This window comes from Pongo pygmaeus, chromosome 3 (assembly GCF_028885625.2).
Source record: "Pongo pygmaeus isolate AG05252 chromosome 3, NHGRI_mPonPyg2-v2.0_pri, whole genome shotgun sequence".
Taxonomy (NCBI): Eukaryota; Metazoa; Chordata; class Mammalia; order Primates; family Hominidae; genus Pongo; species Pongo pygmaeus.
The window spans coordinates 698882-824521 of NC_072376.2; the positions used below are offsets into that span (position 1 = coordinate 698882).

Sequence of the window (125640 nt, forward strand, 5' to 3'; positions counted from 1 at the left end):
TATCCGGCATCCTACCAGGCGTCTGAGCGTGTTCCCAGCACGATGTTTGCATCTCGACCTGCAGAGTCAGGTTAGTCCTCAAGTCTGAAGCTCCCCACGACTCTCTCTTCCTCTGCTCTTGTGAGATCATCACATCTGCGATTTCAGCCCTGCCTGGCTCCCCTGCGCTTCTATTGCTTCCCTGCCGCCTTGTCCTCAGCAGCGTCACTCACAGCCCCACCGAGCTCTTCAACTGGTTTGTGAATTACCTCATTGACTGGTTTTCATGTGCGTCCAGGACTATAAATTTTATTTCCAAGATTTCCACCTGGTTGACTGAAACAGGCATTCATTGATGCGTTCACTCAACAAACTCCCATGAGGCCTCCACTGCAGGGCACCTGCGGGGACTTCTGGCTCCCAGAGGGGCCTGGCGTCTGGAGGGAGAAACGGAAGGAGACTGAAGGGCGCCTGAGGTGGGCGGGCGGCACGGGCAGCAAGCCAGGGCAGCAATCTTTTTTTTTTTTTGAGACAGAGTCTTGCTCTGTCGCCCAGGCTGGAGTGCAGTGGCACGATCTTGGCTCACTGCAACCTCTGCCTCCTGGGTTCAAGCAATTCTCCTGCCTCAGCCTCCCGGGTAGCTGGGATTCCAGGTGTCCAACACCATGCCCGGCTAATTTTTTTTGTATATTTAGTGCAGACGGGGTTTCATCATGTTGGCCAGGCTGGTCTCAAACTCCTGACCTCAGGTGATCCACCCGCTTTGGCCTCCCAAAGGGCTGGGATTATAGGCGTGAACCACCAGGCCCGGCTGATTTTCAACATTACCAAATATCTAATCAGTGTCCGTCTCCACAATTGTTGCGTAATGTGCTTCGTTTTGTTTACAGTTTGCATGACTCAGGATCCAAATCAAGCCATAGGTCTACACTTGCTTCCTCTCGATTGTTTCTTTCATTGTATCTTCTTCAATCCCCTGCACAGCTGGTTGTGGAAGAAACAGTTCCTAGTCCTGAGAGTTTCTGCTGACATTCCAAGGTGTCTCCCGCCTGTCCCCGAATCCTGTAAATCAATGTGAGACCTGGAGGCCTAATCAGTGTCTTAGTGTGGGTCCCCAAGATGCAGAGCCTGAGCTAAGGGGCTTGGGGTGGGTTGGGCTGGGAGCTTTCCTCGGCCGACCACCTTAGGGAGTCAGAAAGGGGCAGAGAGTGTGAAATGGGAAGAAACAGCAACGCTGAAGAAAAGGTGCATCCCAGGGCTGCCTGAGTCCCCAGGAGAGCTCCCCCTGCACTGTGGGCCCCAGCCAGAGAAGGCCTGGGACGGAGACCCACTGGGGGGCCTCCTAGGGAGCAGCCAGAGGGGCGAACCTGGGTGGGGGGACGGAGCGCCTGCCACACCTGTATTCAGGGTGGATTTTTAAGCAAGATCTCATTGTAGCGGTGTCGCTTTCCTACCAGGAGGCACGTGACATCCGGCCATCTCTCTGGTAATGTTCACATCAATGACGGTTGTTACCTGTGTCATTATCTCACTGGGGCTGTGACGGGGGAGAGTTTATTCTGTAATTTCTTCATTTACCAGCTCCAATGTTCCTAGAGAGAAGCGAGCACTCACCAGGTCTTTGGCCGTCCCGAGGTGTCGTGTGCATAAGGGAGGATGAGCGGCTGGTTGACCCCCACCCTTCACCAGTTTAGTAAATAACAAGCTGGTGCCCCAGAGCCCATCCACAGCAGATTTTCAGTGGCATTATGCATTCATGGTGTAAGCATCCTTAGTGTGCTTCAATCAGTGGTTTCAGTTGTGGCCGGCGCAGGTCTCTTTGGGTGGCCTCAGGTCCAGCGGTCCTCACAGCTCCCTTTCCTTGTCCATCTGGTGATCCACATCCAGGCACATTCAGCCCTCCTCTCGCTCCTGGTGCCTCTGAAACAGTGACAGCTCCTTTTATGCACAGACCTCATTCTGCACCCGCGTGGTTTCCAGGCCGGCTTCCACTGATGGAGTTTCTTCCTCGTCACAGGTCATATTTTCCTCTTTGCATGTCTGATAACTTTCGATTAGATGCAGGCGTTGTTCACTCTCCCTGTTGAGTTCTGAGTATATTTGCATTCCTATTAAATGTCCCTGTGCTTTGCTCTGGACAAAGTCTAGTTACTTGGAGACACATTGGTCCTCTCCAGCCTTCTGAGCTTTTGAGTCTGGACCAGCACAGAGTTCGCTCCTGTCCCACAGCTGATCGCCCTGCCTGGTGCCCCTGGGGCCACGAGGACATCCTGGGGCCGGTAGGGGTGCAAAGACTCCCAGCCCTGTTCCGCCAGCTTCTTTCCAGAGTCCTTCCCAGCTCCGGGCAGCTCCCCCATGCCTGCCCCATCCTGGAGCTCTGGCTGTGGGCAGTCCCTCCTCTCCGTCCCTGCCCTGTGGACTCTGGTGTGTGGGCCTCCCTGACTCCCAGCTTTGCCCCCTCCACCCAGCTCCTCTCCCTGAGTTGCAGCCAGGAGGCTTCCTTTAGGCCTCGCCCCATTTGCTCCTCTCTCAGGCACCATGTCCTGTGCTCCCTGATGCCCAGTGTCTGAAGATCATTGGATGTATTTTGTCCACTATTTCAGCTGCTTCGGGAAAGAGGGTAAACTCACGCCCTGCACACACATGCCGATGGCATGGAGATTGAGGCTCTGAGCTTTGCCTCCACCTGGTGTGAAAATACGTCATCTTCTGGCTTTGCAGTCAGTGCTGTGCATCTCAGTTTTGATCTGCTTTGTAGTTTTATGTGTCTCATGAGGGAATTCAGGGAGATACAAAATTCTTGCTACTGCCACCATCTTCCCAGAATCCACAAGGATTTATTTATTTATTTATTTTATTTTGAGACAGGGTCTTCCTCTGTCATCTGGGCTGGAGTGCAGCGGTGCAATCTCGGCTCACTGCAACTTCCACCTGCTGGGCTCAAGCAATCCTCCCACCTCAACCTCCCAAGGAGCTGGGGCCATGGATGCACACCACCACACACCACCATGCCCAGACACTTGTTGTTGTTGTTGTTTATTTTTAGTAGAAACAGGGTTTCACCATGTTGCTCAGGCTGGTCTTGAACTCCTGGGTTCAAATGATCCACCAGTCTCGGCCTCTCAAAGTGCTGGGGTTATAGGTGTGAGCCACTGCACCCCGCCTATTTTTATTTTTTAATTTTTTACTTTTTTAAGAGACAGGGGCCAGGCATGGTGGCTCATGCCTGTCATCCCAGCACTTTGGGAGGCCGAGACAGGTGAATCACCTGAGGTCAGGAGTTCGAGACCGACCTGGCCAACATGCCAAGACTCCATCTCTACTAAAAATTCAAAAATTAGCCAGGTGTGGTGGCACATGCCTGTAATCCCAGCTACTTGAGAGGCTGAGGCACGAGAATTGCTTGAACCCGGGAGGTGGAGGCTGCAGTGAGCCGAGATCATGCCACTGCACTCCAGCCTAGGTGACAGTGTGAGACTCCATATCAAAAAAAAAAAAAAAAGAAGAAGAAGAAAAGAAAAGAGATGGGGTCTCACTATGTTATTCCAGGCTGGTCTCAAACTCCTGCGCCCAAGCAATCCTCCCGCCTCAGCTCCCAAAGTGCTGGGACTACAGGTGTGAGCCGCACTGGCCTCCACAAAGCATTTTTAGGGCAGGCCAATGGGTAGAATGTTCGATCGTAAATGGGTAGAACTTCAATGGTCCCTGCTCCGGGTAAATGGCAGCAACTGTGAGCCCTTTTCTCATCTCGCAGGACAGCATATCCTGGATACCGGAGGTCACTCCGTAAGTAAGAGTGTGTGGTGCCATCTGTCTCTTCTTTATCAGTCTTCTTTATCTTTATCTCTTCTTTATTCACTATCCAAGGTGTGGAGGTTCAAGAGTGTATCCAATTAACCGTGTGGATGGCCATGTTTTCAATTTTTCTGTTATACATTATGCTGCAATTAATAGCCTTGGTCATCCATCTTTTTTATTCCTGCCATTTATCTCTGGAATAAAGTCCTATTTGGGGCCGCTGGGCTGAAGGATAAATGCCCATGTACTTTGCTGGATACTATCAAACGCTCCTCTGCTCTGACCACTCACGTCTGAGAGCCCTGTTTCCTGACAGCCTTGCCAACAAGGTGAGTGAGTGTCAGGGAGAGCCCTGGGCGGAGTGAGCTTGGGGAAACAGGCAGAGGTGGGAGCAGGGACCTCAGAGGACGTCCTTATCATCACGCGCTGGGTGGAGCGCTCCCACCTGGGTGTGACGGGACCCACTGGTTGGCTGCTCTGTTCAGGATTGACTGGGGGTGGGGGGCCCGGGGCTGTGGTACCAGTTCCAGCAGGACAGGGCGGGTTTGGGCCAGAGCAGCCTTGGAAAGCCATGGCTGGATGATGGGAAATTTCCAAGACAGAGCTGGCAGGACTTTCTGATGAAAACAGAAGAGAGCAATTGGGAACCAGACCACATGTCTGTACCCCAGCAACAGAAAGGGTGGTGACAAAGGCAGTTGGATTTACCCCACAAAGTCCTGGAGCATTTGGTTGAGATATGGGGGTGGGCGCAGACGCCTGATGTGCTTAAGAGAGAACTCGGGGAGGGAAATTGGAGAAAGAGTTCCTGAAGAGTGATGCTGTGAAGACAGCAGAGAAGCACAGGGTCCAGAGAGCTCTTTCTGTTCTGCTCCATCCTCAAGGATGAGCAGACCTTCTGCCAGTTTGTGAGTGACCAGAATGATCCGCCAGAGAGGCACCCAATGGCCCTAGGAGGCCCTAGTGACTGGGCGGGCAGGGAGGGCGGACCAGCACCCTGGGGAAGGTTGGGGCACCCTCTGGGGGAGACAGGGGCCTCCCCTCTGCTCCAGTCTGCTTGTGCCATGATTTCTGCCTCCTTTCTTTATAGCTCTGCTAAGGAATACGTGCCTGTATGTAATATGTGCACACCCCTGAACTCACACCAGGACAACACACACTGCCGACACCCTAGGCTTCTTTGGCCCTGATGCCCCCACCCTCGGGCCTTGGCTGAGCGAGGTCCCAGGAGGGTGCAGGTGGGAGACCTGGCTGGCTGCGGATGGGCCATGGATGGCCGCTTTGGGCATGAGAAGAAGAGGGTGCAGAGGACTCTGGGGTCTTGCCTCAGGACTGGCGGTGGGGGGTGCTGGGGTACACAGCAGACTCAGGAGGGCCTGGGGAAGCCATCCGGCCATGTGGCGTTTAAGCTTCCTAATGACATTCAGCAGAAACAGAGCTGGACGCAGGGGCCCAGGGCTCAGAGTTGAGGTCTGGGCACCGCTGGCACCCACCCAGGAGAGTAGTGGGCAGCCTAGAGGTAGGGTCTGCACCTCCTTGAGGAGGGGCCTGGGGCCTGGAGTGAGTTCTGAACTGCAGCTTACCACTCTGCCTCTTCCTGAGGCCACCACACTCAGCCCAGGACTGTTCCTGGCCTGCTGGCCACCCCCCCGCCCCTTGCACCCCAGCACCAATACCTTGCCCCTGCCCTCCTTCTGGGATGATCCTCCAGCGCTCCCCTCCACATCTGGGGCCTGCCTCCACCAACTGAAAACGGCAGTCAGGGCTCTTGTGGAGGGGCAGCACCCCAGTACCCCAATCCCAGGCAGCCCTCTCCAGTGGGCCTTTCCCCTGCACTGGGCCACCCCATGGCTCCACGGAGCCCTCCCTTCCGGCGGGGGCAGCAGTGGCCACATTTAGTCCCTCCCCTTCACAGCAGCACACCTGGGAATGCTGTACACATTCACATCTCTGCTCTCTGTCCTCCTCCCACCCAGATAACGCATCCACCCTGTGCTGGAGGTCTCAGCAGGCCCCCGGCCCTTCTCAGGCCCCTCTCAGCAGCGGACTCAAGCTGCTTCCCCAAGTGCTGCACCATACCTGGGCCCTGGGCCCCCTGCCTGGTGGCTGCTCCCGGGGTCCGACTCTAGACTTCACCGGACAGTCGCAGGGTCACTCCCTCAGCCACCCCCTCTCCAGACGGGACGAGCTAATGACTCCCCACTCCTGCTCCACGCCTGCACCCCACAGCCTCGCAGCAAGTGCCCCTGGGCCTACGGGGCCTCCCCTCTCCCCAGGCAACCTCCACACAGCCCGGCGCCCCCGCCGCCTGGAACCACAGTGGTCTCGCTTCCCACCCAAGACCCAACCTGCCCTCCCGTCTTGGGCCGACCGCCCAGAACCCGCAAAGCGGGAGACCATAGGACCCCGCGCGCCTGCACGTCCGCTTCACCCCCGCACGCGCCTCGGTCCTCAGATCCCGCCCTCCCAGGACAGCGTGGGCCCCACGAAGGTGCAAACGCCACCCGTACTGCTCCGCCCTGGCGGAGGGCACAGGGGTCAGGGAGTCCGCACGCGGGGGCCCTGTCTGTCCTGACGCTGAACATAACCTAAATACAAGCCTAACCCTGACAAGACCCGAACCCCTGACCCTGACCCCACCCCTAATCCTGACCCTAACGCTAAATCCAACCCTAACCCTAAACCTAACCCCTGACCCTGACCCCACCCCTAATCCTGACCCTAACCGTAAAACCAACCCTAACCCTAACCCCTAATGCTGACCCTAACCCTAAACCCAGTCCTAATCCTGACTCTAACCCTAAACCTGACCCTAACCCTAAAACCCAACCCTAACCCTAACCCCAACCCTGACCCTAATCCTAAACCCAACCCTAACCCTAGACCAGACCCTAACCCCTGACCCTGACCCCACCCCTAATCCTGACCCTAACCATAAAACCAACCCTAACCCTAACCCCTAATGCTGACCCTAGCCCTAAACCCAGTCCTAACCCTGACTCTAACCCCTAACCCTGACCCTAACCCTAAAACCCAACCCTACCCCTAACCCCTACCCCCAACCCTAACCCTGACTCTGACCCCTAACCCGACCCCCGACCCTAACCCTGACCCTTAACCCTGCCGGGAGGGCGCTCAGTCCCGGCTCCCAGAAAGGACAGCAGCACCCGTACCGGACGGCACCCCCGGAGGGACCCGGGCCTGAGGACCCTGCTGCTCCAGCGCCCCAGCTCACGATCGTCCAGGACCCGTCGGGTCCCTCAGCGCAGCGCGGTCCTGTCGTCCCCTGACCACGCCCCTCGTGGCCCAGCCCTATGCCCCGCCCCTAACCCTCGCGCCCGGAGGCTCCCTCGGCCGAGCCCAGGCCCGAAGCGCCTGCGCTCTCTGACCACGCCCCCGCCCCATCCCCGCCCCTATCCCCGCCCCTTACCGCCCGGCCCCGCCCACGCCCCTTGCCGCGGGGTGGGAGCCCAGCAGCACACCGCGCATGCTCCGAGCGCGGCGCCCCCGACGCGGCGCTCGGCTCGGCTCGGGCATTTCCGCCTCTTTGTTTTAAACTCCGGACGGGCTTTTTTCTCCTCCTCTTGGGGGGGACCCAGAGGGAGCGGCGCCCCCTCCCCCCTCCGGCGCGGACCCCGCGTGCGCCTTGCTCGCCCGCAGCCCCGAGACCGCAGGTCAGTGAGTCCGCCCCGCCTGGCCTGGGCCCTCGGCTCCCGCTCCTCAGGCTGCGGCCTCGGCCGGTGTCCGGCCCGGAAGGCTCCGAACCCCGGGCCCGCGCTCCGTCGTCCCCGTCGGCCTGGCCCGGGAAGCCCTTGGCAGGCCCGGGGGAGGGCTGGAGCCCGGGAGGGCCGGCACCCCAGCCCAGGCAGGACTCCGGGAGGTCGAAGACCCCAGCCCAGGCAGGACTCCGGGAGGGCCAAGACCCCAGCCCAGGCAGGACCCCGGGAGGTCGAAGACCCCAGCCCAGGCAGGACCAGGGAGGACCAAGACCCCAGCTCAGGCAGGATCCAGGGAGGGCTGGGACAGCAGCCCAGGCAGGCCGCAGGGAGGGCAAGACCCCAGCCCAGGCAGGACATAGGGAGGGCAAGACCCCAGCCCAGGCAGGCCGCAGGGAGGGCAAGACCCCAGTCCAGGCAGGACGCAGGGAGGGCGAGACCCCAGCCCAGGCAGGACCCAGGTAGGGCGAGACCCCAGCCCAGGCCGGACCCCGGCAGGGCCAAGACCCCAGCCCAAGCAGGACCCCCGAGGGCCAAGACCCCAGCCCAGGCAGGACCCCCGAGGGCCAAGACCCCAGCCCAGGCAGGACCGCGGGAGGGCCAAGACCCCGGCCCGGGCAGGACCCAGGGAGGGCCAAGACCCCAGCCCGGGCAGGACCCAGGGAGGCCTAAGACCCCAGACCGGGCAGGACCCCGGGAGGGCCAAGACCCCAGCCCGGGCAGGACCCCGGGAGGGCCAAGACCTCAGCCCAGGCAGGACCCTGGGAGGGTGAAGACCCCAGCCCAGGCAGGACCGCGGGAGGGCCGGGACCCCAGCCCAGGCAGGACCCTGAGAGGGTGAAGACCCCAGACCAGGCAGGATCCTGGGAGGGCCGGGACCCCAGCCCAGGCAGGACCCTGGGAGGGTCGAGACCCCAGCCCAGGCAGGACCCCGGGAGGGCTGGGTCCTCAGACCAGGCAGGATCTGAAGAGAGTTGGGCTCTGGGATTGCACAGGACCCCCAGAGTGCTAGGACACCATGACACATCATCCAGGAGGGTCTGACCCTGGGACAGGTCACCGAGAAGGGCTGGGACCCCAAGATGGGTCACCAAGGAGGCTCGGACCTGGCCACCTGGCAGGGCCCAGGGAGGGCTAGGACCCTGGGAAGAATCACGGAGGAGGGCCAGACCTAGGGACCAGGCAGAACCCAAAGAATGCCAGGACCGCAGAATAGATCCCCCAGGAAGGTCCTGCCTTAAAGTGGGTCACAGACAAGGGCCAGGACCCCATGACCATAATTCAGGAGGACCTGACCCTGGAGCAGTCCTGTGAGTCCTGTGAGCACTGCTGGGACCCTGAGACCGCCTTGCCTCCCCCGGGACCCTGGGACAGCCCCGTCTTCCCTGGGACCCTGAGACAGCCCTGTTTTCACCCGGGGCCCAGGACCCTGAGAAGCTCTGTTTTCACCCGGGGGCCGGGACCGTGGGACAACCCTGTTTTCACCCGGGGCCTGGGACCCTGAGACAGTCCTGTCCTCCCCGGGGCCCAGGACCCTGAGACAGCCCTGTTTTCACCCGGGGCCCAGGACCCTGAGACAGCCCTGTTTTCACCCGGGGGCTGGGACCCTGAGACAACCCTGTTTTCACCCGGGGGCCGAGGACCCTGAGACAGCCGTTTTCACCCGGGGGCCAGGACCCTGCGAAGCTCTGTTTTTACCCGGGGGCCGGGACCATGGGACAGCCCTGTTTTCACCCGGGGGCCTGGGACCCTGGGACAGCCCTGTTTTCACCTGGGGCCCGGCACCCTGAGACTGGACAGTGAGAAGGGCTCATGACATGGGCAGGCTCCTAGATGACCAGGACCTCAAATGGGGTCACTTAGGGTCGGGACACTGGTGTGGACGGGGAAGAAGGCTAGGCTCTCAAAGAGGACCTGATGAGAGCTGGAACTTCCAGACAGGTCCTCAGAGGGCTGGGACTCCTGAACAAGTCACTGAGGAGCATGTAGGCCCCAAGACTAGACGGTAAGGAGTACTGGGACCCTTGTGGGGGAATCCAGCAGTGTCCTGAATCTGCCCAGCCCACTCCGCTGGACGCACCTGCTGTGAAGGCCAGGCATCTGGCATCCTGGTACCCGAGGCCCTTTCCATGAGACCCTGGGCCAGCCCCACAGCCCCTGCACATGAACCGCCTAGGTGGTACCTGGGGTAGGTATGAGGCAGGGGCCTCAGGGTTCCAGGAGCTCCCAGCCCACAGGCTCCACACCTCAGGCTGGCACTGTGCCCTCCCCTCTCAGCCCCTCGTCCAGGGCTGCTGTCCTGTCCTTGCCTTGGCTGTGGTCCGTGTCCAGCACCTTCGACCCCTCCTGCCCCTCTCCCCATCTTCAAGGTCACGTGAGTGCCCCACTTCCTCAGTGTAGAGGCGTTTCCAGTGTCCGGGAGACTTGGAGGAGGGGTGGGGTCTGAGCTGGGATGTGGACTCCTGGGCATATTTTGGGGACAGTTGGTCCAAGTCAGGAAAGTTGGAGCAGGCAAGGCTGTTTCCCACTCCCTCTCCAGTAAGGGAAGGAATTAAAGGATCCTGGTGGTGTTCGGGGTGGGGGCGGGGGTTGGTTTATTTCTCTGAAACCTTTGAATCAGCCTTTCATCGAAAACTTGTGGGTGTTTTCCTTTAATTTGGAAGTGGTAATGAAAAAGTGGGGTGCATGAGGTATTCAGAAGCGAGCGGTCTATGCCGTCCTTTGACTAGGGAAGCGTTGTCTAGTGACATCTTGTCAGGGGTGTTTGGAGAGGGTGGTCATCCCAGGAACCCCGCTCCCAGAGGGTGCCATGTGACTGCTTGGTGTGCTGCACATTTCCCAAAAGAGTGAATGATGCAAGAACAAATGAATGAAAGGCAAAAGTGAATGATGCAAGAACAAATGAATGAAAGGCAAAAGTGAATGATGCATGAACAAATGAATGAAAGGCAAAAGTGAATGATGCATGAACAAATGAATGAACGGCAGGGCCACTCTTCAGAGACATCCCCTTGGATTAGGCGTGCGGGCTTGCCTAGAAGTTGGGCAGTGCAATGAGGTGTAACCCTAAAACTCTGAGCTATCTAGACTCCCAAGAGAGACACTGAATTAGATGGTTTGGGATTTCATCTTTGCCACAGCTTCACTTCTTGGTTACTTAGGAGAAAACCGTGTTAGGTTTTCAGCTTAACATTTCGGGGTACTCAGTGTCAGCCACATTGTGTTCCTGCGTGGTCAGCCTGGACCTAGAAGCTTTTACTCGCCCAGTGTAACCGCCAGGGACCTTTTTACTCAACACTTCCTTCTGATTTGCTCTTTTGACATATCCTTTACTGTTTTTTAAACGTCATTTGCTTTGTGAAATTGTGGAAGAGGCTTGTGAAGCTGAGTGTTCAGGTTTGTTTGGCTCTGTACTGTCTGGTTCCCAGGTTTTTAGAGGTGTGGCCATGCTGAGTGGTTGTATTATTTATATATTGCTGTGTGACAGATTACCCCAGAACCCCTGCCTTAAACCAACAGTCCAATGATATTTTACTGTTTCTGTGGGTTGGGAGACCAGGTGGGCTCTGGCTCAGGGACCTCCCATCTGGGGTTGTGTCTCCTCTGAAGGCTGGACTGGGGAGGGTCCACAGCCAGGCTGTGTCACATGACTGTGGGCTGGAGACCTCAGTTCCTTTCTCTATAGGGCAGCTCCGAGGGAGCCCATGCCAAGCCAGAGAGGGACAGGAAGGACGTCCCGTCTTTGTGGAGTGACATTCTACCAGTTTTGCCAAGAGTCATTCGGCCCCTACACACTGGAGGGGAGGGGACTCCAAAACAGTGGGCATACGATGGGCAGGCGGGGTCACTGGAACACTTAAAGCCTGCCCAGCGCAGCGGTGCTGTGAGCCTGGCACCTGTCAGGGCACTGGAGAGACATCCCGTAAGTAAATCAGTGATTGCGTGTGGAGTGACGTGTTAAGATGAGGATGTGACCATTCAGCTGTCTCTTTAATTGGTGTGGATTTCTCCGATGTCACCATCATGATTGAGATATTTGTGATATGTAAAAGAAGATGAATTACAGATAGAAAGGATTCTTAGGAATTAACCTGCAATTTGGGATACCAGTAGCAAGCCAAAAGACCCCCCACAAATTAAATTACAAGGCATGTGTCACTGATGTCAAATCTTTTCCGACAGCTTCAAGTGCAAGGATTTTTGCTGTTCCCAGAGTCCCCTCATTTTCTTCTTGCCAGTGATTTTGCTCCAGAAATTATCCACCGGCTTCTGTTAAGTTTTCCTAAACCATTTTAAATATATGGGGGAAACGTTTTTACCACTTACGGTAGACCTTGCACATGCAGTTATTTGTGACTTCATAAAAATGCTGTAGGAGACGTGAGACCCTGCCCATATTGGACATTTGACCGGTGTGAGGACTTAGCTCCAGGGTCCAGGCACTACTGTGAGCCAGAGCCTCTGCTCCCAGCCCACACCCTCCACTCCACAGGGAGCCGGACCCCATGCCTCCCTCCGGTTCTGGGCTGGAGCTAGGGCAGGAAGGGGACCTGTCCTGGACTCTGGAGACCTCAGCCGCCCCTCCCACCATGCCGCATTCTCTAGACCACCGTGGCTCTGTAGCAAAATCGAGGAGCTGCAGGGTGCGGCAGGGGCCCTTTGCCATGCGCTAGAATTGTTTACTTGGGTTTTTTGATTTGGATTATAAAGTGAGTCTTGTTTTGGTGTATGTTGTTACTCTTTATTAAATGGCAGGATTTATTTTGTTTGCAGCCTTATTTTTGGTTAATGGTTAGAATTGAAGTTGAAAATGTAATTTTTCTACAGAATTAGGCGCGCGTGTGTAATTTTTCTACAAAAATTAGCCGAGCATGGTGGTGGGCACCTGTAATCCCAGCTGCTCAGGAGGCTGAGGCAGGAGAATCGCTTGAACCCGGGAGACGGAGTTTGCAGTGATCTGAGATTGCACTCCAGACTGGGCGACAGAGTGAGACTCTGTCTGAAAAAAAATAAAAAGTAAAAAAAAAAGAAAAGAAAATGTAATTTTTCTTTTACCATTGAAATATAGTGAGGTTTAGGGACAGTTTCCTATTGTTTATCTATTTTTTATTATGATATTTGCTGTTAATATTGCAAAAATATGGTACAATTAATTGTGCTTCAAAAATTGAAATTATTTTTAATTTCATACATTGATAGTTTATCATTGAATTTTAAAAATGTGAGGCCTTAAGAAAAACAAGACAAAACTATCTTTCCAGATCTGCCACGTTTCTCCCGACAGAACTGAATTATGCAAATGCCAAAATGACAAAGAACAATAGTGAATGTTGCCTAGGTGCATTTTTGTAGAATTATCCACTAAGTTAAGCAAAACTCCCATTGATAGGAACTAATACTCTAGAAAATATAGTCTTTCAACCTATTGTTATATTGACTTGCTTTTTTTTTAAGATAAACTCTAATATTTTTGTTTGTTTGTTTTTGTTTTTTTTGTTTGTTTGTTTTGAGATGGAGTTTAGCTCTTGTAGCCCAGGCTGGAGTGCAGTGGCGCGATCTCGGCTCACTGCAACCTCCGCCTCCTGGTTCAAGCAATTCTCCTGCCTCAGCTCCCTAAGTAGCTGGGATTACAGGCTCCCACCACCACGCCCGGCTAAGTTTTTGTATTTTTAGTAGAGACGGGGTTTCGCCATGTTGGCCAGGCTGGTCTCGAACTCCTGACCTCATGATCCACCCGCCTCGGCCTCCCAAAGTGCTGGGATTACAGGCGTGAGCCACCGCGCCCGGCCAATAAACTCTAATATTTAGGTGCATTTAGAGAGTGGATTTGTTGGCTTGGTTTCTTTTTTTTTTTTTTCTCAAATTCATTGATATTTGCTGGGCTTTGCTACATTAACAGCAAATTCCAGATGTTTAATAAGAAATAGACGCAAAGAGAGGAAATGTGTCTGCAGACCTCCTTGAAACGCCCTCTAATCAATGGGTCCTGTTGGCCTCGTGGGTCTTATGGGGGCTGTGGGCCTCGTGGGAGCTGTGGGCCTCGTGGGAGCTGTGGGCCTCATGGGGGCTGTACGGCCTTGTTGGGGGCCTGTGGGCCTCATGAGGGCTGTGGGCCTGGTGGAGGCTGTGGCCTTGTGGGTCCTGTGTGCCTCCTGGGTCCTGTGTGGCCTGGTGGGGGCTGTGTGCCTTGTGGGTCCTGTGTGGCCTGGTGGGGGCTGTGTGCCTTGTGGGTCCTGTGTGCCTCCTGGGTCCTGTGTGGCCTGGTGGGGGCTGTGTGCCTCCTGGGGGCTGTGGCCAAGTGGGTCCTATGTGCTTTGTGGGTCCTGTGTGGCCTGGTGGAGGCTGTGGCCTCATGGGGGCTGTAGCCTCGTGGGTTGTGTGTGGCCTGGTGGGGGCTGTGGCCTTGTGGGTCTTGTGTGGCCTCGGGGCTGTGGCCTCGTGGGTCCTGTGTGGCCTCGTGGGGCTGTTGCCTTGTGGGTCCTGTGTGGCCTGCTGGGGGCTGTGGCCTCATGGGGGCTGTGGCTTTGTGGGTCCTGTGTGGCCTGCTGGGGACTGTGGCCTCGTGGGGGCTGTGGCTTTGTGGGTCCTGTGTAGCCTGGTGGGGGCTGTGGCTTTGTGGGTCCTGTGCAGCCTCGTGGGGGCTGTGGCCTCATGGGTCCTGTGTGGCCTCGTGGGGGCTGTGGCCTCATGGGTCCTGTGTGGCCTGGTGGGGGCTGTGGCCTTGTGGGTCCTGTGTGGTCTTGTGGGTCCTGTGTGGCATCGTCAGGGCTGTGGCCTGGTGGGGGCTGTGGCCTCATGGATCCTGTGTGGCCTCGTGGGGGGCTATGACTTTGTGGCTGCGTCTCCTGTCTGGGTCTTGTGAGCTGTTACATTTCCAGGCTCTTGATCAGGGCGTGGCCCGTATTAGATGCTCAATAAACAGTAACCGGAAGCTGATCCTCATGGATGCTGTGTGGAGCTGTTCTGAGGTGGCATGAGTATGAACTTGTTGGATTCCTGATGCCGCCCAGGAATCAGACCATAAAAGCTGTGCTTATTTCACAGTGTGAGCCTGGCACGGCAGAGAGCGCACAGGGCAGGCATCATTGGAATGTGGGGGCCACGAGAGCTCACCTTAAAATTTTTTAAATGTTAAGTGATTTTAATTTACTTTTTTACCCAAATTTTTGTTAAGAAAAAAAATCGCAATACAGAAAAATGGAGAAAATTATACAGTGAGCACTTGCTGTGGTCTGAACTTCTGTGTCCTCCAGAATCCATGGGGGACCCTAACCCCCAAGGTGGTGGTGTCAGGCGCGGGGCCCTCGGAAGGCTCTGCCCTGATGATGGGACCAGCGCCCTCTCTGTCATTTGAGGACACGAGAGAAGGCGCTGCCTGTGGGGACTCTGACCCCACCAGCCCCCAAATCTGCCAGCGCCTTGATTCTGGACTCCCAGCCTGCAGAACTGAGGTGTGTTCTGTGGTTTGTCAGCTGCTCAGCGTAAGGGGCTTTGGTCGCAGCCGCCTGAACAGACCAGGACGGCACCCTCTACTGCCCAGACCCACTCATGGCCGTTTGGCCGCATTTGCTTCCTCTCCTTCTCTCAGTTGGACTCACCTGTGAGCGGCTCCGGACAGGAGCCTTGCTGGGAAGGTGAGTCCCGCCTGAGAGCAAGAACTAGGGGAGGCCCCCACACTGCTGCAGCCCCACTGTGACCTTAGGACGGTGGCGCCTACTTCACAGTGTTACTTGATTTTCAGGCTGCCTTACCTCTTCCCAGCTGTCTTGAGCATGTCTCCATGTTTTCCTGAACCAGAGTCAGCCAGGGCCTGGCTTGCCCTGGAGGTCCTGGCCCTTCTGACCATGCCAGGTGAGACCCCCGGGCGCTGGAGGTCTTGTCTCCCTGTCCACGGACCAGGCTCACATCCTTCCCACTCCACTGCCTTCTGCCAGGCCAGCGGAGACATGGCCCCTGACGTCCTCTTCAGTCTCAGCTGGAGAAAGCTGCTCTGGAGGGACTCTTCTCACTAGGTCACGCAAACCTGGGCACTCCCGATTTTGAGGTAGCTTATTTGGGACCTTAATTACAGCTTCAAAAGTCCCTTTACAGCAGTCCGTGGATCAGTATGTGAGTAACAGAACTGGGCGTCGGTGCTGGGACCCTGTAGACACTGAGGGTGAGAACTGGGCGTCGGTGCTGGGACCCTGTAGACACTGTGAGTGTGAGAACTGGGTGTCGGTGCTGGGACCCTGTAGACACTGAATGTGAGAACTGGGCGTCGGTGCTGGGACCCTGTAGACACTGAGGGTGAGAACTGGGCGTCGGTGCTGGGACCCTGTAGACACTGAGGGTGAGAACTGGGCGTCGGTGCTGGGACCCTGTAGACACTGAGGGTGAGAACTGGGCGTCAGTGCTGGGATCCTGTAGACACTGTGAGTGTGTGAGAACTGTGTGTCGGTGCTGGGACCCTGTAGTTACTGTGAGTGTGTGAGAACTGGTTGTCGGTGCTGGGACCCTGTAGACACTGAGTGTGAGAACCGGGTGTTAGTGCTGGGACCCTGTAGACACTGAGTGTGAGAACTGGGTGTTGGTGCTGGGACCCTGTAGACACTGAGGGTGAGAACTGGGTGTGGGTGCTGGGACCCTGTAGACACTGAGTGTGAGAACTGGGTGTGGGTGCTGGGACCCTGTAGACACTGAATGTGAGAACCGGGTGTGGGTGCTGGGACCCTGTAGACACTGAGGGTGAGAACTGGGTGTTGGTGCTGGGACCCTGTAGACACTGAGGGTGAGAACCGGGTGTCGGTGCTGGGACCCTGTAGACACTGTGAGTGTGAGAACTGGGTGTCGGTGCTGGGACCCTGTAGACACTGAGGGTGAGAACCGGGTGTGGGTGCTGGGACCCTGTAGACACTGAGGGTGAGAACTGGGTGTCGGTGCTGGGACCCTGTAGACACTGAGGGTGAGAACCGGGTGTCGGTGCTGGGACCCTGTAGACACTGTGAGTGTGAGAACTGGGTGTCGGTGCTGGGACCCTGTAGACACTGAGGGTGAGAACCGGGTGTGGGTGCTGGGACCCTGTAGACACTGAGGGTGAGAACTGGGTGTCGGTGCTGGGACCCTGTAGACACTGAGGGTGAGAACTGGGTGTCGGTGCTGGGACCCTGTAGACACTGTGAGTGTGAGAACTGGGTGTGGGTGCTGGGACCCTGTAGACACTGAGGGTGAGAACTGGGTGTCGGTGCTGGGACCCTGTAGACACTGTGAGTGTGAGAACTGGGTGTTGGTGCTGGGACCCTGTAGACACTGAGGGTGAGAACCGGGTGTCGGTGCTGGGACCCTGTAGACACTGAGTGTGAGAACCGGGCGTCGGTGCTGGGACCCTGTAGACACTGAATGTGAGAACCGGGTGTGGGTGCTGGGACCCTGTAGACACTGAGGGTGAGAACTGGGTGTCGGTGCTGGGACCCTGTAGACACTGTGAGTGTGAGAACTGGGTGTTGGTGCTGGGACCCTGTAGACACTGAGGGTGAGAACCGGGTGTCGGTGCTGGGACCCTGTAGACACTGTGAGTTTGAGAACTGGGCGTCGGTGCTGGGACTCTGTAGACACTGAGGGTGAGAACCGGGTGTGGGTGCTGGGACCCTGTAGACACTGAGGGTGAGAACCGGGCGTCGGTGCTGGGACCCTGTAGACACTGAGGGTGAGAACCGGGCGTCGGTGCTGGGACCCTGTAGACACTGAGTGTGAGAACTGGGTGTCGGTGCTGGGACCCTGTAGACACTGTGAGTGTGAGAACTGGGTGTGGGTGCTGGGACCCTGTAGACACTGTGAGTGTGAGAACCGGGCGTCGGTGCTGGGACCCTGTAGACACTGAGGGTGAGAACTGGGTGTCGGTGCTGGGACCCTGTAGACACTGTGAGTGTGAGAACTGGATGTCGGTCCTGGGACCCTGTAGACACTGTGAGTGTGAGAACTGGGTGTCGGTGCTGGGACCCTGTAGACACTGAGGGTGAGAACCGGGTGTCGGTGCTGGGACCCTGTAGACACTGAGGGTGAGAACTGGGTGTCGGTGCTGGGACCCTGTAGACACTGAGGGTGAGAACTGGGTGTCGGTGCTGGGACCCTGTAGACACTGAATGTGAGAACCGGGTGTCGGTGCTGGGACCCTGTAGACACTGTGAGTGTGAGAACTGGATGTCGGTGCTGGGACCCTGTAGACACTGAGGGTGAGAACCGGGTGTGGGTGCTGGGACCCTGTAGACACTGAGGGTGAGAACCGGGCGTCGGTGCTGGGACCCTGTAGACACTGAGTGTGAGAACTGGGTGTCGGTGCTGGGACCCTGTAGACACTGTGAGTGTGAGAACTGGATGTCGGTCCTGGGACCCTGTAGACACTGTGAGTGTGAGAACTGGGTGTCGGTGCTGGGACCCTGTAGACACTGAGTGTGAGAACTGGGTGTCGGTGCTGGGACCCTGTAGACACTGTGAGTGTGAGAACTGGATGTCGGTCCTGGGACCCTGTAGACACTGTGAGTGTGAGAACTGGGTGTGGGTGCTGGGACCCTGTAGACACTGTGAGTGTGAGAACCGGGCGTCGGTGCTGGGACCCTGTAGACACTGTGAGGGTGAGAACCGGGTGTCGGTGCTGGGACCCTGTAGACACTGTGAGGGTGAGAACCGGGTGTCGGTGCTGGGACCCTGTAGACACTGAATGTGAGAACCGGGTGTCGGTGCTGGGACCCTGTAGACACTGAGGGTGAGAACTGGATGTCGGTGCTGGGACCCTGTAGACACTGTGAGTGTGAGAACTGGGTGTCGGTGCTGGGACCCTGTAGACACTGTGAGTGTGAGAACCGGGTGTCGGTGCTGGGACCCTGTAGACACTGAGGGTGAGAACTGGATGTCGGTGCTGGGACCCTGTAGACACTGTGAGTGTGAGAACTGGGTGTCGGTGCTGGGACCCTGTAGACACTGAGGGTGAGAACTGGGCGTTGGTGCTGGGACCCTGTAGACACTGAGGGTGAGAACCGGGTGTCAGTGCTGGGACCCTGTAGACACTGAATGTAAGAATTGGACGTTGGTGCTGGGACCCCATAGACACCGTTAGTTGCGTTCTGACCTTGCCTCTCCTTTCCCGGTGTCGTCTGGCTTTACCGTCTCCAGCTCTACCTCCTTGACGGTCAGCTCACAGCCCCACACCCCTTGGCCTCTGTTGGTGTCCTCCTGTCTGAGGGCCTCGTTCTCCAGCCACCTCTTGGTGGTCCTTTGGGCCCCTGTTGTCGCCTCTGTCTTGGCTCTCTTGCCTCTGTCCGGGGTTGCCTGCTGTCTTCGCAGCCTCACCCTCCTCGGCTGGGTCTCCCCGCGCAGTCTGTCCCCCTTCTTCCTTGCCGTAGGTGTGTTTTTCCTGAGTCATCACTCCCTGGCCACTGTTGAGCTAGTCCCAGCTCGAGCATGATTGCAGTCGGCAGTGGCCGAGCCGGACTGGTACCAGCGCTGCCAACACCGCCTGGCGCAGAAGGTATTTGGCAGGCATTTTCTGAGTGAACATTGGAATGCAGCCTTCCTGAGACCTCTGGAAACGCCTTCGCTTCTTCTCATCCTGAGTAGTCGAGCGGCTGGGCAGGGAATTCTGTGTGGAAGGTCATTTTCTTCAGAGCTCTGGAAGGATGGTGTCTTTGACTTGTAGAATTCAGTGTTGCCGTTGTGAAGCCGGACACTGAACCCCAGTCCTTTGTGGGGCTTCTGCCCCGGGGAGCTGCGGGCCCCTCTGCGCCCTGAGACCCCGTAGTCGGGGGTGGCTGTGTGCGGCGCTCTGTGGCCCTTCATTCCGGCAGGCAGTGCTCCTGAGGGATTGTTTCAGCCTCTGAGGTGAAGAGGGCCTGCCGCAGGCCTGGAGAATGATGGAGAATGATACAAGGCCTGTGTGCTCGTTGTCCCGCTGAGGAAATAAAATTAAAGTGTAATTCAAAGCTCCTTCTCTCACTTTTCTCTCTTCTTTCTACAAAACCTATTAATGGGATGTTGGAACTTTTCTCTCCCATGTCCTGTCTTTTTCTAGCATTTGGGAAGATTTTCTCAACTTGATCATCCAGTCCTTCTCCTGAATTTTAATATCGCCAGGCACAAGACTGACATAGGGAGATGGGCAGGGAACAAAATAAGTCAGTAAATTATAAGCTTAGAGCCCTGCTGCGCGTGCACACGTGGGCACGTGTGTGTGTTGCGCCTGTGTGTGCGTGTGTGGATGTGTGTGCATGTGTGCTCATGTGTGTGCGCCTGTGTGCACCTGTGGATGTGTGTGCATGTATGGGGGTGTGCATGCATGTGCAGGGGGTGTGCGTGTGTGTGGGTGTGTGTGCGTGGGCTTGCACGTGTGTGCTTACTTTTTTTTTTCAGAGTCTTGCTTTGTCACTCAGACTGGAATGCAGTGGCACAGTCTCGGCTCACTGCAACCTCCACCTCCTGGGTTCAAGGGATTCTTCCGTCTCAGCCTCCTGAGTAGCTGGGACTGCAGGTGCCTGCCACCACACCCAGCTAATTTTTGTATTTTTAGTAGCGACGGGGTTTCACTGTATTGGCCAAGCTGCTCTTGAGCTCCTGACCTCGTGATCTGCCCACCTTGGCCTTCCAAAGTGCTGGGATTACAGGTGTGAGCCACCGCGCCCGGCTGTGTGTGCTTACTTTCAAACAAGGTGGTCTCTGCAGCATCACTGAGATGACATTGAGAAGAGGCTTGATAAGGTGCAGGAGGGCGTGTTCTGGGCACAGGGCGCCCTGAGCGAGAGGGCCGAGAATGTCCTGCGGTGAGTGAGGAGTCCATGCAGCAGGGGCAGAGGGAGAGGCAAGGGCAGAGGGAGGTGTGGGCTGATGGCAGGGCCAGGGCCTGACCTTGATGGCCCTGAGGAGCCTCTGCGTCCACTCAGGCTTGTGTGTTCGGGGACCCTGTGGGTGTTGCGTTGAGGTCAGTGGGGCCTGGTATGGCAGAGGCGAGGGTGCTGTGTGGGTGCCGGGTGTCCTTCAAGGCACAGCAGATTGGTTTCTAGGGGAGCCCAGTGTGTGGGAGGTGCAGGTGGCTCAGAGGTGTCTGGGGCTCCCTGGGGTGCAAGGCTGTCAGAAGAGGTCAGGGCAGGGAAGTCCTGATGGACGTGCCGGCTGCCCACCGACGTGCAGCCGTCAGACGTCTGGTTGGGAGTTCAAAGCAGGGTTGCGCTTGAGGTGCCTGGAGAGGAAACGTGGAGTCGGGGGGTCTGTGGGGTAGCCCCGGGGGCGGCACTGGGGGCCGGACTGCTGAAGGGCCCTCGAGCTCCTCAGGTATAACCTGCCTGGGCCTCCTGGACGGCTGCAGGCCTGCGGGGCCTGGGTTGAGGGGGATGTCACTGAGCTACACTCTGAGGCCGGTAGTGACTCTCATCTGGGGTCCCACCTTAGTGAATGTACCTCAGGTCTTTGTATGAACACAAATATTTGTATAAACACTTAATTTAAAAAATGAGAGCTGGTGCGCGCCTGTAATCCCAGCTACTGAGAAATGTCAGCCCAGCAGTGAGGCCTGTCCGGTCTCAGCCCTGTCCGTGTGAGCGCTGTGCTCTGTGTTTTGGCCCCACAGTGCCGCGGTCCACGGAGGTGGGGTCGGCTGGCTCTGGCTGGGAGTTGGGGGCCCAGCTGCTCTAATGCAGGCAACACCCTGAGCGGGGCTGGGAGTCAAGGACCAGCCTGGGGGCTCGCTGTCACAGGTGTGGGCAGGAGCCCGTGGCCCTCTGAGAGCTTTGTGGCCATAGTAGGGGCTGCGCCATGCGGGAGGCGACTTTACTGCCTGGGGTCAGTTCCTGGCTGGCTGGAGATGGAGCGGGGATGCTTACTGTCTTTCAAGTCACGGACCCTTTTGAGAATTAAATTCAAAGCGCTGTCATGTTGTATCATTGTTTTTCATTTTCTTTTTTTTCTTTTTTCTTTTTTTTTTTTTTTTTTGAGATAGAGTCTTGCGCTGTCACCCAGGCTGGAGTGCAATGGCACGATCTCGGCTCATTGCAACCTCTGCTATACAGGTTCAAGCGATTCTCCTGCCTCAGCCTCCTGAGTAGCTGGGACTACAGGCACGTGCCACCATGCCCGGCTATTTTTTGTATTTTTAGTAGACACGGGGTTTCACCATGTTGGTCAGGCTGGTCTCGAACTCCTGACCTTGTGATCTGCCTGCCTCGGCCTCCCAAAGTGCTGGGATTACAGGTGTGAGCCACCTCGCCCGGCTGTTTTTCATTTTCTTAAAAAACTTTTAGGGTGACATAGCTGTGCAGAGAACCATGTAAAGTTCCCTTTTCCTCCTAACCTGGCTGGTCTCCAGCGGGAAGGAACAGAGAGTGCTTAGTGTGGTTCTGTGTGTCCGCACGAGGTTGATGAGAACCCTCCGTGCCTGCACTGTCTTCTCGCCAGGCGCAGCTCAGGAATGTGGTGGTGCCGGAGAGTGGTTGGTGTCTGTTCCTCCCTGGCTGCTGTGAGCCACCTCCCCAGGTCATGTGTCCTCCGTACGGGTTGGTGAGGGAGCTGTGTGTGTCTGTGGTACAGCTGCAATGCGGGGTCCCGTCAGGGAACAGGAGCGAGGCGTTTACGCCATAGGGAGGTGGAGAAGGGACGGTGTGTGTTTGGCAGGTGCTGAGGGCTGCAGCGGAGCTGGAGGGGCAGGACGGTGCAGGGCAGTGCAGGCAGGGCGTTTGGGGTCAGGCCAGCTGTGGAAAGGCCACAGGTGAACCAGGTGCAGAGACACAGAGCTGGAGGCGTCCAGTGGCCTGGCTGGGCCTCGTCGGTGTGCTGCCGCTGCTGCAGTGATGCCAGGGGCATGGAAGGGACCCCAGCCCAGCTCCTCCCTTGGCAGTCGGAGCGTCGGGGCCGCGTCACACAGGGAGGGACTCTCCGGACGATGGGAACGAGAGCCCATCCGGGATCGTAGCTGTGGTGCAGTTCACAGTGTTGTGAACAGCTAGTGTTGGGTTGGGGGCATCTGTGGGGCCAGTTTCAGCAGTTTGGTCATTTTTATGTGAAAATAAATGAAAACAGGTTTTGCAGAGCCCATCAGTGAAGGCAGGGGTGCCTCTGGCATCGACTGGATGGCCTTTCCCTCCTGAGTGACAGCCCCGGACATGGTGTCCCCTCATGAGGACGCCGATGTGGCCCTGCTGCTGGAGTGTGCCGAGCACGAGGGGGCCAGGCCGCACACAGCACCCGCGCGCCGCTGAGGAGGGTGACTGCAGGAGGAGCATCCGCGCGCCGCTGGGGAGGGTGACTGTGTGGGAGGAGCACCCGCGCGCTGCTGGGGAGGGTGACTGTGCGGGAGGAGCACCCACGTGCCGCTGGGGAGGGTGACTGCGGGAGGAGCACCCGCCCGTGCGTCGCTGGGGAGGGTGACTGTGCGGGAGGAGCACCCACGCGCCGCTGGGGAGGGTGACTGTGCGGGAGGACAGAGTGCCACAAGGGAGGGCAGCAGAGTGGTTTCAGCTCCGGGAGGTGGGGCTTCTCGTCCAGAGAGGTGCAGGGTCTCTTGTCAGGTGGACAGGAGCTGGCCCACCCGTGAGTGGGTAGGGCCTCCTGCCAGGGAGCCTTGTGCATGGCTGGGAGGAGGGCAAGGCTGATGTGGACGCAGCCCTGATGTGAACAGGACCCCGCGTGGATGGGCAGTGACGTGCGTGTGGACCTGGCGTGGACGGGCAATGACGTGCATGTGGATCTGGCGTGGATGCAGCCCCGACGTGAACAGGACCCCGCGTGGACAGTCAGTGACGTGCGTGTGGACCCAGCGTGGATGGTCAATGACGTGCGTGTGGACCTGGGTGGACGGGCGATGTGAGCGTGGACCTGGCGTGGACGGGCGCTGATGTGAGTGTGGACCCGGCATGGACGCAGCCCTGATGTGAATGGATGTGGTTCCAACGTGATTGCACTGGCATGGGAAGCAGAGGGTGAGGCCCGGCCTTGCTGTCAGGAGGACATGTCGGATTTCTGTCTCTAAGATACAGCTCAGACTTGTCTGGAGGGTGATTTAGTGGGAGGGTGGCTTGGAGAAAGCTGTCCTGGGCGGGTTTCACCACTTGGACGGGAGCTCTGGCATGGTCCAGGGAGTGGCCGAGGACACAGCAAGGAGGAGAAGATGACCCCATGGGCAGCAGGAGCTCAGACGGGAGGCATGGAGCAGATGGGACTCCATGTGGTGCCACCCCTCCTACCTGGGCTGGGCACCCGCGAGGCTGAGGACCCTGGGGAGGGAACACTGCTTGTCGGGCGGTGGTGACGATTTCATGGGTGTTTGTGAAACCGACCTCACTGCCCCATTACAACAGTGCGGGCCCTGATTCTCAGGGTTCCCCAGTGAGGCTGTTCCATGCCGGCACAGGACACGCCTGCAGCTCTGTGCCTGTGAATCTCAGGAGCTGTTTTCTGGAAAGTTCCATAACTCAGCAAAACTGACTCACAAACAACAGAAACTTCAAGGCTGTCCTAAGATATGGGTGGCAGAAGAAAATGTGCACCAGGCATGGGCTTGTGATGCCGGCTCTTCCTCCTGGCAGAGCCCCCCAGAGGAAGGCTGGGCTGGGCAGTCAGCCAGACGGGGCAGGGGGCTGCAGCCTCCAGGCTGCAGAGGGCGCCGGGGTGGAGAGCGGAGGAGAGAGGGAGTCGGTGCCCTAGGAGGCTGCGGGCAAGGCGGGGCGAGGGCAGAGTGCACTCGCTGGGGGTCACCCTGCCCCCCAGGACTCCCTTCACAGGACAGAGAAGCCCCTGGTGAGCGGGGCTGCTGACCGCAGGCCCCAGGGTCTGTAGGACCCTTAGGGAGATGGGTGGCTCTGCGTGTGGGTGTGGAGAGAGGCCTGTGGCAGACGGATGGATGGGTGTCTCTGCGTGTGGGCATGGGGAGAGGCCTGTGGGAGGTGGGTGGACGGGTGTCTCTGCATGTGGGTGTGGAGAGAGGTCCGTGGGAAACTGGTGGATGGGTGGCTCTGCGTGTGGGTGTGGAGAGAGGCCTGTGGGAGGTGGATGGGTTGGGTGGCTCTGTGTGTGGGCGTGGAGAGGCCTGTGGCAGCTCCTTCGTTGCAGAAACCGCATCGGAGCACATCGCGTAGTGCAGGACACACGGGGCGCGTGGGACGGCGTCTGTGTGAGAGCAGCATCTATGCCTATGCAGTGTTATCTAAGGACACACCCACAGACACGGACACGTCCTTACGCGGAGAACGGCCGCTGCCTCAGAGTGTTCAGGATGATACGTTTTTCCTTAATATCATCCTTCGCTTCGCACATCGTACTGAATACGTGTGTATGTGACTTTTACTGCAAAACAAAACAAAAAGCAAAAGCCACTGTGTTATCCAGACGGCTGTGTGCTGTAGGCGCGACTCGGAACAGCAGCTTCTCCCAGCGTCCGGCAGCTAAATGACAGGAGCTGGAGGCTGCCCCAGGCAGCGGCCTGGCTGGCGTGCGGGGTGTTTTGGGGGTGTCTGAGCTGGGTGGAGAGGAAGGCATATGTCACACTGAGGCATCAGAGACAAGTCCATTCACATCGGGGCTGCGTCCGCACCGGGTCCACTCTCAGTCATCGCCCCACGCCGGGTCCACACTCAGTCATCGCCGCCCGCACCGGGTCCGCACTCAGTCATCGCCGTCCGTGCCGGGTCCATACTCGCGTCATTGCCGTCCGCACAGGGTCCACACACAGTCATCGCCGTCCGCACTGGGTCCACGCTCGCGTCTGCCGTCGGCGCCGGAATGTGTCTGGAAAGTGTGGTGAGAGCTGTGTTCCCTGCGCATTTCTGAAGGCTCCTGTTCGCTGCAGTTGCCCCGAGCCATGGAGCCAGGTGACCTTGAGGTCCACGGGAGAGAGGAGGGTGCATTTCGGAGGCTAGAAGTGGCTCCTGGAGGGGCTGGCCCTGGGTGTGATCACTGAGAGGAGGGAGGTGGAAAAAGATCTGGAAGATGCCCTCGGGAAGCAGAAGAAGGTGGGTGACCAGAGTGGGGTGCCCAGAGGGTTAGGGCAGGGCAGACCGGAGGAGGGGGTGGGCTTCGCGCCCCCGGGAAGGAGGGATGGGGCTCTGTGAAAGTGAGAGCTGTGTGGACATGGAGCTTGTGAGTCTGACCAGGAAAGACAGAGGGTTCCAGACGGTGCGGGGGCCCTTTCAGTCTGCTTGTGTGGGGCAGGGTCCTCACCACCAGGTGAGGGGGCCTTGTAGGGCAGATTCCTAGAAGACCCTCAGGATGCAGGAGCAGAGGCTGCTGGCTGGATGGGGATGGAGCTGAGACCTGAGCGGGCTGCCCAGGCCTGAAGGACAGCACGGGCCTGTGTGAGGCCAGGAGGGGCTGCTGGAGTGCGACACCCCCTGTGATCCAGGTCTGGTCTGTGACGCGTCAGGCCCCACGGGCTCCCCAGAAGGCCTGTGGTCTCCTTGGCCGCAGCGCATTCCGGGGACGGGGCAGAGTAGAGTCAGCAGAGGGAGGAGGCGTGTGGGGTGTCCAGGGATCCAGGGGTCTCTGGGCCACGCTCCCCTCCCCAGCAGCTGTGAGGACGGTGGGGGTTGCTGTCTGCCTAGGACTGCGAGCGTCGGGCACAGAAGCTGCTGTTAACAGTCAAGGAATGTTCGGGTCAGTTCGAGAACTTCAGGGCGCAATGGCAGAGCCCCGGCAGACAGACTCAGGGCAGATGGTGGTTGTCAGCCGGGAGGGGGCGCGGAGCCCTGGGGGTGGTCAGGCCCATGTGGCCTTGGGACGAGAGCGAAGAGGTGGGATTGGTGCAGGAGACGGGGAAGTAGGTGACAGGGAGGCTCAGGGGCTACAGCAAAGGCCCCGGAGGCTTTTCCACACCCGAGTCCGTCCTCGGCCATGCCAGCCAGGTCAGGGGCTCAGTCCTGTGGGCCACCATAGCCGGCCGCACAGGCGGGGAAGGTGAAGCTCCACGGAGCACCCTGGTGGACAGCGGTGCTGTGGGGGCCGTGGACCAGAAGGCGGAGCCCGTGCTGTGGGCTGGGTGGGGTGGCAGCTGCCAGTTCAAGGTCTGTCCTTTGTTTATTTACTTCATAAAATACTCCAGGTGTTTTGTTAGAAATTATTCTTGGCCGGGCATGGTGGCTCACATCTGTAATCCCAGCACTTTGGGAGGCCTTGGTGGGCAGATCCTGAGGTCAGGAGTCGAGACCAGCCTGGCCAACGTGGTGAAACCCCCATCTCTACTAAAAATACAAAAAATTAGCTGGGTACTCAGGAGGCTGAGGCAGGAGAATGGTGTGAACGCGGGAGGCGGAGCTTGCAGTGAGCCAAGATCGTGCCACTGCACTCCAGCCTGAGCGACAAAGCAAGATTCCGTCTCAAAAAAAAAAAAAAAAAATTAGTTGGGTGTGGTGGTGCACGCCTGTAGTCCCAGCTACATGGGAGGCTGAGGCAGAATTGCTTGAATCCAGGAGGCAGAAGTTGCAGTGAGCCAAGATCACACCACTGCACTCCAGCCTGGTGACAGAGCAAGACTTTGTCTCAAAAAAAAAAAAAGCAAAGAAAAGAAATTACTGTCTTAGTGTTGATAAATCTGCCTTTATGCATACCAATAGTTGTGCACACTGAGAGAAGTAGGCAGTTTGGGATCTGAAACTGGCCTGGTGACACCGCGGGCGCAGCAGGTGGGCAGATGCGGGCACAGGAGGGTGCTTCCCGCACTGTTCAGGCCATCAGAGCCTGCGCTTCTGTGGTTGGTTTTGATGAGGACTCGTATTTCAGCTCCTGTCTTTCCGTGTCAGAGGCTGTGTGAGGTGCGTATTGTGGACCGCTGGCCTTGCTGTGAGGAGTGTACATGTGGAGCTGTGGCAATCGTGGGAAGTTCTGTTTCCAGCTTTAAGCTTCGTTTACATTTCTGCATATCAAGAAATGATAAATTAAGACCTAATGAGAAGTTGTGGACTAGACGTGGGGTGTGTAGGCTGCTGGGAGGAGGGGCAGTGGCCTTGAGGGGTTGTGGGGCCCATGGGACCATCTGACCCAGTGCATGGCGGAGCTATGTCCATGTGAGGAGGGAGTAGGAACAGGCTCTGCGCTGTGGCTGCGTGGGCTGCCAAGGGCTGCCGAGGGCTGCTGTGGGCTCTGCGCTGTGGCTGCGTGGGCTGCCGAGGGCTGCTGTGGGCTCTGCGCTGTGGCTGCGTGGGCTGCCGAGGGCTGCTGTGGGCTCTGCGCTGTGGCTGCGTGGGCTGCCGAGGGCTGCTGTGGGCTCTGCGCTGTGGCTGCGTGGGCTGCCGAGGGCTGCTGTGGGCTCTGCGCTGTGGCTGCGTGGGCTGCCGAGGGCTGCTGTGGGCTCTGCGCTGTGGCTGCGTGGGCTGCCGAGGGCTGCTGTGGGCTCTGCGCTGTGGCTGCGTGGGCTGCCGAGGGCTGCTGTGGGCTCTGTGCTGTGGCTGCGTGGGCTGCCGAGGGCTGCTGTGGGTTCTGCGCTGTGGCTCTGTGGGCTGTTGTGGGCTCTGTGCTGTGGCTGCATGGGCTGCCGAGGGCTGCTGTGGCTCTGTGGGCTGTTGTGGGCTCTGTGCTGTGGCTGCATGGGCTGCCGAGGGCTGCTGTGGGTTCTGCACTGTGGCTCTGTGGGCTGCTGTGGGCTCTGTGCTGTGGCTGCGTGGGCTGCCAAGGGCTGCTGTGGGCTTTGTGCTGTGGCTGCGTGGGCTGCAGAGGGCTCCTGTGGGTTCTGCTCTTATTTGCCCAGGGGAAACCCAAGTCGCTACCCCTCCTGTCCAGCCTCAGCGCTCGTCCCCGGTTCCCCCAGCAGGTGACCACAGATGATGATGGAGCCTCCCGGAGCTGCCTCAGTTTCCCCAGCCGGCCCCTCCCTGGCCCCCCCATCTCAGGAGCCCCGGGGCCACTCTCCGCCAGGCTCTCTGTGGCTCCGATTAACCCTCAGGTCGTCCCAGCCTCTTCTGAGCCATGGTTAGGATTGGCCCTGTCCACCGTGTGTCCATGGAAGTAAAACAGGCCACCAGCAGTGGGCAGCCGCCGGCGGGACGGGCTGTGGGGCAGAGGCTGGCGGGCAGGAATGGTCTCGCGGGTGCGCACCTGGGCTGTGTGGCGCTGCGGCCTTGGCTCCTGCACGCCGGGGTCAGCAGCCATCTCGTCGGGTTTTTAACGTGCATTTCCCAGTTTACTGATACAGTTGAGCATTTAAAACATGCTTATTTGAAATTTCTCTTTTGTGAAGCTCTCTGTTGGCTAGAGTGGGGCTGGCAAACCCTGTGACGGAGCAGATGGTGAATATCGTGTGGCTCCAGGCCTCCCGCCAACGAGCAGCACTGTGTGCTGGGAGCAGGCCCTGCGGGGGCCTGCACACCCGCTCACACAGCCCACGGGGCACGGCCGGGCCACGATGGCCAGGCCCTGGTCTAGGTTGTGGCCCTGGAGGCACTGCCGAAATTTCCCTCAGGCCTTGGCTTTTTTTCTCCGTGGTGCTTTTGGATAACTCAGGGTGCTTGTCTTTGGCTTTGTTATTTCCTTCATGGCCAGTTTTGTTTTCTGTCTGGTAAATCTCCTCATCCACGATCGTGACGATACCCTCCTTAGCAACCTCCAAAGGTTCACGGTGGCCTTTTCCAGTGTCCTCACCCACCCGGCCCTGGTTATTTTTGGGGTGGGATGGTGCAATACAAGCTGAGAGTTTGGCTTTTTTTTTCTAATTTCACCACAGGAATGGTCTTTACGGTGTGTGTTTAATTGTAAGATACACACTAAAATTCACCAGTTTTATTGTGCAGTTGGGGACTTTTCACCCCCGTCCAGTCTCATTGGACTTGCCGGCAGTGCTGGCCCAGAGCTCGGTCCCCACAGGCCTCCCTCGGGCCCCTCTGTGGCCAGTCCCCACCTTGCCTGGACTGTGTGCGTCCCGCCTGCGTCCTCCCACCAGACTTGCCGTTGTTCTGGAATTGCGTGGCGTGTGGGAACGTGTGTGCTCCTGCGTCTGCCCCTCTCCCCCGTGGGATCGTGGGCACCTGCGTTGTTCACTCTCACTGCCGAGCCACATCTGTGTGGGGAGGGGTTACGCTGTGTTTATCATCCACCTGCTGATGGACTAGGTGGTTGTTTCCAGTTTGGGGCTGTTAGGAAAAGGGCTGCTTTGAACATTGTTGTATAAGACTTTGAGAGGATGTGTGTGTTAGCAAGTGTCTTTTTTTTTTTTTTTTTTTTTTTTTTTGAGATGGAGTTTCACTCTTATTCCCCAGGCTGGAGTGCAAGGCGCGATCTCGGCTCACTGCAACCTCCACCTCCCGGGTTCAAGCGATTCTCCTGTCTCAGCCTCCCGAGTAGCTGGAATTACAGGCATGTGCCACCATGTCCGGCTGGTTTTGTGTTTTTAGTAGAGACGGGGTTTCTCTATGTTGGTCAGGCTGGTCTCGAAGTCCCGACCTCAGGTGATCTGCCCGCCTCAGCCTCTCAAAGTGCTTGGGTTACAGGCATGAGCCACTGCGCCCGGCCATGTCTTTTTTTTTTTTTTGAGATGGAGTCTCACTCTGTCGCCCAGGCTGGAGTGCAATGCCGTGATCTCAGCTCACTACAGCTTCCGCCTCCCAGATTCAAGTGATTCTCCTGCCTCAGCCTCTTGAGTAGCTGGGATCACAGGCGCCTGCTACCACGCCCAGCTAATTTTTTGTATTTTTGGTAGAGACAGGGTTTCACCATGTTGGCCAGGCTGGTCTCGAACTCCTGATCTCATGTGATCCGCCTGCCTTGGCCTCCCAAAGTGCTAGGATTATAGGCATGAGCCACTGTGCACCCAGCTGACTGTCTTCAACAGAAAATTTATTTGGTTAAAGGTATTTCCTTCTCTTCTTAGTTTGCTAAGAGTTTTGTGTTTTGTTTGTTTGTTTTTGAGACGGAGTCTCACTCTGTCATCCAGGCTGGAGTGCAGTGGCGTGATCTTGGCTCACTGCAAGCTCTGCCTCCCGGGTTCAAGTGATTCTCCTGCCTCAGCCTCCCGAATAGCTGGGACTACAGGCACCTGCCATTACACCCGGCTAATTTTTTGTATTTTTAGTAGAGACAGAGTTTCACCGTGTTAGCCAGAATGGTCTCCATCTCCTGACCTCATGATCTGCCAGCCTCGGCCTCTCAAAGTGCTGGGATTACCGGCATGAGCCACTATGCTTGGCTGAGTTTTGTTTTTTTAAAATCATGAATGGACAATGATTTTGTCAAATGATTTTTATGCACCTGCTGGGAAGATCATGTGATTTTTCTCCTTGTATCTTTTGTCATAAATTTTATCTTTTTCCCATAGGCATTAAGCCCACTTTGTTTTCTAGGACTCTGAGTTTGTCAAGAATGATTATCTTTTTGTATATTGCTTAAAAAGGATGACTAACCTTTTTCTTTGGATTTTCACCTCTGTGTTTCCTGGTGAGGTTAATGTTGAGTTCTTTCCGTCTGCCATTGTCAGTGCCTGGTTATGTCAGCCTCATAGCGTGAGTTGGAAAAAGGCTCCTTTTAGTTCTCCGAGAAGAGTCTGAGACTGAATTATTTGTGCCCTGAGCATCTGGTGAAACCACCTGCATCCCTCCGGGGCCTGATGCTGTCTTGGGAGGGACTTTCTGACCATTGACCTGGCTCCCTGAAGGTTCTGGAACTTCCTGGGTTTTCTCTGCTAGTCTCAATGCTGGTGAATTACTGTTCTAGGAACTTATCAGTTTCACGTAAACTTTCCATTTTATTAGGGTCAAGTTCATCATATCCTGTCCATGCTCAGACGTCACCTGCTTTAGGTGCACCCGGTTTAACAGTGCACGGCCAGCTCCCCCGAATCCATGGGTCCAGTCCACACAGATTGAAAATGTTTGGGAACCAAAACAATAAAAAATAACAATACAACAATAACAATAATGTACATCTTAAAAATACAGTAGAACAACCATTGACATAGTGTTTACAGCGTGTTAAGTGTTGTAAGTAATCTGGGGATGGCGTAGAGTGCATGGGGGGGCGGCGTGCACAGCTTCTGTGCAGACTCGACACCACTTCACGTCCGGGACTTGAGCACTTGTGGATTTTGGTATCAGCGGCGTCCTGGAACTAGTCCCCCACAGATACCAAGGGATGGCTGTGTTTGTCACCTTCTAACATAGTAAATAACTGACCTGTTTGTTTGTTAGTTATTGTCTGTCTTCCTTCATTAGAATGCTGGCTCCAAGGTCTGTGTCTGTGTTTTCACTGAAGTCCAAGAACTCCTGTCAGGAGCCGCCAGCTATACCAGCCAACACAGGAGCCACTGGCCACAGTTTAATTAAAATTAAATACAATTAAAAATTCATTCGGTTGGCCGGGTATGGTGGCTCACGCCTGTAATCCCAGCATTTTGGGAGGCCGAGATGGGTGAATCACTGGAGGCCAGGAGTTCGAGACCAGCCTGGGCAACATGGTGAAACCCCATCTCTACTAAAAATACAAAAGTTAGCTGGGCGTGGTGGCGGACGTCTATAATCCCAGCTACTCGTGAGGCTGAGGCACAAGAATCGCTTGAACCTGGGAAGTGGAGGTTACAGTGAGCCGAGATTGCACCACTGCACTCCAGCCTGGGTGACAGAGAGAGACTCTATCTCAAAAACAAAAAACAAACAAACGAAAAACAAAAAACTGGGCTGGGCACGGTGGCTCACACCTGTAATCTCAGCACTTTGGGAGGCTGAGGCGGGAGGATCACTTGACCCCAGGAGTTTGTGGCCAGCCTGGATAACAGACCGAGACCCTGTCTCTACTAAAAATACAAAAATTAGCCAGGTATGGTGATGCATGCTTGTAATCCCAGCTACTCAGGAGGCTGAAGTGGGAGGATTGCTCAAGCCCAGGAGGTCAAGGCTGCAGTAAGCCAAGATCGTGCCACTGCACTCCAGCCTGGGTGGCAGAGCAAGATCCTGTCTCAAAAAAAAAGAAATAATAATAATTATAATGAGATCCTTCAGTCCCATAAGCCACAGTTCAGGTGCTCCACGCCATGTGTGGTCAGCAGCTGTGCTGTTGGGCAGTGGAGATGTGGAAGCCCCCAGTGCTGCAGAATATTCCAGAAGCCTGGCTTTGAGCCTGGCTTCATTCTCTTCATCTTGTTTCTCTTCTCCCTAACTCAAGTGCCTCAGACATGCCTGTTGATCTCCCCTTATATTTGCCTGGGAAGACTAACTCTACTCTTTCCCTTCTTCCTCTCTTTTTATATAAAAGTTAACTGAGCTTCAAAGATTAGTTAATAAAAAGTGCAGTTGTGGGAAACCGGAAGAGTAGAAATTATACAAATGGGGTAGAAAATGAAGCGCATGAAAGTATTTAATCTCTGTCACTAAGCCACAGACACTGTACATCATCCCAGGCCCCCACTTTCCCCGGTCTGACTCCAGCCACCCATTTCCCCAACTCAGACAGGAATGTGGGGGAGGCCACCGAGGTTCCCGGGGAAGCACTCCCAGCATGGCAGTCACCCTGATGCCCCGTCCCAGACGCAGGGTCCCTACATGGTCCCCTGGTCCCAGGTGGGGACCATGTCCCTCCCCTGCCCCTCCCTGCCTGTCTGAGGCCCCAGGTGCCCTCCCTGTCCTCATCCCCGCGGAGCCCAACACCAGGCTCAGTGCCCACGCCAGGGCCCTTGGTGCACATCTGCAAGGCGCAGGCAGGTCTGTGACTGGGAGAGAACACGGTGCCCTGTGCACAGCAGCAGAATTGCGGGCATCTCTTGGCTGCGTCGTGGAGTCAGCCGTCACTGCCTTGCCTCTGAGGTCCTGCATTTCCTCAGATCACCCCCGAAATTCACCCCTCCTCCGGGGGGCTCCACAGACTCACATCCTGCCTTCTTGGGCCCAAAACAGCATGATGGGGCCCCCAGCTGCCCCCCCACCCCCGTGGGCCGCGTGCCCACTCCTGCTGTCTCCGATGCCTTGGGCCTGGGCCTCAGAGACGCCCGACAGGCACCGAGACCAGCCCGTGTCTCCCGGGTAGAGCCTGTTCTTCACGGTCCCTGAAGAACTTTTGGTTATTTTAAGCAAGGAACAGAGCAGTGTAACTGAGCCAGGTTTGGCACCGCGGGTGGGGTGGGGGTCGTCCGCCTCCGGCCCAAGGGTAACCCTGTTGTGCTTTTTCTCCGCAGGCGTCACAATGTAGCAGGGACTCCAGGCGTCGTGCTCAGGTAAGTGCGCGTAGGCCGACTGCCCTCCTCTTTCCGCACCTGTGAACTGCCGGACTCCGCCGGGACCACGCTTTGTGCGTGTGGTCGCCGTTCCTTGCAGCACCTCTAAAACGCAGGCTCTGAGGACAGGCTGGAGCCGTGCGTGGGTCCTTAGCTTTTCTCCCGGTCAGTACTTCTGATGGACCCCATTCCGCCCTTTGCTCGGTAGGGCTTGGTTGCAAGTTCTTGTAGGAATGGCGGAGTTGTGGGAGGCACACATCCATGACGCGAAGTGAACTAACAGGTGCCGTTTCTGTGCTAGAAAATGGAAAAAGAGCCAGGGCCGGAAGGAGGGTGCAGAAGCGAGTCCGCGTGCGGAGCCAGGAGGCAGCGTCGCGTGGGAGTGCTGGCCTGAAGCCTCCATGCCCCGGCAGAGGGACGGACACGCGGACGTCTAGCGGAGGTGAGGCCCACGCCCCCCGACCCCCGACCCCGGGGGTCCTGCTGACTCCTTGCCCTGCCCTGTTGCTGGTTGTGGCGAGGGCCGGCGATCATTAGTAGCCGGCTGGTCAGGACACGATGCAGCGTTCACTGTTCACTGCCGAGTTTTCCTGGCCCCTCCTGTGAGAGTCCAAGGTCCAGCCAGCTGTGGGGGGCCGAGGCCTCGATGGCAGTGCGGGGTGCAGAGGGCTGGTCTCCTTCCGTCACTGGTTCACTTGGGTGCCCGGCGTGTCGCGGAGGAGCAGTGCTACTTGGGGGCCGAGCCTGGGGCCTCAGCCGAGGTGTGAGGCGGTCGACTAGCACCCTGCAGGGAGGTCCTCAGGGGCGCAGGGCAGGGCTGTCTCTCCCCTCCCGGGTGCTCTCTCCCCTCCTGGGTGGGGGTGGTCCTCAGGGGCGCAGGGCGGGGCTCCCCCTCCCTTCCCTGGTGGGCGTGGTCCTCAGGGGCGCAGGGCGGGGCTCCCCTTCCCTTCTCTGGTGGGCGTGGTCCTCTGGGGCGTAGGGCGGGGCTCCCCCTCCCCTCCCTGGTGGGCGTGGTCCTCAGAGGTACAGAGTGGGGCTCCCCCTCCCCTCCCGGGTGGGAGTGGTCTTTAGGGGCACAGGGTGGTGCTCCCCCTCCCCTCCCGGGTGGGAGTGGTCCTCAGGGGCACAGGGTGGTGTTCCCCCTCCCCTCCCTGGTGGGAGTGGTCCTCAGGGGCACAGGGTGGTGCTCTCCCTCCCCTCCCTGGTGGGCGTGGTCCTCGGGGGCGTAGGGCGGGGCTCCCCCTCTCCTCCCTGGTGGGCGTGGTCCTCGGGGGCGCAGGGCGGGGCTCCCCCTCCCCTCCCGGGTGGGCGTGATCCTCTGGGGCGTAGGGCGGGGCTCCCCCCCCCCCCCCCCAGTGGGCATGGTCCTCAGGGACGCAGAGCGGGGCTCCCCCTCCCCTCCCGGGTGGGCGTGGTCCTCAGGGACACAGGGTGGTGCTCCCCCTCCCCTCCCGAGTGGGAGTGGTCTTTAGAGGCACAGGGTGGTGCTCCCCCTCCCCTCCCGGGTGGGAGTGGTCCTCAGGGGCACAGGGTGGGGATGCCCCTCCCCTCCTGGGTGGGCGTGGTCGTTAGGTCGCGGGGCGGGGCTCCCCCTCCCTTCTCCTCCCCTCCCTCTCCCTTCCTGGGCAGGCTCTTGTGTCCTCAGTACGCATCCGGTCTCCCGAACCTCATAGCCCCACAGGGAGGAGGAGGGGAGGATTTGACTTTGGAAGTCTCTGTGACCAGGTGAGGACCGCAAGCGTAAAGGTGGTGGCAGAGTGGTCGGGGACAGGCCTCACCCACAAACATGCGGCCCCTGGATGAGCCCAGCTCTCAGCTGCTTCGTGGGACGGCAGCTGGACGCCCAGGCCCGCGCCTGCGGCAGGCGATATGGGGCTCAGCAGAGAGCTCCAGGCTGGGGCTCTTGGTGGCGGTGATGACGGAAGTGGTGTCACACATGCAGCAGTTTGGGTCGCGGCTTTCCGTCCCCACTGAGGGAAACTCGTGCCTGCTGCTCCTCTGGTGAAAAGTGTGGGGAGCGAACTCCCAGTAGTGGGGTGCACCCTGGCTACCCTGAGTCCCCACCAGCCTCCACACGCGGAGCGGCCCTGCTCTCTTGCCTCAAGCACAGAAGCTAATCACCAGGCTCTGCCTGCCGTCGTGCGGTGACATCCGGGGTCACCTCCCCGAAGGCGCAGGTCTGGTGGGCGAGCAGAGCTGCTGCGGCAGCTCTCAAGGCAGTGCCTCTGCCAGCCACTGTGGCCTGGCGTTGTGCCCACCCTGTGAGGGTAGGGTGGGACCCTTGCCCCGTGCTGCCTCCGCCCTGCCCCGTGCTGCCTCAGGCTCTGGGAGACACAGCCTCAGGAGACACCGTGGAAGCCGCGCCAGCCCTGGAAGTGAATGGGGAGGAAGGGGTGTGAGCACACAGCCCAGACTCTAAACTGGGCCCAAGGGTTGCGCTGTGAGCTGCAGAGGGTCCAGGTGCCCAGAGCCTGCCCATCCTCATCCCATCCGGCAGCTCTGCCTTCGCGGGCTCCTCCTGCTCCCTCCGCTTTCACAGAAGACAGACGGCCCAGGGATCCTCCCTCTTTGCAGCTTTATGGACCCTCCTCAGTTCTCATGCAGGAGGAGAGGAGGGGGTGTTGGGCACAGAGAGAAGCCAGTGCGGGGGAGCCGGGGGCTTTTGAAAAGGTGGGCTTGTCCCAGTGCACGCAGACACTGGATTGGTGACCGTGCCCTGCACATGCCCAAGAGGCTCCTGCCGCCCAGGCCTCAGGGCCTGCACTGTCCTCCCTGGGGGCGGCTGTCAGAGCTCAGCTAAGGATGAAAGGCATGGAAGAGTTTCAGGTGTTAATTAATTTTGTTTTCTCTTGCAGAAGCCAAAGATGTTGACCAGGAAGATCAAGCTGTGGGACATCAACGCCCACATCACCTGCCGCCTGTGCAGTGGGTACCTCATCGACGCCACCACGGTGACCGAGTGTCTGCACACCTGTACGTGCCCCGCCCGCACCACCCAGGGAGGGCGCGCCCTTCCCAGCTCTGTGCTCTTCAGAACCTTGGCTTTTGTGTTACCACACGCTTTTAGCTCAAGCCCAGACAAAAGCAGGACCCAGGACCAGGGGCAGAGATGATTTTGAAGATAAGTCAGAAAAGTCATTTCACACTAAAGGTCCTGTGGGTGGTTTCAGAGCAGATGAGGCCTTACTTAGGAGAGCAAAACACAGGAGAGACCGCACGTTCCTCCCACCGAGCAGCAAGGCCAGTAGCTGCTGTGACACAGCGCTCACTGCTGGCAGTTTCCAAATCTCCAAAGGAGTTCCTTAAATCCTTCAAAGGGGAACCTGCCAGTGTGTTCCTCACACTTGATGTGTGTCCTCACACCTGATGAGTGTGTGCTTTGGTGTTACAGGACTGATGACTGGGGCTGGACCTGAGTGTTTCTCTAAGTGTGGCTACAGCTGACGTGCAGGTGCCATCCGTCAGGCTGAGGCTCGGCTCTTATGCTAACATGAGGCCCCATGGCTGGCAGCCCTGCTGGTGTGGACGACTGCTGTGTGCATCTCTTGATGGCTGAGGAGCATTTTGTTTAAACAGGATATTTAAAATGAAGTATACACTTATAATACAAGTGATGCTTGTGTATTTCTCACTTTAGAAAATAAAATGTTTGCCAATTTGATAGAATTTTGACTTTAACGTTAATCGTATTTTTAGATATTGGTTAGCATATTTTATGTTAGGTTATTTTCATTTGATTTTATGTAGTTGTACGTAGAAGATACTGTCATCTTTTAGGACAAAGTATTGTAAAATTCTCTGTTTTAGCCCATGTTCTGATGACCCACAGCTCTCTCACCTTTGAGCATCATCTACCCATTCTAAGTTTTTCTTCCCACTTAATTCCTAACCCTGCCTCTTTGAGGAAGCCCATTGGCGAGGCAGTTAAAACCTTCTCATTGCTTCTGAGACCAGAATGGCAAGATGTTTCCTTTCAGAAGCTAAGAGCCACAAGGAGGACAGCAGTGAGCATCTGTACAAAAATGAGCTCAGAGATGCCCATGTTCAGTGGAGCACACCAGTGGGGTGGGCGCCCTGGCTCTAGACTCTCTCCTAACACACCTGTGCTTTGATGACAGTCTGCAGGAGCTGCCTGGTGAAGTACCTGGAGGAGAACAACACCTGCCCCACCTGCAGGATCGTAATCCACCAGAGCCACCCCCTGCAGTACATCGGGTGAGTGCGGGCCTTCCCAGGCCACAGTACGTGGGGTGCGTGCCCCCGGGCGTCTCTGTGTGTGGGTGTTCCCAGGCCACAGTACATGGGGTGAGTGCCCCCGGGCGTCTCTGTGTGTGGGCGTTCCCAGGCCATAGCGCTGTACCCCCATCCTGCCTTGGCAGCAGCCTCTCCTGACCAAGGGCACCCCAGGAGCTGCACACGAAGAACCTGGGTCCAGCGCTCACCAGGCCATCCTGCCAGGCCTGCCCAGGCTGTGTCTGCAGATACATTTCCATCAATACTTAGGTAGGCCGGGCGCAGTGGCTCACGCCTGTAATCCCAGCACTTTGGGAGGCCGACACAGGTGGATCACCTGAGGTTGGGAGTTTGAGACCAGCCTGACCAACATGGAGAAACCCCATCTCTACTAAAAGTACAAAATTAGCTGGGTATGGTGGTGCATGCCTGTAATCCCAGCTACTTGGGAGGCTGAGGCAGGAGAATCGCTTGAACCCAGGAGGCCGAGGTTGCAGTAAGCGGAGATTGCACCGTTGCACTCCAGCCTGGCAACAGAGCGAGACTCCGTCTCAAAAAAAAAAAAAGAAAAAATACTTAGTCAAGTTAAATTGTTGGAGAGCCCTCAAGACCAAGTTGAATCTCATGAGTTTTACGCAGAATTTGCTGAAGTTAAATTTGATGTGAGCCGGCCCTTGGACACACCTTTCACCTTTCTGCCGTGGGGCAGGTGGTCCTGGGGCCCCGGCCCTGCTGCCCTGACACATGGCCGAGGTCTTTCTCCCTGCGCTGTGCTCTTCTGCCCAGGGTCACAGAGAGCCTGGACTCACCCCTGGGCCAGCCACCATTTCTGGAGAAGGCACCTCTTGCCTGGGCGTCAGAAGGAGGCCAAGGGGCCAGCCAGGTGGAGCGTGTGGTTCTCACACAGATTTGGGAGGTCGTTCAGATTTGGGGGGTCGCTCCAAAGGAAGGGAAATGCTCCCCATACCACAAGAGGGTAGTAGAGATAATTCTGAAGACACATTTTGAAGGGGGAAAGGCAGATGTGTTTGTTTTTCCCTTTTATTATTATTATTATTATTATTTTTAATTTTACTTATTTTTCTTGAGATGGAGTCTTGCTCTGTCGCCAGGCTGGAGTGCAGTGGCACCATCTCAGCTCACCGCAACCTCCGCCTCCTGGGTTCAAGTGATTCTCCTGCCTCAGCCTCCCAAGTAGCTGGAATTACAGGCACCTGCCACCACGCCCGGCTGACTTTTGTATTTTTAGTAGAGATAGGGTTTCACCATGTTGGCCAGGCTGGTTTCGAACTCCTGACCTCAGGTCATCTGCCTGCCTCGGTCTCCCAAAATGCTAGGATTACAGGTGTGAGCCACCGCACCCGGCCCTTGCAGACTTTTCTTTACGTTATTTGGAAACATTCTAGAAAAGCCTCTGTTCAGTGGAAATCCCACAAAGACCTGGAGACCCCAGGAAGTACTTGGTGGGAGGGGCAGGGACAGTGTCTCCTGAGTGCACGGGACGTGGGGAATCTGGGGTGTCTGCAGGGACAGTGTCGCGGGGAAACTGGGGTGTCTGCAGGGACAGCATCGCGGGGAACCTGGGGTGTCCACAGGGACAGTGTCGCAGGGAACCTGGGGTGTCTGGCAGACAGAAGCACGGATTCCCAGAATAACCTTATCTGTCATTAGGCTGGGTGCAGTGGCTCACGCCTGTAATCCCAGCACTTTGGGAGGCCGAGGCGGGCGGATCACGAGGTCAGGAGATCAAGACCATCCTGGCTAACATTGTGAAACCCCGTCTCTGCTAAAAATACAAAAAAACAAAATTAGCCAGGCGTGGTGGCTGGCGCCTGTAGTCCCAGCTACTCTGGAGGCTGAGGCGGGAGAATGGCGTGAACCTGGGAGGCGGAGCTTGCAGTGAGCCGAGATTGCGACACTGCACTCCAGCCTGGGCGACACGGGGGCACTCCGTCTCAAAAAATAAAAAAAGAAATCTTAAACCTTATTTGTCATTATTTGAAATGTTTGTAAGCAGCCAGGTCCCAAATTAAATGATGCATTAATTCAACTCATACATAGCTTTTGGTGACACAAACATTTTTTCATTTGTAAACTAGAAGTAAAATTCCAGCAAAGCTCCAGACTGGTGATTCTGAACTTTGATATTGTTAAATGGAAAATGTACAAGAATTATAGAATTAACATTTCTAGCTAACTCCACCTTTCTGTTCTTTTGCCAGTCATGACAGAACCATGCAAGATATTGTTTACAAATTGGTACCAGGCCTCCAAGAAGGTGAGTGTCCGACTGTCTCGCTGATCCCTGAGGTCCCAGCCTGGCCTCTGCAGCCCCTGCTCTCCTGGAAGTTTGGTTCTCAGATGGGAGGCCCCTTTCCTTTTGGCTGAATCACCGTCTTCTCATCCCTGCTCTCAGCCCAACTTCATCTCCTTGGCTGGTCTCTTCTTTTGCGTGTCTAAGATGCGTAGACATCTTTGTACCCCTTCTGTGTATTCATTCAGCAAGTATGGATCGCATGTTTAGTGCATGGGACCCCCAGGGGTCAACGCAGCTCCTGCCCCTCCCAGGACCCTGCCTTCTTCCTGGGCCCCACCTCCTGTCCCAGGCCTGCCTCCTCGCATCCTGCAGCGCCAGCCTCCCCACAGCAGAGGAGCAGCACGGTGTCAGAGCGGGTAGCTGGTGTTTCTAGAAAAACTTCACCATAAAGTCAAATTTCATTTAGAATTAAAAGAAATACCAAATAGTAGAAATACCCTGAAAGTGGAAATCGGTTGCTTGGGGATCGCTCAGCTGAGAGCTCCCCGGCTCCCGACACTCTCACGGTGGCGGTCCTCCACTGGCAACCGGCAAGGAGGTCAAGGAGGGGCCCGGTCAGCGCCAGGTGGGCTGTCCTGGCATTCTGCTCATCAGACCTTTCAAAGGCAGATAGAGGAGCTGAGAATTCACTTGGGCTGGTTCTCACTGTATCTCAGAAGAGGGTGGAATTCAAAACACAGCTGAATATGCCAGATCCGTAGAAACCGTATCTCACCTTTAATGCGTGACCCAGAGAATCATACTGTTAGAGGCTTCTTTCCCTACTCACAGAGTTCATTCATGCAGGAAGAATTTAGATTTCCTGAGTAAACGTAGATAGAAACAATTAGTCTTTTAATATCTGAAAGTTTTTTAGTCCTAGGAAAAGGCAAAGGATACATTCGAGTTAATGCTGACACCTTAAGAAACGTTTGCACCGAGTGCTTCAGACGTGTAGCAGTGGGTGGGATCGGGGCGGGACCCCAAGTTCTGTGACCCCCGCCAGTGCTGACACTTTAAGAAACGTTTGTGGCCGGGCGCAGTGGCTCACGCCTGTAATCCCAGCACTTTGGGAGTGTGAGGCGGATGGATCATCAGGTCAAGAGTTTGAGACCAGCCGGACCAACGTAGTGAAACCGTGTCTCTACTAAAAATACAAAAAAAAAAAAAAAAAAAATTAGCTAGGTGTGCTGGTGGGTGCCTGTAATTCCAGCTACTCGGGAGGCTGAGGCAGGAGAATCACTTGAACCCAGGAGGCAGAGGTTGCAGTGAGCTGAGATTGCGCCATTGCATTCTAGGCTGGGCGACAGAGCAAGACTCAGTCTCAAAAAAAAAAAAAAAAGTTTGCACTGGAGCGTTTCAGACGCATAGCAGTGGGTGGGATCGGGGCAGGAACCTCGAGTTTTGTGACCCCCACCCCCTGCCAGCAGTTTCCAGGCGTGGCCGGCCTTGCTGCACCTGCTGCCCCCTCAGCCTCGCCCCGTAGCCTTTGATCTGTAAAGGCTGCAGTACATATCCCCAAAAGATAAGGGTGGTTCTTCTTTTTTTTTCCAAGACGGAGTCTTGCTTTGTTGCCCAGGCTGGAGTGCAGTGGCGTGATCTCGGCTCACTGCAAGCTCCGCCTCCTGGGTTCACGCCATTCTCCTGCCTCAGCCTCCCGAGTAGCTGGGATTACAGGCACCCGCCACCACGCCCGGTTAATTTTTTTTCTATTTTTAGTAGAGACGGGGTTTCACCGTGGTCTCGATCTCCTGACCTTGTGATCCACCTGCCTCGGCCTCCCAAAGTGCTGGGATTACAGGCGTGAGCCACCACACTCGGCCAAGGGTTCTTCTTAAAGCTCATAACCACAATACCTTGATAACATTTAGGAAAATAGGAGAGATACCAAGTAGCCACTCAGTGCTGACATTTCTAGTTGTCTCATAAATGCTGTGCTTTTTGGTTGTTATTTATTTATTTATTTATTTATTTATTTATTTTGAGACCTGGTCTCTGCTGCCCAGGCTGGAGTGCAGTGGTGCTATCACAGCTCACTGTAGCCTCAACCTCCCAGGCTCCAGTGATTGTCCCACCTCAGCCTGCCGGGTAGCTGGAACTACAGGCAAGCACCTCCATGCCTGGCTAATTTTTGGTAGGGATAGGGTTTTGCTGTGTTGCCCAGGCTGGTCTTGAACTCCTGGGCTCAAGCAGTCCTCCTGCCTTGGCCTCCCAAAGTGCTGGGATTACAGGTGTGAGCCCCACACCCAGCCTGTTTTTGTTTATTCCAGTCAGGATCCAGAGAATGCCACTGACTCATGGGCCTCATTCTGGTTCCCTCCTGCCTCTGCCTTCCTGTTGTCCTGTGGCAGTGGACCTGGGTCGCGTTCCAGTCGTGTTTTGGGCAAGCCCGCTTCTGGGTGTCCATCAGGGCAGGTGTCGTCCACGTGCTGAGCAGGGTGGCACTGAGATCTGCATGCTACCTCCTTTCCATTGCTCGTCTTCGCGTGTTAGTTGGCGTGTGCGTCCAGCCTGGAGCAAGTTGTATATTCTCGTCCACCTCAGCACGCTCTTGTCCGGTGTGGACGCTGCCAACTCCACTCTACATTGAAGAAGTCAAGAGGCGAGAGGTTCCGGAGTGCTCCAGATTGACACCCCCAGGGCACGGTGGCCCTGAGCCGTCTCCCTGACAAGCTCCTGTCTTTGGCCACCGTATTTTCCGTTGAGTCAATATTCTTTTTGTTGTTGTTTCTCAAGCTTTCAGTCACTGTGGCTCTTTAGCAGGAGGATTCTAACTTTAAAACTATTAGCAGTGCACCTATTTTCTTGATGGAGGCTACTTGCAATTTGTTTAGTTTTATCTGTGGTGCAGACAATTGCAAACCTGATTTCTCCGACCAGAGGCCTCTTCCTGAAACGCACGTTAGCTGCAAGGATGCAGTGGTGAGGTGAGGCGTCAGCCCTCGAGGGTCCAGGTGCCTGTTTTGGAGGAGACGCCGACAGGGTCCTGCCCCTCCCACCTGGGCTCCGGGCAGACCCTCCACACTGTCCCCGCACCCCCCCGCACCCCCACATGGTGGGGGCTTGCTAGAAGAGAGTTCCCTGCTACATCAGAGGTGGGGTTAGGTTTGTAGTGGTTTGTTGTTTCTTTTTGTTTTTATAATTTTTTTTAGAAACGTGTCTTCGTAGAGGCAACATGTTTAAAACATTTATCAAAGTGTCCATTCTCAGTCTCTGCCCAGTCTGGGCTCTCTCACTCAGTGGGCGTGTCGTGGTCTTGGTGTGCCAGGCTCCTCTCCGTTTCTGGTGAGGGCCATGGGGCTCACGCGCTCACCTTTTTCCACAGATGCTGAACGTGCCTGTCACCTCTTGCTTTAGAAACGTGGGGTCCGGACACAGTGTCTCAGGCCTGTAACCCTAGCACTGTGGGAGGCCGAGGCAAGAGGATCCCATGAGCTAAGAATGTTTCTTTACATTTTTAAATAGTTGGAAAAAATCAAAAGCATTGTATTTTATGATGTGATAATTTAAGAATTGAAATTTCATGGTGTGTAGCCTGGTTGGAACCGGCCCCACTGGCCCAGCTGCGGTCGCCTTCACCCGTAAGCCCGTCCGTGGTGCAGCTGAGTGTGCGCCAGGCGTGTGCTGCCTGCCCGCCGGTGGCTTTGAGCAGATCTCTGTGCGCCGTGGCTGGAACTCGTCGTCACTGCATTGGGACGTTTTCATGACCACTGCATGGCCTTCACATCAGAACGAGGAGAGGAGAAAAGGGGACTTCCAGGGCTGCGCTTCGAAGCCACAGTGAACTCTGGGTTATTTTGTTGTTGAACTGTCACTGTTGATGGCAAAGCACTGACGTTCTCATCCGTGATACTGTAGCTACGCTGAGAGCAAACAGCGGACGATGGAGTCACCGACTCCACACCAGCAACATCCCCACTCACAGGAAAGCCATATTTATAAAATGCTGAAAATTTAAAATGGAATGTCTCATCACAGCAGAATTTCTTTTCAGAAGTGAAAATGAAGATATGGCTGTAGTCAGAATAAGCTTCCGATTGGCTGATTCGTTAGCCTTATGCCAACAGTGAGCTCATCAGATCAGGCTGGACTGCTGCAGCTCAAGAGCAATGTCCGGAGACAGTGAGCTCTTATTTATTTATTTATTTATTCTATCATTTTTGAGATGGAGTTTCGCTCTTGTTGCCCAGGCTGAGTGCAGTGGCACAATCTCAGCTCACTGCAACCTCCACCTACCGGGTTCACACAGTTCTCCTGCCTCAGCCTCCTGAGTAGCTGGGATTACAGGCATGTGCCACCACGCCCGGCTAATTTGTTGTATTTTAGTAGAGACGGGGTTTCATCATGTTGGCCAGGCTGGTCTCGAACTCCTGACCTCAGGTGATCCACCCGCCTTGGCCTCCCACAGTGCCGGGATTACAGGTGTGAACCACTGCACCCGGCCCCAATAAATACTTCAGTGCCTGTATACACCTGACACTGAGTGCTACTATTTTTAATCCTTCTTTATTCTTATAGGTGAAAATTAAAGAAATGGGAACTAGAGCCAAGGGTCAGGGTCTGAAGCTGAGTTGCTTTCCGCTGTGTCCATGGAGCTCTCTCCTCTGCACGGACCTTCTGCAGACTGCTCTTCTGCAGACTGATGGGAACAGCCTCCTGCTGTCAGCCCCCGTCTTGTCTTGCAGGCCTCCATTCCAGCTGCTGGGATGTGATTAATTAAGGGAAACATTTTCTTTCAAGCTGCCCTCAGATCCTCCAGGCTAATCTTTGAGCATTTCCCTTGTGAGGCTCCAGCACTCCATCCACCCGCGGCCGGCCCCACCTATCCCCTTGGCTCTCGGGGTCCCCTCCTCTCTCTTCCCAGGCTCTCGGGGTCCCCTCCTCTCTCTGCCCAGGCTCTCGGGGTCCCCTCCTCTCTCTGCCCAGGCTCTCGGGGTCCCCTCCTCTCTCTTCCCAGGCTCTCGGGGTCCCCTCCTCTCTCTCTTCCCAGGCTCTCGGGGTCCCCTCCTCTCTCTCTACCCAGGCTCTCGGGGTCCCCTCCTCTCTCTGCCCAGGCTCTTGGGGTCCCCTCCTCTCTTTACCCAGGCTCTCGGGGTCCCCTCCTCTCTCTGCCCAGGCTCACGGGGCATCCTCCTCTCTGTCCAGGCTCGTTGCCTCACGTGGGCATTAGTCCCTGCACGGTTGGTGTTTGTGAGGCAGCTGTGTAGGTTGGGATATGCCCAGAGCGTTTTCCTGGCCTGGCCGAGCTCATGGTATGTAGGGAGGACAAACGTGGATAAAAAGTTTGGTGAAGAATTCCTTGGTCACGTAACACATACGTTACTTTTCAGAGTGATGTCTGGGTTGCGGTTTGAGCAGCTTTGTTCTAACCTTTCTTTGCTGCCTACTGTGTGTTCCTGAGCAGTGACCCATGCCGTCCACTGCATCGCCTGGGTGTGAACTGAGGTCACACTTAGGGGGCCTTTGCGAGAGTCCGTTTGCTTTTCCCTGGAACCTGCGAAGTTCTGGCCAGCTCTTGCTGGACGTCCCTGGAGGGTCAGGCCTCCTCTGGTCCAGCCAGAGGTGACCCAATGGCAGGTGTGAGTGAGGATGCTGCGGCCCATCTGCCGCCGGGCAGTCTCCTCCCTGGAATTTGTGCCTGTGGCTGTGGCCACAGACACCAGGGGGCGCTCTTAACCCACTGCCAGGCAACGTGGTGCCAGAGCCCATAGCTGTGAGCAGCCCTCCCTGCAGGCTGTGGATTCAGGCGCCTGGGACACATGGTCCCCGGGGCTCTTGGGCCCTCGAGGGCTCTCTTGGGGTTCCTCAATGGTGGCCTTGGGCACCTGTGAGCCGGCAGGATCTGCCACTGTGCAGGAGCTTGGGGGGAACCCAGTGGCAGGTTCATCTCTGAGCTGCGGGCGTCCGGGCAGTCCACTGGCTCAGCTGTGAGGTCAGCAATGATGTCTGATGTGGCACTGCTGTGGCCGCAGTGTTTATCAAGCCCCTGGTGATGGTTGGTTCTGCGCCACTGGACACTTATAGGCAGTGGCCAAGGTGGGGATGACAGTCCCACACCTGGGTTTCCCGGGCCCCGTGCCTGTCCTAGGCCTGGAGCAGCCGGCCTGCGACTCAGCGTCCCACGTGGGCTGGTGGGGCGGGTGCCCAGGGGGTGCACTTCCCGCTGTGCTGAGCCCCCAAAACATCCCAGTCTTAATTTGCTGCTTTCTTATTAGTGGCCTTCAAACTTCATAATGCAAATCCCTAATTTTCTTTATGTGATGTTTATGAACAAAAGTTTAATAGAATCCACTGCCTGTGAGATGAAAGACTGTGTGTTGATTTTCCACAGCGGAAATGAGGAAGCAGAGGGAGTTCTATCACAAATTGGGCATGGAGGTGCCAGGAGACATCAAGGGGGAGACCTGCTCTGCAAAACAGCACTTAGATTCCCATCGGAATGGTGAGTGCCCTGCGTGCCCATCCAGAAGCCCCGGGAATCCCCTGCACAAGGCCTTTTCTTAAAGAGCCGGTGCTGTCTGCCAGCCCCTCCCACATGCGCTCACGGGAGAACGTGAGGGAACCTGAGCGTGCAGGGAGGTTAGGGTTCGAGGTGTTCCTCCTCACTCCTGGTACCAGTGGGAATGTGGGCAGAGGGGAGAAGCCAGCAGGGGAGAGCAGGAGGGCCCCCCGAGAGTGTCTGGGGGGCACAGGTCAGGGGTCGGAGGGCCTGTGGAAAAAGTAGTGGAAGGTGAACTTTCTGAGACTTAACTTGGCTTGCTTTACTGTAAAATGGCAAAATAGTGGTTTGGTTTCTGTGTAAAGGGAATAGTATGTTCAAATCCAAGCATGTCACAACAAATGTGAGGACATTTTATTTTCCTAATGGACCACACCAACTCTTAAGAAATGTTTAGGCTCCTCCGTGCGTCTGTGACAGTTGGAGGGTGGGAGGGGCCTGGCTCTGTCACTCTCACGGCTTTGCGGGTCACAGGAAACACAGCCATGAGGCGTGGTTAGGAAGCGAGTCTGGGAACCAAGCAGTCTGGTCAGAACCGTTGTACCTGAGGGGAAGTTTTCATTTTAAAAGCGGTGTTGGAACAGTGGATTTTTAGGAGAAGGCTTTCAGATCGAGGGGCTGATGTGGTCAGCACTGAGCAGCTCCGGGCGGGCCTGGCCATGTGGCCGGTGCGGAGCGTGTCTGTGCCTCACACCGGCTCCGGCTGCCCCGTCTCTGTCTCCTGTGCTCCCCACGCCTGCACCCACAGACGCACACGCCTGTTCTGCATCCTGGGGAGACCCCTGCAGACGCTTTGCAGACGGCTTTCCTTTGACGCTTACTCCACTCCGGGGTCCAGAGTCTCTTAATGGAGTGAATTTTTGACGGCATTTGGAGTCTCTTAATGGAGTGAATTTTTGACAGCATTTGGAGTAGTTTTTTAAACGGCTTGACAGTTTGGGTTTCATGGTGCACTATGTTATGTTTGTGCTAAAAGGTGAAACCAAAGCAGACGACAGTTCAAACAAAGAGGCCGCGGAGGAGAAGCCGGAGGAGGACAACGACTACCACCGCAGCGACGAGCAGGTGGGTGGGGGCCCAGGGGTCGCTGCAGTATTAGTGCTCCCCAGGGAGCCTGAGCAGGTGGGCGGGGCCCTGGGCCTCCGGGACACTCCTGTATTAGTGCTCCTGTAATCGTGCAGTGCTTGGAGCACCGAGGGAGGGCTCACACCAGAAACCTTCCCTCGGGATGAAGGGAAGTAGTGACACCCAGCACCCAAGGGCTGCTGTTTTCTTCTTCCCGACTTCTTCCTTTGTTTTTCTTTTTTTTAAAATTATCAGAGGAACACGTGCTTAGGGTAAAGCATGGCAGATATAAAACATGGCAGGTCAGCGGCCACCTCTGGCCTCAGCCCCATGGCCCGAGTTTTGTGCCTTTTCCTCTGGGCGCGTCTCTGTGCTCCGTGAATGTTATGTGAAAGAAAGCAAAGCCTGGCAGTGTGTTGAAAGGAAAGTGAGAGTGAACGTTGAGAGCCTCTTCGTGTGTCATGGACTGTATTACCAGATAAAGACAGGAAAACTACACGGTCACAGAGATGCAGTAAAAGAATTTGATGAAATTCCATACCCACGTCTAGAGAACTTTTTTTTTTTTTTTGAGATGGAGTTTTGCTCTTGTCTGCCAGGCTGGAATGCAGTGGCGCCATCCCGGCTCACGCAGCCTCCGCCTCCTGGGTTTAAGCGATTCTCCTGCCTCAGCCTCCTGAGTAGCTGGGACTACAGGCACCCGCCACTATGCCTGGCTAACTTTTGTATTTTTAGTAGTGACAGGGTTTCACCACGTTGGCCAGGCTGGTCTCGAACTTCTGGCCCCCCTCAGCCTCCCAAAGTGCTGGGATTACAGGCGTGAGCCACTGCGCCCAGCCAAGTAATGGAACCTTAACTTTTTAGTTTACACTTACACATTGTTTAAAAGGTTCAGTGAGCATTACAGAAATAGACACGTGTGTCCAACGTGGGATGTGATGGCGTTGCCTTTTGGGTCAGTAGAGAAGAGCGGCCAGTTCAGAGAAGGGGTCCGGAGGAGCAGGAAGCGAGGAAATCACCTTCTTCGTTTATGACCCCAGTTTCACTGCCGTGCCTGGTTTCTGATGTTGAAGTGCCTCATGCTTCCTCTGTTGGTGGCTTGGAGGCTGTCCTGGAACCACGCTGTTCTTCTGTTTCTGGCATTGGTCTCGTCTGCGCAGAGGCCCCTGGGTCTTTCCTGGTTGGCCTTTGTTAGTTACTTGTCCTTAGAGCAGTTCCCCAGTGGTGAGGAACCCCCCTGGGATCTCATGGAAATTCGGTTTTGGGGTCTGCTGGGTGGGCTGGTGTTCCAGAGGGGTGCAGGCTGCTGCTCCCCTTTCCTCTGGTGTGGTTTTCCATGGATCGATGTAAAGCTGTGTGTGACGTTCTCCTCCAGTTTAATCTCTGTTTTGCAGTTTTCAATTTATATCAGTGTTTACTTTTACTAATATTTACCTTTTCTTTTGATCCTTGATGTGCTAAAGATTTATTTGTTGCTTTCAAAAGGGCCAATTTTTTTTAATTGATCAAATATTGAATTTTCTTTTTTTCTTTTTTGAGATAAAGTTTTGCTCTTCTTGCCCAGGCTGGAGTGCAATGGCACAATCTCAGCTCACTGCAACCTCTGCCTCTCATGTTTAAGCGATTATCCTGCCTCAGCCTCCCAAGTAGCTGGGATTATAGGCATGCGCCACCACGCCTGGCTAATTTTGTATTTTTAGTAGAGACGGGGTTTCTCCATGTTGGTCAGGCTGATCCTGAACTCCCGACCTCAGGTGATCTGCCCACCTCAGCCTCCCAAAGTTCTAGAATTACAGGCATGAGCCACCATGCCCTGCTGAATTTTTTCTTTTCTTTTCTTTTTTTTTTTTTTTTGAGACAGTCTCACTTTGTCGCCAGGCTGGAGTGTGGAGTGCAGTGGCGCAATCTTGGCTCACTGCAACCTCTGCCTCCTGGGTTCAAGCGATTCTCCTGCTTCAGCCTCCTGAGTAGCTGGGATTACAGGCACACCCCACCACACCCGGCTAATTTTTACATTTTTAGTAGAGATGGGGTTTCACCATGTTGGCCAGGCTGGTCTTGAACTCCTGACCTCGTGATCCACCCGCCTCGGCCTCCCAAAGTGCTGGGATTACAGGCGTGAGTCACTGCGCCCAGCCTTGCTGAATTTTCTTAAAACATTTTTTTTTCTGACATCTTGAGTTAAAAGTCTTTTGTTGATCTTTGAGACGGGATCTGGCTCTCTCACCCAGCCTGGAGTGCAATGGTGCAATCACAGCTCCCTGCACCCTCTGCCTCCTGGGCTCCTGCCCAAGCCTCCAGAGTAGCAGACACTGTTGGCACATCACACCAGTTAACTTATTAAATTTTTTGTAAAGATGGAATCTTGCTGTGTTGCCTAGGCCGGTCTGAACTCCTGGGCTGAAGCAGTCCGCCTGCCTCAGTCTCCCAAAGTGCCCGGATTCCAGGCGTGAGCCCACGTGCCCGCCCAGTCTTTTTGTAAGTGCATTTCCGGCTGTGTTTCCTGTGTGCTCCTGGCTGCTCCCTGCAGACTTTGATGAATAATATTTTCACTGGCATTCATTTCTAAAGAAGCTGTAATTTCATCAGGGTTCCTTTTTAATCGAGAAGTTTGTTCTGAAACATTTGAGTAACGTGGCCTTTTTGGGTTCCATCCACTCCCCTTTCTAGTCTCCTTCCCGGGCGGTCAGGGAGTGTTGTCTACGCAGATCTCTGCCTTGGGGGATTGAGATCTTCTTTCTTGTTCACTTGGGAGCAGATTTTCCAGGGGGGTGATTTTCCTTTGGCTGAGTTTGCTGGTTGGTGTGGTGGGTAAACAAGTGGACCCTGGGGGCCAGTTGCCCACGTCCTGCTCTGCCTTTAGCCAGGGTGTGGCTTTCACAAGTGACCTACCTCTGCCTCAGTTTCTCTGTCTGTGGCGTGAGGTGGTGGTGACATTGCCTCGAGGTTTTTATGAAGATTAAATGATTTCCTATTTGTGAGGCACCTGGAGGTGTTAAGTTGAATGAATGAAAAGCAAGCAGGCAGCCTAGGAGATTGTGAACTCTGACATTCAAGTCCGGTCGTTTTTCTTGTTGATTCTTGTTTTCTCTGTTGCTCTGTAACCTCGCAGTGGTGCTTAGGAGCCGTGCTGCTGGCTGTGCAGGCTGATGGTTCTTACGTAGTTTTGATGACTTGCACAAGCCAGTGTGGATTCTTTTTTTTTTTTTTCCTTGTCAGTGTGTTTTCGCTCTAACCCCCGATTTTCTTGTACTAACATTGCTACTGTTGCTGTTGGTCTCTGCTTCCACCCTCCCTGTCATTTGTTTCAGCTGTGTTACGGAGGCCTTTGCTTTGCTTTGCTTTTTTGCACGCATCTCAGGTTCTGTTTGATAGGAGAGTTTAACCCCTTGTCTTTGTTGTGAGAAAACATTCTTTTCCCCTCTCCATGAGGGCTTGGATCCGGTTTTGGTGTCTTCTTTCTCTGCTCTAATGGTTTGGAAATTTTGCATTCTCTTTCTGTTCTTGTGTCTGCTCTTAAACTTGGATTCCGTGTCCGTTTGTGGGATTATCCGCGTCTATAACTTTGTGATGAGTTCCTGATCTCCATCTTCCATAACTTGGGAAGTCATCCGAGGGTTTGTTCCAGATTGTTTTGGGTAATTTTAAAATTTTATTTCACACTAATTTTATTCTAGGAATCGTTTCTTCATCTTACTGAAGTTTTGATGTGACATTATAGTTATTTAGGCTTGACAGGAGGTTGCATGGGTTTTGTGGGCGTTTCTGGTGTCTTCCTGGCGTGTGTTTGGATTTGTGCTTCGCCACGTCCGCATGTCACTTCCGAGCCCAGCGTGGTGGCCCCTAAGCTCCTGCCGGTCACGGGCTCTGTGTTGTCCCCCTCACACCAGAGACAGTCATTTCTTCTCTTAACTCTTACACCCTCCTCAGTCACTCAGATGAACTGATTAAATTATGTACTTTTAATACTAAGCATTAAAAAAAAAAAAAAAAAAAGATGAGGGAAGCACCTGCCACCCAGGCCCATGTCTCTGCTCTCAGCCTTGTGCCCTCCCCTGCTGGCCCCTCTGAAGGGCATGAAAGTGTGAATGCTGTGCCTGTGCCTGGAGGCTCTGGCCCCTCCAACCCCTGGCTGGGCTCCAGCTCTAGGTTTGTTCAGCAGCCAACTCGGAGCAGCCAAGGCTTAGGGTGGCATCAGCCAGCCGTGCTGGCTTCACAGCCGACCTCTTCTCCATCATCTGACGGGCGCAGGCCCCCTCGCTGCCACCCACCACTGGTGGGCACTCAGCCTAAAGGCACAGGCCTCCTGGGACTGGTGGCTCCTCCGAATCTTCCTGAGAGAGGCAAGTTTAGTCATCACTGAGCAACGCAAAAGCGTGTCGGGTTTATTTACTCACAACGATGTCTTCTAAACCAAAAATACTTGACGAGGCCTTTCTTTCTGTTTTCCGAGGCCTTTCTTTCTGTTTTCCGAGGGAGGGGATGGGGATCCTCCTGGAAGACGGCGCCTCCTGAACAGGTGAATGGTGTTTCCCACACTTGACCTTGAGAGTCTGGAAACTGGCCGAAGCCGCCTCTTCCACTGCCCTTGCTGTTCCCTCCTGAGGTCCCTGCTCATTCTTTCTCCTCTCAGTTCTGCCTCCTGCAGTCCCTGCATCTGCCACCTTCTCTGTGTGACCCCATTCCTTCCACAGCCGGAAGCCTCTTGGTTAGCCTCAGGTGACTCATTTGCTTCACAGCTGTTTTTCGCTCTCATCCTTTTTTAAATATAAGCCATCGGTCTGTTTAATTCCAGAACTCTCCTTTCTGGAGCCTGACTTCTTTGGGAGCAGCCGGCGGGTTTCATGGATGCGCGGCCACAGCTGTTCCGCTCTTTTCCCCCAGCTGCTGCTTCCAGAGCCTGGCTTTGTGTGGGCGTCCTGAGGCCTCCGGGACCGGCAGGCAAGGGTGGGGTTTGTGGATAAGGAGTGAGGTGGGGGGCGGGCCTGCTGCCCTGAGCTGGGGTCCTGAGTGTCCTCCGAGACTTGGGGGTGGGGTGTGATGCAGTCTTGTGGGTACAGGGGCTCTACATGGACTTCGACCCCTGTGTGTGCAGCCTCCTCCTCCGGTTCCGGGCCCCCAGGGGTCTTCCCACCAGACTGAGGCTGGGCAGACAGGAGGGGCCTGCACGTGGCTGTGACCCCGCCAGGGCAACCCCAGAGATTCCCACCCCCTTCAGGCCTCTGTCAGATCCAAATGCTCGGCCTCCGCCCATCTTCGTTTTCAGAGCCTCGGGATTGCCAGTCCCCTCCTGGTGCCCGTCTGTCCAGTGCTCTTCTGAACACGTCCCTGATGAAACTCTTCTCTCACTTCAATAGGGTTTGTCCTCTGTTGAACCACAAAGGTTTGTGTTTGAGATTAGCTCAGTTTACCTAGATAGTGGGAGACAGATCCCAGCCGTCACTGGAGGCCCCTCTGGGCCCTGATGGCTCACGCACCTGGGCTGTCAGGTGGCCCAGGAGAGGGCATGGGCAGCTTCTCTCCCAGAGCTGACAAGCCCCGGAACAAATGGTAAGGAAATTAGAACAGAAATTTAAAGCTTTTTTATTTTTCTGAGACAGGATCTCACTTTCTTGCCTAGGCTGGAGTATAGTGGTGCAATCTCACCTCCCTGCAGCCTCGACCTCCTGGGCTCAAGTGCTTCTCCCACCTCAGCCTCCTGAATAGGGACCACAGGTGTGAGCCACTGTACCTGGCCTAGAACTTAATGTTTAAGAAGACTCTTGGCCGGGTGCGGTGGCTCACGCCTGTAATCCCAGCATATTGGGAGGCCGAGGCGGGCGGATCACAAGGTCAGGAGATCAAGACCATCCTGGCTAGCACAGTGAAACCCCATCTCTACTAAAAATACAAAAAATTAGCCGGGCGTGGTGGTGGGTACCTGTACTCGGAGGCTGAGGCAGGAGAATGGTGTAAACCCGGGAAGCAGAACTTGCAGTGAGCCGAGATCACACCACTGCACTCCAGCCTGGGCGACAGAGCGAGAGTCCGGTCTCAAAAAAAAAAAAAAGAAGACTGGACCGGGCACAGTGGCTCATGCCTGTAATCCCAGTACTTTGGGAGGCCGAGGCGGGCAGATTGCCAAAGCTCAGGAGTGTGAGATCAGCCTGGGCAACAAGGTGAAACCCCGTCTCTACTAAAATACAAAAAATTAGCTGGGCGTGGTGGTGGGTGCCTGTAATCCCAGCTACTCGGAGGCTGAGGCATGAGAATCGCTTGAACTTGGGAGGCAGAGGTTGCAGTAAGCTGAGATCGAGGCACTGCACTCCAGCCTGGGTAACAAGAGCGAGACTCTGACCTTCTACAAACCCTACATTCAGCTTCCCTTGGAGCGAGCTGCTGCCCAGTGGAACTTCAGGGGCGTTCTGGGCCCAGGCAGGAGTCACCTCCGTCTTTGGTGGTCGGCACCCACAGACCCCAGTGGGGCTGCAGGGCTGGTGTGGTCTCTGCTCATCTTCGCTCGTGCAGAGTTAGGAAACCCTTACCGGGCCTGTTGACTTTGTGGGTGTGGTGTCCCAGCACCAGAAACAGAGGAAATGGCTTCTATACCCTGAGCAGGCCGGGGGGTCAGTGTGGGGTCCCTGCCGCCCTCCAGAGGCTCCAATGGCTCCTGTGTGTGGAGCTGGAAATGTGGTTTGTTTTCACTCCTCCGAGTTCTGCCTCCCTGGCCCGCCAGCTCCTGTCCGCACCCTCGGGCGTGCGCTGTGCTCTTGGGACTTCACACCTGAGAGCCGGACACATGCTCCTGCCGCACGCCTGCTGGAAGTGGGCTCTGCCTGCAAGGGCCTCGCAGCCGGCGTGGTGAGGGTTGGCTGGTGGGGAGCGGAGAGCCCACCCATCCAGGCCAGACCCCCTGGAGGTGGAAGGGGCAGAGGGTAGAAAGAGCCTCTCCTGGACTGCAGAGGTGAGGCAGGAGGTAGTGAGCTGGGACCTGGTGCCAGGCTGCCCCACGTGCCGTGGGTGGTGAGTCCGGGGCAGAGTGAACGGGTAAGGCTGGAGGTGAGGTTGGGGACCTTGGGGGCCTATGGTGAGAACTTGCTGTTCACCCAGAGGAGGGAGATGAGGCAGATGGGATGTGAGGTCAGGGTGTGCTGTGGGATGCAGCCTGGCGTGGCTTTATCCCCAGAGGGTTGCTGCTTAGCGCAGCTGCTCTGCAGTGAGCTGCCTGCGCCGCCAGGGTGGCCATGCAGAGATCAGGCAGGCGTCTGAGCCGGAGGCCCAGGCAGGTGGCGGTGTGGGTGCAGCACTGGGTTTGGGGCATATTTAAAAGGGAGGGAGCCTGCAGGACTCGCTGGTGACCCAGATGCAGATGGCAGATCTTGGGCTCTTTTTCACTTCCAGGTGGACAGGGAGCTCAGTGTTCCCAGGTAGGCTGATGTGTAGCCGTGGAAAGCGACAGGTCTTTCTGCAGTGCCGTCTTTACAATCAAAGTTGCATTTCGAGATGTGTAACGCAACTGCTTGATGGTGACTGCCACGTGCACACAGGGCCGCATGGTGTCGCAGAGTGCGCGGCGTTGTGTGCACGGTGTGTGCGTGGCGCATGTTGTTACGCTGTGACTTTTTTACACTTAATTTCCCATCTGTTCTAATACTGGAGACTTTTAGGTGGCGACCAGCCCATCACTCTTCTAAGACATTGCACTTGTCCCCCTGGGCAGGTGTGTTCCACAGTATCTGTTATTTCTGATTCCAGTCTCCTGTGTGTGGGGTGTCCAGCAACTCATCGCACATCTCTGGGCTCCTCTACGTGTGAGTTGCTTACTTGTTCTTTGCCCGTCTCTGTCCTGGGCAGACTGACTTTTCCTTACGTGAGCTGCAGGGCTGCCTCCTGCCTCGCCGTCCCACGCTCACTCCAGGGATCGTCTTTCCTTCTGCGTCTGTCGGCTTTCTTCGACCTATCATCATCCACAGTTTTAAAATTTGACATAATTAAATGTATTGGTATTTTCTTCGTATCTTAAAAATGTTTCCCCATTCTGAGGTCATAAATACATTCTCCTACATTGTCTTGTAAAATACTTTAAAGGTTTGCTTTTTAGTTGGGTTGTAAGTCCCTGCATTTGACCTTGTGTGTAGAATAGGCAAGGTGGAGTTCAACTTTGCCAAGTTTCCACACTCTCAGGTCCCCCCGGGCTCTCCGCTCTGTTCCACTGGTCTCGTCTCCCATTGTGCCGAAACAATAAGGAACTTGCTGAATTGCAATGATTTATTTTACCGTTAAGTTGTGGTCTTCTGGGAGAGTACGTACCCCTCATTTTTCTTCTTCAGAATTGTCCTTTTTTTTTTTTGGAGATGGAGTTTCACTCTTGCCCAGGTTGGAGTGCAAGGCCTGATCTTGGCTCACCGTAACCTCCGCCTCCCGGGTTCAAGCGATTCTCCTGTGTCAGCCTTACAGAGTAGCTGCGATTACAGGCATGCGCCACCACACCCGGCTAATTTTTTGTATTTTTAGTGGAGACGGGGTTTCTCCATGTTGATCAGGCTGGTCTTGAACTCTCAACCTCAGGTGATCCACCTGCCTCAGCCTCCCAAAATGCTGGGATTACAGGCATGAGCCACCGCTGCACTTGGCTTTTTTTTTGTTTTGAGATGTAGTCTTGTACTCTGTCGCCCAGATTGGAGTGCGGGGGTGCAATCTCGGCTCACTGCAACCTCTGCCTCCCCGGTTGAAGTGAGTCCCCCACCTCCGCCTCCTGAGTAGCTGGGATTACAGGCACGCACCACCATGCCCAGCTAATTTTTGTATTTTTATTACAGATGGGGTTTCACTATGTTGGCCCGGCTGGTCTCGAACTCCTGACCTCAAATGATCCACCCGCCTCAGCCTCCCAAAGTGCTGGGATTACAGGTGTAAGCCACTGCACCCGGCTGTTTTCTAAACTCTAGAGTTGAACATTCCTTTAGTTTCCAGCTTCATAATTTGGTTCTTATTAAAATAATTTTAAAATTTTCAAGTTTTTTTTAACCAGCTTTCTAAATTGTGTTAAATGCACATAAAATATGCCATTTTAACCATTTTCAGGTGTGTGGTTCAGTGGCCTTGGGTACAGACCCAGTGTTATACGGCCACCACCACCATCATCTCCAGAGCCTTTTTATCTTCCCAAACTGAAGCTCTGCCCCCATTAAACACTCACTCCCCACCCCGCTCCCCCAGCAGGGTCAGATCGCAGAGGGGCCTGCCGGGGGTTCTGAGGTGATGGAAACCATCCGAGACTACCATGGCGATCATCGAGAAAGTCTGTGAATTTACGGAAAATTATTGCATTATATACATAAAAGAGGTGTGTGTAAACCGTGCCACAATAAAGCCTAAAAATTAGAAGTGTGCTTGTAACTTAGTGCATTTAAATAGGTAATACATTCGTTTAGTCCTAAGATTAATATTATAGAAAAGGTTTAATTTTGTTCTCATCTCTGTCACTGTCTGTAGTGACCTATAGAGAACCACTGTGATTATCTCCTATATGTATGCAAATCTGAGCAAATGTAAACATATTTTGTTCTTGTTTTCCTTCCACAATCCCCCCCACTCCCGCCCCTGCCCATATGTGTCTGCGTTTTCCCGCAGGTGCATGCAGGGCGTTCATCTGTGCAGCCCTTCCTGCTGCCCTTCGGCCCCATACACTGCAGACCCCACTGCCTCAGACCTGTGCCTGTGTGGCTGGCACGCCTGTTCCCCGAGCCTGAGACGGCAGCTGCCTGTTGAGGGCAGGGCGCGTCCGCTGCTTATAGAGACGTGAAGCCCACCATGGCCATTCTGTTGGCGTGTGTTTGTCACGAGCTGTGTTCCCGTATAGAAACGTTTCTCGTCTTTAGGGGGCTTCCTCCTCATTAAGCTCTATTTCTTAAAGTCTCGTGACTAATACTAATCTAGCTATGCCAGCTTTCTGTTGGTTAATACTTGTGTGATATTTCTGTTCTTAAAATGTCTTAAATGTGGCACTGTTTACAACATAGAGCTAGGTTTTTAAAAAAAATCAGAAACTTTTTTAGCTGGCACGTTACCTTACACATTCTACGATTTTCCATGGAGGATCTGAGTTGGTTCCTGCTTTATTTTTTTTATTTTGCTCTTTTCGTCAGTTTTTTCCTATGCTTCATTCCTCCCTGTTGTCGAGTGAATTACTAACTTTCTTTAATCTCTTTCTTTCTTCCTCTGGTTTGCAAGGTATAAGCTCTACTTCTGTTATACTAGTGGTTACAAAATGTATAAACTATTTACATTTTTAAAAATCCAAAATTGGCCCGGCACGGTGGCTCACGGCTGTAATCCTAGCACTTTGGGAAGCCGAGGCGGGCAGATCACGAGGTCAGGAGATCAAGGCCATTCTGGCCAACTTGGTGAAACCCCGTCTCTACTAAAATACAAAAAAATTAGCCGGGCATGGTGGTGCGCACCTGTAGTCCCAGCTACTCGGGAGGCTGAGGCAGGGGAATCGCTTGAACCCAGGAGGCAGAGGTTGCAGTGAGCCGAGATCGCGCCACTGCAGTCCAGCCTGGCTACAGAGGGAGACTCTGTCTCAAAAAAAAAAAAAAAAAAAAAAGTTCAAAGTTACTGTAAGTCTGTGCCCCTCCCTGCACAAGCACCCCCACCGCGGCTCTCACCGGGCACCCCCTTTCTCCCTGCTTCTCACTTCTTCGCCAAACTCCAGGTCTTTCTCCCCTCGCTGCCCCTCTCCCGAGTTCTTCCCCTTCCGGACTCCCGGTCTTTCTCCCCGCGCGGCCCCTCTCCCGAGTTCTCCTCCCTCCGGACTCCGGGTCTTTCTCCCCGCGCGGCCCCTCCCCCGAGTTCTCCTCCCTCCGGACTCCGGGTCTTTCTCCCCGCGCGGCCCCTCCCCCGAGTTCTCCCTCCCTCCGGACTCCGGGTCTTTCTCCCCGCGCGGCCCCTCCCCCGAGTTCTCCCTCCCTCCGGACTCCGGGTCTTTCTCCCCGCGCGGCCCCGCTCCCGAGTTCTCCCTCCCTCCGGACTCCGGGTCTTTCTCCCCGCGCGGCCCCTCCCCCGAGTTCTCCTCCCTCCGGACTCCGGGTCTTTCTCCCCGCGCGGCCCCTCCCCCGAGTTCTCCTCCCTCCGGACTCCGGGTCTTTCTCCCCGCGCGGCCCCTCCCCCGAGTTCTCCTCCCTCCGGACTCCGGGTCTTTCTCCCCGCGCGGCCCCTCCCCCGAGTTCTCCTTCCTCCGGATTCCGGGTCTTTCTCCCCGCGCGGCCCCTCCCCCGAGTTCTCCCTCCCTCCGGACTCCGGGTCTTTCTCCCCGCGCGGCCCCTCCCCCGAGTTCTCCCTCCCTCCGGACTCCGGGTCTTTCTCCCCGCGCGGCCCCTCTCCCGAGTTCTCCTCCCTCCGGATTCCGGGTCTTTCTCCCCGCGCGGCCCCTCTCCCGAGGTCTCCCTCCCTCCGGACTCCGGGTCTTTCTCCCCGCGCGGCCCCTCTCCCGAGGTCTCCCTCCCTCCGGACTCCGGGTCTTTCTCCCCGCGCGGCCCCTCCCCCGAGTTCTCCTCCCTCCGGACTCCGGGTCTTTCTCCCCGCGCGGCCCCTCCCCCGAGTTCTCCTCCCTCCGGACTCCGGGTCTTTCTCCCCGCGCGGCCCCTCCCCCGAGTTCTCCTCCCTCCGGACTCCGGGTCTTTCTCCCCGCGCGGCCCCTCCCCCGAGTTCTCCCTCCCTCCGGACTCCGGGTCCTTCTCCCCGCGCGGCTCCGCTCCCGAGTTCTCCTCCCTCCGGACTCCGGGTCTTTCTCCCCGCGCGGCTCCTCCCCCGAGTTCTCCTCCCTCCGGACTCCGGGTCTTTCTCCCCGCGCGGCCCCTCCCCCGAGTTCTCCCTCCCTCCGGACTCCGGGTCTTTCTCCCCGCGCGGCCCCTCCCCCGAGTTCTCCTCCCTCCGGACTCCGGGTCTTTCTCCCCGCGCGGCCCCTCCCCCGAGTTCTCCTCCCTCCGGACTCCGGGTCTTTCTCCCCGCGCGGCCCCTCCCCCGAGTTCTTCTCTCTCCGGACTCCGGGTCTTTCTCCCCGCGCGGCTCCTCTCCCGAGTTCTTCTCTCTCCGGACTCCCGGGTCTTTTTGCCCCTCGCACTGTCCCTCTCACGTGATGCTTGCAGGCCGCCTCGCTCCATCCCACCCGGGAGCAAGGATCTCTTTTGCTCTGTGCACGGAATCCACTTATCTTCTCAGTGGCTCTTGTGGGGCCTTTAATGGGCTGTGCTCAGTCACTGCACCCTGTCGGAGTGTGTATTTCTTTTATTTTGTATTCTTTTGCTTTCTGAATCTGAGGATCTGCCCTTCACTGTTGTGGGAGATCCTTAGTCACTGTTTCTTAACACTTTCTTTCCTTTCTGTTCTTCCCTCTGGGGCTCCCGTCTTCTCCCCTTTCTCTTAGCCTTCCTTTTATTGTTTGAATTGGTGTGTTTGTCTCTACTACTGATGGGTAACTTCCTCAAGTGAATTTTTTATTTTAGGACATGAATCTGTCCTCGGCTGAGATGAATCTGTGGTTTAGCCATCCACTGAGATGTTAGTTTCCGTCACTGTTTTTATTTTTAGAAATTGTATCTGATTACCTTCAATACCTGCCCGTCTGTACCCCTGGTGTCCTCCCTTTTGTGTCTTTTGTAATTTTAGACATACATATTTCAGTTAATCCCCTGTCCATCCTTCCACTGCATTTTTAGGGCCTAACTGTGCCAGTTTGTTGCAGCTCCACCTGTAGAAGTGCTTGCCGTGAGCGTCGCCCTTCCTTGTCAGGCACATCTTGGGGGCCAAGCCGGCCGGGCCCTCGGGTGAACCCTCGTCCTGGGCAGATTTCCTTTTCGCACCGGCTGGGAGCCCGTGGCTGCTGGGACTCCACAGTCCCCTTCAGTCACTTTTTATCCTGTGGGTCCCCCCGCCAAACTGCTGGTCACCTGGAAGGCAGCTGTGACCTTCTGCCTGTGGCTCTGCCCAAGGCTTCTCCCTGCTGTCTTCCTGCAGTCGCTGCTGTCTCCCCGAGTGCATTCGCAGACACAGGGCCGCCCACTCCCCTTTGCGCCGTGTTTGTCCGGACAGGCTTAGCTGGAGACCTAAGAACTCAGTGCCTGCGATGGATAAATAACTCTGGGATTAACTCTCAAATATTATGTTAATAACACACAGAATTAACAGGGTGAGGTTATAGTTCACAAAATGGCAAGCAGACGATAAACAGCTTTTCAGATAAGGTATGTAAGATTCTTTTTCTGCAGTGTTGAAGTCAAAGCAGATGTCTGATCTCAAAAAAGTCAGCAGTCCTAGATTGAGGAATTAGTGACATATGTCTAAGGAAGCCTCCAGAACCGTCCGGGGGAACCCTCCTGCTGCGCTCTCACCAGCGTCCTTTCCTGTAGGTGAGCATCTGCCTGGAGTGTAACAGCAGCAAACTGCGGGGGCTGAAGCGGAAGTGGATCCGCTGCTCAGCCCAGGCGACGGTCTTGCATCTAAAGAAGTTCATCGCCAAAAAACTCAACCTTTCGTCCTTTAACGAGGTAACAGTTGATCCCTAAATAGAAACCATAACAAGTCCTCTCTGGTTTGTAAAAGTGACACTTCTAAGATTCTTTGCTTAGTTTTGTTTTGTTTTGAACAACTTTGGAGATTTTAACCAGAAAAAAATCAGTTTTGCCTGCTCCACTGGGGAGCGGGATAGGAGACAGCCCTAAGGGTTGTAGGATGCCCAGAGACAGGGAACGTGGAAGGCTACTGTGAGTGGAAGCGAGAACTAGGGCGGGGATGATGAGATTGTTTTAAAATAGGATAAAGGTTTTCCTCAAAAGGAGAAATTCTGTGCTTTAATTTCACAAGGGGAGACATGGGCGGAGGCAGAGAGGGAGGACCCTTCCAGGCTGTGGTGTGTAAAGAGACGGAGTCCCGGCATGAGGCGGCCTTGGCAGCGGGCTCACCATGAACATGCCAGTGTGGGTCCCTGTGAGCCCCCAAGGCAGTGACGCCATGGAGATGCAGGGTCCAGCTCTGCATGGAGAGAGAAGGCGCTGGCGGCTGTGGGCAGGAGCATAGGTCTGAGGTGTGGTTTTTGAAAATCGCTCAGGCTGTGCAGAAACGGACACAGGAGAGGCCAGCACCAGGAGTTCCAGGAGAGGAGGACTCTGGTGGGGGCAGTCAGGGTGGAGAAGTGGACAGACTTGAGATGCTCTCTGGAGCAGCAGTGGGCTCAGTGGTGGCCCCAGAAGATAAGCCACATCCTCACCCCCAGAGCCTGCAAATGGGACTTTATTTGGAAAAGGATCTTTGTAGATATAATTAAGTAAAGGATTTTGGGATGAAATAATTCTGGAATATCTGGGTGGAGCCTAAATCCCATGACACAAGTGAGGCGGAGAAAGACTCGAGACAGGAGGCCCTGGTGAGGACAGAGCAGAGGACGGATTGGAGGCTGGAGGGAGGCAGCCTCAAGGCGAGCCAGGGAGCCCCTGGCCACCAGCAGCTGGAAGTCAGGGCAGGCTCCCCCGCTGTGGTCCGAAGGCATCCCCCAGATTCATATGTTGGAAATTCCATCCCCAGTGGGGCAGTGCTGGGAGTTAGGGCCTAGAGGAGGCACGCAGGCCGAGGGCCCTGCCCCATGCATGGATTCACGCTGCTGTGAAAGGACTGGCCAGCATGGGTTCTCACTTCTGATCTTCCCCAACGTGAGGACGCAGCAGAAGGCCTTCACAGGTGGCAACGTGGTGACCTTGAACGTCCCAGCTCCCAGAAATGTGCCGAAATCAATTTGTTCTTCATAAATCGCCCAGTGTGTGGCGTTCTGTGGCAGCAGCACGGAATGGACTGTGCTTCTCCCCTGGAGCCTGCAGAGGGAGTGTGGCTCTTACGGACTCTGGAACTGAGTACATTTCTATTGTTTGAAGACACCACCTCGTGATGATTTCCATGGCAGCCGCAGGAGACTAATTCAGAGAAAGCCACAATAAGTTGCTGATGTATTTGGGTGGTGATGCAGAGAAAAGGAAGGGGTCAGGAATGACTGCAGGCCTGGGGCTGCTCGGTTTGGGGTGGGGGATGGCGTCTCGGGACAGGCTGGCGTAGCTGCTGTGGTGACACAGAGCAGAGGCTGTGTCAGGTCGTGGGGGGCCAATGCCAGCCTTGAGTGTCCCACAGGTTGGCCGGGGATACGGACAGCACACCGGGGTTGGGGAGACTCAGCAAGCACGGGCTGCCTGGAGATCATGGAGAAACCAAGTCAGGACACGGGGGGAAGGGAGAGGAGAAAATGGGGCAAGGCTTTTTGCTAAGTTTCTATCGTTTTGTTTGCTTTTCTGTGTAGCGAAACAGAAAAGATGGATGGTAGCTGGGGATGGAGCAGGCCGAGGAAGTCCTTGGATTTTCATGTGGAGGTGTAGTGGGAAGCTGCCGGGCAGTGGGGCTGCAGGGGGTGGGGAAGAGGTCGGCCATTTCCCAGTGCAGGGCTGGTTCCTCCAGGGAAGAGTGTGAGGTTTTCACTGCTGCTGCGGTGACCGTGCTTCTCAGAGCCCCCCAACCCAGCCACTCAGGCAGATGGGGCTGCTTCACGTCTTCCCCAGGGAGGAATCTGAAGAACCGTCTACATTATCAGGGAAATGCAAGTAAAACTGTGTGGCACCACGTGCACCCCGTAGAAGGGCCATAATCCCAAGCACTGACAACACATTCGGGAAACGCCTGGAGCGCAGGTTCATTCCTGTGGGAAGCAGAACCTGCAGTCCCTGCGGAGAACAGCTTGGCAGCTGCTGACAACACAAAACACACTTCTGGCAAACCACCCAGCAGCCATGCCCCCTGTCATTTACCCACTGGAAATCTTCTGCCCACACAAAAACCTGCACCCGGATGTTGATAGCAGCTTTCTTCATAATTACCAAAATCTGGAAGCGACTGAGATGCCCTTCAGTAGATGAGTGGAAAAATAAACTGTGGTGCATCCATACTGGACTAGTATCCAGTACTGAAAAGAAATAAGCAGTCGGGCCAAGAGCAGGCACGGGGGAGAAAAATCAAGTCCCTGTTACTAAGTAGAGAAGCGCCTCTGAAAAGGCTGCAGGCCGTGTGACTCCAGCTCTGCAGCATGACGCACTGGAAAAGGCAGAACCATCCAGAGGCTGCAGGGGCTTGGGGAGGGTGGTAGGAGCAGGAGGGCACAGGGCTCCTGGGCGGCGATGCTGCCGTTTGTCCACCTGTGGCTGTACCACCAGGGCGACCTGACATCAGCTCTGGACTCGGGTTCCTGGGTGGTGACTAATGTGCCCCCATGCAGGGTGTTGGTGGGGGTGGGGGGCCAAGGGGGACGGGAACTCCTTGTACCTTCCTCTCAATTTTGCTGTAAACCTTAAATTGTTCTTTTTAAAAAGTCTGTTTAATTTTTTTAAAAGACTGGGGAGCCCAGTGCATTTTTCCACTATGGTGAGAGGGAGGGACAGCCTGGACCGGAGGTAGGGCCTGTGGGGAGAGGGTGCCCCTGGAGGCTGCAGCCGTGGGAGGGGGCTGGTGTGGACCAGGCCTGGGTGGGATGGGGAGGGAAATGCTTCGGCCCTGTGGGCCTCTCAGGCGCCTGTGCCACCTGGGGAACCAGGGTGCCTGATTCCGGAGCTGTCAGGGCTGCTCATGGGGCTGCAAACCACCTCTTCCCATTTCTCAGTACAGCAGGTGTGGTAGATGGGGTGTAATGGGGCCTGTCAAGAGAAAAAGGGTTCAGGGCAGCTGCAGGCCAGATAAGGGCGGGATGGGAGCCCACCACCGCAAGGAGCTTGTGCCTGTGCCTGCACCCCCTGCAGAAACGTCATCCCCCTAACTGGCACGGGCCTGCCCTGTAATATCTTATATATTGCACTGGATTTCCGTTTAGCTGTGAGGTAGGGACCACACCTCATCTCTAGGCTGTGAGGTAGGGATGGAGGAATACATGAACCACATCCTGTCTCTAGGCGGTAAGGTAGGGACGGAGGAATACATGAACCAGCCCCACCCCCTCCACCCCCCAACCCCGTCTCTAGGCACGTTCTCGCATGATTGGGGAGGGGCTGCAGATTTCATACCAGCATCAAGGTGGCCATGTCAGCGTGGGTTGAGTACCTCCCCACTGCTAATCAAACCTCCTTATCCCCCAGCTGGACATTTTATGCAACGAGGAGATCCTGGGCAAGGACCACACGCTCAAGTTCGTGGTTGTCACGAGGTGGAGATTCAAGGTGAGACACGTGATTTGGTTTTCAGAGTCTGCTCTGAATGGCAGTGACTTTGCTGTGTATCTCTTATCTAAAATCTTAAATGACTCCGGCTAGGTGCGGTGGCTCATGCCTGTAATCCCAGCACTTTGGGAGGCTAAGGCAGGTGGATCACAAGGTCAGGAGATCAAGAACATCCTGGCTAACACAGTGAAACCCCATCTGTACTAAAAATACAAAAAATTAGCCGGGCGTAGTGGTGGGCGCCTGTAGTCCCAGCTACTCAGGAGGCTGAGGCAGGAGAATGGTGTGAACCCGGGAGGCGGAGCTTGCAGTGAGCCGACATCGCGCCACTGCACTCCAGCCTGGGGGACAGAGCGAGACTCCGTCTCAAAAAAAAAAAAAAAAAAGTGATGACTCAACTACAGAGATTGTTGTGAAACACAGTTCTGGTCTTTCTGAAATCATCAACCCCAGAGCCAGCTTGGAAGGTGCCAGCTGAGCTCCAAGGGGCACAGGCCCTGGTGGGAAAGTGCTGAGGCCATGAGCACCATGAGCAGACGGTCCCCTGGGGCCTTTGGGCCCCTCTCAAGCAGGAAACCAATGGTGGAACCCTCCCACCTCAGCTGGTGCTGCTGCCTGGGGAGAGGAGGAGGAGCCAAGGCCGGCCTGGGGCTGGGCCAGAGGGTTTGAGAGAGAAGGCAGGGGAGTGGCGGCCAGGGCCACATCAGGTACAGGTGGCCACCACGGTGTGCACAGTGGTCACTGGGTCACCTGGGGCCAGGGGAGAGGGCACATGTCTTCCCAGCCCGTCTTCCCCCGGCAACTTGACGTTGCTCAGAACAGAAGGGTCTCTGTGCAGCCCCGCGTGTGGACTCTGTCTCACGGGACGCGATTCCTCAGCACCCTTCCCGATGAAGTAGGTCCGTCTCCTCGCCTCCACCCCTGCTAAGCAGGCACTGTGTGTTCTTGTGTCTTCCAGAAGGCGCCACTCCTGCTGCACTACAGACCCAAGATGGACTTGCTGTGAATGGCGCCACACAGCGCCCACAGACTGGGCCTTCGCACCCTTGGGTGCTCCCGGCCGCCGCGCTTAAGAACGTTGCCTCTGGGTGTCATGTGGACCAGACTTCTGAATAGAGAATATTTATAACTTTTGTATGAGAGAGAATTCACACTCAACAAGACACTACCAGCACCACGTTTACAGAGGATGAAAACACTTCACAGTCTCCCAGAGCTGATCGTCCTCTCCCCCGCCCCACCCCATGCTTCAGCCTTGCAGGGAGAGTGATGCTCCAGGCAACACGGTTCTGAGTCATCTTCTGACACGAGCTCCCTCTGCTTGCTTTCCAGGTCTTGAAAATCTGAATTCACTTCAGTTTAGTTTATGAATTAGGTTTTATGATAAGCCTCAAGTGTAGTTGGACTTTTATTGAATCCTTCCTAAGTTATTGAAAAAATGTCTTTTCATGGTGAATGACAATATTTATGTTGCCTTTAGCTTCTTGAAGATTTAGAGGTTATATAAAAAATTAATTTAAAAGCAAACCAAAAGAGGTTTCCATTAACATTATGATTTAACCATTGTATTTAATTTCCCACCTTATGAAACACAACAGCAGCTCCCTGACTGGTTCGCCTTTCATTATGTGAGGTCGGCACTTGGACTCACTCAACTGTCGCTCGCCTGGGGCCGACACACCCAGCCCTGGAAACGGGGTCCCAGACGCCACGTTGCGATTTCTGACACACTCAGCAGGTAGACCAGAGGCCGTGTGACCAGCTCAGTGCTGGTTTACAGAACATTTCTTACTTTTAAAAATTACTTGTTCCCCCAAATTGTTGAGTGCCGCCATTTGGTTTCCTACGTTTTCTTTCCCCGTTTTGATTTTGCTGAAGGGAGAGGCAGTGGTGGTTGGGATCAGAGCTCTCCTGGCGTCCGTGGGGAGGATTTGCTGGTGGTGGCTTCGGGCTCATGCCCAGACGCACTCACTGCCCCCTCTGTCCAAGGCCTACCCTTCCCCTTCGCTGGTGGGAGGAGCTCATGTGCTCCTTGGCCCCTTACTGGAAGGGCGTTTTTCAGAGCTGCAGGGACAGGGTGAGCAGCTGAAGGGCTCAGAGGGAAGGCAGCCCCTGCTCTGCAGAAGCTGCATTTCAGCTGAAGCTGTGTTTCAGCCTCAGTTGGTTGCACCGTTAGCCCCTCTCCTCCCGGATGGTCATGTTTTTGTCACAGAGAATAAACTGCCACACACACACATTTTTTTTCCTTTAAAACAGTAACTTGGAAGTGTGGAAAGGCCAGAAGGAGGAGCAAGGGCTGTTTTCTGGAGCGGTTGAGGTGTTGTCCTGCAGTTGTCATTGTCTTCTCCACCGGGCTGTTCTCATTTATTTCCTGTGGAACTGAATCCCTCTTCCCTCCACTCCTTGGGAGCCCAGGTGATCCCTGGCCACCATTCAGGCTTTCCAAGAAGCCAACCACCTTGGAGGTTTTTTTTCTTGAATTTCGCTGTTTTCTTCTGCTTCCTTTAGATAAAAAGCAGCTCAAGAGACCTCATCTTAGGGATGAGGAAAACATGCATATTAATTCCATCTGAGTGATTGTCAGCGTAAGGCCTTTTAAAACAAAAGCAAGTTCTTTGTTAGGAATTGGTCAAAATTCACCTCTTTCTTTAAGCCCATCAACTCCCAGGACGGTTTGAGTTACTCAGTTACCTAAGCTTGCTATTCATCCAAATCATTTTCTAGAGTCACTGTATAAGGGTCTATGAGTAGCTGTGTATGAATAAATATTACCTGTCTACCTCAAAATATACATACTGCTGAAGCATTCTGTACAACCGTGTGTTATCACAATGCAGTTTTAAGTGTAACGTTAGAACTTAGGCATTTTCCTGTGTGGCAGAATAAGAAAGGATTAAACAGTTACAAGCCTCCAAATTCAAATAAAATTAAATCACAGTTCAGATTAAACTGAATATCATTGTAATAATCTCATAATATATATTTGTAACTTTGTAGCTATCTTTGAAATCACTTGACTTTGCTATGGTGCTAAGCTGATGTATTTAAATACACAGAGAGACGGGTGAGTGGAGCCCGTGTTGATGTCTCCGGCTGGTGGTGACCCTGCTTTTGTAACCGCGTTAACCTGACAAAACCTCAGCAGCAGAAGTCCCTATTTTTCTAGGAGTTCATCGTGCAGACAGTCTTCACTACAGGACTCGGCCCTGGGGCCTCTGCCTCTCGTCTGACCTTGCAGCCTTAGTCGTTAGAGGCTGGAGCGCAATGGCCCCGCCGTCTGTGGAGCCTCTGGGCGGCCTTCTTTCCTTTCTGTCAACCTCTCATTTCACAGAAAAAGGCTGAATTTCATTTTTTCCAGCATGAAAGCCAGGATCGGTTAACGGTTGGATTCTATTAAGTTTTTTTTTTTTAAACAGATGGAGTTACTGTGAAGAAGTTTTCACAACTATTTATGCTGGTAAAACAAATGCTGTTAAATCACCTTATGCGTCGTTTTCAACAGCAGTGGGGCTAATTACCCGGAATACGGTCTCACCGATGCAGTTTTCATGGAAATAGAAAATTCAAATAGAATATATAATATTGAATTTAAGATTTGGGGGGTTAAAAAAGAAAACTTAACTTTATAAAATTATTTATTCTATTTTAAGCCTTCTATCATATTTTCCCATCCAATTGTTTGGTTTCAGTGGTCCAGCTTTATTTACAGGCATATAAAATGAAATTGTGAGATGTTTTGCAAGCTTCTTTTTACTTTGAGTAGCTTTTAATTTGTATGTTTTTGTTTTATGTGGATGAAGAGCATTTTTTATGCTTTTGTGCAATAGGTTCCAACATGCATTTATTAGACATCTGTTTAAATGGTAATGTAGCATTTATTCTGCTAAACTGAAAGGGAACATAGATGGAATTCCAAAATATGTACATTCAGCTGTTTGGTTTTTCCTTTTTCATTGTTATTATTGTGAGAATGCTGTTATTGGGGTTGTGTGAGAGTGCCTGTCAGCCAGTGATGCCTCGGGCCGCGCTGTGGGGCCACCTCGGTCCTGCCTGGGTCCTGGTGCCTTGGACCCCACGTGCTTGTGGCCAGGCCGCCCCGGGGCGGGGCCACGTGGCCTCAGACCACCAGAGCAGGGCTGCCCTGGCCCAAGCACTGCAGCTGCCTGCACCCCCGGGCTTCGCAGCCTTGCTTGTTTTCTCTGAACGGCAACAGAACGGCGTTCACAGCGATTCAAAGGGTGGCATTGGGTTGGACGTTCTGGGTACGAGCCAACCTATTCCCACATTGTACGTGAATGTTTAATGTGCTCTCAAAACATGGAAAATAAGTTTAGTGCACATAGCTAAATCACAAAACATCCAATTTCTCTGTTTCCTCAGGAAGTCATTACTGCGCCACCACATCACGTGACCTTAACATGATCAATGTATTTCTCTGCCTTGACATTTAAACACATAAATTGAGATAGATTAGAAAATCATTCAAATGATACCATAATCTGTACAAATATTGTGTCCCCTGCCAGGCAGGGGACAGGGTGCGGGCAATGGCCATGTGGCCAAGGCCCCACAAGAACGCGCCGAGGTCTCCCTCACCCTCCAGGTGTCCTTCGCACCCAACAGTGCGTCTGAGGAACGAACTGCAGTTTGAGCGTCCCCTGAGATGTGCGTAGCCTCGTGTAAATGTCCACTCCCATGGCTTAATTGCCTATCAGACGCATTTTCCCAGACGAAAGCAATGTTGGGTTAGGGGAAGACAGTGCAGCCACCCAGCCTTTACCAGCAGCGTACGGCAGACGAAGGCAGTTGAGGTGTGGAGGTGATCACGAAGATACATGTGTTTGACTGTTTAATTTGAAAGTTTACATTTTTTATGCTTTGTGTTGGTGTGTAATTTTTGTACTCTTGGTGGCTAGTTTTTGTCAAATCTTTTTTGGAATATTGCTTAAATGTTTTGATTTTATGATAGTGAAGCTTGTATTCAGTGTTTTGCCAATTAATATTATATGCTTGTAATAAAAGCAAAAGAAAAGCTTAAGTGAAAGTGTTTCTGGCTGGAAATGTATTACATAAATCATTTGTACGAGCATGAGAGATAACTTGCTCGTGGGATGAGTAATGCTGTGGGTATTGGACAGACCACTCAGGCAGCCTGGCCGCACACACACTGGCCACACACGCATGCATGCTACATATGTGTGCGCTCCGACCACATGCCTGCACGTATGTCCACACACCAGCCCACGGCTCCCTTCCTCACCCCAGCCCTCCCCACTCCCAGGTTAACCAATGTCTCGATTTGCTCCAGGCAGCATTTGTAAACTGTCACCCTGGTTGCAAACCCTCATTTAAATTGGTCCAGCATTTGCTACCAGAGTTTGGGCCACAAACTTTGTAAAGCTCATTCAGTTTGTCTCCTTGCGGAAAGAGGTTGCTGCAGTTTGGAGCTGGTTATGCCAAGGAAAATACGGCTAAAAAAGAACTTACTGATTCCCATAGGTGTGTCAACTGACAAATGAATGTTCCATTTCCCTACAACAATTTGCTGCCCCTCCCCAAAAAAAGCACTATGGCCAAATTTCAGTTTTTAAAGGTTAAGTAATATACAACAATTTTGAAACTCTAAGAGAACTAGAATTGGAAGGAAAGGAGAATATGGCCAAAATTATATTCTCACAACCAAAAGCAGTAAACTTTTTAAAAATAGGTTCGGTCTTAGACTTAACTGACTTAGGCTGGGCATAGTGGCTCACACCTGTAATTCTAGCACCGTAGGAGGCCAAGGCAGGCTGATCACCTGAGGTCGGGAGTTTGAGACCAGCCTGGCTAACATGGTGAAATCCCGTCTCTACTAAAAAATATAAAAATTAGCCAGGTGTGGTGGCAGGAGCCTGTAGTCCCAGCTACTCAGGAGGCTGAGGCAGGAGAATCGCTGGAACACAAGAGGCAGAGGTTGCAGTGAGCCAAGATCACGCCACTGTACTCCAGCGTTAGCTACAGAGCAAGACTCTATCTCAATTAAAAAAAAAAAAAAAAGGAAAAAAAAGGACTTGGCCGGGTGCAGTGGTTCATGCCTGTAATCCCAGCACTTTGGAGGCTGAGGCGGGTGGATCACAAGGTCAAGAGATCGAAACCATCCTGGCCAGCATGGTGAAACCCCATCTCTACTAAAAATATGAAAATTAGCCAGGCCTGATGGCGCACACCTGTAGTCCCAGCTACTCGGGAGGCTGAGGCAGGAGAATCACTTGAACCCGGGAGGCAGAGGTTGCAGTGAGCCGAGATCGCACCACTGCACTCCAGCCTGGGCGACAGAGCAAGACTCCATCTCAAAAAAAAAAAAAAAAGACTTCACTGACTCAAAGTGTATTTTACTTATTTTTGGCCAGTCCATCTGTCCATCTTAGAAATGTCAAGATATTGGCTGAAACCACAAGCAGACACTGATGTCAGCGTCAACCACAGGGAGCAGGGGAAACACAAGTCCTCAAAATTGGGTCCACCCACTTTGGGGACTGGGCCATGAAGCCCAGTGATGGCAGCCACGGGAGCCTGAGGTCTGAGAGCTTCAAGCTCCATCTAAGCACGGTGGGTGGGGGCCCTCCACCAGGATCCCGGAAACAAGCTCTGGAAGTTGGTTCCTGTGGGTTCTGCAGCAGCTCAGGGCTGCAGGGACCTCGACGCTCTCACAGCAGAGCCAGGCCGAGGCCTCTCTGCTCGCTGGTGGTTTTGTTTCTCCCATGCAGTTGTGTGTGCATAAGGCAAAAATCCTGTGTTAGTCATGTGTGTTAGTACACCTGTGACTGGGTGAAGGCCAAACAGTGTCCCCTGAAAGGCAGCAGAGGAACAGAAAAACAAAGGGGTTTGCTGTGATGAGACCCGCACTGTCTGCGTTCAGGAAGCCAGGGCCTTCTGCTGCTAGAGGCCCCTGAGGCCCACAATATCCACCCAAAGTAGATGATGTCCATATGGCTTCTAGTTTTTAAGGATAAAACTCCCTTGAGACGCACTGAGTCCCTCTTGAGGGGCTGTGGAGGCCCGAGCCTGCATTGGTCGGGAGGCCTTTGTGCTGACGGTGCTCTGCAGTAGCTGCACTGAACGGCCCCTTTAATAGAAGATAGAATTGTCTTACTGTCTTCCACTTACAGAGATGCAACTGTGCTTACATAAATCAGCACAGAGTCCTAAATCCATAAATAAGCAGAGTCCTTTCTCTTACCCACGTTACTCCTCAGTCAAGGAAAGTACACAAAGCACATTTGTTTCATTTTTTTGGTGGCTTATGCTCCAATTGTGAGGAAGGAGATGCTCCCCTGGGCCCACCTTTCCCACCCCAGAGTGTCTGTCCACGCCAATTCCTGGGGAGGGCGTGGCCTGCTCAAGGGATGACACTCTTGTCGCAGTTGGACAAACAACCATTTGACCACTACGTTAATTCCTATGTTTTTTCTTTTTTTTTGGTTTGGAGACAGAGTCTCACTGTGTCACCCAGGCTGGAGGGCAGTGGTGTGATCTCCGCTCACTGCAACCTCTGCCTCCTGGGTTCAAGCGATTCTCCCGCCTCAGCCTCCCAAGTAACTGGATTACAGGCGCCCGCCACCACACCAGGCTAACTTTTGTTTTTAGTAGAGACGGGGTTTCACCACGTTGGCCGGGCTGGTTTCTAACTCCTAACCTCTGGTGATCCGCCCGCCTCGGCCTCCCAAAGTGCTGGGATTACAGGCGTGAGCCAGCGCGCCCAGCCGAAGGTTGCTTTTTTAAAGCATTTTTAGTCAAAGTCTTTTGAAAGATGAAAGGGTCACAGTAGTCCTGCTGTGAAGACGCATGAAGGTGCCCTGGGTCAGGGGAGCAGCCGATTTCCCTGAGACCCTGGGACGCACAACCAGGACCTGACCTCTTGCTGGGAGATTACCCCAAGACTTCAGTCATCACCATGCACACTGCCTTGTAGGAAGGCTGGGAACCCTCAGGTGGGGACAGCCCCCAGTCGGCCAGGGCCCCTCAGAGGTTGAGGGGGCAGGGTCCCCCCTTACATTTCTCACCTGCAGCTGGTGCCACAACTGTGAATGTTGGGAGTTGTCCAGTCCCACAGCTTCCTCTGCCCCACAGCACAGGGCAGATTGGCCTGGGCCTCGTCACCCCCATTCTCTGAGAGGAGATGTGGCTATCTCTGGCAGGCCTCCCTCTGGCTGGTAGCTTTCTCCTGGGCTGCCATCTTCTAGTAGCAGTGAGGACTCTGGTCATCTCACCTGCTTAATTCCCATACTGTGTTGTCCACAGCTCTGCTCGGGTCTGGTAGTGACAGGTGACAGCGTGCTGGCAGCCCTCGCAGCCCTCGCTGGCTCTCAGCGCCTCCTCAGCCTTGGCGCCCACTCTGGCAGTGCTTGAGCAGCACTTCAGCCCGCCGCTGCACTGTGGGAGCCCCTTTCTGGGCTCGCCAAGGCCGGAGCCGACTCCCTCAGCTTGCGGGGAGGTGTGGATGGAGGGAGAGGCGTGGGCGGGAACCGGGGCTGCGCGCAGGCTTACGGGCCAGCACAAGTTCCGGGTGGGTGTGGGCTCAGTGGGCCCTTCACTCGGGGCAGCCGGCCAGCCCTGCCGGCCCCGGGGAGTGAGGGGCTTAGCACCTGGGCCAGCAACTGCTGTGCTCAATTTCTCACTGGGCCTTAGCTGCCTTCCTGCGGGGCAGGGCTCGGGACCTGCAGCCGGCCATTCCTGAGCCTCCCTCCACTCCGTGGGCTCCTATGCGGCCCCAGCTTCCCCAACGAGCGCTGCCCCCTGCTCCATGGTGCCCAGTCCCATCGGCCACCCAAGGGCTGAGGAGTGCGGGCGCACAGCACGCGACTGGCAAGCAGCTCCACCTGCAGCCCTGGTGCGGGATCCACTGCGTGAAGCCAGCTGGGCTGAGTCTGGTGGGGACTTGGGAGAACCTTTATGTCTAGCTAAGGGATTGTAAATACACCAATCGGCACTCTGTATCTAGCTCAAGGTTTGTAAACACACCAATCAGCATGCTGTGTCTAGCTCAAGGTTTGTGAATGCACCGACACTCTGTATCTAGCTAATCTAGTGGGGAGGTGGAGAACTTTTGTGTCTAGCTCAGGGATTGTAAACGCACCAATCAGCACCCTGTCAAAACGGACCAATCAGCTCTCTGTAAAACATACCAGTCAGCTCTCTGTAAAATGGACCAATCAACAGGATGTGGGTGGGGCCAGATAAGAGAATAAAAGCAGGCTGCCCGAGCCAGCAGTGGCAACCCGCTCCATTCCCCCACTGTGGAAGCTTTGTTCTTTCGCTCTTTGCAATAAATCTTGCTACTGCTCACTCTTTGGGTCCAAACTGCCTTTATGAGCTGTAACACTCACCACAAAGGTCTGCAGCTTCACTCCTGAAGCCATTGAGACCACGAACCCACTAGGAAGAACGAACAACTCCAGACGCACCGCCTTAAGAGCTGTAACACTCACCGCAAAGGTCTGCAGCTTCACTCCTGAGCCAGCGATACCACGAACCCACCAGAAGGAAGAAACTCCAAACACATCCAAACATCAGAAGGAACAAGCTCCAGACATGCCGCCTTTAAGAACTGTAACACTCACCACGAGGGCCCGCGGCTTCATTCTTGAAGTCAGTGAGACCAAGAACCCACCAATTCCGGACACAGTAGGACCCCCTTTATGGTGTGGTTTTTTCTTTTTTTGGAGACAGGATCTCACTCTGTTACCCAGGCCGGAGTGCAGTGGTGCAATCATGGCCCACTGTAACCTCGGGCTCCTGGGCTCAAGCCATACTCCCACCTCAGCCTTCAGAGTAGCTGGGACTACAGGCACCACCACGCCCAGCTAACTTTTTATTTTTGTAGAGATGGGGTTTTGCCATGTTGCCCAGGCTCGTCTCGAACTGAACTCAAGCAATCTGCCCACCTCGGTTTCCCAAAGTGCTGGGATTATGGCAGGAGCCTCCATGCCGGCCCTTTTTATTTTGTGTGTGTGTGTGTGTGTGTGTGTGTGTGTGTGTGACAGAGAGTACCATTCTGTCACCCAGGCTAGAATGCAGTGGAGCAATCTTGGCTCACCACCAACCTCCACCTCCCAGGCCTAAGCAATTTTCCTATCTCAGCTTCCTGAGTAGCTGGGATTACAGGCACCCACCACCACACCCAGCTAATTTTTGTATTTTTAGTAGAGATGGGTTTCACCATGTTGGCCAGGCTGACCACAAATGACACTCCTCACCACAAATGATCAGCCTGCTTCAGCCTCCCAAAGTGTTGGGATTACAGGCATGAGCCACCTCACCCAGCCTTTTTTCTTTTAATGTTGGCTTTTCTTCTGTTAGATCAGCTACAGAAGCAACTTATCCTGTGTCATTTAATCTCATCAGAATTTAACTGGGATTGCAATGAATGTACAGTTTACTTTGTGGGGCAGCTGACATCCTTCACCCACGATGTGGCATGTCTGCCAACTCACTCTCTTTTAGCGTCTTCCTCAGGCGGTCCTTACACCCTTCTCTTCCAGCTTGTTTTGTGATTCTTTCATAGGGAGGTGGAGGGTTGTGGCTCACGCTCCAATGGGTTATTATGGAGTAGAGAAACCCACTGGATCTGGCATGGACTGAACTCCTCAGCTGGTCCTCAGGGTTCTTCAGGGGATTTTCTTGGATTTACATGCAGATGATTGTATCATCAACAAACTACTAAACCCTGTCTCCAATATTCATCTCCTTCCCTCTTTTTCGGTTCTCTCACCCTGCTGGGATGTCTGGAGAAACACTGACAGTGACAGCAAGGAGAACTGTGCTTGTCTGACTTTAATGGGAATACTTTAAATATCTTGACTTAAGCATGATTGCTGCAGGGTTTTGATAAATACCATTTACCAAGTAGAGAAATTATCTTCTGTTACACCTTATTAAAAATCAGGAATGCCAGGGGCAGTGGCTCACACCTGTAATCCCAACACTTTGGGAGGCCGAGGCAGGTGGATTACCTGAGGTTGGGAGTTCGAGACCAGCTTGACCAACATGGAGACACCTCATCTCTATTTAAAAAATACAAAATTACCCAGGCATGGTGGCACATGCCTGTAATCCCAGCTACTCAGGAGGCTGAGGCAGGAGAACTGCTTGAACCCGGGAGGCAGAGGTTGCGGTGAGCCGAGATGACACCACTGCACTCTAGCCTGGACAAGAAGAGCAAAACTCCATCTCAAAAAAAATCAGGAGTACGTGTCAGTTTTTAAAAATGTTTTAATATTTTAAACTAAAATTTTTAACTTTTTTGTTTGAAGCTTTAACACATGTACAGTCATGTGACCACCACCACAGTCCGCACACAGAAGGTTCCATCCCCCAAATCTCCTTAGTGCCACACCTCACCACGGTGCCTTCCCCCAACCTTCCTTCACCTCTTCCCCCCCATGGTGCCCAGCGTGTCAGTCTCTCCCCATTGTCACCGCAGAGTAGTAGTTCATTGCAGATACAACACAGTTTACCAGTTCACCCAATGAAAGACATTTGAATTTCAGCTTTTGATGATTATGAATAAAGCATCAATAAACATTTACGTACAGTTTTTATGTGGACTTAAGTTTTTCTTTCTCTAAATACCCAACAGTGGGATTGCTGGGTCATGTGGCTGTGTACATTGAACTTTATAGGAAACCACCATGTCGTCTTCCATTTCCAGCAGGTCCACACCCTGGCAGCTTGGGGCACCAGCAGCATTCTCTTGCAGTGTGGCTGTGGTGCAGCTGCCTCATGGCCTGTGTGGTGGCTGAATCTGCATTTCCTGGTGGCTGGTGGTGCCAAGCTTCTTCTCCTGTGCCCAACAGTCAACCCTGTGTCATCGCTGGTGCATGTCTGGTCAGGTCTTTTCCACTTTTTAGTTGGACTGTTTTCTTACTGTTGAGTTTTAAGAGTTCTCTGTGTATTCCAAATACAGGTCCTTAGTTGAGAGGTGATTTGCGAATATTTTCTCCTCATCTTTTCATTCTTTTCACACTGTCTTTAGTAGTTCAAACGTTTTTAGGTCAGGCATGGTGGCTCATGCCTGTAATCTCAACTACTTTGGGGCCGAAGGTGGGAGGATCACTTAAGGCTAGGAATTTGAGACCAGCCTGGGCAACACAGCAAGACTCAGACTCTGGAAAAAATTTTTTAAATTTGGCATGGTGGCGTGCACCTCTAGTCCCAGCTACTCAGGAGGCTGAGGAAGGAGGATGGCTTGAGCCCAGGAGGTCGAGGCTGCAGTGAGCTATGACTGCACCACCACACTCCAGCCTGGACAACAGAGCATGACCCTGTCTCAAAAAAGTTAAGTTTTTAATTTTCATAAAGTCCAATTTACAAATTTTTCTTTTATGGATTCTTCTATGGATTATGCCTTTGGGATCACGTCTAAGAACTCTACCAAATGTCAGCAGGTACAAAGGTATTTTTCTGTTTTCTTCCAAACATTTTATAGCTTTGTTTTACATTTACATATGATTCTAGTTAATTGTGTACAATGTGAGGTTTAGGCCAAGGTTCCATTTTTTCCATGTGGTTGACCAACTGCCCCATTGCTCTGTTGAATGGACAATCCTTTCTCCACAGGGTTGTTTTTGTTTGCACTGCTGTCAAAGATCAAATGGCCCTATTTATGTGGGTCTGCTTATAGACTCTGATCACTGACCCATCTGTCTGTTCTTTGCCAATAACACAATCTTGATGTTTGTGGCTTTAAAGTGTGTGTTAAAACTGTGTAATGTGATTCATCTAACTTTTTTGTTCTTTTTAAAACATTGTTTTATCTATCCTTTTTACTGTTTTAGCTAGCTCCTTCACCATTCCATATACATTTTAAAATCATCTTCTCTAAATCTAAAAAGAAGTCCTACTGCAATGTTTTGGAATTTTGTTAATTTCACAGATCCTTCTGAGATTGGCATCTTGACTATGTTCAGTCTTCCAGTCCGTGAGCGTGCTGTGTGCCGTCTCTCCACATACGTAGTTTTTTTTAGCATACAGATCCTGTTTTGTCTTGTTAGATTTATACCTCTCTCTCTCTCAGGAGCTACTGTGTTTTTAACTTCAGTTTCCAATGTTTTATTGTTTGTCTATAGTAGTAAGATTTTTTTTTTTTTTTTTTTTGAGATAGTCTGGCTCTGTCGCCCAGGCTGGAGTGCAGTGACATGATCTCGGCTCACTGCAACCTCTGCCTCATGGGTTCAAATGTGGCACGATCTCAGCTCACTGCAACCTCTGCCTCCCAGGTTCAAGCAATTCTCCTGTCTCAGCCTCCTGAGTAGCTGGGATTACAGGCGTGTGCCACCACACCTGGCTAATTTTTGTATTTTTAGTAGAGACAGGGTTTCACCATGTTGGTCAGGCTGGTCTCCAACTCCTGACCTGGTGATATGCCTGCCTCAGCCTCCCAAAGTGTTGGGATTACAGGCATGAGCCACCACACCGGGCCTTTTATTTTTTTTTGAGACAGAGTTCCACTCTTGTTTCTCAGGCTGGAGTGCAATGGTGCAATCTCAGCTCACTGCAGCCTCTGCTTCCCAGGTTCAAGCGATTCTCCTGCCTCATCCTCCTGAGTAGCTGGGATTACAGTGCCCGCCACCATGCCCGGCTAGTTTTTCTATTTTTAGTAGACACGGGGTTTCACCATGTTGGTCAGGCTGGTCTCAAACGCCTGACCTTAGCCCATCCACCAGCCTCGGCCTCAGCCACCCAAAGTGCTGGGATTACAGGCATGAGCCACTGCACGCAGCACTAAGATTAATTTGTATGTGTTACTGGTAAACATTCCAAACTCACTTACTGGCTCTACGAGGGTCTTTGTGGCAATCATTGCTGTTGCTTTAGATGAGTGTTCTCTATATAAACAATCATGTAGTCTGTGAATAAGGAAGTTTTATCTCACCTGTAATCCCAGCACTTTGGGAGGCTGAAGTGGGAAGATCACCTGAACCCAGGAGTTCAAGACCAGCCTGGGCAACATAGTGAGACCCCTCATATAGACTAAAAATACAAAAATTAGTCGGGCTGGTGGCACATGTCTGCAATTCCAGCTACTCTGGAGGCTGAGGCACATGGTCTCTGGAAGGAGGTGCCTGGGTGTGGCTCACCCTCCTCTTTTTCCCTGCTACCTAAAAGGAGGTCCCCAGGTGAGGCTCACTCACAACTCAGAAAGTTCAGGTCACCTCTGTGAAGGCATATCTGCATACACTATTTGGACTCGGCTGGATGTGCATGCCTGTGGTCCCAGCTACTTGGGAGGCTGAGGTGGGACAACTGCCTGAGCCCAGAAGGTCCAAGCTGCAGCAAGGCAACGGCACACCACTGCACTCCAGCCTTCTGAATGACAGGAAGATCCTGCCTCAAAGAACAAATATTTGGACTCCTCCTGCATGGTCAATTGTCTCCTCTCTCCCATCTATTTATTTATTCAGTCTTTTATTTTGGAAATGGGATATTACTAGGCCTGGACTCCTGGGCTCAACTGATGCTCCCACCTCAGCCTCCTGAGTAGCTGAACTACAGGTTCCACTCTGCCCAGCTCATTCAGTCATTTATTACATCAACAAAGACTCATCGATATTTCTTCAGCACTGTGCATTATAATCCAATGCTACTTTATTCTGCTATTCAAGTTTTTCCAGCTTCGCCCATTGGGACCCCTTGTCGCTGTGTCCCTTTGGCTCACGGTTGTGGGTTGTATTTTTTTTTTTTTTTTTGACATGGAGTTTCACTCTTGCTGCCCAGGCTGGACTGCAATTGTGTGATCTCAGCTCACCCCAACCTCCATCTCCCGGGTTCAAGCGATTCTCATGCCTCAGTTTCCCCAGTAGCTGGGATTACAGGCATGCGCCACCACACCCGGCTAATTTTGTATTTTTAGTAGAGACGGGGTTTCTCCATGTTGGTCAGACCGGTTTCGAACTCGCAAACCTCAAGTGATCCGCCCGCCTCAGCCTCCCAAAGTGCTGGAACTACAGGTGTGAGCCACCGCGCCCAGCCTGTGTTGTTTTCTTAATCATTTCCAGGCTCATGGTGTATACCTTCTGCCCCAGTCCTAGGTGAATTTGTCTTGGTTGGTGAGTTTTGATTGTTTACCTCTGCTCACACAGGGACTCAAGGAGGGAGACTAGGACTCAGAGTCCTCTTTCATCTTGTCACTTCTCTAAACAATTACTTTTTGTTGAAGACGCCATGTAAGCTGGAATTCAAAGCCATCTCTTTGAACAACTGTGTGAAATAATCGTGCTAAACTGTTACTCTCCTGTAATCGTTCCAACCAAGCACCCACGGGGGCCGTTATTCCTCTCCTACAACTGCAAGGCAGTGCCTCACCAACTAGCTTTGCTCCTGAGGCAAGTGGCAGGTACCCCTCTGCTTTCCCCAGTGAGCAAGCGGCCCCTGACCCTGGCAAGTGAGTTTTCTCTTCACAGCCCCCTGTCCCTGCTGCCCACTGAGCCAGCCAGCCCGAGGGTGGAAAAGTCACTCTGGCTCTGAGCTTCCAGCACAGTCCGGGAGAGCACACAGGTCCTGTGGAGGGTCGCTATGCCCGAGGGGCTTTATAGGATGAGTCACAAAAAAGTCCATCTGGCGGGGCCTCCCTAACTCCCCTCCACTGTCCCCGGCTCACGACGAGGAAGGCAAGGCTGGTGGGAGGGACGAGAAAGGGCTGGGGTCTCTCCCCACCTCCACTGCCAACGCCCTGCAGACTCCCAGGCCACAGCCTTTCCCGGGACTCCCCCAAGGTCTGGGAGGTGGTGCGGGTCCAGTTTACGCTGGTTTCAAAGGAGGGAGAGCGCCCCGCCGCCATGTCATGGAGGGTCCCGCGCCCCCACCCCTTGCCTAGGGTCGCGTGTGGGCAGCGGCAGAAAGGGCCCCGACGGCAGGAGCGGGGTTCCAGGCTGAGAACGGGCCTCGGCGGCGCCCCTTCCTGCCGGGAGTGGCGCATCCCAGGACCCACAGACAAACAGGGCCAGCCAGGGTCACCCGGAGAGCGAGGGCCGGCTATGGGCTTAGGGTGGGGTCTGGTCGCTACGGCCGGCCTAGGGGGGAACGCGGGGCAGGAGAAGGTCTGGGAAAAACCTGCTTCCGAGGCCTCGGCTTCGGGGCGTCCTCCTGAGCTGGCGCCAGCCCGCAGCGGGGCCGGGCAGTGACGCCGGCCTAAGGGTGGGAAACGGCAGGGCCTGGGGGCAGGACGAGACAAGCACGCAACCGACGGGGCGGGGCCAGGCGAGGGCACGGAGCTGCAGAAGCTTCTGCCAGGCCCGAGACCCGCGCTTAGTTGCCTGGGTAGGCTGGCAGGTGCGGCCGCGGGGTGGGCGGTGAACTCACCCAGCTCCGGCTCCTCTTCAGAGGCTTGCAATGGCGTCTCTCGGGCTCTGATTGGTCAGGCCTCCACACGTGAGCCTCTAGGAGCCAATCATGACGGCCCGCCTAGCATGCGCTGATTGGCTCACGCTGGCCAGGGGCGGGCCCAATCCCTCCACGGCCCGGTCACCGCTCCCTTCCCTAGGCCCCGAGGCCCCGCCCGAGCAGCTCCGCTGGGGGCGGTTCTGCTGGGGGCGGTTCTGCGGGAGAGGATGGATCTGCTGGGGAGATGGATATCCTGGAGGGGCGGATCTACTCGGGAGGGCGGATCTGCTGGGAAGGCCGGATCTGCTGTGAGGGGCGGATCTTCTGGAGGGGCAGATCTGCTGAGGGGGCCGAATCTACTGCCTGACAGGGGTTCCTGGCCTGGGGAGGAGGCCGTGTCTGGAGCTTGAAAGCCGGCCCCGCTGTGTTCAAGATACAGTTAAACGTTCAGAAGGAGGAGACTCCGGGGGCAGGGTGGTGCCCAGCCAGTGCCTGGTGCCAGGGCCACGCTGGTGGCACCCAGGCAGCGCTGCCTCCTGGCTCTCGAATGGCTGTTCCTCTGCCCAGAATGCTCTCCCACGGGACACCCGCCTCCCTCCGGGTCTGTGCACGTCACTCTGACAGAGAGGCCCCCAGACCACTCATGAAATAGTAACCCTAACCATTGCTCTCTGCTCCCTGTCCTGCTTGATTTTCCTCCAGGGCAAACACCGCCACTTACATGTTTATCATCTGTCTTCCAACACTAGGAAAACCAGTTCGAGGAGGGAGGGACTAGTATTCCCAGCCCCTAGAACAGAGCACCGCATATCACAGGGGCTCAGTAAACATCTGAGGAGGAGTGCCTTTCCCAGGAGGCCTCAGACCCCGTCACCTGAGGTAAGAGCTGGATCCAGGAGAAGCTCAGGTCTGACCCAGCATTCATTGCTGTAGGAAGAGCTGGTCTAGACTCCAAGGGAGCCGGGCGCGGTGGCTCACGCCTGTCATCCCAGCACTTTGGGAGGCCAAGGCGGGCGGATCACCAGGTCAGGAGATCCAGACCATCCTGGTAACACGGTGAAACCTCGTCTCTACTAAAAACATACAAAAAAAATTAGCCGGGCGTGGTAGCGGGAGCCTGTAGTCCCAGCTACTCGGGAGGCTGAGGCAGGAGAATGGCGTGAACCTGGGAGGCGAGCTTGCAGTGAGCCGAGATCGCGCCACTGCACTCCATCCTGGGGGACAGAGCGAGATTCCGTCTGAAAAAAAAAAAAAAAAAAAGACTCCCAAGGGAAGGCTGCCTGGGTCATGACCTGGCACGTCCAAGTTGCTGCTCAGGCTTGCAAGGGGGTCCAGACCAGGCTGTGGATGGGAAATGGGAGGATGGGGGAGGACGCAGGCTGAGCAGTGGCTGGATGTTGGGGTGCCCTTCTAAGAGCAGCCCCGTTGAGGGGCAGCCGGCAGCAGCCAGGGGCACAGGGGTGGGTACAAAGACACTGAGTTTCGGTTCCAGGAGGAAGGGGGGCCAGCTGCTGCTTACTTGGCAGTGGAGAGATCACCCTGGGCAATTTGGTTGTGCCTGGGGTGCGCACTTCCCCAGAGGCAGCAGGAGGAGGAGCTGGATACACCCTTCCCTGGGCTTGGAGGAGAGCACGTTCCCTCCCAGATCCCACCTGGCATGGAGGAGGGCCCGGCCTGGGAGCAGGGCACATGGGCCCCTCCTGCCCTGGGACTGGGCAGCTCCCTGGGGCATTCCCAGCCAGCATCGTCAGGAAGGTTACAGGAGACCCAGACATGCTGCTCCCTAGAGAGGGCTCCTGACAAAGATTTTTTGTGTGGTCAAACTTTAGTTAACTTCCTGAATCTTCTGGTAGGCCCATTGGCCCGCTTCCTTGTAAAATGCAGTTTTAGCAAAGAATCTATCTGGCTAAGTCAGTTTAGCAACAAACCCTCATCCTGGAGATCTGATTGGGGTCCTCATGCTCCACCACCCCATGGGTCTGTCTGATTGCCCTGCCTGTCTCCAGCTAGAATCCAGTTAGCTGGGTTTCGTCAGAATCCCACAACCCCTGATGTTCCTGTCATTGTCCATCCACTGAGCCCACCCTGCTCTTTGGCATCCATGCCAAGCACCCATGGCAAGCCCTGTTGCATGGTCCCTGTACCTGTGGTGCTGGTCCTGAATAAAGCCTTCCTCACCGAGCTTTAACAAGTGACACGGGATCATCTTTTCTTTTCTTTTTTTGAGAGGGAGTCTCGCTCTGTCGCCCAGGCTGGAGTGCAGTGGTGCAATCTCGGCTCACTGCAACCTCTGCCTCCCAGGTTCAAGGTGATTCTCCTGCCTCAGCCTCCCAAGTAGCTAGGACTACAGTTGCTTGCCACCACACCCAGCAATTTTTTTTTTTTTTTTTTTTTGTATTTTTAGTAGAGACGGGGTTTCATCGTGTTAGCCAGGATGGTCTCCATCTCCTGACCTCGTGATCCGCTCACCTCGGCCTCTCAAAGTGCTGGGATGACAGGCATGAGCCACCGCACCCGGCCTCAGCCACCGCACCTGGCCGGAGCCACCGCGCCTGGCCAGAATCATCTTTTAACAGCTTCCCAACATGGAGGTCAAACAAGGACTTTCTGGGGAAGCAAGTGGCAGGCAGCAGCTAGGGGTGGGCTGAGCATCCAGCGGATTGAGTGTGGGCGGGACCGCCAGCAACCAGGCAGAGGGGCTGTTCTCTGGGCTGGGGTCAGGAACCTCCTCTGGCCTCAGCCCAGGTTGGCAGACATTTCTCTGCAGGGATCCGGGTCCAGGACTCAGGAGGAGGGACAGTCCCACGGGGGTGCGGGGGGGGCAGGAATTCCTGGGTGGGCCGAAGCAAGGGCAGCAGAGGGTGACCTGGGGCCCTGGGCCCGGTGGAGCTGAGGAGGGGGACAGGCCTGTGGTCGGGGGTCCTAGGTGGGAGGGAGAGCAGAGGGCAGAGGCTTTGCGGGTGGAAGACCCACCCTGGGGGGCGGGGAGCCCTGAAGGCGCAGGTCTGCGGTTTAGATGGAGGTTGCGCTGGCTGGACGGCCTAGGGAAAATGGGTCTGACTGGATGGAGCTAGTTGAGAATGGTGGGAGGCCCTGCAGCCGCCGTGGAGAGAATATGCGCGGGGGAAAGCCCCGGTCCTCCCACCGGCTGGCGAAATGGACCTCTGGAAGGAATGGCCACACGGTGTGAAATCACTGGTGTTTATTGGCTGTGATTCCATCCGGAGAGAACACACGCAGGGGCCCCGACATGCAGGAGGAGGCGCAGGCGCAGGACAGACGGACAGAGGACACCACGATCTAAGCTAAGCTCGCGGCTCGGGGCTCCATGCGCTGGGAACGGGGTGCGCAGGTTCTACGAGAGGAAGCCCTGTCTGCTCAGAGCTGGCTTTGTAAGGTGTGAAAACAGGAGTTTTTAAAAGACACGACCCGGGAGAAGTCAGCGAGAGGGCACAGGGCGAGCAGGACGGACAGCGACATCCCCGCGGGCCGCGTCGCTGGGGCGCAGAGGGGCGCGGTGGGCTCTGCCCGGAGGGGCGTTAGTATTGCAGTCTAACGTTATGGCTTCTCTAAAGCTATGTAAGGTCACGAAGGTCAATGCCGAGCCACGCCCTGGCCCGAAACACGTGGAGACTTGATGCATTTTTGATGTGGACGAAAGGGCCCGGGGGCGAGGCGGCGCCTGTCAAGATAAAACTCATTAAATGCAAAGACCTCATTTACCTGAGATTCAACAAATTGTGATGCAAATTAAACATGAATGGAGGAGAAACAGGGGCTCGGATGCCGCCCCTCAGGGCCACCAGGTGGATTCGGCCACACACGCGCCGGCTGCGCGCAGGGAACCCCGCAGGCCCCACCCGAGGAGCTGCCCACGGAGGAGGTGCTGGGCAGGGGCGCAGGGTCTCCAGCGACCGGAGACCCCCTGGGTGCCTCGGGCCTCTGCGGCTCCTGTGGAGGGTGCAGTGTTCAATGGGCGAGGGCAGGGGTCCTCTCCAGCGAGAAGCAGCAGCCGCGTGGGCGGAGAGGCTAGGAGGTCGGGCGGGCGGCGAGCACTCGGGAAGAGCGGGGTGACGGGGGTGGGGGGCTGGGCGTCCCCCAAACCTATTGCTTTGTTTTCTTTAGTTTAGAAGTGAACACGGCCGTGGCGTTCGTAAGAAGCAAAACCTTCCAGAGAGAAGAGGAAAGGACGCGGACAGAGACGGATGGACAGGGGCGCGAGGGGGCAGGCCGGGGGGCGGAGAGCGGCCACGTGCGGACGCAAACACTCACGGCGGAGCGATCCGAACCCCGGAGTCCGCGTGCAGGAGGGGGACCCAGGCCCCGCCGCCCCCGCCCCGCCCGCACCCCCCCATCTGCTATGGCTGTGCTCCTGAGTGCGGGCCCGACAGGCGCCCACCGCCGCGAACGCGCGCACAGGGGTGGTCGCGGGGCTGCCCTTCGGCGGCCCTGGCCTCGGGCGCTGCTGGGTGGGCGGTAAACAGCAAGAGGAAGGGGCGTCCCAGGCGATGGGGCTCCAGCCACCCGCGGGCAGAGGAGCACGGGGCGGACTGGGGGGGTCCTGGGGGCGCGCGCCCCTTGCCGGGTGAGGGAGGCGGCGGGCAGGGCGGGCCTGGGGCTATGGCTTATATCGGCGTGGGGGCTTCGCTCTGCTCGTCCCTCGGGGCCTCCGCGGAGGATCTGGAGGGGGAGGGGCGGGGGCTCCGCGGGGCCGCTGTCCCACGCGGGGCTACTTCTTGAGCATGTCCTGCAGCGGCCCGGGCAGGTACTTGATGACGGTGTCCAGGATGCTCTCGTCCTCCTCCTCGACCTCGTCCCCGCAGCCCGGCGGGATGGCCTTCTTGGGCCGCGTCAAGCTCCCCTCGGAGTTGGCCTCCATGGCGGCCTGGGCCTCGGCCTCGCGCTCCTCCTTCTTCTTGATGCCATACTGTGGGGGAGGCGGGGGTCAGGGCGGGGGTCCTGGCGGCTCCTGGGCAGGCCGCAGCGTCCCTGCGCCAGGGACTGGCCCAGGAACCCCCGAAGGCGTGGGTGCGGCCCCCTACCCCACCAGGCACAAGAGAACCCCAGAAGGAGAAGAGACCCCACCCCGGGGGGTCCCTGGAGGAGTGGGAAGCCCCCACGGAGAATGGGGGGCCAGGAGCTGACATGGGGGGGAGCAGGGAGGGGAGGCTCCCATCTTCCTTGAGAGGAGAGGGGGCTGTGGCCCCACCTCTGGCTCCAAACCCAGCCCAGCCCCTGGCATCCTGCCTTCCAGGAAGCCTCCAGCCCGTGGCAGGGAGGGGTGGGCAGGATGCTGCGTGGCAGAGGCGGGGAGAAACAGTAACCCTGCAGCTGACCCTCCTGCCCAGTGCCTGGTCCACGACCTGCAGTCACACTCCCGGGCCTGGCCAAGGCTGCCTGGATGCGGTCGCAGCCCCAGCAGGGCCACTCCCTGGCAGGCCACTGCAGCTCCGTGGGCAGCCGGCAGAGGGTCCTGGGCTGCGGTCACTTCCAGGCACTGGATGTCCTGAAATCCCGCCTAATTGTGCCCTCAGCCAGCATGCCTGGGCCTCACCGAGCCCCTGCCCACCCGTGTTTCTCATCTCCCGTGAGTGTGTCTGCCCTCTGTAGTGGCTGAATATTGTCCCCCTCAAATTCATGTCGCCTGGAGCTTCAAATGTGATCTCATTTGGAAATAGGTCTTTGTTGATGTGATTATGGTAAGGATGGGGACGAGGCCATCCTGGATTTGAGGGGCCTCAAGTCCAGTGAGAGTGTCCTTGTAAGAGACAGAAAGGACAGACACCCAGACGAGGGTGGGCATACGAAAGCAGAGGAGGTCGCGAGTGGTGAGGCCACAAGCCAAGAAACACCCAGGGTTCGGGGCTGCCAGACGCAGGAAGGGGCAGGGAAGGGCCCTCCCCCAGAGCCTCCAGAGGGAGCATGGGATTTTGTTCTTCTGCCCTCCAGGCCTCTGATGTCAGGCCCAGGGGTTTTGGTTTCTAGATCAATACACCTCCCCACCCCACGCCCCGCCAGCCCTCCTGTGAGCCACCAGTCCAACAAGCCTGTGGTCATGGCGAGGCCACAGAACTACGGAACAGCCTCCTGCTGCCCAGGAAGGTGGGAACCAGTGGGGTTGGGCTGGCCTGGAAGGTTTGGGGGCTTGGTGTTGTACGGAGCCGGTCACCCATACCCTGGACAGGACCCCCCGGGCCAGGTCCAAGGTCCTGGATCTGAGATTAACAGTGCTCTGGAGCAGTGAAGACGTCAGCAGCTGCGTCCAGGAGAAAACTTAGGAGGGGAGTGGGCACCAGCACTCTACAGGACTGAGGACCACACCGCGGGATCACCAGCTGCAGGGAGGGGCCTTTCTGCCCAGGAGGAGCCCCTCCCCTGCCATCTCCTGCTCCTGTCTCAGCAGCCCCTCCCCATAGAAGCGGTTGGTTCTGCTCCTGGTGCTGGGCACCCCCTGGATCTCCAAGGAGGCTCCTCCCTCCTCCCAAATGGGGGGCTGCCTATGTGCCCCCCAACCCCACCGAGGGCAGTCTCGGCACCTCTCCCCTCCCCTAGGGCTGCAGGTGGCTCTGGGTGTGGGGGGACAGTGCCATCTTCAGTGAGATGGAAAGGAGGGCGCCATGTTCCCAGCCGCCTGCGGCCAGAGCACCACCTGGCCACTGAGGAGAGAGAGGGGCCGTGGGCTCGCCCTAGTCCTCAGCAGCCCCTGCATACTCTTGACAGAGCCGGGACTCCAGGGGTCTCCTCAGTGAAGCGAAGAGCACAGGGTAGGAACGTCCTCCGCAGGGACAGGGGCGTCAACCAGAGGGCAGCAAAGCCCTGACCCTGTGGGGCAGCAAGAGCAGATTGGTTCTCGTCCTAGCCATCCACAGCAGGAAGGGCAGCAGCTCCAGGCACGGAAGTGGAGGGAGCATGTGCTCCTCGTCCTGTGGGGCCAGGGGTGGGCTGTGGAGAGTGATGTCACTGGAAGCAAGGTCCGGCCAGAGAGAGCTTCCCTCCAGCCAGGGGTGTGGGAGTCTGTGCACGTCGCAGCAACACGTGTGCCCAGCCCAGGAAGCTGTGCTGCCCATAGCAAAGGCACTCAGGAACACGCGTGTGCTCAGAGGAGCATGCATGTAACGGCGGGAACATGAGTTGTTTGAGCAAAGGAACCTCCCCGATCAGGGGAGTGACCCTTGGGGCTTGTGAGACCCTGTCTGCAAACGGTGTGGGATCCTTCCCTCTGGGCCCAGGAAGGAGACCCCAGGCCCTGCCACCAGGTTGTGGGACACTTGAAGCTTGGCCTGAAGTGCCAGTTGCTGCACTGAGGCTCCAGGTGATTCTGAGGCTGAGGTCACGCTGGACTCGGCCTAAGTCACTCTGCCGGGAAAACGGGCTCCGGGGCTGGGCTGCACACCAGAGCCTGGCTCCCACGCGGTCTGGCTGAGACCCGATTCTGAGGCGTCTGCTCCAGAGACAAACGCGCAGGCACACCCAGCCCCAGGCCCACCGTGATGCTGGGCAGCAGCTCTCCAGGAAGTAACACCTGAGGATGGGAGTGGCTGCTGGGGGGACCCAGGAGACCCTGACACGTCTGAGGTGAGAACTTGAACCCTGAAAACACTATGTTCCTGAGAAAAAAGGGCAGTGGGTGCTAATCAATGCTGAGAACCAACAATAGTAATGATAGGACCAAACACCCAGCATTCAGCAACCAGGTGGACACCTGCTAGCTACTGTGTGAGCTGTGGGGGGTAGGGGGATGCAATGTATTGAGGGAGCCTAGTGGGCCCTCAGAAGGCCCGTGCAGGAAGGCCCAGGTGTGGGCTGCCCAACATGGGTGGGTGGAAGCTTATGCAAGCCAAGGGCGGGTCAGTGTGCGGAGCACAGGGGTGCAGTCTCCCTCCTGTTCCCTGGACCCGGGCCTGTCCAGATGGCTGCCTGACGGGAGTTCAGGTGCGCTGCTCCTCTGGGAACCGCCTAGGGGGCTGGACACTCCAAAAGGACCCAGTCCCCATCTGCAAAGAGGCCTTGGACAGGGCAGCTCAGTACCTCTTCTCTAACCAACCCCCAAGATGCCTGCGGGTGCCACGGCCCAGGGGAGGCTGGAGGCAGCAGGTGTTCTGATCAGGTGGCCACGCCTGAGGGCGGGGTTCCCCCACCCCCAAAGGCTCCATGGAGGAGGGCTCTGTGGGGAAGGTGTGGACATGGGGTCCGGGGGGGTCCACTGTGGCGGGGCCTCCAGAGCAGAGAGGCTGGTGCTTCCAAGGCCTGAAGGGCCGGTGGGCTGTGGAGGGGGCTGTTCTTGTGGGCAAGTGTGTGGCCTCAATCCCTGTCGCCTGCTGTTCTCTGAGGGGCTTAGACCAAGGCAGGGGTGCAGGTTGGTGCCTGGCAGCAAGGTCGGGCCAGCTCCCCATAGGTCTGACCGGCGAGCCCTGCACCCCAGCTGCCAGCTCTGGGCCCCACACAGAAGCTGAGGAGGTGCTTACGCTTCCCCCTTTCCTGGGCCTCACTCTCCCTGGTGTCTCTCAGTCTCTGGAGGGTGCAGCTGCTGCATCCTGTCCGGGCCACTCGGTCCCTGACACTGCTGGCCCTGTCCCCACCGTCCTTGGGGCCTGGACATGGTCCCCTGAGCCTGCCCTGACCTGCCTCTGGGGACCCTGAGGAATGACATGGCCTGGAACAGCCAGCGTTCCTCTAAGATCATGCCAGCAGAGGCCGGAGCCCGGGGGACCAGACCCACTCCAGAGACACCTGCCTGGACACACAGACCCAAACACAGCCCTCCCAGACCCCAGCCCACCATCGCTTTGTGTCCCTCCCTCAGCTGCTACCCACCGCCACCTCCACTTCTACTCAGCGTCAGCTCTCTCTAGCTCTGCCTGGGGCTCTCGGGGTCTCGGCTCTCCCCTCTCTGTTCCCTGTGTCTTGGCCTTGGTTGCTGTCTCTCCCTCTCTCTGTGTCTGTCTCTCGCTCTCTGTGTCTCTGTCTCTCCCTCTTTCTCTGTCTCTCCCTCTCTGTGTCTCTGTTTCTCCCTCTGTCTCTCCCTCTCTGTGTCTCTGTTTCTCCCTCTGTCTCTCCCTGTGTCTGTCTCTTTATTTCTGTGTCTCTGTCTCTCTCTGTTCTCTGACTCCCCCTTCCTTCTCCTCCTGTCCCTGTCTCCTGCTCCTGATACCCAGTGTCCTGGGCACATCCGAGTGGGCTCCGGCTGCCTGGCTGAGATGGTGCATTTTCCCCTGACTTCCTCCTGAAGCCCTAGGTCCGCTGCGGCGGCGGCGGCGGCGGCGGCGGGGGGTGGGGGGCGCTGGAGGCGTGAGCCGGCACAGCAAAGTCGATCAACAGGAGACCCCTGGAAACGTCCAGTGACCCTGGGTGGGATGCCAGGGCGCCCGGCCCCCACTCCCCATCAGCGGCTGCTCTGCACCCTCCAGGGTGCATGGCGGTGGGCGGGGGTTTGCGAGGGACCGAGGGTGTGGGGAGAATCTGTGGGTGGGGAAGGGCTGGCCTTTTGGGTACAGCGGCTGCATGTGCCGCACCTGCCCCGCCCCTGCCCTCCCAGGTCGACCTCTGTCCACTTCGGGAGCTCCAGCTTCCCCACAAGACCCCGTGGAGCCCACCCTTCCCTGGGTGCGGCTGACACAAGGCCAGGAAACAGCTTCTCCACCTGCTCCGGGTGCCGCCGGCAGCAGGGAGGGGTCCCGGGAGTCTGAACCTTCCCACCCCGAAGCCAGGCCATCTTGGCCCATCCAGGGCAGGGGACTGAGGCCACCTTCTGGGGAAACACAGCTTCCGGCCTGCCGGGCCTGCTGCGGCCCCTACCCTCGGGGCCAGGGCACAGGGTGAGCACTCGGCCCCAGGCAGCACCCCAGGCCCCTCGGATGTGGGATGTGAACATCTCCCACCATCCCCGCTCACCCCTGGCTGGAGACTCCTCCAGGCTGATGTCTGTGCCCACCCGGGTTCCAGCCAGGGCCGCGCTGGAGCCACCGAGGAAGCCGGAGCGGCTGTCGGGACCCGGGCTGCTCCCTGTGCCTCGTGCCCCTCGGACCCGGCCGCTGAGGGGACCGGGCTGAGTGGGAGTGACCGTGCGTGGCTTTCCCGGTGCCGGCAGCCACTCTGGGCCGCCTCGTGAATCCCAGCGGGTGCCCCCCTCCCTGCGTCCTCACTCCAGGCCGGGCTCACCTCAGAGCGCACCCCCCATGCCAGGTGGCCGCCCCACGACCCCTCGGCCCAGGGCCCGGGGCAGCCAGCCAGGCTCCACCTTCTCCCGCAGGGCAGCGCATCGGAATGCGGGCCCAGGAAGCCCGCCAGGGCCGGCGCTGTGGTCAGGAGCAGGAGGGGCTGGGCCCCACAGAGGGAGCCCAATCCGGGGGCCCCACCCCTCACCCCTCCGCCACTCTGAAGCCCCCAAAGGGGAGGACACCCAGGGGGACGCCCGCCCCTCCTCCGGGCAGCCCCTTCCACCCAGGCGGGGTCTCGGTCCCCGCTGGACTCAGGGCCGCCTTCCCGCAGGCGGGGCCCGGCCCGGCCCGGCGCGCACCTTGTCTCGGATTCCCTGGCGCATGGCCTCGCGCTCCGCCTCCATCTTGGCGTACTTGGCCTTGCGCTCCTCCTCCGCCTGGCGCAGCGCCTCCTGCCGCTCCTCCTCCTTCTTGGCGGCATCTGGGTCCTTCTCCTCGTCACCCCCGAGCATCTTCCCCATGTCCTTGGTGGCCCCTGGGACAGAAGTTGGTGATTCACACCGCCCCATTCAGACGTCCAAGGCCGGGCTAGTGTCTCAGCCACACTCCCCCACCCTCTGGCCGACCCCCCAAACCCTCCATCCACCCGACCCTCCGGCTGCCCCCACCGCCTTACAGCCGCTCCTCCCACCTCCGTCTGGCCCTGACCCTCCTGCCTCGGACCCTCCATCTAGTGTGCTGGGGTCTCCTGCTTTGCTTTCTGTTCAAGGGACACAGGCAACTCCGTGGGGGGCGGGAGAGTGGCACTGTGGTTGCGCGGCTGTATGCACCTGTGTGTGACTGCGTGCTTATGCATACGTGTGGCTGTTGATTGTTTGTGTGTGCACCACATGTGGTTGTACGTCTGTATGTGGTTCTGTGTGTGTGTGTGTGTAATATGCATGCCTGGCTGTGTGGTTGTGCGTGTGTGTGTAATATGCATGCCTGGCTGTGTGGTTGTGCGTGTGTGTGGTTGACTGCATGTGGTTGTGTGATCAGGCTTGTGGTCTTGTGGTTGTGTGTGCAGTTGTGTGTGAGCTTCCAGGGGTTGACGCGTCTTCTCTGGTCCTGTGTTCAGCAGAGGCCTGGCCTCCTGGAGTTGGTGCGGTTCAGCCATCTATGCAGGCAGTGGGTTGAGGGGCAGGGCTGGCTGTCAGAGGCAAGGTCACCAAGTCTGATCCCTGGGGCAGAAGCTGGCATGGGGGCTGGCAGGGGCCCTGCTGGGGCTGCAGCGGACTGCTTGTTGCTGGCACCCAGGCCCTAATTGCTCTGCGGTGCTAGTCACTACTTTTCTCATGAGCTGCTGATTCACAGGCCCCACAAACACCTCCCTAAACAGCTCTGCAACTCAGCCCACAGGACAGAGATGCATAATTACGGGCTCTGAATACAGCAGGCACTGCGGGGAGCCCTGGCCCTCGGCAGCTCCAGGGAGCAGAGCAAGCTGGCTGGACCCAGCACACAGGTGTCACTGAGGGAGGTGACCTGGCAGAGTGGCCAGGCTCCCCCACGGCCACTCATAGCCCTCAGCGTTGCAGGGGTGCTCCTGGACCACCCTCGTGTGTGTAAGGGGACTCCGGCCACAGGTTGCCCCTGCAAATGCCGCTCTCCCCCGCGGCCACCTGGCCCCCTCTCGAGGTGCTCCTCAGTGGTCAGGCACTGGCTCTGCCCCTCCTTGAAGGTCTTGCCTCTGGGCTCTGCCCCCTGGATGCCAGACCTCCTAAGGACTGCCCCCGACCAGCTGAGCCCATGCCTCGAGTATAGATGTCAGGTGAAATTGTGGGTTAGGCAAACACCACCCAGCCACTTTCCACCTGGGTCCAGATGTGCCCCCCACCTTGTTTCTGTGAATTCAGCAGCTCCATGTCCCTGGCGTCTGGGTGCCCCCCCACCTACCGCCATTACTATTCTGATACTGGGAAGCTCCATGCTATACGGCGCCTGGGGCGACGCCCTTGCCTGTAGCTATCTGTGCCAGTGCTGCCTCTACCAGTCACTCAGGAGTGAGCTCCCTGTCGAGGGTGGGCAGGAGCTGTCATTTGGAAGGCCTGAGCTGTTGGTGGGAGGAGAATAGCTTTTTGGTTGAGTGCTCTGGGCTGAAGGTGTCACTCAGACAGGGCCATGCCTGCATCCTGCAGGCGCCTCCGACTGCACCTGTTTCCCTGCCCCCCATATCCTGGCTGTCTGAAGCTATCACAGGCAGTGGGGTGTGGGGAGAACGAGCCCCTCTTGCTGCCCTCGTCGCTGTTGGGGACAGGCAGGCAGCCTATGCCAGGCACTTGGCTGATGGCACAGATCTGGACTCCTCAACAGAAAGCTAAGAGCCTTGTGGTCAGTTTTCAGCCACATCTGCAACGTTTTGCAAAGCAGATTTTAGGCCCATGACTCAAGGGAAACTGGGTCACAGTAGAGTTGCTCCTAGATTCTTCTAACAGTCCCCAGTCATTGGACCGAAATCTCTCTGCCTCCAGCGGGCTGTCTCTAGCAGGTGTGTGGGGGAGGCAAGGACAGCCCCCACAGTCCTGACTGCCTTTGTGCAAATCTTAACCCCCATGAAAAAAGCTAATTCACCCTAAAGTGAGTGACCCGTAGCTCTTTCTCCCTCCTGGAAAGGACTGGCGTCTATAAGGAGATAGGTGAGCCTGGCCTCTCCCCACATTGCTCTCCTGACGGAAGGGGTTCCTGGCTGGGGTGGGGGCTGCAGGCCTTCCGCAGCTCAGTGGGCTGGCCCCTTCCCTCCCCGCCAGCTCATCACATAGGCTCTGGGTCTAGTCGCGGGAGCGGGCATTTATAGAGCACCAGGTGTGCTGCGCTTTGCTCCACGGGTGCCTGTGGGGGGCCCTCTCGCTCTGAGAGTGTGGAGGCCCCACTTGAGCCCTGGGCTGGTCCAGGCGCCAAAGGCTTCTGGAAGGCCCACCCCTAAGAAGCCGGGACTGAGCCGAGGATTCGTGCTCCCCGCAGGCTGCAAAGCCACTAGGCTGAGAGGGACCCGCCGCGAACATGGGGAGCGTCAGAGATGCCGCCCACGCCCCCCGCTTTTCGGCCGGGTACTGCGCGGAGCCGCCTCCAGAACCGCTTCCAAAAGCTGGGAATTGGGCGCAGCCAGGAGCGCAACAGAAACTGCGGGAAGCTTGTTCCTGGCACAGAAACCCAAAATGCCATTTGCTCTCCTGGCACAGACGCTGGAGCGGCGGGACCGGCGCAGAACGGGCGGCCCCGAGCGCTGCTGCGACCCCGCCGGCCTCGACCTCGACACCCCGCGACCCCGCCGGACCCTGGAAGCATGAGCTGCACCCCGCATCCGCAGGAGGGCGGCGCTGCGACCCCCGCCCCGCCCCCGTTTCCAGAGGAGGCCGCTGCGGCGCGGGGCGGTCCCACGTGGTGCCTGAGGCTGGGACACCCCGACTCTGATTGCAGGGGGGTCGGATCCGAGGCTGGGGGTCCCGCAGTCTGGCTGGGGTCCGCTACTGGCCTCGACGTACAGGGGCCGACCCCACCCCTCCCTCGTTCTCTGAGCCTCAGCTTCCCCCATGAGAAGTGGAGGTGGTGTGGGGGCGCACCCAGCAGGACCCCGCGGTAATGACGGGGCTGGCAACGCCCCCCACAGCGGCACAGGCGGATAAACCCTCTGGGGAGGGAGCTCAGTCCCAGCGGGAGGGGCCCTTCCCACCCGGGAGCTCACCCCAAAGCGGGGGCGGCGGGTGCAGATCGCGGCGCCTCCCTGCCCTCTGGCCCTGCTGAGACTCCACCGCCCACCCCACCTCGCGGTAGCAGAAGGGGCAGAAGCTGAGACGTTTCCTCTGCAGACATCGGGGAGTGTGGGGTCAGGGCCGCGCGTTCCCATCCCTGAGGCTCTTCCCGGGAACCCACCTCCCAGACCTTTGCTGGAGTGGCACCCACGCTCCCAAGACGCCCAGGCAGTTTCCAGGGGGATCTGCTTATATAGAGCAGCCGCCCCTGAGGTCAAAACCCTGCTCAGGGTTCCGTTACACGGTAAGTACAATGACAATGGCTGCATTCAACTTAGTGTACATTATACATAATGTATATGTAAATACCACATCCATTAAAGTTGATTTTTTAAGCTTCATTTTGAAATAATTGTAGATTTACAGAAGAGTCACAAAGATTGTATAAGAGGGTTCCTTAGACGCTGACATTGCAGCCACCGAGTGTTCGTCAAAGCTGAGACCTGGACGTGGTGCCAGCGACCACCCCACTGAAGACTTCATTTGGGCCTCACCACTTTTCCAGATCCACCTCCCGGGTTCAGGCGATTCTACTGCCTCAGCCTCCTGAGTACCTGGGACTACAGGCACGCGCCACCACACCTGGCTAATTTTTGTATTTTTAGTAGAGACGGGTTTCACCGTATTGGCCAGGGTGGTCTCGAACTCCTGACCTCCTGATCCGCCTGCCTCAGCCTCCTAAAGTGCTGGGATTACAGGCATGAGCCACTGCACCCGGCCCAATGTTAATATTTAATAATGGAAAAATACTTTTTAACTTGAAATAAAACTATGGGGAAAATTATAGAATTGAATGAAAAATTAAATAATATCTAAATAAAGAAAGACACTTGTTATTTTTCTGGGCTGGGTAACTCCACACGTAAAGACGTCCATCCTCCCCAAACTCCGAAGAGTTAAGAAGAAAATTCTGTGAAATCTGACAAGCTGAGTGCTGCATACAGACCTGCAAAAGGCCCATTTGCCAGGACAGACACCTGAAGGAAAAAGAGGAGAGTCAGGTCCACCAGATAGCAAGACAGAATGATGATGGTGCAGCCGGAGGAAGACAGACAATGGGTCCAGAGTGGGGAGCCCGTCCCCAGACCCCCACGGACACAGGACCCACACGTGGGACCAGAGACAGAGGTGGAACTTCAGGACCCTGGAGAAAGAATGCAGTATCCCCAGATGGGACGGGACACTTGATGGGAAAGAATAAAACTGGACCCCTGCACAACACACAGACACATTCTTATTGATTGTAGAACTAAACATGAATCCCAAATAAATGCAGGCAAAGAAAAACACAGTCCTTGCCACTCTCTGGCCCGTCACCAGCTGTATTTCCCTTTGTAGTTGTCTGTTACCTGAAATGGTGCCATCTGTTTTGTGTTTGCTTCTGATTGCCAGTCTGCTAACAGAAAGCCCCACGGGAGCAGGCAGTCAGCTTGGAGCTGCATCCCTGGCACCTAGAGCAGAGCCTGCCACATAGCAGGTGCTCAGCAAATAGTCTAGCTCTGTCGCCCAGGCTGGAGTGCAGTGGCAGGATCTCAGCTCACTGCAACCTCCACCTCACAGGTTTAAGTGATTCTCCTGCCTCAGCCTCCCAAGGAGCTGGGATTACAGGCGTCTGCCACCATGTCTAACTAATTTTTGTATTTTTAGTAGAGACAGGGTTTCACCATGTTGGCCAGGCTGTTCTTGAACTCTTGACCTTATGATCCGCCTGCCTCGGCCTCCCAAAGTGCTGGGATTACAAGCGTCAGCCACCGAGCCTGGCCACAACCTGACTTTAAGACTTACTATAGGCTGGGCGTGGTGGCTCACGCCTGTAATGCCAGCACTTTGGGAGGCCAAGACGGGCGGATCACAAGGTCAGGAGATCGAGACCATCCTGGCTAACACGGTGAGACCCCGTCTCTACTAAAAATACAAAAAATTAGCCGGGTGTGGTGGCAGGTGCCTGTAGTCCCAGCTACTCAGGAGGCTGAGTCAGGAGAATGGCGTGAACCCGGGAGGCGGAGCTTGCAGTGAGCCGAGATCGCGCCACTGGACTCCAGCCTGGGGGACAGAGCGAGACTCCGTCTCAAAAAAAAAAAAAAAGACTTACTATAATCAAGGCACTATGGTATAAACAAAAGAACAGACATATAGGCCAGGCACAGTGGCTCACGCCTGTAATTCTAGCACTTTGGGAGGCCGAGCTGGGCGGATTACCTGAGCTCAGGAGTTCAAGACAAGCCTGATGGACATGGTGAAACCCCGTTTCTACTAAAAATGCAAAAATTAGCTGGGTGAGGTGGTGCGCGCCTCTCAAGTAATCCCAGCTACTTGAGAGGCTGAGGCAGGAGAATCGCTTGAACCGAAGAGGTGGAGGTTGCAGTGAGCCGAGATGGCACCACTGAACTCCAGCCTGGGCGACAGTGAGACTCCGTCTCAAAAAAAAAAAAAAAAAAAAGAACAGACATATAGATCAATGGAAAGTATAGAAAGTCCAGAAATAGACCCATACATATATCGTCAATCGATTTTTGACAGAGCTGCAGAGGGAATTCAATGAGGGTGAGGATAGTCCTTACTTCTGTTTTCTTTTCTTAGACAGGGTCTTGCTCCGTTGCCCAGGCTGCAATGCAGAGGCTCAATCATAGCTCACTGCAGTCTCAACTTCCTGGGCTCAAATGATCCTCCCACCTCAGCCTCCCATGTGCCACCATGCCCAGCTAATTTTTAAAAAACATTTTTGGTAGAGACAGGGTCTCACTATGTTGCCCAGGCTGGTCTCAAACTCCTGGGATCAAGTGATCTGCCTGCCTCAGCCTCCCGAAGTGCTGGGATTGCAGGCATGAGCCACTGTGCCCGGCCAGATAGTGCCTTCAGAAGTGTACTGGCTCAATTCAATATCCATGTGCAAAATAAACACATAGGTAAATGTTTTCCTTTACCTGACACTTTATATAAAAATGAACTCACAATCAATCATAGATCTAAATGTCAAAGCTGAAATTATACAACTTCTAGAAGAAAACATAAGAGAAAATCTCTGGGACTTTGGCTTAAGCAAAGATTTCTTGTATAAGTGACAAAAGCATAAATCTTAAAAAGAAAAATTGATAAACTGAATTTCATCAACATTAAACATTTTTGCTCTTCTGTGATATTATGAGATATATACATATATATATGTTTTCATCCATGGCTCCTGCCTCTCACTGCCATGGCCCTTGTTATAATGTTGGGGCCCTTTAGAATCAGGCAACAGAACCCCTCTCTCTGACCTCCTGTCCTCCTTTCACCTGTGCAGGGCAGGACTCAAATTTTCCCGACTTCCTGATGGTGAGTCATAAGCCCTCATTTCAGAAGGGGCCCTGCCCCGTGCCCTGGAGGAAGGAACGCTGCAGAGAGAGGCCAAGAGGAATCTGGACAAGTCTTGCTGTGTTTAGATCACACCCTTTCCATTGGTTGCATTTCTACGGGGACGTCCATGCTTCTTCCCCCATGCCTATCCGATGGAGTCTCCTCAAGAGGCGGGGTTCAGGAGCTTCCGGAGAGCTGGGCACACGGAGGCTGGAAGGAAGGCGAAGAACTCATCCGCGTGCCAGGAGGGTGGCACCCCAGCTCCACGGGGTGGACGCTCCTCAGGAGGGTGGCACCCCAACTCCACGGGGTGGAAGCTCCTATGCTTGGGACCCTTCAGGCCTGGCCACGTGTCTCTTCATCTGGCTATGTGTATCCTTGAAAATATCCTCTGTAGGCCGGGCACAGTGGCTCACACCTGTAATCCCAGCACTTTGGGAGGCCGAGACAGGCGGATCACCTGAGGTCTGGAGTTCGAGACCAGCCCGGCCAACACGGTGAAACCCCATCTCTACTAAAAATACAAAAATCATCCAGGCATGGTGGCATGTGCCTGTAATCCCAGCTACTCGGGAGGCTGAGGCACAAGAATTGCTTGAACCGGGGAGGCAGAGTTTGCAGTGAGCCCAGATTGCACCATTGTACTTTAGCCTGGGCGAGAGAGGGAGGCTCCATCTCAAAAAATAAAAAATAAAAAGATCCTCTGTAATAAACCATAAGCACGTGTTTCCCTGAATTCTGTGAGCTGCTCTAGCAATTACACCCAAGAGGAGGTCGCATGAACCCCAACTTGAAGCCGGTCGTTCAGACATTCTAGGGTCCTGGACTTGCGATTGGTGGGATGGAGGGGGCGGCCTTGTGGGATTGAGCCCTCAACGCGGGGTTTCTGAGGCTGTCTCCAGGTAGACAGCATCAGAATGGAACTGAATTGGAGGAAACCCTGCTGTTGTCCACTGCAGGACTGACTGCTTGCTTGGTGGGTGGGGAAAACCTTCACACATTTGGTCACAGACGTCTTCTGTGTTGATTATCCTTGTGGAGTGAGGGCAGAGGGAAAAACAGTTTGAGTTTTTCTTAACATCTTCAAAAGACACTGTCTTAAAAAATGAAAAGGTACACCACAGGCTGAGAGAATATATTTGCAAACCACACATCTGATAAAGATCTTATATTCATGGCCGGGCGCAGTGGCTCACGCCTGTAATATATATACATATGTGTGTGTGTGTGTATATATATATGTGCGTATATATATGTGTATATATATGTGTGTGTATATATATATGTGTATATATATATATGTGTATATATATATTAGCCAGGCATGGTGACGGGCGCCTGTAATCCCAGCTACTTGAGAGGCTGAGGCAGGAGAATTATTTGAACCCTGGAGGTGGAGGCTAGACTGCACTCTAGCCTGGGCGACAAGGCAAGACTCTGTCTCAAAAAAAAAAAAGGTTGGCCGGACGCAGTGGCTCACACCTGTAATCCCAGCACTTCAGTAGGCTGAGGCGGGCGGATCACGAGGTCAGGAGATTGAGAACAGCCTGGCTAATATGGTGAAACCCCATCTCTACTAAAAAAAAAAAAAAAATGCAAAAATTAGCCGGGCATGGTGGCACGTGCCTGTGAGGCTGAGGCAGGAGAATTGCTTGAACCTGGGAGGTGGAGGTTGCAGTGAGCCGAGATCAGGCCACTGCACTCCAGTCTGGGTGACAGAGCCAGACTGTCTCAAAAGAAAAAAAAAAAGTCTTATATTCAGAATACACACAAAAAAACTCTTACAACTCAATAACAGGAACAAAAACAACCTGATTTTTAAAGTGGACAAAAGACATTTCACCAAAGAAGAGAAACAGATGGCAACTAAGTATAGTCATGGACCATGTAACGCAACATGATGTTGCAGCCGTTGTAAGGTATACCACGTGGTACCTTTTCTATGTTTAGATGTGCTTAGGTACACAAATACTCACCACTGTGTTACAACTGCCGTGGCATTCAGGCAGTCACGTGCTGTGCAGGGTTGTGCCCGGGAGCACCAGGCTACCCCCAACAGCCTGGGTGTGCAGGGTTGCTCCATCTGGGTGTGCAACAGTGCACTCTTTGATGTTTGCACAGCGACAAAGTCACCTAATGACACAGTCCTCAGAACTCGTCCCCTTCGTTACATGACGCATGACTGCATGAAAAGACACACGTGCCTGTTACAAATAAAGCTGATAGACATATCAGTCATAAGGGAATTCAAACTTAAATCACACAGAGATACCACCACATTCCTACTCGAATGTCTGAAATTAAAAAGATTGACTGTGCTAAGTGTTGGCAAGGAACACTGGTGGAGGAACTGGAACACTCAGGCATACTTGTGGGAAGGTAAATGCTACAACCACTTTGCCAACAGTTTAGCATTTTCCTGTACTACTGAACTCGCTCACCAAATGACCCAGAAATTCCACTCCTAGGTGTTTCCCCAAGAGAAACAAACACTTAAGTTCACACAACGGCAGGAACGGGAATGTTCATGGTAGTTTCATTTGTAACAGCCAAAGCCAGAAAGCAACTCAAATGTCCATCAACAGGTGAACAGTCAAACTGTGGTACGTCCACACAGGGAGCATCACTTAGCAACAGAGACAGACGAATTGCTGATACACCAAACAACACGGGAGAATCTCAAAGTCTTTATGCTGAGTATAAAAGGCCATATACAAATTATTTAATTTTATGTATGTATATTTGGGTGCAAACAAATCTATAGTGACAGAAAGAAAATATAGATTGCGTGGGGCCAGGCAGACTTAACCATGGTGATGGTGAAACTCATTGGAGTGTACACTTAAGAGGACAATGGTTATTGAAAACAAATTGTACCACTATCAAATTGATCAGAAGCCCTAACAAATTAAAAGCTAGAGATATTACAGGCCATTTTCCCTGATCATAATCTAATCAAGTTACAAATACTAAAAACATGACCAAACCACTAACTACGGAAGCCCAAATATTAGAAACAAGGACGTAAGTAACCCTTCAATTGAAGAGAAAATAAAAACTGAAACTGTAAAAATTCCAGAAAGCAGCCGGGCACAGTGGCTCACACCTGTAATCCCAGCACTTTGGGAGGCCAAGGCGGGAGGATCACAAGGTCAGGAGTTTGAGACCAGCCTGGCTAACATCGTGAAACCCTGTCTCTACTAAAAAAGATACAAAAATTAGCCGGGCGTGATGGCACATGTCTGTAATTCCAGCTACTCAGGAGGCTGAGGCAGGATAATTGCTTGAACTCGGGAGGCAGCTGTTGCGGTGAGCTGAGATTGCGCCACTGTACTCCAGCCTGAGCAACAGAGTGAGATTCCATCTCAAAAAAAAAAAAAAAAAAAAAAAAAATCCAGAAAGCATGAAAGATAAACACTAGGTGTCTAAACTTAGGGTCCAGGACTAAAACTTTTTTGGGAGGAAATTCATAGTCTTTCATTTTAAAGAAGAGCAGAAAGTATAGGAACTTCATTGCCATCTTAAGAAATTTAAAAGAAACAAAACAAAATAACCCCAAATAAGACAGGAAGAGATAATTAATGAAGAGAAAAGCAGAAAATGGACAATGGTGAACAGTAAATCTGCCTGCACTAAGACCGAGGGCGTGACACACAGCTGCTGCTGCGATTCTGCGCTGTTTCGGAGGTTCCCGTGAAGTGCATGAGAAAATAAGACAGTCAATAAGACAGTCATGTGCCACATAAGGCCGTTTCGGTCAACAGCAGGCCGCATGTATGACAGTGCCCTGGAAGGCGACAGCACCGAATTCTCACAGTGCCTTTTCTTTCTTTTTTTTTGAGACCTGTTGTCCAGACTGGAGTGCAATGGCGTGATCTTGGCTCACTGCAACCTCCACTCCTGGGTTCAAGTGATTCTCGTGCCTCAGCCTCCCAAGTAGCTGGGATTACAGGCGTGTGCCACCACGCCTGGCTAATTTTTGCATTTTTAGCAGAGATGGGGTTTCACCATGTTTGGCCAAGCTGGTCTCAAACTCCTGACCTCAAATGATCCACCCACCTTGGCATCCCAAAGTGTTGGGATTACAGGCGTGAGCCACCACGCCTGGCCTCGCGGTGCCTTTTCTATGCTTAGATGTACAGCCTCACCCTGGTGCTGCCACTACTGTGGTGTTCAGTGAGGTGTCTGCTGTGCAGGTTTGCAGCCCGGGAGCAATGGTTGCACCACACGGCCTAGGCGTGTAGGAGGCTGCATCAACTAGGCTTGTGAAGGGAGATTCCATGACAGTCCCACAGCCACGAACGTATTCCCGTCAACACAGGATGGTAATACGAGTTATATCATAAAAGAAGACAGCCAATTCTCTCTGTCTCCGTGTCTCCCACCTCTCTTCCTGACGACACGATCCTATCTCTAAGAAACTCAAGACAGTGCAGTAAAAACCTACCAGAACACATCACGGAATGTGGTAGCATGGCTAAATACAATATCCATACTTCAGAAATAAGTTTCCCCCACACTGTCAAGAACAAGCTAGAAACAGGAACAGGAAAGACGTTCCACTTACAATAATGAGGAAAACACACAATAAGTAAGAAAATATAACCTACTTAGAAATAAATTTAATAAGGAAATCTATAGAACCTATAGCAGGAAAAAAAATCATGGATTTAAATCGTATGGTTTTGGAAAGACATGCCAGATTCTTGGCGGGCAGGCTTAGTATCATAATGATGTCAGCCGCGTCAACAATAATGTGCAATTGTATGTAATCCGGATCGCACCTCCAGCTTAAACTCCAACGCTTTTGTTCTTTTTGGGGCTTTGGATAAAATTAAGGTTCATATGGCAGAATTGATGTCAGAGGAGACTCAACCCAAGTGTCACAAAGAAGTGAAAACGCACCTTGCCGGGGCTCGGGAAGCGCCTGCAGAGTCACTGAGACGGCTCTGGCGGCCGTCAGCGGGGAGGCCGGCCAGCGTGGGGAGCTGCGCGCTCAGCCTCCACGGGCAAGGTGGGCGGCGGCAGCCATTTTGGGACGCAGGCGGCAGCCATCTTGGAACGCAGTGCGACGCCGCCGAGCACGTGCGGAGTTCACGCAGCGTCCCACTCCTGGGCGGCGGCCTGCTAGGGTGGGTGCTGCTCTGTGGAGAAACGTGCTCCTCTGTGGAGAAACGTGCCCACACACGCTCGCGCACCGTCTGTCTCGGCAGCGGCCCTGGCGTGTGGCCGGAGACAAGGTGATATCTTGGGCGTGTGGCCATACGGCCACCGCACATCCACGGCGGGGAAGCCCGGGGCCTGGAGAGGGAGGGAGGGGCTGCTGTGGGCGCTGCGGCCGGAGAGCCCCAGGCAGACAAGCGCGTGGCAGAGCCCATGTTTGGAAGGCAAAAAGGAAAAACAATCATGTATGAATATACCCATGTTGTTATGATTATCTAAAGATAGAAGGAGGATCGGAGGGTTACACACCAGGTTCACACTGAACCCAAACCTTGAAAAAAAATAACAGGTGTTCCTTTCAAGCTCTCATGGAATGCTTACAAGGGCCAGGTGTCAGTCTCCACCACAATGAGATACCGGCTCACACCCACTCAGACGGCTATTATCAAAAACCAGGAAATCACAAGTGTTGGCAACAACGTGAAGAAACTGGAACCCTGTGCCTTGTTGTTGGGAATGAGAAACAGCACAGCTGCTGTGGAAACAGTCTGGCAGTTCCTCAAAAAATTAAACATAGAATTGCCATATGATCTAGCGATTCCATTTCTAGGTATAGACCCACAAGAACTGAAAGCAGAGACTCTCACAGATACCTCCATACCGCTGTTCATAGCAGCATTAACCACAATAACCAAGAGGGAGAAACAACCCAGGGTGTCCATCAGCAGATGAATGGACAAGCACAATGTGGTGTAAACAGAATGGAATATTATACAGCCTTAAAAAGGGATTAGGTTCCAACACAAACTGCAACATGGATGAACCTTGAGGACACTATGCTAAATGAAATAAGCCAGACACAAAAGGACAAATACTGTAGGATTCCACCTACATGAGTCCCTAGAGTAGCCAAATTCATTGAGACAGGAAGTAAAGTGGTGGGTGTGAGGGGCTGGGGGAAGGAGAGTGGAGAGTGAGTGTTTAATGTAGACAGTTTCAGTTGGAAATGAAAAGTTCTGGAAATAGAGGTGTTAGTTGCACAACATTGTGATGTACTTAATGCCACTGAATTGTGCACTTAAAATAATTTAAATGGTAAATTTTATGCTATATATTTTACCACAAAAAAGAGAAGCATATACCTGACTTCAAACTATACTACAAGACTACAGTAACCAAAACAGCATGGTACAGGTACAAAAACAGACACATAGACCAATGGAACAGAATAGAGAACTCAGAAATAAGCCTGCACACCTACAATCATCTGATTTTCAACAAACCTGACAAAAACAATGAGGAAAGGATTCCCTATTTAATAAATGGTGCTGGAAGAACTGGCTAGCCATATGAAGAAAATGGAAACTGGACCCCTTCCTTACACCTTATACAAAAATTAACTCAAGGTGAATTAAAGACTTAAATGTAAAACCCAAAAGTATAAAAACCCTAGAAGAAAATCTAGGCAATACCATTCAGGACATAGGGAAGATTGAGAATTTCATGATGAAAACATCAAAAGCAATTGTAATAAAGCAAAAATTGACAAGTGGGAGCTAATTAAAGAGCTTCTGCATGGCAAAACAAACTGTCATCAGAGTGAGCAGACAACCTACAGAATTGGAGAAACATTTTTCAATTTATCCATCTGACAAAGGTCTAATGTCCAGAATCTACAAGGAACCCAAACGAAAGACATTTACGCGGCCAACAAACCTGTGAAAAAAAGCTCAACATCACTGATCACTAGAGAAATGCAAATCAAAACTCCAATGAGATACCATCTCACACCAGTCAGTATGGTGATTATTAAAAAGTCAAGAAACAACAGATGCTGGGAAGGTTGCAGAGAAATAGGAACACTTTTACACTGTTGATGGGAGTGTAAATTAGTTCAACCACCGTGGAAGACTGTGGCGATTCCTCAGAGACCTAGAACCAGAAATACCATTTGACTCAGCAATCCCATTACTGGGTATACCCAAAAGAATATAAATCATTCTATTATAAAGATATATGTACGTGTATGTTCATTGCAGCACTATTCCCAATAGCAAAGATAGGGAATCAACCCAAATGCCCATCGATGATAGACTGGATAAAGAAAATGTGGTACATATACAACATGGAATACTACACAGCCATAAAAAAAGAATGAGATCATGTCCTTTGCAGGGATACGAATGGGGCTGGAAGCCATTATCCTCAGCAAACTAACACAGGAACAGAAAACCAAACACCGCATGTTCTTACTCGTAAGTGGGAGTTGAACATTGAGAACACATGGACACAGGGAGGGGAAAAACACACACTGGGGCCTGTGGAGCAGGGGAAGACAGAGCATCAAGAAAAATAGCTAATGCATGCTGGGCTTAATACCTAGGTGATCGGCTGGCAGGTGCAGCAAACCATCATGGTACATGTTTACTACCTATGTAACAAACCTACACATCCTGCACATGTATCCCGGAACCTAAATTTTTTTTTTTTGAGATGGAGTTTCACTCTTTGTTGCCCCGGCTGGAGTGCAGTGGCACAATCTCGGCTCACTGCAACCTCTGCCTCCTGGGTTCAAGAGATTCTCCTGCCTCAGCCTTTCAAGTAGCTGAGATTACAGGCAGGTGCCACCATGCCCGGCCAATTTTTTTTTTTTTTTTAGTAGAGATGGGGTTTTCACCGTGTTGGTCAGGCTGGTCTCAAACTCCTGACCTCAGATGATCCGCTGTCCTCGGCCTCCCAAAGTACTGAAATTACAGGCGTGAGCCACCTTGCCCGGCCTTAATTTTTTTTTTAAAACAGAGAAGCATAAATTTTAAATGATTTATAATCTCACCTGTCAAAAAATGTTAGGCCACCTCTGTTGACATTTGTCTTTCTTGATATATTAATCTCAATATGTTTTCCAGAGCAGAAATAAGGCTGCATGCTTTGGCTCAGAGTCACGGCACAGGTGCAGCACAACCAGGAACAAAAAATCCTCGGCCGGGTGCGGGGGTCACACCTGTCATCCCAGCACTTTGGGAGGGTGAGGTGGCTGGATTGCTTGAGCCCAGGAGCTCAAGACCAGTCTGGGTAACATGGCAAAACCCTGTCTCCACAAAAAAATTATGAAAAATTAGCTAGGCATAGTGGCACGCACCTGTTGTCTCAGCTACCTGGGAGGCTGAGGCGTGAGAATTTCTTGAGTCTGGGAGGTGGAGGTTGCAGTGAGCTGAGACCCTGGCTCAAAAAATAAATAAGTAAATAAATAAATAAATAAATAAAAATAAAAAAAATCCTCCTCCTGGACCCTTGTAAATGTAACATCTCTCTAACAACAAATGAGTTGGAAAATATTAAAACCACAGTTACCACATCTCCAGGAACTGGATGTATCGAGGCCTCAATCCAGCAGCATCTCAGGGGTGGCCCATGCTGTTCATTCCCTGAAATGCTCACGCTCCCGGCAAGCCCAGGCACACACAGCAAAACACACCTCACTTCAATTGCCAGAGAAAAGGCAACCAAACAAACCAAGGCAGGCAGAGGAAAGGAGTTTGCAAAGCTAACGGCAAAACGAATCCATCCAGAAAGACAAATGTCAAAAGAGTCAGCAGTTCAGGAGGTGGGTCTTGAACCTCCCATAAAACAGGCATCGGGCAGCTGCTCAGAGTGAGAAGACAGAAAGAAGCCCGGGACACACAAAACGAGGGGAAATGATTGAGAACTAGCCACACCCAGACAGGAAATAAGATGGTCAAATAATATTTTACACACACTTTCCTAATACACTTAAAAACTTGAATGAAATGGATTGTCTTTAAAACCTGTTGTAAAAATCTGAGAACGATGTCTAAGAATTCACAGATGGATTCTTTCAAACATTCAAGAAACAGATAATTCCAATGATATTTAGAATGTTCTTGGAACGGAGAAAAAGAAGGAAATCCTCTGTGTTATTTTTGTGAAATTAACATAAGAGCAATGCCAAAAATTGGTGGAGAGATAGCGATAGAGATAGAGAGAGCGCGAGTGCGCGGGCGGCAGGCCGGGCTCCAGCGAGAATGTCAGCGCTGAACGCTGGGCCAGAGCGGGAGGAGAGTCTGGCGTTCCTTACTGAATTCCATGGGAAACACAGTGAGTACTCAGTGGGGCTCATTTTAGCAAAGTGAGGATGGTTCAATATTCAAACACAATTATATTCCTCACGCTGTGAACCGTATCTCGCGGGTGCTATTCTCAGGGCTGGCGGGTGGCTCTCGCCACTCCACGTCCTCGCCCACAGACAGTGGAATGGTGATGACTCCCCAAGGCCCCTTCAGCCCTGGGTAGGGCAGGGGTGCATGGGGTAGGGCCCGGCCAAAGCTTCTCATTCTCCCCCAGAAAGGGGCCCTGTGGCTGCCGAGCCTCTGCCCTGCCTCCCTCCCTCACTCAGCCTTGAACACAGACACGTGGCCTGAGGGGGTGGGGGGGACCTCAGGCCGTGGGGGCCACACGTGTGACCACTTCAGGACCATCACAAAGGTAGGCGTCCTCCGTAACTCTCAGAACCCAACTTTTAAACAGCTTTATGGAGGTAACTGACATACCCTAAATCCGTTTTGACGCATGTGTATGTGTGTGAAGTCATCACCACAATCGACAGTGGACACATCCAGCCCTCAGGTTTCGTGGTGGCCTGTGTGGCCGCTCCCACCCACCACTCCAGCCACTGACCTACTTCCTGTCACTATGGATTATGGGCTTTCTCTAGAACTTTATATAAAGGGACGCACGCAATATGTGGTATCTGCAGCAGGCGGGGGGACTGGCCCCGTTACTGAGTTCGCTGCTTTCTGGGATGCCCCATCACACCAGCAGCTCACCCCTCTCCATGCTGAGCAGGACACCACGGTGTGGATGCACACGGCTCCTTCACCCGCCCACCTGTGCATGAACCGTGGGTTGTTCCTGCACATGTCCGTGTGGATCTGGGCTTTCATTTCTCTTGGGTCAACGTCTAGGAGCAGAATTGCTCAGTTGTGTATTAAATTTCTATTTTGCCTTTTAAGAAACAGCCAAGCTGTTTTCCAGTGTGGTTGTGCCATTTTAAGCTCCCACTGGAGAGCGTGAGGGCGTGGGTTTCTCCACAGAGTGGCTCTGTTGACCCTGGCCACCCTAGTGGGTGTGGTGGCATCTTGCTGTGGTGTGTCGCTGTGACCAGCGCTGCTGAATATCTTCATATATCCTTAATAATCATTCCTTTAATTCCCGTATCTTCTTTGGGGGAATATCTATTCAAATCTTCTGCACATTTTCTTTTTTCTTTTTCTTTTTTTTTTTTTGAGATGGAGTTTCACTCTTGTTGCCCAGGCTGGAGTGCAATGGCTTGGTCTCGGCTCACTGCAAACTCCACCTCCTGGGTTCAAGTGATTCTTCTGCCCCAGCCTCCCAAGTAGCTGGAATTATAGGTGCCCGCCACCACACCTGGCTAATTTTTGTATTCTTAGTATAGGCGGGTTTTCACCATGTTGGCCAGGATGGTCTCAAACTCCTGAGCTCAGGTGATCCACCCACCTCAGCCTCCCAAAGTGCTGGGATTACAGGTGTGAGCCACCACGCCCAGCCTCTAATTTCCTTTTGTTATAAGAAGTGGGATCTTGCTCTGTCACCCTGGCTGGAATGCAGTGGTGAAATCATGGCTCACTGCAGCCTTGAACTCCTGGGCTTAAGTGATCCTCCCACCTCTGCCTCCCAAGTAGTTCAGACCACAAGGGCACACTACCATGCCCAGCTAATTTTTAAATTTTTTATAGAGATGGGATCTCACTACATTGCCCAGGTTGTCCAGGCTGGCCTCAAACTATTGAGCTCAAGTGATCTTCCCACCTTAGCCTCCAATCAGCTAGTGCTACAGGTGCATACCACTGTGCCCAGCTAATTTTTTATTTTTCATAGAGATGGGATCTTGCTATGTTGCCCAAGCTGGCCTGGAACTCCTGGCCTCAGACAATCCTTCCTCCTCAGCCTCCCAAAGTGTTGGGATTACAGACGTGAGCCACCGCACCCAGCCTCTAATTTCCACTTTGATTTCTTCCTTGGCTCGTGGGCTATTTAGAAGCGTGTTGTTTAGTTTCCAACTATTTGGAGGATTTTCTAGACACCTTTCTTTCTTTATTTCTCATTGCATTTCATTGTAGTTGGAGAATATATTTTGCATGACTTGAACCCTTTCACGTGTGCTGAGACTTGTTTCAGGACCTCGAATACGGTGTGTCTTGGCAAATGCTCCATGTGTGCCTGAAAAGAAGAAGACCTGCTCTGCTGTCGCTGCTCAGAGCATCTGTGAACATCAAGCAGGTCAGCCTGGCTGGCCGTGCTGCTCAAGTCCTGTGTATCCTTCCTGCTTCTCCGTCCTTTGGGTACCAGTTTTTGAGTTGAGTATCTCCAGCTAAAACAGTGGGTTTGTGTGTTTCTCCTGTGATCTCCTTCTGTCTTTGCTGACGTATGTTGGAACTCAGCCGTCGGGTGTAGAAGCAGTTGAGACCATGATGTCCTCTTGATTAACTGACCTCTTAATCACCAGGAAATGACTTCCTTCATCTTTGGCAATATTTCTTGCACTGAAATCTCCTTGGTCTTATATTAATATAGCCACTCATGTTTTCTTCTTATTTTTTCCCTATCTTTTCACTTTTACCTGACTAGAGTCTTTATATATTTATTTATTTATTTGAGACAGAGTCTCGCTCTGTCACCCAGGCTGGAGTGCAGTGGCATGATCTTGGCTCGCTGCAGCCTCTGCCTCCCGGGTTCACATGATTCTCCTGCCTCAGCCTCCCGAGTAGCTGGGACTACAGGTGCCCACCACCATGCCCAGCTAGTTTTTTGTACTTTTAGTAGAGACAGGGGTATCACCATGTTGTCCAGGATGGTCTCGATCTCCTGACCTCAGGTGATTCAGTTGCCTCAGCCTCCCAAAGTGCTGGGACTACAGGCAGGAGCCACCGCGCCCAGCAGAGTCTTTTTATATTTAAAGTGGGTTTCTTGTATGTAGCACAGAACTGGATCTTGATTTTTTTATCCAATCTGACAATTCTGCCTTTTAATGAGAGTGTTCCCAACAGACAGAGAAGAAAAAGTCATAAATCACAGGGCGTCCATCAGAGTAATAAAAAGGGTATGGGCTCGAGTGTGGGGAAATTATCTTCAGACAGAATACTGCTCGAATCCCACCTAGCAAAGTTCCAAAATAAGAGAGGAAAGGACCAAACTCTTTCTAAGTAACTTGACCACATCAAGAGCAAAACTCAAGAATATACTTAGGGGCCAGGCGCGGTGGCTCACGCCTGTAATCCCAGCACGTTCCTAATGCTGGGTGTCCTAACGCTGGGTGTCCTAACACTGGGCATCTTAAGGCTAACACCCGGTGTCCTAACGCTGCCTGCTCTAATGCTGGCTGTCCTAACGCTGGCTATCCTAATGTCCTAACACTGGCCGTCCTAATGCCAGGCACCCTTACAAATGATAGTGTACTGAGTTTTGTTTAAACATGATGGATTGAACATATATGCTTATTGACGTGCCTTTCCACAACCCCACTAAGATGGGAGGAAAGAAACTGAACAGGCCGGAAGCGGTGGTTCACACCTGTAATCCCAGGACTTTGGGAGGCCAAGGCGGGCAGATCATGATGTTAAGAGATCAAGACCAGCCTGGCCAACATGGTGAAACCCCGTCTCTACTAAAAATGCAAAAATTAGCTGGGTGTGGTGGCAGACGCCTGTAGTCCCAGCTACTTGGGAGGGTGAGGCAGGAGAATTGCTTGAACCTGGGAGCCGGAGGTTGCAGTGAGCCAAGATTGTGACACTGCACTCCAGCCTGGGTGGCTGAGCTAGACTCTGTTTAAAAAAAAAAAATGAATAGTATAATTTCACAAGAATAACACAAGAGAGGAGAGCCCAGGTAAATGCGGTATCAGATTGGGGACGATGGAAAGCAGGTGCACAGATGGGCTCTGCAGAGGTATCAGACTGGGGACGATGGAAAGCAAGTGCACAGATGGGCTCTGCAGAGGTATCAGATTGGGGACGATGGAAAGCAGGTGCACAGATGGGCTCTGCAGAGGTATCAGATTGGGGACGATGGAAAGCAGGTGCACGGATGGGCTCTGCAGAGGGAGATGCTGCTGAGAAGCTGACCAGCCAGGCGGAACCCCAGGAAGACTCTGGGACTGGAGACCCTGCTGTCAGGGGAGTGGGGCAGACACGAGGGATGGTGAAAGGTCTGTACAAAGGGCACTGGGCCCACCATCCATGTGACAATGAGATATCAAGAAATCATTTCCTTGGAGAAACTGAACCAGAGACCCCCAGACTCAGACCAATCCTCAGGCACCAATCCTAAAGGGCAGAAGTGATTCCTTGAAAACAGAGAGTTCAGGGAATATCTGCACCCTACAGAGCCCTCACTCAAGCCCAGTCCACTGCCCTGCTCATAGATCCATCATCCAGCCACACAGAATCCATTTCTGGGGAGATGGAGCCACACTCCCCAAAAGACCTAAAGGGCCTGACCCATGTGGATTCCCGAGCATAAAAGCCAGCTCGCCACGTTCGCCCCACAGGTAAGCCCAGAATTCCCACACACGCGCAGAAGACTTCCAACAGCTTTTCCTGACTCGCTGAAACATAAATGTGCATCCAGGGAAAGTCTCTGATACAAAGAAAGCTGCAAGCTAAATGGACAGAAAAGGAGCTTGTAACAAAATGACACAGCAAAGACCACTGCCTGGGCATCGGAGGCAGAGCCACACCTGGGTGACCCAAGCCGGTGGCCAGACATGTGAACTCAGAGGCCTCTCTCTCGTCCAGCAGGTGGAACCCCTGCTTTTCCCACCACTTGCTCTGAAAGGACCATACAGGTATCTGCCTGCAAATACAAGGGACCCACACTCCACTTCCTCTTATAATCATGCTAGCTGTCCCCACTCTGCCTGATTTTTTTTTTTTTTTTAAGACGGAGTCTCGCTCTGTTGGCAGGCTGGAGTGTAGTAGCGCAATCTCAGCTCACTGCAACCTCCGCCTCCTGGGTTCAAGTGATTCTCCTGCCTCACCCTCCTGAGCAGCTTGGACTACAGGTGCCTGCCACCACACCCAGCTAATTTTTGTATTTTTAGTGGAGACTGGGTTTCACCATGTTGGCCAGGCTGATCTTGAACTCCTGACCTCAGGTGATCCGCCCGCCTTGGCCTCCCACAGTGTTGGGATCACAGGCGTGAGCCACCACTCCCGGCCCTCTTCCTGACTTTTCATTCCTGCCTCATGCAACCCGGCGATGGAGGATGGCCTCTGCGACTCACGGCATCCTCTCTGTTAGGATCTGTAGCAAAAATCTTTGAACTTGTTTCCTGTCGCGGTGCTGGATTGAATCTGCACCTTAAATCTGAAGAACCAGGGGCTACCCCAGGCCAGGTTTTCCCCAGGAGTCCGGGAGGAACACAGGGTTGGAGTCCCTGTGCCAGAGTGATGGCCAGGCAGGTATAGCCTGTACATGGGGCAGACACAAGCCACGGGGCATCTGCCAGTATGAACAAGTGTCCTGTGGGAGGGGCCCCCGGCCATGGGTTGGGTAACTATGGTTCAAGCCGTCCACCAGGTGAAAGGATTCCATGAAAGGCACCGGGTCTAGCCCCATTCATTTCCCATTAGGGCAAGACTGCCAGCTCTCACACACTGGAACCCCAGTTTATCTGGGGGCTCCCAAAACAGAGCTCAGAGACAACACAGAGAACAGAGGAAAACTTGTAAAGAGAACGAAAATTTAGAAAACAGAAAAGAGCTCTTGGAAATTAAAAATATAAATGCAGAAATTAAAAATTCAGTTGAAGTGTTAGAAGATAAAAATAAGGGGCTGGGCATGGTGGCTCACGCCTGTAATCCCAGCACTTTGGGAGGCTGAGGCAGGTGGATCATCTGAGGTCAGGAGTTCAAGACCAGCCTGGCCAACATGGTGAAACCCCGTCTCTACTAAAAATACAAAAATTAGCCAGTCATGATGGCGAGTGCCTGTAATCCCAGCTACTTGAGAGGCTGAGGCAGGAGAATCGCTTGAACCTGAGAGGTGGAGCTTTCAGTGAGCCAAGATTGTGCCACTGCACTCCAGCCTGGGTGACAGAGTGAGACTCCGTCTCAAAAAAAAAAAAAAAAAACAAAAACTACAGAACAAAGAAAAGACTTTATAAGAAGTGTAATCACAGTGCACTGCGGGGCTTGGCACTGAACAGTATTTACATACAGCCACGGAGGGGCATGGGAGCAGGTTGGTAAGCACCGAATGCTCTGGAGCCCTTACGGGAGGTTAACACGTGGCGTCCGAGATGACCCCGTGTGGCACTTACTCAGAAACGTAAGACACACACCTCTGAGTGGGGCAGCTTGAGAAGTCCATCATTGTAAGTTCCACAGTATCTTGTTCAGTCTCAAATGCAGTTGTAACAGGTTTCACAGGTCATAAATCTCAGCGGCACTTGGAGAAGCACTATGAGAGGCTGTTGATACAAGTGTTTGCCACTGCAAACCTGGCCGCTGCCCAGGCTCTTGTTACAACGGGTGGGGAAGTTGCAGACATTTACACATGACTTCCAACTTCTGTAACTTGGACTTAGGTCTCTACTTATTCCATATCCCATCATCAAAAAGTTGACTTTCTGTCTAAATGTCTGCAAAATAAACAAAGACTTCCCTGAACTATCCACCCATTCAAAGATCTTTTGTTGTCTGTCCTTGAGAATATAAACGCCTGTTAAGGGAAATTATATTTGTTACAATGTTTATGTTGAGCTATTTAAGTTATATTCATTATATTCATCTTGGAGGCTGGTTCTTCTCACCAGCCTGAGACGTCAGCTCACTGACTGCACTCACTAGTCCTAATAAATCAACAGCACTAGCAACTTTGCAGTGTCTCTTAAATTTACAAGTGGATCTGAAGGCATTCTCCGTGAAAATATTCTTTTTTTTTTTTTTGAGACACAGTCTCGCTCTGTCACCCAGGCTGGAGTGCAGTGGTGCAATCTCGGCTCACTGCAACCTCCACCTCCTGGGTTCAAGCAATTCTCCTGCCTCAGCCTCCGGAGTAGCTGGGATTACAGGCGCCCACCACCAGGCCCGGCTAACTTTTGTATTTTTAGTAGAGAACAGGGTTTCACCATGTTGGCCAGGCTGGTCTTGAACTCCTGACCTCGTGATCCACCTGCCTCAGCCTCCCAAAGTGCTGGGATTACAGGCATGAGCCACTGCGCCCAGCCAAAAATATTCATAAATGAAGTGATGAATGATTTCAAAACAATGCAGTATCTCAATTTTCCCAGTGATTTTCTCATACCACTTCTTTATACTTATTATTTGAATTCTCTTCCTAGCCTGGGAAACATGGTGGGACCCTGTCTTAAAAAAAAAAAAAAATTAGCCAAGTGTGGTGGTACACACCTATAGTCCCAGCTATTCAGGAGGCTAAGGTAGAAGGCTCACTTGAGCCCGGGAAGTTGAGGCTGCAGTGAGCTGTGATCGCTCCGCTGCACTCCAGCCTGGGTGACAGAGCAAGACCCTGTCTCAAAAATTACAAAGACCAAAAGATAGGAGAGGAGTAGGAAGAGTATAAAGCGCGCAGAAGTCCTGGAAGTGTGTTGGCAAGGACTGGAAATACACTGCATCATTTTCAACTCTGGCAATTAGAGCTTACGTCATGTTTTCAAAGAGCACGCACATTCCAAAGCACTGCAGAGGTTTTAAAGAGAAAATATGGTCCCTACATTAAGTTAAAATAAATGAAACAGCAAGAAAGCGTTTAAAAAGGCAACAACGAAGATGACAGAGGTTAGATCACATATGTTGGTCAAAACAGTGCACATTAAACAGATGCATTAAGGCTCCAATTAGATAAAAAATGAAATCCAACTACATGTATTTCTGAATGGCAGCCCACATAAAGTGACAGAAATGTTAAGCAAGGCTCAGCAGGGGCATACTGGGTGAATGTTAAAAAAAAAAAAAAAATCAGGCCGGGCGCGGTGGCTCACGCCTGTAATTCCAGCACTTTGGGAGGCCGAGGCAGGTGTATTGCCTGAGTTCAGGAGTTCGAGACCAGCCTGGGCAATACAGTGAAACCCCGTCTACTAAAATACAAAAAAAAAAAAATTAGCCGGGCGCGGTGGTGCGCACCTGTAATCCCAGCTACTCAGGAGGCTGAGGCAGGAGAATTGCTTGAATCCGGGAGGCAGAGGTTACATGAGCTGAGATCGCACCACTGCACTCCAGCCTGGGCAATAGAGCGAGACTCTGTCTCAAAAAGAAAAAAAAAATCAGTCCAAGGAGACGCCTAGGCAAAAATTAAAACAAGACCCAGCATAATCAGGATAATTTAATATTAATTAAGAGAAAAATTTTAAGTAAGGATGAAGCATCAGGAATCCCTACACCCTGATGACTGCATGGAGCAGATGACTTGCAGTGACCGCCCCATTCCCTGGCGCCCCCTTGGCCATGAGGATTCCCTCCTCCAGGCCCTGGGGCTCCCTTCCCCTCCACTTCCATCTGGAGATGCTGCTGGCCAGAGACCCTCCCCAGGTGCCCATTGGAGGGTGCGTTGTTCCCACCAGCCATGAGGGGAGGTCCTGTGGGCACCCTGGACGTAGTAACTCAGAATATTTTCCCCATCTGGTGTGAAGGAATAAACCAGCATCCGAGAAGCCAAGTCTGACAGGGGACACTGGAGACGCCACCGCCCTCGGGGGTGGCTCACTGTCCACCTGTCATCCCCGAGTGCACTGCGCAAGGTCAGAAGAATGACCACAGGTCAATCTGGTGTAAAAGAAAGTTGGCTTTTGGCTCCTGTTCTTGCATTGCAGACAAGCCCACACCCCTCCTGAGAGCTGGGTGTCCAGCCTACTGCCCGAGAGGCCCCAGTGCAGCTGAGCACAGGTCCAAGCCAAGCCTGGTTCGCCCCAGCCCTCGGGGAGGGGAGGCACTGAGGCGCTGGAGAGGTGTTGCAGCGCCGGGCCGTGCCCGCCTGACCTGCTCACCTGCTGACACCCAGGGGCCCTGGGCCTGGCTGGCCGCCACCACCTTGCTTTGTCAAGTTGACTGTGGACCAGCCCCAGCCCCGCCACGGGCCTCGACTGCCACCGTCTCAGAGAGGCTGACGTGGTGGCCTCACAGGTCCCCAGGCCCAGTGTCTGATGCACGTCCTGCAATGCTCCCTCTGTTTTGCACCCACGCTGAAGTGCCACAAAAACCTCTTCTCTCCTCAGCAATTCTGGTGGCTTTGCAGATCTTCATTAGCTCACCTGGGATGAGACGCTGACCTGCGCTGGGGCCGGGGTCCTGCAACCATGGCCACGGCCCCCCGTCCACACCGCCGAGGCCAGGAAAGCCGCTCCATGTGAGTGACAGGAAGAGGCCAAATGAGGGCCAAGGATTACAACTGTCCTGGAAACCGGCGGCTGCGCCATCTGCCGCCGAGCTTGGCACTGCTTGGGTCACTCATTGGCACGTCCACCTCTCCTCTGTCTCCACGCGTCCTCTCCTGAAAGCCAGGACCAGGTGCTGTCGTCTTGGAGAGCCAGGCGCTCGGCTCCGCAGGCAAGGACAGCAGTGCCCGCGGCCAAGGACAGTGCTGGACTGGATGGTGGAGCTGGAGGGTGGGGCCTCGCCTCATCCCGGGGGACCACCTAGTGGAAGGGCCGCCAGGCACTCAGTGTCCCCCTCGTCTGATCTCCGTGTGGACCAGGAGACCTAGGTTCTCTGAAGTTTGGCAGCATCAGATTTGCGTGGACTCAATGTTCATTCTGAAGCTTTCATCAGTTTCCTGTTCTGTTTGATGTCCCAGCATTAAACGCTCTGCGCTCCCCGCGCGAGTCCAGCAGCGTCTGATGGCAGCAAAGCGGGACTGAAGTAGTCCTGTCACGCAGGAGCTATTGAAACAAATGCTCTAACCCCAACCGGAACGTCTTGCCAACCAATGAGGCAAAAACATAAATAACTTTGTCAGTTGAAGTGCATAATATCCATTTTATTCCCAAGTTGGGGCTGAAGTATTTATAATTGAGTTGCAGCTTAATCAACCAAGAGCATCCTCTCCGGAGGAAAGGACTGCCCTTCACGGTTTCGGGAGGAAAGGCAGTTTCTCTGAAGGGTCCTTCCAGCCTCCCAGAAATCTGGGGTAAGAGGCATCTCTGCTGAACCCAGCAAAGTGAGTGAGCGCTTTCTCGACCACGTGGCGTTTGTGAAGTCCGTTCTGAACAAGTGTTGGTATTTTACTGTTAAGTGTTTGCAAACTGCCTTTCGAGCACGTGCCTTGTTCTAAGGAGTAAGGCTGGGAAGGACACACTGCTAGGGGGTCATTGCCTAGCGGTTCTGCACCAGAAACCAAGTCTCCCCAACTTGGGTGTGAGTCAGGCACTGTGGGAAGCCTGCCCAACACCCGGCCCCCGTTTGGAGTAGGATGGGCCCACCTTGGCCCCCACCTTCTTCTTCTAGCTGTGGCAAGTAAATGGAAACCCTCCGTGAGAGTCCGTAAAGACCACCACTAAACAGATGAAGGGGTTGACCCTTAGCTCCTCTCTTTTTCCTTCCCTGACTATGGATGCAATGCTGGAGCAGCAGCAGCCACTTTGAGATTGTGAGGAGCAGCTGAGCATGAAAGATCCACTGAGGACAAAGGTGGCTCCTGATGGCACCAGGTCCCCAGTGGCATCGCTCAGCAGCTGGGCCACCTCCTGACACATCGTCACCCCAATTCAAGCTCCTCTTCCTCTGATTGTCACTTGTAGCCAAAAGAATCTTCCCCATGTGGAATTCAAGAGACTCACCCAGCCTGCAGCTCCACCGTCCTCCCAGCTCCAGCTCAGCCCAGCCCACAGCTCCACCGTCCTCCCAGCTCCAGCTCAGCCCAGCCCGCAGCTCCACCGTCCTCCCGGACCCAGCTCAGCCCAGCCCGCAGCTCCACCGTCCTCCCGGACCCAGCTCAGCCCAGCCCGCAGCTCCACCGTCCTCCCGGACCCAGCTCAGCCCAGCCCGCAGCTCCACCGTCCTCCCGGACCCAGCTCAGCCCAGCCCGCAGCTCCACCGTCCTCCCGGGCCCAGCTCAGCCCAGCCCGCAGCTCCACCGTCCTCCCGGGCCCAGCTCAGCCCAGCCCGCAGCTCCACCGTCCTCCCGGACCCAGCTCAGCCCAGCCCGCAGCTCCACCGTCCTCCCGGACCCAGCTCAGCCCAGCCCGCAGCTCTACCGTCCTCCCGGACCCAGCTCCGTCCAGCCTGCAGCTCCACCGTCCTCCCAGGTCCAGAGAGCCTGGTCAGTGGCCCAATGGAGCAGGAACTGGCAGAATCCCCCATTGCCTCAACCACCGGCAGCCTGTGGGGTCCCCAATAAATAGAGAAGGCTGAGCTCCAAACTGGGCAAGAAGGGAGAGGCAGGAGAGCCAGAGGGATCTCTGTCTGGGACAGGATGGACACCCAACCTTGCCCATGGTGTAAGTCTCAGGGGTGGACGCTGGGAATCAGGGCAGGACTGCCCAGAACCCAGCTGCCTCCATGGCCCTGCCTGAGGTCCCGGATGGTGAGTGCTGAGCCCCACTTTGGTGCCGAGAAAGAGGAAGGAGGTGCTCCCTCCATCCCCGTGGAGGGCTGGGGGAGATGCTGGTGTTGGCTGCATTGTGGCTCAGGGCATCCCTGGCCTGGACTCCTGGCTCTGGTGGTCTCTGCTCACACAGGGCGATTCTTTCCCAACTGCACTCCTCACCAGTCTCACGTGAACCCCCAAGGTGGACACCCCTCACCCGCCTCGCGTGAATCCCCAAGGTGGACACCCCTCACCAGCCTCGCGTGAACCCCCAAGGTGGACACTGGTGGCCCCCACAAGCCCCTTGGGTTGTTCCTGCCGAGAACTCACAGCCCAGCCCCACGGGGGGTGCGGAGGGGTTCTCCCACAGGGTAGAACCCTGCACTTCCTGCCTGGGCCGTCCACGAGACACTTCTCGTCCACCCCAGCTTGGGTGACCACTATCCTCCTCCTCACGCCAAACCCAGGACCGCACCCCTGCAGTGTGTTCTTCCCAGACGTTCACCTCCTTCCCTCCCCATGTAGGACTGGACACAGAACCCAAAACCGTGCCACTCTCTGGGGACAAGGACAGCTTCTCCACCGAGCCCAGGCCAGGCTGCCCCCCCCCCCCCGGGTTGGGCCTGGCTGGGTTAGGGGCATTCACTGCCGGACACTGTCCATCGTGACTGAACCACCAGAGTCACTGGACCTGCCCACTAGACCTCCCCACACGTGGCAGAGCCGAGCATGGGTGAGTCCTGCCTTGGGCTCCGTCGCTGGGGCTGTCAGAGGCTCTCCTGAGTGTCTGGCTGCCTCCCACTCTGCATCCCAGCCTCTCCGCACATGCATCCTCCAAGCCGTCTCCCACCTGCCCTGCCTGCCCCTGCCCGCCTGCCCCACACACTCCCGAGGACCTGAGCGTGTTTAAACAGGGCGTGTGTCAAGGCGGAAGGACGGGAGAGCGGGTGACTGCTCGCTTCTGCCAAATTTAGCCCCATAAGGGTCTGCAGTGATCACGGCACCCACACGTGCCACGTTCCTCCACACTGTCCACAGAGCTCCCAGGCCGTGTTTGCAACTTTCTGGCCTGAGGAAACCAGTTTCTTTAAATCACTCCCTTGAGGACCCTGGATCCGGACCCACGTGTTGTGGGGGGAGGCCCGGCCCCAGTTCAATGCCACTTTTGCTGCAGAGGAGCCTCCCGCTCCCCCATGAGTGGTCACCCCCGCAGCCACCACGCTCCCTTCCCTCGGTGGCCCCAACAGGGGTCCCTCCTTGAGACCCAGGGTTGGGTCAGATGAGCAGGCCCTGAGCCACTCACTCCTCAGCAAGACACACCTGCAGCCCAGCCTGCCACGGACAGCCCCCGAATGGTCTTGATTTAACCAGGCCTGTCCCCCTGCCCAGAGCCGCGGGCAGGTCCTCACCTCTTCCTCCTCTCTGCTGCACCCTCTGACCGGCGTGCACGTGTGCATGTGCCATGCTGCCTGCGCTCCTGGCCCTGACTCCTCTTAGCAGTTCGTTTCTAATGCATCTCTCTCCCCACTGTCTCTCCCTCTGTCTCTGTCTCCATCTCTATCTCTCTAACTGTGTCTCTGTCTCTCTGTCTCTCCCTCTGTCTCTGTCTCTCCCTCTGCCTCTCTCTGCCCTCTTCCTTTGTCTGTCTCTCTCTGTATCCCTTTGTCTCTCCCTCTGCTCCCATCTCTCCCTGTCTCTGCTTCTCCCTGTCTCTGTCTCTCTGTCTCCCTCTGTCTCTGTCTCTCCCTCTGTCTCTGTCTCCGTCTCTCCCTCTTTCTCTGTCTCCCCCTCTGCCTCTGTCTCTGACGTGCCTTCTCTGATTTCACCTGTCTGTCCCTGTGTGTGCTGAATAACACATTCGTGTCTTTGTTTCTGGGCTGTCATTTTCTTTCTCCAGCTCCCCCTCCCCAACCCTGTTTCTGGGTTCGCCTCTCTCTGTGCCTCCTGCTCCTTCTCCTGCCAGCTTCTTTGTGTCTGGGGCTTGGTCTGTTTCTCAATACTTCTCTTAGGGTCTCTGCCAAGCTCTGTCATGCTGTCTGGAGGTTCCCCCATTTCCCATCTCTGTCTTGCTCTGTCTCACTCACACACATCCTGAGACAGCAACAATGAGGCTCGCCAGGTGAGGGACAGAGGCGCAGAGGCAGAAAACAAGGTCTCGCCTGGAAGCCTCCCACCAGCTCCCACCCTCAGCAGCGCTGGCTCCGAGCTTCACGTGCTCTGCAAAGCTAATGTGGGTGCTCTGGGCAGCACTCAGCGTGGCGCCCCCCCGGGGTCCGCCGGCTGCCCCCACTCAGCTCCAGCACGCTGAGCAACGTCTGCCCAGTTGCTGCTGCTGGAGAAACTTTGGGCTGCCATGAAACAAAAAGGGAATTCAGGCTGGTAATTACCCAGCTAATTTCAGTCATGTAGACAGCCAAATAAGATATTTCAGTTTCTTACAAGCCCACCTCAGGGCCTGAATTAGCCACCTAATTAATTATCTGTAACAGCCTGGGACTCCCTAGGTGGAACGTGCGTCCCTCCCAGTGCAGATGCAGGCTTGTCCCTGAATCACGGCCCGGTGACGCAATCATAATTAGACTCAACCTGCTGCTTACCCTTGACCACGAAATTTCAGGGATGTGGCCCCAGGCCAGGCTCAACATCTTTTCATTTAATTTGTGTTGAGTGGAAGCACAGCCACCCTCCGGGAGACAACCAGGCAGGCAGCTCCTGTCCTGGGGGAAGCAGCGCCTGCCCTCTGTCCACCCTTGTCCCTGGCCCCTCGAACCCGGCCAGCTCCCCCACTGCAGAAATGCTCCCAGGAGGCCTGACTCACACCAAGGTGTGAACGGCATCAGGTGAGGATGTTCCCCTGTGGAGGCCACCCAAGCAAGACGTCTCTAGTGGTAGAATCGGGCACTGGCCACAGGTTCCCCTCACAGGAGTTCTGGGCACTGGTGCTGGGGGAACACAGGATGGACGGCTCTGAGCAAAACTGAGACTCGCCAGGACAGCCCCGAGGCCTGAGTTGACCCATCAGCTCTGCCAGGACACGTCTGTACCAGCATGGCCCAGGCCCTGCCCACCTCCTGGTCTAGGAACCCAGCCACTGCCCTTGACGTGCTCTCTGGCCACAATGACAACCTTGGGCCAAGTGGGGATGAGGTTCCTTTCAAATAGCAGACAGCAGGTTGGAAGGGGGCCTGCCCCCACCCCAGTACACACAAAAAAGGCTGCACATCCCGCCTGGGAGGCGGTCGAGACACACAAGCTGTTTCGGGCCTTTTCCTTTGCTCCTGTAACCAGCAAGCCCTGGCTCCCTGAGGATGGCGCTGCCTCACCCAAGTGAAACCCACAGGGTCCTCGCCAGATGCACAGGCCAGCTCTGTCCCCACGCCTGTCCCTGAGGCCACCGCCTGCATCCTGCTCTGCCACCACTTGGCTCTCCTCATCTGGAAGGAAGCCCCCTTGGGGGCTGCCCAGCCCGGCCAGTTAGAATTGGCCCTGCAAAGCCTACGCCAGGGTGTCCACCCTCTCCCAGGACGTGCATCAGCGTGGTCCATGGGCTCTGCCCCGACCACAGCAGTGGGGCAAAGTGAGCTTACAGGGCAGCCCCTGTCCCGCCAGGGACACCAGTTCTGGCTCGGGGCCTCGAAAAGGGCTGGGCTGGGGGCACTGCTGGGCACCGTCCTTGCTCCTCTGCCCCAGGCTCCTGTGCAGGGCTGCGTGGGTGGCTGTGTGGCTGCAGGGGCGCTGCTGCAGTGGGCCAGATGAGGAGCAGCTGCTGTGGTGGTCTCTCCATGTCCGCCTGTCCCAGCGGCCCGGCCCCTCCCCACCCCACCTCCTGCTTCCTACCTCCTAGGGCCTGCTTCATCACAAACTCCATGGCGATTGCTCTGATTCCACAGCGGCTCCTCCAAGGGTCAGAACTCACATGCAAGTGTGGCCGGGAGTGAGTGTTCTTCCTGGGGGAGAGTGAAGTGGTCACAGGTCACCCTGAGCAGGCCCCTGCCTGGCCTTCCCCAGAGACCATCATTCCCTACCCGCAATACCTTGTGGGCTGGACCCTCCCGCACCAAGAGCGGCTGCCTGGGAAGTCCTTCGTGAGGGGCTTCTGTCCCCACACCCAAACCAGGACCCCGGAGGACCTGAAAGCGGTCTCCCCAGCTCCTGGGGTGTCTGAAGCCCCTGCAGGGAGGGCTGCTGACAGCTTAGGGGGCATCGCTCAGAGGCGCCTGGCGCCAGGCTGCGGAAGCAGGGGCGGGGCCCAGGGGGCGTTTGAAGGTGACTGCTCCGCTCTGCAGCTCAGTGTCTGGAGCCGCGCCTCCGTGGTGGTCCGGAGCCCAGGGCCGTGGAGAAGGGTTGGGGGTGGGTCTTTGAGCGGGTGCCCTTCAGGGCGGGCTCCTGTGGCTTCTGACCAGGGAGGCTTGGGTGACCCTATCCCTGACGGCACTGCAGTCAGTGTCCCCCCACATGGCCCACGTAGAAGAGATCGGGGTTGCGGAGAAACTTCAGGGGGCTCAGCCTTCAGGGAACACGTGGGGACGGGGACAGAGCACCCCCGCCCTGGGGGTGTGCATGGGGTGGGGTGGGGCGCTCTGGTCCCCTCTTGGGAAGCCGCTTTCTGAAATCACAGCAGCCGCAGTGCGCCGCCCGCTTTTGCGGGGTCTCTCCTATCGGGGAAACCCAGGTCCCTGGAGAGACACTGTTTGACGGTTCACCCCTCGCCCTCCGCAGAGGAAGGAGACTCGCGCGGGGACTAGGAGGGCGGCGGGCGGGGAGCGCCCCTCGGAGCCTTTGCCGCAGCGCCGATTCTCCTCCAAACTTCTCCCCTGGCTCCCGCGGCGCGGGGAAGGAGGGCACGGCCGGGCCCCGCAAACCCGCAGGGCTCCAGCCCCGCCGCGCCCGCACCCCTCGGCTTTGCGGGCGGGCGAGCGGCCCTCAGGCGGGAGCGCGCCAGGAGAGGAAAGAAAGAGGGCGAGGGAGGAGAGGGGGAGCCTCGAGACAGGAAGAAGCGAGGAGGAGGCCGGGCGCGGGCCGGGACCGCGGGGGCCGCTTCAGCACCGCGGCAGTGGACAGCGCCCGCCCCGGACCCCGCGCGCGCCGAGCCCGGGAGACAAGCGGGGGCTGCGGGGAGAAGCCGGGGCCGGGGGGAGAAGCCGGGGCCGGGGAGGAGAGACCTGGGGAGCGGAGGCCGGGGGGAGAAGCCGGGAGAAGCCGGGGCCGCGGGGAGAAGGGGGGCCGGGGAGGAGAAACCGGGGCCGGCGGGAGAAGCGGGGAGAAGCGGGGGCCGGGGGGAGAAGCGGGGGCCGGGGGGAGAAGCCGGGGCCGGGGGGAGAAGCCGGGAGAAGCCGGGGCCGGGGGGAGAAGCCGGGGCCGGGGGGAGAAGCCGGGAGAAGCCGGGGCCGGGGGGAGAAGCCGGGGCCGGGAGGGGAGACCCGGGGAGCGGAGGCCGGGCGCGCGCTGCGCTCGGGGCGCGGTTACCTTCCCGGGGCGCGGGCGGTCAGCGGCGGGGCGCGCTCGGGCCGGCTGGGTCCATGTGGCGCCCGGTGAGCTGCGGCGGCGGCTGAAGGGCACCGCGAGGAGGGCGCGTCACTCCGAGGCGCTCCCCGCCCCCCGCCCGCGTCCGAGCGTGACGAGCAGGGGGAGGGGAGCGCCGAGGGGCGGGGCCGCGGGCGCTGGGCGGGGGCGGGGGCGGGTGCGGGTGCGGGTGCGGGGGCGGGGGCGGACCCGAGCGACGCGCCCCCGCCCCCCTCCATCCCGGCCCGGGCGCCACCTTCCCCGGCCGGCGCCTGCGACCCCCGCCCGCCCCTGATCTGGGCGCCCCCGGGCCGGCGCCCCCGCCCCCAGCCCGACGGTGCGGGCCTGCTCCCTACAGGGTCCGCGCGGGGCCGGTGGGTGCGAAACCCTCGGGCGGAGAAGTCGCTGCCTCCCGGGCGGAAGGGTCAGGGGTTAGGGGGAGTCGCTGCCCCCCCATTCTCCGGTGACCGTGTCCCTGAGCGCCGCCCGCCGCCCCGATCCCTCTACCCCGACCTCCCCGTATCGCAGGGCGGGAGAAGGGGGCCCCCAGACCCCTGAAAACCCACCCAAGCCCCTCGCAGCCGGAGACCCGCAGGCCGGCCCGGGCTCACTTTCAGTGTAACGGAGTCGCTGTTTCCTTCATCGGGACGAAGGCCAGAGACCCCACCGCTCCCTCTCCTGGCCCCCGGGATTTCCTCTGCAGCGGACGCGGCACTGCGGGAGAGCGGGGTCGCCGCAAGGTCGGCCCTGCGGTGCGTGCTGTGCAGTGTCGGGAGCCAGGCGGCGGGACGGATGGGGCGCACCGGGACCCTAGGGCTGCCTTGTG

The 125640-nt window shown here is 55.1% G+C and overlaps 2 protein-coding genes, 1 long non-coding RNA gene and 1 other non-coding gene across 5 annotated transcripts; 3 read left to right on the top strand and 1 right to left on the bottom strand.

Annotated features, from left to right (window-relative positions):
* The first annotated feature begins 7271 nt into the window (after positions 1-7271).
* LOC129034740 (uncharacterized) lies at positions 7272-37003 on the top strand. Its single transcript, XR_010125988.1, has 5 exons — positions 7272-7451; positions 33586-33624; positions 33926-34066; positions 36480-36597; positions 36692-37003. It is a non-coding gene; the product is annotated as an uncharacterized LOC129034740 (transcript).
* Positions 37004-46548: 9545 nt separating this feature from the next.
* On the top strand, positions 46549-56909 carry LOC134739394 (uncharacterized). The gene is made up of 3 exons (XR_010125989.1): positions 46549-46595; positions 47629-47717; positions 56516-56909. It is a non-coding gene; the product is annotated as an uncharacterized LOC134739394 (long non-coding RNA).
* A 600-nt stretch (positions 56910-57509) lies between these two features.
* LOC134739393 (uncharacterized) lies at positions 57510-61243 on the top strand. The gene is made up of 4 exons (XM_063663436.1): positions 57510-57526; positions 58183-59971; positions 60203-60257; positions 61106-61243. Exons 1-2 carry the CDS (start codon positions 57510-57512, stop codon positions 59834-59836), a joined length of 1671 nt encoding a protein of 556 aa, XP_063519506.1. The 3' UTR covers positions 59837-59971; positions 60203-60257; positions 61106-61243.
* Positions 61244-84479: 23236 nt separating this feature from the next.
* On the bottom strand, positions 84480-125400 carry CPLX1 (complexin 1). Of its 2 annotated transcripts, none has more exons than XM_054484340.2 (4): positions 125381-125400; positions 123150-123259; positions 91809-91984; positions 84480-86219 (listed from the first exon to the last, which is right to left on the bottom strand). In XM_054484340.2, exons 2-4 carry the CDS (start codon positions 123178-123180, stop codon positions 86022-86024), a joined length of 405 nt encoding a protein of 134 aa, XP_054340315.1. In that variant the 5' UTR covers positions 123181-123259; positions 125381-125400; the 3' UTR covers positions 84480-86021. The 2 variants fall into 2 exon arrangements, with proteins under 2 accessions (XP_054340315.1, XP_054340314.1); XM_054484339.2 differs by lacking the exon at positions 125381-125400 and adding an exon at positions 124779-124895.
* Between the last annotated feature and the right edge of the window lie 240 nt (positions 125401-125640).

Bases quoted from the DNA above. Each gene is read 5' to 3' on its own strand.
- CPLX1 (XM_054484340.2), bottom strand. From the start codon at position 123,180: ATGGAGTTTGTGATGAAGCAGGCCCTAGGAG. The intron at 91,985-123,149 runs GTAGGAAGCAGG...CTTCTGTCCCAG, and splicing joins GATGAAGCAGGCCCTAGGAG to GGGCCACCAAGGACATGGGG. The intron at 86,220-91,808 runs GTGCGCGCCGGG...CCTCCCCCACAG, and splicing joins GCCAGGGAATCCGAGACAAG to TATGGCATCAAGAAGAAGGA.